General features: G+C 48.2%; 1 protein-coding gene across 1 annotated transcript; it reads right to left on the bottom strand.

Moving 5' to 3' along the window:
- Positions 1–23863: 23863 nt before the first annotated feature.
- GM2A (GM2 ganglioside activator) lies at positions 23864–80806 on the bottom strand. The gene is made up of 4 exons (XM_030212008.1): positions 80453–80806; positions 66919–67068; positions 30226–30408; positions 23864–24426 (listed from the first exon to the last, which is right to left on the bottom strand). Exons 1-4 carry the CDS (start codon positions 80555–80557, stop codon positions 24253–24255), a joined length of 612 nt encoding a protein of 203 aa, XP_030067868.1. The 5' UTR covers positions 80558–80806; the 3' UTR covers positions 23864–24252.
- Between the last annotated feature and the right edge of the window lie 49119 nt (positions 80807–129925).

Below are 129925 nucleotides of genomic sequence, written 5' to 3'. Positions count from 1 at the left end.
TTAGCTCTAGACTTTCAAAATCTAAACCATCTGGCATTCCTTCACTTTAGTTGCAAGGTAAAAACAAGCTTTAATATCATTTCTTATGTATATAATTTCTCAGAGTTAACACTTTCTTTGCCCATGGCTGCCTCACCAGAGCTGCCAAGTAACCCAGTTCCAAGGGACAGACTAGTTAACCAGTCCTGGGTTTGAATTTAACATCTCAAAGCAGTATGGTACTTGTAGTTCCCAATTCTACTTATTGAAATCAGTGTTGCAAGTCCCATAATGCACCCAGATAGCAGACCTGCCAAAAGCAGGGTCATCTCCTACACTTTCGCTAAAACAGGAAATTCCCGCGCTGAGCCACCACTGCTGCTTCTCCCCATGAACAGTGCGGCAGCAAACCAAGAAGAAGCAGACACAGGGCTGTAGTGTTCAGTTGCACACTGTCGGCTCTGCCGGTCCTCTGCCCCCGCTGAAGTTAATTCCTTGTTCTGGGGCAGGGGACCGGCAGAGTCGACAGCACGCAACTGAACACTGTGGCTCCGCGCCTGCTTCTTTTTAGTTTGCTGCCGCTGCTCATTGGGAGAAGCAGCAGCAAAGACATGGGATGGAAGGGAGAAGAGAGAAGTGGTAAGTGCTGAAAAAAAGGGGAAGGAGAAATGATGGATAGAGGAGGGGAGAGAAAGAGGGGACATGCTACTTACTACTACTTAACATTTCTAGAGCGCTACTAGGGTTACTGTCACGTCTGTGGCCGTGACCACCCTCATACTTACCCTGTTTCTGGGAGTCAGTGGCTGTGCTGGCTTCTGCTTGTCTCTATGTCTGTCTCTGTCTTAGTTTCTCTCTGGCTCTGTGTGCTGATTACCTTACTGGACCTCACCTGTGTGGGCTATGCCTCTTCCAAGATGGCTGCCGCCTCCTCTATGCCAGTATCCAAGATGGCTCCTGCTTGTCCTTCCTGTGGGCCCACTTCCTCTGTGTGTCAAGCCTCTGTTTGGAGGCAAGGAACTTCCTGCTTCTGTCCTGCTGGTGGTGACTCATCAGCGAGTTCCTTTATAAGGAAGGCCTGTGCTTGCAGTCAGGGCCTTCGCATGGTGTCATTGTCTGGTGTCATGTCCAGAGGATGACAGGTTAGTTAGTGTGTTGCTGCGCTGCTTCTAAGCCTGTCTTCTGTGTGGGCTTCTTGCCCTTCGGTGTGGGCTTGCCCTTCTGCTTAGTACCTGTGGGCTTCTTGCCCTTCTGTGTGGGCTAGTGCCCTTCGGTTCCCAGTACCTGTGGGCTGCTTGCCATTCTGCGTGGGCTGCTAGCTTTCTGCCTTTAGTCTGTGTTGGCAGCCTGCCCTACTCCTTGCTTGTATATTCTGTGTGCACATCCTGAACCTTGTATATCCTGTGTGCACATCCTGGCTGCTGTCCGTCTGCCTTTAGTCTGTGTTTAGAGCCTGCTGTTCAGCCCTGGTTTCCCCATCTGTGTTTGCAGCCTGCCCTACTCCCTGCTTGTATATTCGGTGTGCACATCCTGAACTTTGTATATCCTGTGTGCACATCCTGGTCCCTGCTTGTTCGTCCTGAGTCCTGGTTTTGGCTAGCTAGTGTTATCCGGCTTTCCGCTCTGCCTAGCTGCCCTCTTCCCTGTGTGCACATCCTGATCCTTGTATATCCTGTGTGCACATCCTGATCCTTGCTTGTTTGTCCTGAGTCCTGGTTTTGGCTAGCTAGTGTTATTCGGCTTTCCGCTCTGCCTAGCTGCCATCTTCCCTGTGTGCACATCCTGATCCTTGTATATCCTGGGTGCACATCCTGGTCCTTGCTTGTTGGTCCTGAGTCCTGGTTTTGGCTAGCTAGTGTTATCCGGCTTCCCGCTCTGCCTAGCTACCTTCTGTCCCGTGTGTCTACCTTGTGCCTTGCTTGTAGATCCTGTGTGCTTATCCGGATCCCTGCTTATGTATCCTGATTCCTATATCTGTCTAGCTAGCGTGTATCTTCTGGGGGATTTATCCTGCCTCGACCTAGCTAGTGGGTTTGCCCAGGGGGCATTCCCAGTCTCCCCTTCTTCCTTGCTTGCATGTCTGCCCTAGTTCCTGCTCCTGATAAGCTTCTGTCTGTCTAGTCTGTCTGGTGTGTCTGGCTTAGCGGCTGCGTGCAGCGCTTAGTGCAGTCTAGTATTGTTCCCCTGTGTTTCCTAGACCCGAGGTGGGTCCTCTGGATCTTCAGTTCTGGCCTTGCCCTACAAGTCCTGTCGGCCGCCCGCACGCTAGAGCTCAACTCTAGCGGAAAGGTGGCTAAGTACAGGTGAAGCGGTTCCTGTTCTGCCGGTTCAGTTGCCTACTTCCAGTCCAGAGTTTCCGGTCCGGTCCTTCCGGACGTCCAGTTCCAAGACGGTCTTGCCTGCCTCTGCCGCTCCGTGGCAGGGGCCCAAGGGCTCACAATTCCCAGTGCTGCCTTGAGGACCTGAGAGTATGCCAAGGCCCTCAAGAACGCGACAGTTACGCAGCGCTGTAGAAAATAAACAAAGAAGGACGGTCCCTGCTCAAATGAGCTTACAATCTAAAGAACGAAATGTCAAGTTGGGCAGTCTAGATTTCCTGGATAGAGGTGTAGAGGTTAGGTGCTGAAGGCGACATTGAAGAGGTGGGCTTTAAGCAAAGATTTGAAGATGGGCAGGGAGGGGGCCTGACGTATGGGCTCGGGGAGTTTGTTCCACGCATGGGGTGAGGCAAGGCAGAAAGGGCGGAGCCTGGAGTTGGCGGTGGTGGAGAAGGGTACTGAAAGGAGGGATTTGTCTTGAGAGAGGAGGTTACGGGTAGGAATGTAAGGGGAGATGAGGGTTGATAGGTAAGGAGGGGCTGCAGATCGAGTACATTTATAGGTTAGTAGCAGAAGCTTGAATTGAATGTGGTACCTGATCGGAAGCCAATGAAGTGATTTGAGGAGAGGGGTGATATGAGTGTATCGGTTCAGGCGGAAGATAAGACGTGCAGCAGATTTCTGAACGGACTGAAGGGGGGATAGGTGGCTAAGTGGGAGACCAGTGAGGAGTAGGTTGCAGTAGTCAAGGCGAGAGGTAACGAGAGAGTGGATGAGAGTTCGGGTGGTGTGCTCAGAGAGGAAAGGGCGGATTTTGCTAATGTTATAGAGGAAGAAGCGACAGGTCTTGGTTATCTGCTGGATGTGTGCAGAGAAGGAGAGGGAGGAGTCGAAGATGACACCGAGGTTGCAGGCAGATGAGACGGGGACGATGAGGGTGTTATCAACTCAGATAGAGAGTGGAGGTAGAGGAGAAGTGGGTTTGGGTGGGAAGACAAGAAGTTCGGTCTTGGCCATGTTCAGTTTCAGGTGGCGGTTGGACATCCAGGCAGCAATGTTGGATAAGCAGGCCGATACTTTGGCCTGGGTTTCCGCAGTGATGTCAGGTGTGGAGAGATAAAGCTGGGTGTCTTTAGCATAAAGATGATACTGGAAGCCATGAGATGAGATCATGGAGCCCAGGGAAGAGGTGTAGATAGAGAAAAGAAGGGGTCCAAGGACAGAACCCTGAGGGACTCCAACAGAGAGCGGGATAGGGGTGGAGGAAGAGCCATGAGAGTGTACTCTGAAGGTACGATGGGAGAGATAAGAGGAGAACCAGGAGAGGACAGAGCCCTGGAACCCAAAAGAGGACAGTGTGTCGAGAAGTTAGTTGTGATTGACAGTGTCAAAAGCGGCGGATAGGTTGAGGAGAATGAGGATGGAGTAATGACCTTTGGATTTGGCGAGGAACAGGTCATTACAGACTTTGGCTAATGCCGTTTCTGTCGAGTGAAGTGGGCGAAAGCCAGATTGAAGCGGATCGAGGATGGTATGAGAGGCGAGAAAATCAATGCAACGGCTGTGAATGGCGCGTTCAAGTATTTTGGAGAGGAAGGGTAGGAGGGAGATGGGGCGGTAGTTGGAGGGATAGGTAGGGTCAAGTGAAGGTTTTTTGAGGAGAGGTGTGACAACAGCATGCTTGAAGGTGTCAGGGACAGTTGCGGTGGAGAGAGAGAGGTTAAGGATATGACAGATGGGAGGGATGATAGTAGGAGAGATGGTGATAAGTAAGTTGGTGGGGATGGGGTCTGAGGAACAGGTGGTGCATTTCGAGGAGGAGAGAAGATGGGCGGTTTCCTCTTCGGTGATATCAGGAAAAGAGGAGAAGGAGGCCTGGGTTGATTGGTTGAGGGAGTGGGTGATAGGATGAAGAGGAGGAGAAGGTTTAGTGGTGAATTCGAGGTTGATCTTCTGGACCTTGTCGCAGAAGTAGTCAGCCAGTGATTGAGGGAGGGTGGGAGCGGAGGGCACTTTGAGGAGGGAGTTGAGGGTGGCGAAGAGACGACGAGAGTTAGAGCTGAGGGAATTAGTCAAGTGAGTGTAGTAGTCCTGTTTGGCGAGGAATAGGGAGGACTGTAAGGAGGATAGCATGAATTTGTAGTGAATGAAGTCAGTATGGGTGCGAGAATTCCTCCATAGGCGTTCAGCCGATCGGGAGCAGGAGCGAAGGTAACGGGTGCAAGGGTTAAGCCAGGGCTGGGGATTAGTGCGCTTTGTGAGACGGGAAACAGACGGTGCAAGGGTGTCTAGGGTGGAGGAGAGAGTGGCATTGCACTTGGAAACAGCCTTGTCGACGGACTCAGAGGACGTGATGGACGGGAGGAGATTGGAGATACTAGCGGATATGGTGGGGGGTTCAACAGCCTGGAGATTACTGGAGGTAGTGGTTAGTGTTGGGCGGGACTGAGGGGGAGGGTGATGAAGTGTGAATGTGATCAGGTGATGGTCAGAAATGGGAAGAGCAGAGACGCAGAGATTAGAGGGCGAGCAGGTAGAAGAGAGGACGAGATCAAGACAGTGACCAGATTTGTGAGTAGGGGTGGTGGAGCTCAGTTGGAGGTTGAAGGAGGTAGTTAGGGTGAGGAATTGAGAAGCGTATGAGTCGGATGGGTTATCAGTGTGTATGTTGAAGTCACCAAGAATGAGGGATGGGGATGAGGGCTCAAGAAAAACGGAGAGCCAGGCATCAAAGTCAGTAAGGAAGGAAGGGAGGGACTTATCAGGGGGGCAGTAGATGACTGCAACTCGGAGTGGCAGCGGGTAGAATAGACGGATGGAATGGACTTCAAAGGATGAGAAGCAGTGAGACTGTGGTAGGAGGAGGGGTTGAAAACTGCAGGAGGGCGAAAGTAGTAGGCCAATGCCGCCACCGCAGCTAGCTGTGCGGGGCAAATGGGAGAAAAGGTAGCCTCCGTGGCAAAGGGCTGCGACTGAGGCGGAGTCGTTGGGGGTGAGCCAGGTTTCGGTTAGGGCGAGCAGATGGAGGGAATGGGAGATGAAGAGATCATGGGTGAAGGTAAGTTTGTTGCAGATTGAGTGGGCATTCTACAGGGCACACGAGAAGGGGAGGGAGAAAGGGGGGAGGAGGGGAATGGAGATGAGATTGGAGATATCGTGGGAACGTTTGCATAGATGAGACGAGGACAAGGACATGTGTGGTGGACCTGGGTTGGGATTGATGTCTCCCGCGGATAGCAGGAGAAGGAGCAAGAGAGAGCGGAGAAGGGTGGGGGAGGTAGGGCGACGAAGGCGCCGAAGGCGGGATGCACAGAGGAGGAATGGGGAAGGGTTCATGGCAGGAAGGAGGTGTTGGAGGTTGAGAGCTAGGAAGGAGGAGGAGGACAGTAAGGATGGTGAGGTGGTGGGGGATAGGGGTAGGTAGGGTATTGCAGTAGTGGGCAGGACGGGGGGGGGATGGGTAGTGAGTTTGTGTGATAAACAGCTCCCCAGTATCTCTCCACACTCATCCTTCCCTACACCCCTTCCCGTGCACTCCGCTCCTTGGATAAATCCTTCTTATCTGTTCCCTTCTCCACTACTGCCAACTCCAGACTTCGCGCCTTCTGTCTCGCTGCACCCTACGCCTGGATTAAACTTCCTGAGCCCCTACATCTTGCCCCATCCTTGGCCACCTTTAAATCTAGACTGAAAGCCCACCTCTTTAACATTGCTTTTGACTCGTAACCACTTGTAACCACTCGCCTCCACATACCCTCCTCTCTTCCTTCCCGTTCACATTAATTGACTTGATTTGCTTACTTTATTTATTTATTTTTGTCTATTAGATTGTAAGCTCTTTGAGCAGGGACTGTCTTTCTTCTATGTTTGTGCAGCACTGCGTATGCCTTGTAGCGCTATAGAAATGCTAAATAGTAGTAATAGTAGTAGTAGTAGATTGGGGAGGGATAGGGCGAGGAATAGAATGTGAAAGGGGGCCATAGGTAGTGAGAGAGGTAGGGAGTAAGTGAGCAGGCAAGTTGGATAAGCTGGTGGGGTGGAGCAAGCTGATGCAGATGGACTGGAAGCTGGATCAGGCTAGATAGAAAAGGAGTAGAGAGAGAGAAGTGATGAGTAGGAGGATGGGGGAGTGACAGATTTCCAATTTTGCAAAACTAGTTTCTTTATCCTCCGTTAGCTTAGAGCTCTCCGCTGTCACTTTAGCCCCGTTATTTTTCATTCTTTAATTCTCTCACCGCTCACGACTCGGTTAGACTATTGCAATATAGTTTACCTCAGCTGCACCCAGGCTCATATTAAACATCTGCAAACTGTACAGAGTATGGCTATCCGATTGTCATGCCACGCTCAACAACATGATCATGTCACCCCATTGCTTAAGAAATATCACTGGCTCACCATCCCTCAGCGTATAATCTTCAAATTGTTAACATTCATATTTAAGGCCCACAGATTTGGGCTCCCTCACTACTTATCCACTTTCACCATCTCGTACTCCCCAGCTCATTTTTGGTCATTAAATGACCACCGGTAGTCCTGCCAAGTCCTCGATTTGCTCAAACAGAACTGACAAGACATGGGGTATTCTTTTTCACTGCCCCTTCATGTTGGAATTCCCTCCCCCTTTACCGACCACACAGAAATTTCATTCAAAAATTTTAAAGCAGGCTTAAGGCCTAGCTTTTTACCCAAGCATTTGGTCCTGTTGAGGAGTAGCAACTAGGCTGTCCGCCACTGTCTTGTATACTATTATCCATTTTCTCCAGTCCTTCCTCAGCCTTTGTACTGTTTGCCTCTTTCTATTCTACCTTATCTTTACTTGTGTGTGTGTGTGTGTGTGTGTGTGTGTGTGTGTGTGTGTGTGTGTGAGAGAGAGAGAGAGAGAATTCCTTTCCTATCAATATTTTGTAGTTCTTTTCCTTTTCTATGCTTTTTGTTTTGTACACCGCTGTGATGTGCAAGTTAGTTTTAGCAGTATAGCAAATTCTTATAAACTATAAAGAGGGGAGATGCTGGCTGGAAAGATGCACAAAGAGGGGAGACACTGGATGGAAGGAGGGAGAGAGAAGGGAAATGTTAGATAGAAGGATTGACAGAGAAAGAGGGGAGACGCTAGAAGGATGGGGATAGAAAGAGGAAGACGCTGGATGGAAGGGTAGGGAGATTAAGAGGGAAGACACTAGATAGGATGACAAGAGAAAGTGGGGAGACACTGGATGGAAAGATAGAGAGAGTAAACATTGGATGGAAGGATGAGGAGTGAAAGAGGGGAGACACTGGATGGAAGGGTGGGGAAAGCGGGGAGACACTGTATGGAAGGGTGAGGAGAGGATAGAGTTAGTGAAAGAAGAGTATAAGAGGAAGGGGCATAGATGAGAACCAAGGTGAGGGAAAAATTAAAAGCTGTAGACAGACTAAAAAAGAGGGAAATTAAAGACTGGATAGTAAGTTTGAATTAAATCTGGACAGAGAGGCAGAAAAATAAATTGATGAAAACTGAAAGACAAAGGAGGAGAGAAAACAAATGACAAGACATTTAAAAGAAGATGAAGGAAAGCAGAAACCAGAGACCTGATGGACCGTACAGGTCTTTATCTGCCGTCATTTACTATGTTACTATATGTTATGTTACCTGGGACCAATAGAATTAGATAAAGAAAATCACCAGACAACAAAGGTAGAAAAAATAATTTTATTTTCAATTTAGGATAATGTGGTAGCTGTGTTAATAAAGGTTAATAAATACAAATAAAACATAAAATGGAAAATAAAGAGATACCTTTATATTAGACTAATTTTAATAAATTTTTGACTAGCTTTCAGGGAGAAGTCTCGCGAGGCCACCACTTGGAGTCTCAGCAACCATTATCAAGAAGCTATGGTAGCGGGGAGGTCAGGGCAGTAGACAAAGAAATGTCAAGTTATTTCCTGCCCTGAAGAGGCCACTAGACCAGACAGAGTGCACTACAGTGGGCTCGGGAGGGGGGGCGAGGGGAGAGGGCCAGCCTGTCCATCTGTCCATTCATCTGTCCGTGAACCCGCCTGCAGGCTGCTTGGAAAAAAACATCCGAACCCTGACAGTCCCCTGAAAAAAAGGACATTCCAGGGAAATCCAGACATATTGTAACCCATCTCTCTCTCTATCCATCCCATCCTTGCCCCTGGATCAGCTCCTCTGCCAGCACCTTTCCCACTTCTTTCTGCCTTTCCCTAGCTCTTCTCTTCCTTTCCAGTGCTTATCATTCACAGCACTTCTCAACCTATCTATGGCAGGCTTCCGAAGCCTGTCTGGCCTACACTTTAGCAGCTATCTGCTCCTTCTGCAGCCCATTGATCAGACATTTCTTATCCGTCCAACAGGCTGCATGGGGAGGTGGAACAGTAACCTAGGAGACAGAAGCCCTCCTTCCTCCCTGACTAGTGGCTCCCTTGGAGATTGGAATCTTGCAGCTTGGAGTGTGCAGGGGACAATATCCATCCAGTTGCTGAAGTCGCAGCACCCACAGAGCTGGTGCCTATGAGCTCCCCTACATCCCAGATGCCTGTGTGCTAAGCCTGGTGTATGGTGTTTTATTGCCCAACTTCTTTACAGGACTGCAGTGGGTTACCCCTGCATGCTATTTGCACCTCTTAGGTAAATTTGTATCTGAATACAAGGCTGAAATGTATTAAATAAATAACCGTGTTTTCATATAATGTGATATCCCATGGATAGGTAGGAAAAACAAACCTCCAGGATGATATTTATGCTTGGAATGCTCTCCCGCGGGAGGTGGTGGAGAGGAAAACTGAATTCAAACATGCGTGGGATAAACATAAAGGAATCCTGTTCCGAGGGAATAGATCCTCAGAAGCTTAGCTGAGATTAGGTGGCAGAGCCGGTGGTGGGAGGCGGGGCTGGTGGTTGGGAGGCGAGGATATTGCTGGGCAGACTTATATGGTCTGTGACAGAGCCGGTGGTTGGGAGGCAGGGATAGTGCTGGACAGACTTATACGGTCTGTGCCCTGAAAATGACAGATACAAATCAAGGTAAGGTATACACAAAAAGTAGCACATATGAGTTTATCTTGTTGGGCAGACTGGATGGACCGTGCAAGTCTTTTTCTGCCGTCACCTACTATGTTACTATGTATTATAATCCACCCCTGGACAGCTATGCAAACTAGTAATACAAGATAACCATATCCCTAGTGGATGAAGCATGAGCAAGAAACAAGTGTCTTAATCTGATATAAAATTGCATGAGAGTAGAGGAAATATTAGGAAGGAAACAGAGGACATATAGGGGCACTTTTACTAAACCATATTAAGCACTTAATGTGTGGTAACTTCTAACGCACAGCTAAATTAAGGGGCTTTGCGGTAAATTGGCAGTTACTGTGCGGTAAACCATGAATTAGGTGCTTTATATGTCAGGGGCATACAATGGGTGGAGCATGAGTGTGGAAGTGTTAGCCAGCAAGTGTGTTACACATCACTTACCTAAATAGGAGGCAGCATTTAGTTGCATCCAGGTAACATGCACTAATTGGTATTTTAACATAGAACCAGAATTAGAAATTCTGGCTCCACTCCTAGTGGGTGCTGTATAAAATTTGCAGCTACTATGCAGTATATCCCTGTGTTAAGCCATGGTAACTACAAATTTTACTGTGGTATAATAAAAGGGTCCTGTGGTGAGAATGGGAGATGGATAGGGTTGCATTAGAGTTAAACTATTTATTTTATACTGTACTTATATTTTATATGATGTAAATTATCTTGTAGGGCAGTGGTTGTCAAACATGTCCTAATGGACCGCCAGCCAGTTGGGTTTTTAGGATATCCGTAATAAATATGCATGAGAGATTTGCTTATAATCTAGAAAGCAGGCATGCAGATTTCTCTTATGCATATACATTACATACATCCCAACTGGCTGGTGGTCCCCTGGGACCTGATTTGAGAACCACTGTTGTAGGAGGACTATAGCAATATTTACATCTAAGAATAAAATAATTTCCCCTCCCCCACTTCCCATCAACCCTGATCGTAACACTGCCCTCTCTAAATGTCGCAAACACGTAACATAATTCATATGAGATCTAAAGGCCTATATATATATATATATATATATATATATATATATATATATATATATATCCCATATAAAAATTGGGTCTTATAGAAGGTAGTTTGTGTGTTTGTGAAGCTGGCAATCTGATCTGTGATTTTTCTGCCAGTACTTGATGATGTCATGTTGTGGTGAAAACATCAGGAGGTTGGTTCTGCATTTTTTGACCATAATCTGTGTGGCAATTGCATATTTTGTGCACAGAATCAAGAAGGGTAACATATGGATCAACCCAGTCACAGCTAAGTCTTATAAATTACATACTGTAACAACTTACAGATCCATGTTTGTGGCGTATGTTATCAAATGTCCTTGCAATTTGCTTTACATTGGTCAGACTACTAGACAAATGAAAGTACGACTCGCTGAACACAAGAGTAGACTCAATACTTCTACAGTGATGGCTCCGTTGGTATCTCGTTTTTTCTTTGGCCACACCTTTAAAGACCTTGTTTGGTGGGTGATTGATCAAGTTGTTTCTTCTAACAGAGGAGGGAATTTGGAATACTGGATTTTTTTAAAGCCAAATCAGTCACTCCTTTACAACTGAATGAACTGGTTGAATGGAATTCTTTGATTTGGTTTTTATTACTGTTTTGGACCTACATTGATAAACTGTGGGTTGGGTTTTCTTTATGTTTTACAGTCAAATAAATAAACACATTTATTTAGGGTTTAATTGGTTTGACTGATTAACTTAGTGTCATATGATATCATTTGCAGGAAGCGCTGGGTTCCTGCCCCTGGAAGTCAGCTTAAATACCTATGCACCATTTTATTTTTTTTACTAGCGCTTCAGAAGAAAAGTGATTTACTTCTGAGGAACAGCGATTGTGGAGTTGAAGTTGCCACCTGAGTCCTTGGAAGCAGTCAGATTACGAAACCCGCAAAGTCAGCTGTGTTCACTTGCAGGGGGGCCTTGTTGTGCTGCTTCTGCATTTCGTATCAGGCACTTGATGGATGCTGGCAACTGTTTCAATTCAGATAAATGAAATTTTATTTATTTATTATGACATTTCTACCCCACATTTTCCCAAGAAAGCTCAGGTTCAATGCGGCTTACATAACAAATTAAGAAGAAGCATTACAAGACAATATTAATACAAGAATACAACTATTAAAAAAATTTTTATTTTCGTATTAGCTGAACATAAATCTAAAGAAGTGGGCATTAAGTAAACCTCTAAACGACATATAATCACCTGGGTGTCTGATATACTTGGGTAATGAGTTCCAGAGTTTGGTACTTTGGTGAGAAAAATTAGCATTTAATGTTCAGCAGTCATAGCAACAGCAAATAGCCATGTACAGACAGGAAACAAAATAAACCACTCAAAAAGGTACAGAACACAGACAATACGGTCCCACATGAGCTGAAAAACTAAAAAAAAAAAATAAATAAATACGAGTATACCTCTGGTGGTCTCTGATCCAGAGGGACCCCTAGCCACAAATTGTCCCAGCTAGGCCACTGAAACTTTACATAAACCAACCCCACACCAGACACACAACCATCCATTCAACCCCAACCAAACACTCATTTTTTGACTGCAACCACGGTTATTTAGATCTTAAGTTTTGTCATATTTTTAATGTTCACTATCACAATTAATTTGGCAAGGGTTTAGCTGAAGTTCCACATATGTAGCACGTGATGAAAGAAAATGTAATAACCACCCTGAGATCCTTTTGATATTGGGTGAGAAGATTACCTGAGTGTACTATTTCACACTTATAAATATTTTACAGCTGGCATTTTAGATTGGACTGCTTTTGGTTTGATGTTGTGAGACAGAGTAGGCTGTCAGTAAATGTAGGGGCCCTTTTACTAAGGCGCGTAGGCGCCTCCGCACGTCCAATGCTTGTCAAATTAGAACTATCACCCAGCTACTGTGTGCCCCAGGCGATAATTCTATTTTTGACGTCGCACAGCAGAAATTCTCTACCGCGTGGTGCTAACTGGGTAGTAATCAGCAGTGTACGCACGCTGACTTGAAGATATGTGGGAGAATAAAAGTCAGAACAAAACTTTATGATGAGGCACAAAGAAATTTAAACGTTTATGTACCTTCTCTGAGGAAATAATTCCTGACAAGTTGCCCCTTACTGTGTCTTTAGACCCGCCCCCCTCCAGGAAAGGAGAGATGTCATGAAGACTCGGCGACGAACAGATCTTCTTCCTGCCCATGCAGCGCCTTCAGACAGAGGTGAGAGGGGCTGCGCAGGCCCGGTAATGCGGAGGGGGTCCCGATGGAGAGGGGGAGCGGCGGAGACGATCTCAGGAAGGGTGGCGGGGCGGGGCACGGGGTCGGAGGATGACAGGAGGCGGAGCTTTGGCAGAGAACAGAGAAAGGAACAGGAAGGGAGGGGGAGTGGGGCTGATAAAATTAAGATTTTTCATGCAGGGGGGAAGCGGCAGGAAGCGGGGAGCAGCGGGGGGGGGGGGGGGGGGGGGCAAGGCCGTCCATGCAGGACGCTCCTGACGAGCGCCCTTGCCCCCTCCCGATCTATCCCGATTTTTGTTTTTAGTTTTCTACGGAAGCAGGGGGAAGCCTAGGAAGTACTGCCGTAGTGTTCTTATTTAATCTCACTTTTAAACATGCCAGCTTGGATTTGTATGCTGCAGGGAGGGAGCAGGCAGTAGCGGCGTATCTGACAGCTCAGGCCTTAAGGACAGCTCTGACTACACGTAAAATATATTGCGGTAAATGATTCGGTGCAATCTTCGGTATTGTTAGTGCATTCCAAATCGCCCACATTACAATGGTAGTTACTCCGTTTTCATTAGCTGCTTGCTTCGTTGGAAAAAGGCCTTTAATGCATGCAACGGTTAGGAATTTCCTTTGTTAAAGGGTTGTTAGAGGGTCGTTAAGGTTTAGTGCATCTGGCCCTGAGAGTATTCTCAGGGATGTGGAAGTGTTCCTCACCAAGATTCCTCTTGATCAGGAAAATTTTGAACACCGAATAATTTTAGCTTTACAGATGGTACAAGAATGGCAGTGCCAGGAGAGTAAAAAGAAAAAAAATTGGGTGGTAGAAAGTCCGAGGACTCCTGCCCTTGGTGTTAATAATACCTCAGCATCTTCACCGGCCCAGCAGCGACAAACCTCCATTGCCTGCGCCAGCCTTGCAGGCTTCCCTCTGCCACAGAAGAAAGAAGCAGACCTTATGAAAAAAAACAGTTCATTTCCTGGGTCCGTTATGGTTTCAAACGAACCCAGGAAGAGACACATTTATAATCAGCACTGGTGAAGTTTGTGTTTTCATACCAGCTGGTTTTCATTGCCCGTGATGCAGCCTGTACTTCTGGCAAAACATGGCCATATCGGGCATTGGTTTTTTAACCCTGGGAGCTTTGAACAACTAATAAATGAACTGTTTTTATTCATAAGGTCTGTTTCTTTCTTCTATTCCACATTGGATCTAGTAGACCGGTTGCCTTCTTGTTTTCTTATTTCCTCTGCCGCATCCTGCCCTGACCCTTGCAGATATCATTCCTGTTTCCTTGATGTGGAAGAGGGAGCGAGGCTGGCACAGGCAATGGAGGTGCTTCGCTGCTGACCAGCAAAGATGCTGAGGTATACCAGGGAGGACGACCTGGGAGGTTAGGCTAATGCTGGATCTAGGGTTGGAAGAGAGGGAGAAAGAAGCAGGACAAAAGGAAAGGGGGGGGGGCGGGAAAGTTTTGGAAGGCTCACCCGTTTTAACTGTAGGCCAACCCAAAATGATAGGTCTGGCTACACCACTGTCAGTGAACAGATGACAGAGGGGTGAAGGATTTGAGAGTTAGTTCTGTGATCTCTGTCAGTGTGAAAGGCTGTCATAGTGGACTGAACTTAGTGATGTGCCAAATTTAAGAAAGTTGAGTTCACTGAGGTTTTGTAGTAGTTCCTGAGAGAAAGGGAATGGAATCTACCATTTAATAGTTTTTCACCTTGGGTGGAGGCATCAGGGTCCCAGAGATATATAAAGGGTGGGAACAATAGAGCATCTTTCAGGCGAGCCTTATTCCTCCCCCCCACCCCCTCCCCCCCGATCCAGGGAACAGTCAGGAGGGGATGTTACATACTCTAGAGAAAAGGAGCGATAGGGGACATGCTAGAGAAATACTTTTAAAGGTGTTAATAATGCACAGCATTTTCTGTGTAAAAGAAATTGTGGAACTAGGACATATGGTATGATGTTCCAAGAGAGAAACATCAATAATAACAACGCTAAACCCTCTTCTTGACAAACTTGATGAGCCAGCTCTGCTGGTAAATGATTGGAATATAGGGTCTCATAAAATAAAGGTACTTCTTCATACTTTCTCTGAACCTCTCTCATACATATTCATTAAGGATATCCTAAAAATCTGACCTGTCGGTAGCTCCTGAAGATTGGCGGTGAAGACCGAGGTCTTAAGGGAAAGGGAAATGGGACTTGATATACCGCCTTTCTGAGGTTTTTGCAACTACATTCAAAGTGGTTTACATATATTCAGGTACTTATTTTTGTACCAGGGGCAATGGAGGGTTAAGTGACTTGCCCAGAGTCACAAGGATCTGCAGTGGGAATCAAACTCAGTTCCCCAGGATCAAAGTCCACTGCACTAACCACTAGAAAGCACAGCTAAACACCAATCGATATAATAAGGTAAAACTACAGGGGAGAGAGGAAGAATTTTAAAGCCAGAATCTACCTGTTTCCCGAGTGAGCTGTTTTGTGAAGGGTATGGCTGAGAGGCTGGAAAAGCTATTTACAGCTGGGAGAGTATCGTACCCATGGCCCTCCAAGTGATGTCGTCATGCTGTGACTACTTGAATAAAAAAGACCCATGGGCGGTGGATTGTTGGGAGAGGAAGAATTTTGAAGCCATAGCCTGCCTACCTGCTGACAGATCTGCATTGTGGATGGTGTGGCTGAGCGGCTGGAAAGGCTGTTTGCAGATGGGAAAGCTTCATCCCCATAGTCATTTGGATGATGTCACTTAGCTGCAACTACTTGAATAAAAAGACGAATAGGTGACAGTACATGGCTGAAAGGGCATGGCCAAAGGGGCTCAGCCTGCCCTTTTGGTGCCTGGTGGACCTGATAATGGGTAAAAGGAAGATTAAAAACACCATTAGTGGTAATATTGCTGTGCTCCAGGATCCCATGGATCAGCATATCCAACTAAGTTCAGCTGTGGAACTTGGAGTAGGTGGGGGGGGGGGGGGGGGGGGGTTTGGAGAGATTAACTCCCCTTTAAACTATGCAGCATCCTATCTATTTCCTTTTGATGCCTCTCAAATTAGAGTACCTCTTCCTGGGTTGTTGGTCTCACATCTATTATAGGCAAGGATGGGGAGAAAAATCTTACCAGCAGAGGGCGCTGTTTCTCTTTTGGATAAATGGAAGATGGTGACAGGAACAGAGGCCTTGCTTTGAGGTTTTGGGACTCACTCGGTGTCTTTATATTTAAAGATAAGTGAAGATATTTTGAGTTTTGATTTAAATAAGTTACTAAAATATGAATATTTATTATTATTATTATTATTTATTGCACTTGTATCCCACATTTTCCCACCTATTTGCAGGCTCAATGTGGCTTACAAAGACCTGTTATGACATCGTCATATCAGGGTAAAGAATACAATTGGTGTTACAGAGAAGTCAAGGAAAACAGGAGGATTTGGTCAAGCCATTATAGATAGATACATTCTGAGCAAAGGTGGTCAGGCAATTATAGAAGATACATTTTGAATAAAGGTGGGATAGGTAATGTGTTATAGTTGACTAGTAAAAATAGCCCGTTTCTGGCGGCGATGAAACGGGCGCTAGCGGGCAGGGGACTCCCTTCCCCTCCCCTTACGCGTGTCTCCCTGGTGGTCTAAAGGTACCTGTTCGGTGGGGGCAGGAAAGAAAGAGCCCCCTCTTTCCTGCCCGTAGCGGTGGTAGTAGCATCCTTGCTACATCGTGTGGGAGTCCGGCTCTCGGCGTTTCAAAATGGCCGCCGAGAGTTGAAGTCTCACGATGCAGCTTGAACTCTCGGCGGCCATTTTGAAACGCCGAGAGCCGGACTCCCACACGATGTAGCAAGGATACTACCACCACCGCTACGGGCAGGAAAGAGGGGGGTCTTTCTTTCCTGCCCCCACTGAACAGGTACCTCTAGACCACCAGGGAGAAAGTCGGAAGGGAAGGGGAGGGGAGGTGACAGGGGGGGAGGGACGTTGCTGAGGGTGAGTGTGGTACCGTGGGCGGGGCGGTAACTTCTAAGGGGCAGGGCTATGTGGGGAAAGGGGACGGGTTGATGTGGACGTCCTGGGCAGCTGGGATTTTTTGGAAGGGGAGGAGTAGGGAAACACGCTCTGCGTGTTTCCCTACTGCTCCCCGTGCGTTAATTAGCCTTGTTTTCGTGTTGCGCCGTCGACGTCATCACGTGTGACGCGAGGGCGGGGCATGAAGTTGTGTGGCTTCACCACCATGAAACCACGAACTGGTGTGTGAGTGACTTCAGTGACGTCAGTGTCCTCAGAACGTTGAGGCTACGTTTTATTATAGTAGATTAGAGGGTTTCATGGTAGGCCTTGTTAAAGAAATAGGTTTTCAGAGATTTGCGGAAGTTAGTTAATTCTTTGATCGTTTTCAAGTAAGTTGGAAGTGCATTCCACAGCTGTGTACTTATATAGGAAAAGCTGGTTGTGTGTGTTGTTTTGTATTTCACTCCTTTACAGCTGGGGAAATGTAGGTTAAGAAAGGTGCAGGAAGATTTTTTAGCATTTCTGGGTGGAGGTCCACAAGGTCTAGCATTGAGACCAATGAGAAAGCAAATAAAGCTTAGAGCTATGAAGAAGTGGAGCACAGAGTTGTGCTGCTGAGGTCTTGAAAACTGATTAAGGGCCCTGTTTACTAAGCCGCACTGTAGGCATGCAAACTTTTTAGAATGCACTAAAAATTAGCACTTGTTAATGATAGAGACACCCATAGGAATATAATGGGTGTCTCTATTGTTCATTTTTAGCACACGCTAAAAAGTTTGTGCGCCTACAACACGGCTTAGTAAACAGGGCTCTAAGTGTTTGGGTTCATAATCCTGAGTATATGTAAAAATATATTTGTGATGATACATTGGGATATAAACATTTTGCCTATAAGTGTTGGCATGATTAAGATTGGCCACAACACGCCACTCAAGTTTGCCATATTCTGGTTGACTAGTACCAGGCATGGTGTGAATTTGGACTTACTAGATATCTGAGTCACCTCCTTTCTTTCACAAACAATTTTTTTGCTTTGGCATTGGTGTGTTTTGGGAATGCTGTTGACTCCATATTTACATTTTTGTTCTAGAATTTAGTGGATTTTTTGGTAGCGATCTCTACACAAACAGCACCCAGTCTTGGTAAGATGTGTGCTGATGTATAGCTGAACTCAATATAATGCAGATGATTTTCGATATCTTGTTTTATTTCATCCGAAAAAAGAGAGTTTGAGCGTTCAATTATTTTTTTTGGATGAAATAAAGCAAGATATCGAAAATCATCTGCATCATATTGGGTTCAGCTACACATCAGCACATATCCTACCAAGACTCCTGAGGAAGGCCCTCGCGGGCCGAAACACAACTCGTGTCGAGTCCTAGATGGTTAATAAAGGTGTTAGTTGTGACATTGTCTGCTGTCCTTTCTTTTGTCACCCATGTTGTGACTGGTTTGTCTGTTTGACCACAAGGGTTATTGTCCTTCTGTTGCCCTGCCATTTATTACTTGTGACAGAAGAAATAAACCTTTGTGCATTACAGTTCTTCCTTGTTACATTTTTTTGCAACAGCACATTGGCTTTATGACCTTCTGCCTGTGCCACACGTCTGCTTTCTTCTCATGCATTTCTAGGGCTAAATTTCTAAGGGAAGAGCTTGGAACGCAGATCTGCCACGTCTTTTCAGACCCCAAAGCACTAGGGGTGTTCTGCTCCAGCCCGGCCTCACTTCCAGTAGCCTGCAGGGAAGGGGAGGGGTAAGCCTGGAGCAGAGCAAAGAACAGTCACTCTATTCCAAGGAAGTTTAATGACAGGAGGCCCATTATGTGGGCTGAAGCCAGTAGGCAGAGTTTGTCGCTCTGTCATTTTTCATTGTTTTGGGTGTAGCAAGATGGTGGCTGCTTCATTGGGAAGAATTAAAACCTCCTTGGGTAGAGACTGGCTTCAGCTTTGTGACATCATGTTGTCTCCTGTTATCAAACCTACTCCCTAAGCCAGCTCTTCTCCTGTTGCACCTATCCCTGTCCCGCCTGTCCCTGACCTCACGGCATTTTAATTTCCTTTTGTATATAAGTGTTCTTCATTCCAAGGCCCAGGGGCTACTGGCAATCCCCAGAGACCTCTGGAGTGGTCCCATTGTCTTTCTGTTTTTTTTTTCTGCTACTCTGTCTTTCTACCCAGGTTCAGGACAGAAAGGGAAAAGTGGATGGGGGAAGAGCTACATGCTTGAAGGAAGAGCCATTTCTCAATAGACAAAAGAGAATAAATTTGGAAATGCTCACAACCTAAGGATACCCCCCTCCCCCAAGTTTGAAGGTGGGCTGGTGGGGATGATGTCATCGACACACACTGATCAGCAGTGGCATGGCCCCAAATGGGAAGATATTTGGCATCTCTCCTTCAGCTTATTAGAATCCAAAGTGGCCCCAGCTTAAGAATTAATGAAAACCACTGCTATACAAAGTAAGCTCTCTATATATCTGTGCACAAATACATTTCTTTTTTGTCTCTCTATTTGTGGGCCACTCAGTGACTTTACTGGAATTATGATACCTTACGATCCCACTTAAAAGGAACATATTTCGGCCTCATATTTAATTACTGCTGATTATGCAGTTAGAGGCAGGACTTGCTGAACAGATTTTCATCCTGTCATACAGACCTAAGGAAAGCATAGAGCAGTTTTCACCGCTGGAGCTTAAGGGCCTCTGAAGTGCCACAACACCAAGGACTAGAACTAATTCTGAAAATCAGCATAGGTCAGAAGTTCCAGAAATACTAAATGCCCATCATTTAATTCTTACATTGACCAGCTTTTTTTTCCGTACCAATGTTGGCAAGTTCATTCACGGGATGGCAGTGCCCATTAGTGTGAGTTCTGTAGGATTCTGTAAATGTACAGTATATATTTTTTTTCAATCGCCTGGTAATTGCAAACTTTGAGTTTCTTACTGGTGCGAGACCCTTGAGTGGAATGGGTAGACGTGAATCATTTGTTTACTCTTTCCAAAAATACTAGGACTAGGGGACACACGATGAAGCTACAAAGTAGTAAATTTAATACAAATCGGAGAAAAATCTTTCTTCTCGTAACATGTAATTAAACTCTAGAATTCATTGCCAGAGAATGTGGTAAAGGTGGTTAGCTTAGCAGGGTTTAAAAAAAAAGGTCTGGACAGCTTCCTAAAGAAAAAGTCCATAGACCATTATTAAATTGACTTGGGGAAAATTCACTGCTTATTTCTGCGATAAGTAGCATAAAATGTATTGAACTTTTTCGGGATCTTGCCAGGTATTTGTGACCTAGATTGGCCACTGTTGGAAACAGGATGCTGGGCTTGATGGACCTTTGGTCTGTCCCAGTGTGGCAATACTTACGTACTTAAGCAGCCACAGAGGAGCAATCGATCCAGTTCAGGTGAGACTCGGGGAGTGGGTTTGGTGACCTGCGCAGGGTCTCGAGCAAGAAACAAATAACTACTACTAATACTTATCATTTCTAAAGCGCTACTAGACATACGCAGCGCTGTACACTTGAACATGAAGAGACAGTCCCTGCTCGACAGAGCTTACAATCTAATTAGGACAGACAGAACAAACAAGAGATAAGGGAACATTAAAGTTAGGATGATAAAATAAGGGTTAGGAGTTAAAAGCAGCATCAAAAAGGTGGGCTTTTAGCTTAGATTTGAAGACGGCCAGAGATGGAGCTTGACATACAGGCTCAGGAAGTCTATTCCAGGCATATGGTGCAGCAAGATAAAAGGAACGGAGTCTGGAGTTAGTGGTGGAGGAGAAGGGTGCAGATAAGAGAGATTTACCCAGTGAATAGAGTTCCCGGGGAGGAATGTAGGGAGAGATGAGAGTGGAGACGTACTGAGGAGCTGCAGAGTGAATGCACTTATAGGTCAATAAGAGGAGTTTGAACTGTATGCGGAAACGGATAGGAAGCCAGTGAAGTGACTTGAGGAGAGGGCTAATATGAGCATAACGACACTGGCGGAATATTAGTCGTGCAGCAGAATTGTGAACAGATTGAAGAGGAGAGAGATGGCTAAGTGGGAGACCTGTGAGAAGCAAGTTGCAATAGTCTAAGCGAGAGGCGATAAGAGCATGGATGAGGGTTCTGGTAGTGTGCTCAGAAAGGAAAGGGCGAATTTTGCTGATATTATACAGAAAGAAACGACAGGTTTTAGCAGTCTGTTGAATATGTGCAGAGAAGGAGAGGGAGGAGTCGAAGATGACCCCAAGGTTACGAGCTGAAGAGACAGGAAGGCCGATATTCAGACCGCAAAAGAGAGCCTGGCTAACTCCCACGGTCAGCCTGGATATTCAATGCTGGGCCGTTTCCGGTGACCAGCATTGAACAGCTGGTTTATTTTTGGCTAAGTTAATATTCAGAGATAGCTAGTTAAATTTTACCAGCCAAAGATATTCCAACTATTTACACAGCCCGATGTGGCCACTTAAAATAGACAGCTATTCACTGGATATTTGGGGATAGCTGGCTATATCATGTGATGTAGCTTGTTATCTCATAGCCACTTACCAGGAATATTCAGCGGGGGATAGCCAGTTATCTAATACAAATAGCACAGACTCTAGCAAAACTTTTATAAAGAGTGCTCAAAAAGTACTTTGGAGGAAAAGCCCTCAGAAACCAATGGCAAATTGCCAAAGGTTTTGAACGCTGTTACGTGATGTGTATTGCAACGTATATAGCGTTCAGTTTCTATCATTGGGCTGTAATATAACTCCAAAGAAGAATATTTTAATATATATTTTTTTCTTGTTTTGGTTTTACTTCTTATGGTAACATTTAGCAATAGCCCTCTCAGATACTTGCAAGTAAGTGAACCTTCGGATTGTGGTGATGTGCACATTATTTTACTTCATTATTTTGACATTTGTAATTATTAATTTTGTTTCCCTAGACCCTTAGTGTTGCTAACAGCACTTTGTTCCTGAGGAAGCCTTGCCGGGGTGAAACGGTGGCCCCCGATGAACATTTAAAAGATAGTTCTGGATTCATAAGATTAAGTTAAGTGCAGATCTTTTGAATAACTTTATAATCTGTTGCTGAGTATCTGAGAGGGCTATTGCTAAATGTTACCATTAAGAAGTAAAACCAATAGAAGAAAAAAAATATATATACAAATATTCTTCTTTGGAATTATATTACAGCCCAATGATAGAAACTGAACGCTATATATGTTGCAATACACATCACGTAACAGCGTTCAAAACCTTCGGCAATTTGCCATTGGTTTCTGAGGGCTTTTCCTCCAAAGTACTTTTTGAGCACTCTTTATAAAAGTTTTGCTAGAGTCCGCGCTATTTGTATTAGTTTACTTTATTTTAGCTCTAGCACATACTGCAGTTATTAAATTTTGTCGATAGCCAGTTATCCCCTGCTGAATATCGCTAGATTGCTGGTTAAGTGCCATTTAACCAGCCAGGTGCCATTCCTGGCCAGTTAAATGGTTTTGAATATTGGGGGGGAAAAGAGAATCCAAGAACATCAAACTTACCGCGCAGAAGTTCAAAGTAAAAAAGGTTTATTAGAAGTTAAGCAATTGTAAGCCTGATTACAGCTGCATATAGAATCATCCTGAATTTCAATAAAAGTACCATAAAGCTGGAATTTTCTAAAAGAAAAGCATGATCACAGAACAAACAATTACAACTGAAGGCCCAAGAATTTGTTTTAATAATCATTTACACTTTTGTATTTTTTATTTTATTTAAAGAAACTTGATATATCGCAAAGAGCCAGAATGGCATCCATGCAGTTTACAATAAAAACAGTTACAATTTACTACCATCATAAAAGCTAAGAAATATTTGCTTTTAGACTTACGCACAAGCATGTCTCTAAGGACCTATACTAGGTATTCTTTGTTATCTTGGCTCATGTGTTTGCTGTTCTTCATTTCTAACCTCCAGTGCCACTGCTGTGCCCACCCTGCCCCATTCCGGTCCTTGGCCCACCTTAAATCTGACCTGCAGCTCCTTGCTAGAGTCTCCTATGCAGAAACTGCAAGTTTACTGAATAGAACCTCATGGTCTAGGCTGACATCCAGGACACTACATGAGTCCCATTACATGAGACTATGAAAATGGATTTCTGTTCTAAATACTATACTACCAGGACTCTAGGCTGCCTTGTTCTAACCTTCAGAACATAAGAAGTACCGTGCTAGGTCAAATGAATGGTCCATGAAGCCAAACACTCTGTCCGTGACAGCGGCCACTGCAGTTCACTTGGAAGTACCATCTAGTTTTAGTGGGCAGATACATGCCATGTAACTCACTCCTACTTTTAAAAAAATGCATACCTGTGTCTTCTACATAGTACCCTAAAATGATATAAGTATATAAAATACTGAGTGGATTGGAAAGGGTAGATGAGAATCACTTGTTTACTTTTTCAAAAATTACAAGGACTGTGGGACACACAATGAAGCTACTAAGCAGTAAATTTAGAACAAATCAGAAAAAAAAAATTTCTGCATTCAATGTGTAATTAAACTCTGAAATTTGTTGCTAGAGAATGTGGTAAAAGCAGTTAGCTTAGCGGGGTTTAAAAAGGTTTGAATATTTTCCTAAAAGAGAAGTCCATAAGCCATTATTAAGATGGACTTGGGAAAATCCACTATTTGTGTATTGGCCAGGTACTTGTGACCTGGGATCTCCACTGCTGGAATCAGGATGCTGGGAGGAGTAGTGTAGTGATTAATGTAGTGGCCTGAGAATCTGGGGAATTGAATTTGATTTCCACTGCAGCTCCTTGTGACTCTGGGCAAGTCACTTAACTCTCTATTGCCCCAGGTACAACATAAGTACCTGTATATAATATGTAAACTGCTTTGATTGTAACCACGGAAAGGCAGTATATCAAGTCCCATTCCCATTGGTGGACCTTTGGTCTGTCCCAGTATGGCAAGGCTTATGTTCTAAAAGAACAAAGGGAAAGAACAGAAATATGTTAAAAGTTTCAATTTTGGATAAAGATAATTTGCCCAGCTTCCAAATTTCCATGCAAACTGTGACCAGCTTTTAACAAAGACTATAGGAGATATGGAAGCTCATTTTCAAAACACATAGACTTACAAAGTTCCATAGTGACATATGTAACTTTGTAAGTCTATGTGCTCTGAAAATGAGCACCATGCTGTGCACATCAAGGGGCCCTTTTACTAAAGGGCATTAAGCCCTATTGCATATGGCAGACTCTATGTTTTACTATACCTGCAGTTTGTTATCATCTTTTTTTTTTTCTTTTCTCTCACTTGAATGGTGTTCCATTTCTGCTTTTTGAATTGTTATGTAAACCGGTTTGCTGCTTACTGATGACAGGCGGTACATAAAGTTCAATAAACCATAAACCACATTCATGGAGGAAGCCGGGAAGGAGATGAAATGACACCAGCTCGGTATCAAACACCGAGGGGGCTAGTTCAGACTGAAAATCAGATTGGCTGCTAGTGACAAGAAACATTACAATGATCTCAACTGCATATACAAGAGGAAGGGCAGAACAGAAATATTGCTTATGATGGTGAAGGGCACGCTCCCGGATCAGCTGTGCTTGCCGCTTCTCCTCTGCCTTCTGCTTTCTATTTCCAGTGCCAGCCAGAATTCGACTTTAGGGAAAAAGTTATCTTGATGCAGCCCACCACCTGATTGCCGCTGCTCACGGTCACCGTCGTGCGATAGTTGCCGTTGGCAGCCCAGGAGGGCAAGGATACATCGGGCAAGTAGAAGTTACTCTCTGGAAAGGAGTAGACACCCTGTGGAGTTGAAATCAAAGGGAAGACATGACATCTGGTTTAAAATAACAGCAGCAAAGAGTACAGCCTGACCCGGTGGCTCTGTGCATGACACTGCCATGAGGAAGGGTGTGGTGAAGAACCCATGGATTGGCAAGGGGAAGGAAAGGGAAGACAAGACGAGCCCATGGATACTTCTGCTCCGCCTAAACTGGGAAGTACCCAGGTGAAACAGCAGCTGGCTGCATGGTATGAAGGCTTGGTAGAAAAAGGGAAAAGGTGGCTAGTCCAGAAGGGGAGTTAAGAGAGCATGTTTACAACTGTTGGGTATTGGGGTGGTGGTCAGGAGATAGTGCTGGCCAAGTTGGGTGGGACCCTTTTATTCTCCCTGTGGTGATTAAGAGAGGAGGGAGAGGGGAAAGGTAGTGCTCTACTTAAACTGCTTTATATGAACTGCTGGGGGGGGGGGGGGGGGTTCTTTGAACCCTTTGAACTGCTGTGTTTTGGGAATTGCTTGGCATGAACTGCTTTATATGAACTGCTGGGATTTCTTCTCTGAACCCTTTGAACTACTGTGTTTTGGGAATTGCTTGGCATAAACTGCTTTATTTGAACTGCTGGGGTGCTTGAACTATTTTCTTTGGGTTAACTACTGTATTTTGGGAATCATTCCTTTTTGGAGTGCAGGGTTTTGGACATTGGGGGCCAAGCCGCTTGGACAGCAGAGTGTGGGGGGGATGCACAAAAGTCCTCGTTAGAGCCGTTCCATACCGAATTGCATAGCGAATCGGTAGGGAACGGCTTTGCACGAAGGAAAGGGAATGCAAATGAGCTGCTCGTTGCAGCTCACTTGCATTCTCTAACCCTTCGTAAAACCATTGTATAATTGGCCGGTAGAGCATGCGCAGAGCAGCCTAGCGTTATGCTGGCTGCTCTGCGCATGCCAAGGATGTCAGAAAAAAAAACCAAATAAACATGTCCTTTATTGACGGCCTTGCCCCCTCCCCCGCCTGAGGTCCTTTATTGACGGCCTTGCCCCCCCCAGCCCGAGGTCACCGCCGCTCCCCCCTGCATTGAAAACATAACTTTAGGCAGCCCCGGCCCCCCTCCCTTCCTCCCTTTCTCCTCCCTTCCTTGAAATAACAGCTCCCGCCATCCTCCGTCCCATGGCCCCGCCCCCGCAGCCCCCCTGAGGCCGTTGCTGCCGCTCCCCCCCTCCACTGGGCCCCCCTCCATCTGATACTGGGCCCTTACGTCAGACGAGGGTGGGTCCAGGAGGAAAGGAGGGAAGTCCGAAGAGGCGATCAGCTGTTCTTGCCGGTGCAGCGCCTTCACACAGGGGTGAGAGGCGCTGTGAGGGCCCGGTATCAGACGGAGGGGGGGGGAGCGGTGGCGACGACGCACAGGGGCGGAGGATGGCGGGAGCTGTCATTTCAAAGAAAGGAGGAGAAAGGGAGGGAGGGAGGGGGGCCAGGGCTGCCCAAAGTTATGATTTCAATGCAGGGGGGAGCGGGGAGCAGCGACGACCTCGGGCGGGGGGGAGGGGCAAGGCCGTCAATAAAGGACGCTCCTGACGAGCGTTTTTGCCCCCTCCCAATTTTTTTTTTACATTTCAGTTTTCGAGGCCCGTACAGACCTCTCGTTAGCTTTCCTGGAGTTTTCCAGCGTTAGGGCAAGCGGAAAACCTTAGTGCATCTCATTTCAATAGGGTTTCAAAAAAATTTGCTCATCTACATTCCGTTTTCGTTCGCTGCTACCGTCGTCGGAAATTGGGCTTTACTGCATGCCAGGGTAATCTACTTGTTCGTTACAGGCTCGTTTAGTTTAGTGCATCTTGCCCTCAGTACCTTATGTACTCAGTGGATTACCATACTATTTGTTACCTGGAGGATTATCTCTCTATATAAAATGCACCTCCAACGTTCTATTGAAGCCTCACTTTTCCCAACGTTCTAAAAATGAGGCGGTGCACATCGATGCTGCTCCATGAGTGTATGCCCCGCCCTCTCGTCACAACGTGATGACACCGAAGGCGGAGCACTTACACTCAATGAATAGCATCGCCCACCCGTTCCTACTCGAAAAAAAAGGGACGTCAGACGCATCGCGAACGCGAACGAGCAGCAAGAAAGGGAGGACTACCGTCGCCCCACCCTCGCATCACAAAGCGATGACAACGAGGGCAGAGCACTGACACTTGGGAGGAAGCGAGGGAGGAAAGCAGCATGAACGTGGGAGGGAGGGAGCGAGCCTGCCTGAACGTAGGAGGGAGGGAGGCAGGCAGCCAGACTGAACGTCGGAGGGAGGGAGGGAGCCAGCCAGCCAGCCAGAACGTGGGAGGGAGGGAGGCAGCTTGAACAAGGCAGTGTTAGAGAGGGCCACGACCCTGAAAGGCGGAGGGAGGGAGGGGGGCCACGACCCTGAAGCTGGGAGGGGGGAGGGGAGGAAAAAGGGGAGGGGAGGGGAAGGAAGGGGGAGAGGGAAGATGGGGGGGGGGGGGGGGGCGGGAGACAGAGGGGGACCCCTGCCGCACACTCTCATTCATTCTCACACACACACTCTCACACAGACAGCCTCACTCTATGTCACAAGGCAGGCAGCCAGCCTGATCGTCGGAGGGAGGGAGGGAGCGAGCCAGGCAGCCAGCCAGCCAGCCAGAACGTGGGAGGGAGGGAGGCAACTTGAACGAGGCAGTGGGAGAGAGGGCCATGACCCTGAAAGGCGGAGGGAGGGGGACCACGACCCTGAAGCTGGGAGGGGAGGAAAAAGGGTAGGGGGAGGGGAAGGAAGGGGGAGAGGGATGACGGGGGCAGGAGACAGAGGGGGGGCCCCTGCCGCCCACTCTCACTCTCTCTCACACACACATTCTCACACAGACAGCCTCACTCTATGTCACACACACTCTATCTCTCTCACACAGTCACTCTTACACACACTCTCTCAAACATACACACTACGATGAAAACCTTGCTAGCGCCCGTTTCATTGGTCTCAGAAACGGGCCTTTTTTTTTTACTAGTCTTATATGTTTTGTGCCTAAATAAACTGCAAATTGCCTCCGTGATGAGCTGGACCTGTACATAGAGGGCGGAGTAGGACGTCCCCAGGGGGATCCGAAGCGGGAGACTTCAAAATACATTAACTAATACACAAACATCAAACAGAAAGTACTGCCATATACTGTTCACCAAGGATAATCAATGAAGTAAAGAAGGCCTGAACAAAAAGCCGTATTTTAAACCGTTTCTTAAATTGCAGAATACTCAAGCACAGCTGACCAGGGGGCTCATTTTCAAAGCACTTAGGCTTACAAAATTCCATAGGTTACTTTGAAAATATGCCTCCGAAGTCATGCGTTCCACATTAGTGGTCTCGCTATTGAAAACGCTGAAGCTCTTCTCACAGCATAATGCATGGTTGTGACTAAATCCAAAGCTAATTGTTTCACGCTAGTTCTGTTATTAAGTTTCAATTTACTGTTTTCACGTTTACCTCATTTAGGGCTCCTTTTAAAAAGCAGCTTACCACTTGCTAAAAAGGAAGTACCGCCAGGCTACCACAGCAACCTGGCAATAGTTCCTACCCCCAGCGCACAGTCATGTCCAGTGCTACAAAAAGTACCTGTGCTGACTCTTCTCTCTCCTTCTCTGCACATATTCAACTGACTGCTAAAACCTGTCATTTCGCTCTCTAGAATATCACCAAAATTCATCCTTTTCTTTCTAAGCACACTACCAGAACCCTTATCCACACTCTTATCACCTTTCGCTTAGACTATTGCATCTTAATTCTCACAGGTCTCCCACTTAACCATCTCTCTCCTCTTCAATCTGTTCAAAATTCTGCTGCACGACTGATATTCCGCCAGTGTTGCTATGCTCATATTAACCCTCTCCTCAAGTCACTTCATTGGCTTCCTATCCATTTCCACATACAGTTCAAACTCCTCTTATTGACTTACAAGTGCATTAACTCTGCAGTTCCTCAGTACCTCTCTCCACTCTTATCTCTCCCTACACTCCTCCCTGGGAACTCTGCTCACTGAGTAAATCTCTCTTATCTGTACCCTTCTCCTCCACTGCTAACTCCAGACTCCGTTCCTTTTATCTTGTTGTACCATATGCCTGGAATAGACTTCCTGAGCCGGAATGTCAAGCTCCATCTCTGGCCATCTTCAAATCTAGGCTGAAAGCCCACCTTTTTGATGCTACTTTTAACTCCTAACCCTTACTCACTTGTTCAGTACTCATGTTTTATAATTTCCACCTTAGTAATTCCCTTATCCCTTATTTGTCCTGTTTGTCCTAATTAGATTGTAAGCTCTGTCGAGTGTACAGCGCTGAGTACGTCTAGTAGCACTATAGAAATGATTAGTAGTGGTAGTTAGCATGGGAGCCCTTGCCACCACCTCAATGAGCGGTAAGGGCTCCCCCCTAAATGGCCGCACGGCAAGTGCTTCACTTGCCGCATAGCCATTTCCTGGAGAAAAAAAAAAGAAAGACCTATCTTTTTACCCTCTGCGGTAAAAGGGGGCCTCGGCACATGTCAAAAACACGTGCCAAGGCCAGCACAGGCCCCCTTTTCCTGCAACTTGGTAAAAGGGGCCCTTATTGTATTTATGTTTATTGTTGGTTATTTTACTATTGTTATGCTGATAACAGAATTTTTATGTTAACCTGTACCTGCTGTACACCGCCTTGGGTGAATCCCAATAAATAGTAAAGTCAGATCTTAACACTCTACCAGAAAGGGATAAACTGATAACAGTCTTAAAGTACCATGGTATCTTAGAATACAAAGCTTGGTGAATGAGAGACAAACACTTTGTACTGCACCCCTATTTTATACTGGTAACCAATGTAGTTCTCTCAGTACCGGTGTAATCTGATTAAATTTTGAGGCTGCAGCAGCACCGGTGTAATCTGATCAAATTTTGAGGCTGCAGCTACTAACCTTGCAGCAGCATTCTGTACAATGCAGTGGTGTAGCTACGGATGGGCCCGGGTGGGCACAGGCCCACCCATTCTTGGCTCAAGCCCACCTAAGACAATTCAGCACTGGCCACCTTACTCCCCTCTCTCCCTCATCCGGATCCAGCATTTGCCCCTGCTCGCTCATCCACGGCCTGGAACCCCCCCCCCCCCTTTCTAAACCTCTCCATTCCTGGTATATCTCACCAACTTCACAGGCGGGGGCAGCGATGTGCATCTGCTGCCTGTGCGTGCCCTGCAGGCTTCCCTCTGCCACGGCCCACCAAAAAGAAACCGGAATCAACATCAGTGAGGGTGGAATGTGGCAGAGGGAAGCCTGCGGAGACGGTGCAGGTAGTGGATGTGTGTGATTGCCACTGCACATGAAGTAGCTGAGGTACAAAGGAGATGGGGGACGAGCGGGTGGCTGTCATACCAAACACCAGATCTGGGGCGGAGGAGAGGGAGCAAGATGTAGGATAAAGGGGGGGGGCTAGTTTGGGAAGGCTCACCCAACTTAACTGTGGACCCATCCAAAATAACAGGGCTGGCTACACTCCTGGTACAATGTGTGGTGATTTTGGTAAAAGGGCCCCTAAATTCTGACAGATGGGCAAGCATCAAGACTGACCTGATATCCTATAGCAAGCAGAACATTCCATGTCATAAATTAGACCATCCAATGATTTGCATTTTACAACATGGAGCTGTTTGGGGTTTTTTTTTAAACATAATGGTCCATAAAATCATTCAGCCTTGGCATAGCTCTCCTACCCACACAGAGTTTCACTACCCATTGTTACTTTCACTTCTCTCTTCTCTGTTAGGACCAGGGTTGTTTTGTACTTACTGCTTTGAAGGGGCAGTGACAAAGTATGCCATAGGTCTCAAGCGGCTCTGGGCATGGCTGTCCTGGGGGGATCAAGTTATCCAAGATGTCACAGACATTGTCATAAGTGCAGCTTCCGATATGATCCACGCAGGGAACATCCACCCACAGATCCAAGATCTCCTTCTGCAGCTTTATGGCAACCTGAAAAGCAAATAGATATTGTGAGCATTATAGACACACGTCTGAATGAAATGGAGAGAGGCCTGTGAAGTCAGGGCAGCAGTGAAACAAATCCCAGCTCCATCCGCACTGTCCTCCCTACTATAAACAGAAAGTGTGTCAGAATCCTGCTGGTACAGGATTCAGCCCTTATATGGAAGACTGCCCCTAGCTTCAATACTGTAACACTTACTCTTTCCAAAAATACTAGGACCAGGGGGCATGCGATGAAGCTACAAAGTAGTATACTTAATATGAATCAGAGAAAATAAGAAAATGTGGAAAAGCCGGTTAGCTTAGTGGGGTTTAAAAAAGGTCTGGACAGCTTCCTAAAGGAAACGTCTATAGACCATTATTAAATTGACTTGGGGGGAAAATGCACTGCTTATTTCTGGGATAAGCAGCACAAAATGTATTGAACTTTTTCGGGATCTTGCCAGGTATTTGTGACCTGGATTGGCCACTGTTGGAAACAGGATGTTGGGCTTGATGGACCTTTGGTCTGTCCCAATATGTCAATACTTATGTACTTAAGATGTCGTCGGTGCCATTTTGTCACCCAGAACCAGACAGGGAGGGAGCGGAAGAGGACTGCCTCCACCTTGTTCTACTACACCATCAGGAATTAGCTCTAGGTAGCTGGAGAATTCAAGGGGGTGGAAGAGATTGACTTTGGGTACCTGGGGAGGGGCTCTGCATTGGGAGAGGGCCTTGAAGGGGGCTTGGGTGTTGGGGATCAGGGGGGTGCTCTTCTTTAAGTGCAGCCACACTATTAGCAGTCGTGACAGCTAGTATGCCGTACCAAATCCATGTGTCAGCTGTCACAGCCAGACACAACACTTTTACAAACCCTAGATGTCCCCAGGAGCAAGTGTAAATCCCAACATCCTTGTTTTTTTGTTGTTGCATTGCTGGCCTAGCAGTGAATGTTGTAGTTCAGTCTTTAGTCTAATCTTTATCCTCATTCCTATTTTTCATGCTATCTTTATATCTGTCCTTATTTGTGATTTATAATTTTTATGTAAATTTTTTTTTTTATTTTGCTCACACCTCTATCAGTAGTAGCTCAAGGTGAGTTACATTCAGGTACTCTGGATATTTCTCTGTCTTAAGGGCAGTATAACAAAGGTAAATAATGATGGTACAGAACACAGCAGGGGTTCAGACTCTTATGCTCTCCTTTGGCTGCAGGGGGGGGAGGGGAAGGCAGGGGCCACTACAAGAAACACATTCTATTGTCCTGTATTTCAATTCTAACTGTTAGTGTACTGCTGGTTTCAGGAGCTGGGCTGTGAAATGCGTAACTACAATGACTGATCAGAGCTACATGAAAATACAGTTCTGCTTCCAGCAAATGCCTAAAACAGCTCCAGAAACCTGCCCACCCCTTCCCCAGTCTGTACCTGATTATTAAAAGCAGCAGCAGGTGGCCAGCTGAGACCATCCACAGACCGCAAGGTATAACATTAACTGTGCAGCACTTAAACCAATGTGTTCACTTTGGAGTCTAAGGGGCCCTTTAACTAAGGCGCGCCAAAAAAATGGCCTGCGCTGGTGTAGGCGCATGTTTTGGACGCGCGCAGGTCTATTTTTCAGCGAGCCTGAAAAAAGGCCTTTTTTTGTGGCAAAATTAAAACCAGCACGCATCCATTTTCAGCCTGAGACCTTACTGCCACTCACTGACTTAGAGGTAAGGCCTCACGCATTAACCAGGCACGTGTAAACTGCCAGTTACTGCTGGGTAAGCGCCATGCAGTAGAAAATAGAAAATATTATTTTCTACCACGTGTTTTGGACACGTGTCAAGAATGGAATTACTGCCTGGGGCACGTGGTAGCTGAGCGGTAGTTCCAATTGGACGCGCATAGGCGCCGTTTTTTTTTTTTTAAATCACCGTGCGAACACTTACCGCCACCCATTTGTAGGTGGTAAGGACTCTTGTGGTACTGGTACACTAACCAGTTAGCACATGGTAATGAAGATGCCCTAACTGGTTAGCACTGGAATGCCCACTCTCTACCCATGAATTGCCTCCTAAAATAAATTAGAAAAATATTTTAGTGCACAGTTAGCGCACGTATATTACAGAGTTACTGCAGGACGCCTGAGCGTGTCCCACAGTGCATCAGTTTTGGCTATGTTAAGTGTGCGTTAACACCTAACACAGCTTAGTAAAAGGCCCTCTTAGTGACCTCTCACAAAATAGCAGAAAGGCAGTAGAGAGTTAGTTTAAAGCATGGTTCTTTATACTTCTATCCTCTCGGTTTATCTGGGATTACTGTTGTCTATTTGGGCACTTTATATGGAATATAAATATAGGGTCACACTTTTTTTTTTACAAAGAATTTTCATCTTTTAAATTTACTGCCTTATTGTATTATATTTTGTTTTGTTCCTGTGTTTGATTGTTGTTTCTTATGATTTTAATTTATTGTAAAGAACCCATGATGAAGGCCTGGGTGCCGGCCCTTGTTGGGTTTCTACTGTCAGCATGTCACATGTTTGAAGAATAAATATCTATTCTTGATCATCTTGGAGCTTCTGACTGGCAACTTCATCTCGTGTGTTGTCTATGTCAGACTTTAGTCAGACGTGAATCAGATTCTCTGTGACCTCAGTTCAGGCATTTCCTCTGGAGAAGTCAGCTTACTTCTCCCTGCCTTTGAGACCTAGTCCATGTCCAAATGTTTACCTTAATTTGTCTTAGCTCAACCGATTTAAATAAAACAAACATCTTAGGACCTGTTTGTCTTGTGTGTGTCATGACCGCATTGTAAGCTTTGTGGATTAGGGATGTCTCTTATGTGTATCTAGTAACACTTTAGAAAAAAATAGGAAGCAAAGGCCATTGTGAGCCTGCAAAATGGTTTGAAGCACTAGGGAAATGGGTCTGGTAAAAGAACGCTATGGCAACTTTTAAGTGATGAAAGAACCAGTCAAAGGCCTCCACAAGTAAGAGAGCAAGAGCAAAACTATGCACCTTAGGTATGGACTGTGCAGTGGAGCAATTAATGAGTAATTCCTTTATGCTGTAATCATAATATTATTATACCAAGTTGAAAGCTGTACACTCAGTGTGACATATTCACAGATTCAGGCATGTCAGTGTGGGAGGAGCCAGGAGAGCAGTGACTGGGGGTAGGCGAGTGACTGTCAGGCTCATTTTCGAAAGAGAACGTTCATCTTTCAATATAAATTGGAAGATGGAAGTCCTTCTCACAGAGACGTCCAAATCAATATAATCTAAACCCGATTTTGGACGCCTCCAACTGCAGTCCAGCAAGGATGTCCAAATTTCAAGGGGGCGTGCCAGAGGCGTAGCAAAGGCGGGACTTGGGCGTGCCTAACACTTGGTTGTCTTTGACCCATAATCAAAAAAAGCAAGGACATCCCTGACGAACATTTGGACGTTTTCACCCGGACGTGTTTTTTTTACAAATAAGGCACAAAAAGGTGCCCGAAATGACCAGATGACCACCGGAGAGAATCGGGGATGACCTCCCCCAGTGGTCACTAACCCCCTCCCACCCTCAAAAAAAAAACCATCTTTAAAAATATTTTGTGCCAGCCTCAGATGTCATACTCAGGTCCATGACAGCACATAAAGATCCCAGGAGCAGTTTTAGTGGGTACTGCAGTGCACTTCAGACAGGCAGACCCAGGCCCATACCCACCCTACCTGTTACATTTGTGGAGGAAACAGCGAGCTCTCCAAAACCCACCACAAACCCACTGTACCCATATATAGGTGCCCCCCTTCACCCATAAGGGCTATGGTAGTGGTATACAGTTGTGGGTAGTGGGGTTTGGGGGGCTCAGCACACAAGGTAAGGGAGCTATGTTCCTGGGTGCATTTTATGAAGTCCACTGCAGTGTCCGCTTGGTGTCCTGGCTTGTCAGGGGAACCAGTGCACTACAAATGCTGGCTCCTCCCACGTCCAAATGGCTTGCATTTGGACCTCTTTGGTTTCGAAAATCACCAAAGTCAGAAATGTCCAAATCCAAGGAGGACATCCAAATTTAAGGATTTGAACGTCTCCAACGGTATTTTCAAAAAAAGATGGACGTCCATCTTTCGAAAATACGGTTTTCCCCGCCCCTGGATTTCAATGTTTTGCAAAGACATCCAAATCGCAACTTGGACGGTTCTTTCGAAAATGCCCCTCCACTGTGTTTGTGTGTATGTATGTATATGTGTATATATATATATTTACTTCTGAGCATTCACTAGCACCCTCAGTAGGTTATAAGCTGGGCTTTGAGCTGCATTGTCTCAAAATATCACATACATTATTAGTAGGGATATGCATTCATTTGAGATGACATAAGAAATGTCAAACAATATAACCCATGCTGTAGGAAGGTAAAAATGAGAAGAAGAAAAAAGCCCACAAAATTTTCTGTTTTGTTTTCATGGGCTATCAATACTGCTCACTCTTCTGAAAATCTGCTCTCTTTTGAAGGAGTGTGCAGAGTTCACAAAGAGTGTACACTCTTTTGTATTATTATCCTATATAATAATTTGCACCTCCAACGTTCCACGTCTGGCTGGGTTCATAACATCTCCTGATGTCAGAGAGCCTCCAGCGTTCCCTTCCCCCTCACTGTCCCATCCTCGCATCAAGACGTAATGACGTCAGAGGGCAGAACAGTGAGAGGGAAGGGAATGCTGGAGGCGAGCTGACGTCAGGAGGGATGTTATGAACGGAACAGAAGCCAGCACCAGCCAGCCAGAGAAACAGAAGCCAGTGCCAGCCAGCCAGAGAACGTACAGGTACAAATCAAGGGGAGGAGAGAATCGCGGGACATCGGGGGGGGGGGGGGGGGGGAGGGCAGGCCAGGGCAGAGGAGAATTGATGGACACGGATGAGAGGACAGGGAAGAGGAGAATCGCAGGATATGGAGGGGAGGGCAGGGGAGAGAGAGAAAAAAAAGCTTACATGACAGCCTTCCTAGGGCCCATTTCATTGTTGAGGAAATGGGCATGGTTCCACTAGTTATATATATTAATTTTCAACAAACAATTTCAGACAATGCACATCCTTTGTTTTGTGTTGTTTACTGTACTCTGCTTGATGAATTTAAGTAGTTAAAACAGGTTCAGGTTTATTTTACTTAACTGATAAACACTGACAAAATACCCCTGATGCAAAAAAAATTAACAAAAGTGTTTATTGGATAACTCTAGAAAAACACCACTTCCCACATCCTTTGTGAATCGATTATTTACTCTTTCAAAAAGTACAAAGACCAGGGGGACACTCAATGAAATTACATGGAAATGCGTTTAAAACTAATAGGAGAAAATATTTTGTCACTCAACGAATAATAGACTTTAGTGGAATGCAAGACATGGTACAAGAGAACGATATTGGATCCACTAGGAAACAGTCATCATAACAGGATCAAATTTGAGCTGATATCTGGAGTGAAGTCACTGAAGGGGGGGGGGGGGGGGGGGGAGGGAATGGGAGTTAATGTACCGCCTATCTACTATAGTAATATTTAATTTCCGAAAGGGTGACTATGACAAAATGAGGAAAATGGTTAAAAAGAAGCTGAAAGGGTCGGCCACAAAGGTTCGGACTTTAAATCAGGCGTGGACTTTGTTTAAAAATACCATCATGGAAGCCCAGGCCAGATGTATTTCACATTTTAACAAAGGAAGCAAGCAAAAAAAAAAAAATTTTTTTTTAAACAGAACCTGGTAGCAAAAAAACGGAAGCAAAAAAAAAAAAAAAAAAAGAACCAAGTAGCCAAAAAAAAAAAGGAACCACGTTGAGTGCACATGCCTAATGACATGGAAAATGTCATGACACGAACCCTTTCTGGCTGCAGAACCTAATTGTTAGTAGATCTCGTGTTCTATTTTTTTTTCCAGGACTAATACAGCTACTGCTACACCTGAATAGTTACATTTCTGCCTGCTGACTTTGGATCTGAATTATTGTTCAGTTTATTGAGCACTTCTCTTTTTGGTCACTACGCTCAGTTGCGTTAAACCTTACCCCCGTTTACTAAGCAGCGCTAGCGGCTGTCGATGCTGTAACGCCGACACAGCCCATTCACATTGAATGGACTGTGTCGGCATTGCCACGTGGCATCTGCTAGCACCACTTAGTAAACAGGGTTAATTTTTCAGCCTCCAAGTTCTAAGGGTGTTCAGTTTTTTTAAGGGTTTTTAGATCATCATGTTCTTCTGCTACAATCTCCTTATGGAACTCTGAGAAGTTCAGAGAGAAGAGGACAGTTCTCTGGTAAGTGAACACTTTTTTTTACTTTGTGCTTTGGGAACCTAAAGATTGGGGTTTAAAGGAGGAATTGTAGGTTAGTGATAGGCAAAATAAAAATATAAAAAGCAAATTTTATCAACTAATCTCCATAGTCTTTTCCACTTAGTTTTAAAAACTTTGTACCACAGCATTAACACATTAAACTAGATCCTGCAGTGCCTGCTAGATTCAGTCTTCCCGCCCACCCCTAGGACAACTCTTCATTTATAGTCAGTTATTGTAATTAGGGTAACAAGCAAGGAGTGCTCTTATAGAGTTTTAAATACATTTCATTACCATCTAAGGAGGAAACACTAAATAAATCATACAATATGCTATATAAACTAAGAGACACTTTTCTATTAGGCTAATATCCTTAAAACTGTAGCAAGTTTTAAATTATTGAAAAACTCAAAAACACTAAGATGGAGTCAGCAGTCCAGCAGCGAGAGGGGTGCTATCCAGTCTTTTGCATTGAGTGTCACATGTATAATTATCTCCCAGTTGGTGAGATATCATGTGTGTGCCCGATGCAAAGAGCTCCTAGCTCTCAGAGAACGTGTCCGTTCTCTTGAGGCTAGAGTAGCAGACTTGGTGGAGCTGAGGGAGTCATAGAGGAGACCTACAGGGATGTTGTACAGAAGTCCCACCTCCAGTCTGGTAGCCCCTGTGCTACCTTGGAGGAGGGAGGTCTCCTAGAAGGACAGCATCACCCTGGTGAAGTAGGAAGTACTCCTGTAGCCAGGACCTGCCCACCAGGGGATGTACTATCCTCTCGCACCGAGGATATGTCTCTAAGTGCTGACCGGGAGCAAAAGGTAGTTGGTGATTCGATCATTAGGCATATAGATAGCTGGGTGGCTGGTGGACGTGAGGATCGCCTGGTGACTTGCCTGCCTGGTGCGAAGGTGGTGGACCTCACACATCACCTAGGATTTTAGATAGTGCTGGGGAGGAGCTGGCTGTCTTGGTACATGTGGGTACCAATGACATAGGAAAATGTGGGAGAGAGGTTCTGGAAGCCAAATTTAGGCTCTTAGGTAGAAAGCTCAAATCCAGATCTAGCATTTTCTGAAATGCTACCCGTTCCACGCACAGCTCCAGAGTCTCAATGCGTGAATGAGACGATGGTGCAGGGAGGAGGGTTTTAGATTTGTTAGGAACTGAGCAACATTCTGGGGAAGGGGGAGCCTATTCCGAAAGGATGAGTTCCACCTTAACCAGGGTAGGACCAGGCTGCTGGCATCGGCATTTAAAAAGGAGATAGAGCAGATTTTAAACTAGAAACGGGGAGGGGGGGGGAGGCCGACAGTCGCTCAAAAGCGCATGGTTCGGGATAAGGTATCTTTCAAAGATATCACCAAAACAGGGAAGATAGGGTATCCTGATAGTGAGGTTGGAAAAGAGACCGTAGTAGATCAGGTGTCCTTAAATAAAAATAAAAATCAGACAACAAACATAGTTTGAAATGTCTATATGCGAATGCCAGGAGCCTAAGAAATAAGATGGGAGAGTTAGAATATATTGCACTAAATGAAAAATTAGATAAAATAGGCATCTCTGAGACCTGGTGGAAGGAGGATAACCAGTGGGACACTGTCATACCGGGGTAAAAATTATATCATAGTGATAGGGTGGACTGAATTTGTGGAGGGGTAGCATTGTATATTAACAAGAGCCTTGAATCAAATAGATTGAAAATTCTGCAGGAAACAAAACACTTCTTGAAATCACTGTGGATTGAAATTCCACGTGTAAAGGGGAAAAGGATAGTGATAGGAGTGTACTACCGACCGCCTGGCCAGGATGAACAGACGGATGCAGAAATGTTAAAGGAAATTAGGGACACAAACAAACTGGGCAACACAATAATAATGAGTGATTTCAATTACCCCGATATTGACTGGGTAAATGTAACATCAGGGCTCGCTAGGGAGGTAAAATTCCTTGATGAAATCAAGAACAGCTTTATGGAGCAGCTGGTACAGGAGGCGACGAGAGAAGGAAAAATTCTAGACCTAGTCCTTAGTGGAGCGCATGATCTGGTGCGGGAGGTAATGGTACTGGGGCAGCTTGATAACAGTGATCATAATATGATCGAATTTGATATTAGCTTTGAAGTTTACATAGGAAATCAAATACGTTCACATTTAACTTTAAAAAAGGAGAGTATGATAAAATGAGAAGAACAGTGGGGGAAAAAAAAAAAAAAACTTAGAGGAGCAGCTGCGAGGGTCAAAAATTTACATCAGGCGTGGATGCTGTTCAAAAACACCATCCTGGAAGCCCAGGCTAAATATATTCTGCATATTAAAAAAAGGAGGACGGAAGACCAAACGACAACTGGTATGGTTAAAAAGTGAGGTGAAGGCAACTACCCTTGGTGGGAAATGTAGACTTTAGCCCGGGGAATGACAATTTATACTTTAAAAGATGGGGAACCAAAGAAATCAGATATATTAGGGATTTATTAGATGAAAATGGGGAATTGATACCCTGGGAGACGATGCTGAGAACACAAAAGATGGACGGAAGAGACCTTTTTGCTTATAGACAAGTACAACACTACATTCGAAGCTTAGATACAGGAAGCCCACGATTTCACTTTCAACAACGATTGTTGCAGTTCTATGAACCCATTCAAGATAGAGGGGTTTCAGTATCCACTCTGAACAAAGCATTACAGACACTACAGAAGAAGCAAGAGAAGGTAAAATTATGTATCATACCTGATAATTTTCTTTCCATTAATCATAGCTGATCAATCCATAGACTGGTGGGTTGTGTCCATCTACCAGCAGGTGGAGATAGAGAGCAATCCTTTTGCCTCCCTATATGTGGTCATGTGCTGCCGGAAACTCCTCAGTATGTCGATATCCAAGCTCCATCCGCAGGACTCAGCACTTAGAGAATTACACCCACAAAGGGACACTCTGCCCAGCTCACCACCGCCGAAACGGGGGAGGGGAATTAACCCGGCTCATCCCCACACGTGGGGGAGGGGAATCCGTCCAGCTCATCCCCGCGGAGCGGGGGAGGGACACCACCCCGCCGATGCGGGGGGATCTGGCTTATCCTGCAACCGCAACCGCGGGAGGAGCTGACTGACCCTAACACCGCCGAAGCCGGAGGGGTACAAAGCTGCCCTACAGCCGCACGAAGCGGGAGGGAGCGCCGGCAGAATTTATGTCTCAATCCAGCCCCGTAAAACGGAGGGGAGAGGAATGCAGCAGCTCACTGTAACACAAACTCGTCTCAACTCTTGAAGAATCCAATTGAAAAAACTTGAACACGAAGTCCTCCTGAACAGGAACTGAAGACTAAACTTGAACCTGAAATGCAACCAGAATATAAACAGTACAGATATCTGGGAGGGGCTATGGATTGATCAGCTATGATTAATGGAAAGAAAATTATCAGGTATGATACATAATTTTACCTTCCATATCATCAAGCTGATCAATCCATAGACTGGTGGGATGTACCGAAGCAGTACTCACCCAGGGCGGGACATAGAAATCCCTGACCGCAACACTGAAGCTCCAAACCGGGCCTCCGCCCGAGCAGCCACAGTCAAGCGGTAATGCCTGGAGAAGGTATGGGCCGATGCCCAAGTTGCCGCCTTGCAAATCTCTTCCAAGGAGACGGACCCGGCCTCTGCCATCGAGGCCACCTGAGCTCTAGTGGAGTGAGCCTTCAGCTGGATAGGCGGCACCTTCCCCGCGGCCACATAAGCCGCTGCAATGGCTTCCTCGACCCATCTTGCCACTGTAGGCTTAGCAGCCTGCAGACCCTTACGAGGACCTGCAAACAGGACAAACAGATGATCCGATTTCCGGAAATCATTGGTCACTTCCAAGTATCTGATGATGACTCGTCTCACATCCAGATATTTGAGAGCAGAGTATTCCTCTGGGTAGTCCTCCCTACGAAAGGAAGGGAGACAGAGCTGCTGATTCACATGGAAGCGAGAACAATCTTGGGCAGGAAGGAAGGCACTGTGCGAATAGTCACTCCTGCCTCAGTGAACTGCAGAAAAGGCTCTCGACATGAGAGTGCCTGGAGCTCAGAAACTCTTCTGGCTGAAGTGATAGCCACCAAAAAGACTGCTTTCAACGTCAGGTCTTTCAGAGATGCCCTCGACAAGGGTTCAAAAGGCGGCTTCTGCAAAGCTCTTAGCACCAGGTTGAGATTCCACGCAGGCACCACTGAGCGCAGAGGAGGGCGCAGGTGATTAGCTCCCTTGAGAAAACGTACCACATCTGGCTGCGAAGCCAGGGAAGCACCCTTCAGGCGGCCCCTGAAGCAAGCCAGAGCCGCCACATGGACTTTAAGGGAACTGAGCGACAGGCCTTTCTCCAGACCTTCTTGCAGGAACGCCAGCACTGAAGAAATTGGAGCAGTAAAGGGAGAAAGTGAGCCTGCTTCACACCACGCTGCAAAGGTACGCCAAACCCTGGCGTAAGCAGTAGAAGTAGAGCGCTTCCTCGCTCTCAGCATAGTGGCAATGACCTTGTCTGAGAAGCCCTTCTTCCTCAGATGCTGCCGCTCAATAGCCAGGCCGTAAGACCAAAGGGGGAGGGATCCTCCATCACCACGGGACCCTGATGCAACAGGCCCTGCTCCACTGGCAGCCGCAGAGGGTCGTCCACTGAGAGCCTGATCAAGTCCGCATACCAGGGACGTCTGGGCCAGTCCGGACCCACCAGGATTATCCGGCCCGGATGCTTTGCCACCCGGTCTAATACCCTGCCCAACATGGGCCAGGGCGGGAACACATAGAGAAGCTCTTGTGTCGGCCACTGTTGGAGAAGAGCATCTACTCCCAGAGATCGAGGGTCCCGTCCTCTGCTGAAAAAGCGCGGCACTTGGCAATTGGCCGATGACGCCATCAGATCTAGGCTCGGCTGGCCCCAGCGCTTCGTGATGTCCAAGAACGCCTGAGCCGATAACTGCCACTCTCCGGGATCCAAGGTATGGCGACTGAGAAAGTCCGCCTTGACATTCATGACTCCGGCAATGTGGGCCGCTGACAGCTGTTCCAGGCTCGCTTCCGCCCACTGGCATAGATTCATGGCTTCCTTGGCACCTCCCTGGCGGTTGACATAGGCCACAGCCGTGGCATTGTCCGACAGGACCCGTACTGGCTTCAACACCAGTACCGGGAGGAACTCCAAAAGCGCCAACCGAATGGCTCTGAGTTCCAGGAGGTTGATAGACCACTTTGCCTCTGCAGGAGACCAGAGCCCCTGCGCTGTCCTTCCCATGCAGTGGGCTCCCCAGCCCGCCAGACAACTTGCCTGTCTTCATCCACCAGCTCAGCGCCTTGCGCACTGCTGGGTCCAAGGGAAGGCGCACAGTATAATCCTCCGACACCGGAGTCCAGCGCTGCAGCAGAGAGTGTTGTAGTGGTCTCATATGAGCCCTGGCCCAGGGCACTACTTCCATCGTGGCCGTCATAGAGCCCAACAGCTGCACATAGTCCCAAGCCCGAAGCGGAGAGGTTACTAGGAACTGGTCCACCTGAGCCTGAAGTTTGACAATCCGATTGTCCGGCAGGAACACTCTGCCCACTTGGGTGTCGAATCGAACTCCCAGATACTCCAGGGACTGAGTCGGGTGCAGCTGGCTTTTCTCCCAGTTGATGATCCACCCCAGGGAGCTCAAAAGAGCAATCACCCGGTCCACAGCTTTGCCGCACTCTGCATAAGAGGGGGCTCGGATCAACCAGTCGTCCAGATAAGGATGGATTTGTACTCCTTCCTTTCGCAGGAAGGCCGCGATGACCACCATTACTTTGGAGAAGGTCCGCGGGGCAGTAGCCAACCCGAACGGGAGGGCTCTGAACTGGAAGTGTCAGCCCAGGACTGCAAAACGCAGAAAGCGTTGATGAGGAGGCCAGATGGGAATATGCAAGTACGCTTCCTTGATGTCCAAGGATGCCAGGAACTCGCCTGCCTTCACTGCCGCTATAACAGAGCGGAGAGTCTCCATGCGAAAGTGCCGAACTTTCAAGGCCCGATTGACCCCTTTGAGGTCGAGGATAGGCCGTACACAACCTCCTTTCTTTGGTACCACAAAGTAAATGGAGTAACGTCCCTTGCCAAGCTGATTTTCTGGCACCGGAACGACCGCGCCCAGGCGGATCAGATTGTCCAAGGTCTGCTGCACTGCCACAGCTTTGACCGGAGACTTGCAGGGAGAGAGTACAAACCCTTCTCTTAAGAGGCGGCAGAACTCTAGCTTGTAGCCGTCTCTGATGACTTCCAGCACCCAAGCGTCTGAAGTTACCCTGGTCCACTCGCCCAGAAACGAGGACAGGCGTCCTCCAATCTGCACTGGGCCATGGACCAGGACTCCGTCATTGGGTACGAGACCCTGGGGGAGGACCGGAGGGCGCACCTCCGGGACGGCGGTCTCTGCGAAAGGAATGCTGCTTGGGGGAGAAGTTCCTCTTGAAGGAAGAGGGGCAGAGGAGCCCGACTTGCCCGGGCGGTACCGACGGGCTTCTTGAAACCGTCCTCTGGAGTTACCGGGGCGAGCACTAGCCCGAGCCCTGACCTCTGGTAACCTCTTGCCCTTAGACGTGCCGAGATCGGTCACAATTTTGTCCAGCTCGACCCCAAAGAGCAGCTTGCCTTAAAAAGGCAACGTAGCCAGGCGGGACTTAGAGGCGTGGTCCGCAGACCCATGTTTCAGCCAAAGCCACCGCCGCGCAGAGACTGTCTGAGCCATACCTTTAGCCGAGGCTCTCAAGACATCATACAGTAAGTCTGCCAAATAAGCCAAGCCCGATTCCAGGGCCGGCCAATCAGCCCTCAAGGAAGGATCCGAGGGGGAAGCCCGCTGCACAATCGTCAGGCATGCCATGGCCACGTAGGAGCCGCAAACTGAGGCCTACAAACTTAAGGCAGCCGCCTCAAAAGGACGACCTTAAGGCCGCCTCCAATCTTCTGTCTTGGGCGTCCTTTAGGGCCGTGCCACCTTCCACCGGCAACGCCATTTTCTTAGTCACCGCAGTGATTAAAGAATCCACGGTAGGCCAAAGAAAGGCCTCCAGTTCACTTTCAGGCAAAGGATAGAGGCGGGACAAAGCCCTAGCCACTCTAAGGCTCGCTTCCGGGACATCCCATTGAGCCGAAATTAAGGTGTGCATGGCATCATGCATGTGGAAGGTTCTAGGCGGGCGCTTCATCCCCAGCATAATGGCAGAGCCAACAGGGGCTGAGGGAGAGACGTCCTCTGGAGAGGAAATCTTCAAAATGCTCATGGCCTGCAGTAACAGGTTGGGCAAATCCTCTGAGCGAAAGATCCGCGCTGCAGAGGGGTCATCCGCTCCATCCGAGCGGGAATCCGTCTCCTCCAAGGAATCCCCAAAGGACCGTTGGGAGAACTCAGATACGCTGCCCTCATCTACATCAGAGGAAACAGAGTCCTCTAAGGCCTGGGAATCCATCCGAGGGCGTTTACTTCCGGGGGCCTCAACCCCTTTATCGGACAAGGGAGAAGGGGCAGCGTTTTGCATAAGAAAGGCCTGATGCAGCAGCAAAATAAACTCGGGGGAGAAACCCCCCAGACTGTGCACTTCAGCAGCCTGGGCCACAGCCCTAGACGCACCCTCAACCGGCGCTCGCAAGAGCGGGGGAGAACATGCTGCGCATCCAAAATGGCGTCCGGCGCGACACTCTGAGAAGGAGCCGCGCGGGAAGAACGGCGCTTAACTTTAGCCGCTTTTTTGCCGTCGCCCAAATCAAGGGCGGCCATGGCATTAACGTCTCCCAGCTCAAGGGCGGCCCAAGAAGAAGCCGTCCCGAGCAGAGTGGCCGGCCAAGATGGCGGAGGCGAGCAGCGGGGGGATGGTGCGATTATGGCGGAATCAGACTTTAAGACCCCCGCATCCCCGCTACAGCGCACCACGCGGTCCAGGGAGCGATTCTTCGCGCCCTCGCCCTCCGACGCCATAGGCCATGTGGAGATCGATCAGGGAACCCCTGCCCGCTATAAAAAGGTACAAAATTACCTGCTTCTCGCCTCCGAGCTGTAACGACCTGGTGTCCCAGTGAGTAGCTGCAATAAACGTTTAAATAAACGTCGAAATAAACGCCCTTAAGGACGTCCAAAATTTTTTATTTTTTTTTTAACGGAGCCAGCGGGAGGGGGGAGAAAAGGAGGGACCTGGCGCCACCAGGTTTGCACTTGCTCAAGAAGAGCCCTCAACCCCAGGTACTCAACAAAACCTAAAAATTAGGCTTGGAGACCTAGCCAGAGCTGCTGCTGTGTGTGACCACCATCTGCTGAGATAGAGAACATACTGAGGAGTTTCCGGCAGCACATGACCACATATAGGGAGGCAAAAGGATTGCTCTCTAGCTCCACCTGCTGGTAGATGGACACAACCCACCAGTCTATGGATTGATCAGCTTGATGATATGGAAAGGGGAATTACAAAGACGCTGGGGTCAAGACCTGGGTATGTCAGCTGCGGAGATAGATTTGAACAAATTAGTGAGACGAATTCCATCGGGATCGATTAGTGCGGAGCTTAGGGAATGTAACTTTCACATACTACATAGAGCATACTTTACATAGGAGCGCCTATTTAAGGCGGGGGGCGTAGAATCCCCCATTTGCAAAAAGTGCAAAACGCAGGTTAACTCACTGATACATGCTCTCTGGGAGTGCGAACACATTAAAAAATTTTGGAGGGATATGACCTCATACATGGAGAGACTGGGGGGGAAACCTATAAAATTGTCATCCCGAGGGTTTTTGTTAGATCAATATGAGGATTTTGGTACTCAAGATAAACATTTCATTCAACTGCTTAGAAAGGCAGGAATGATAGGTAAGAGGACAGTGATGGGGGTGTGGATCAGCGACCAAGCACCATCTCATTGGCAATGGAGACATAAGTTACATGCCCAGATGTTGTTAGAATTGCACCATGCAAGGGGTACTTTCAAACGAAAGAAATACTTTTTGGAGGTATGGGATAAATATATTCAATCTCTGTCCCATAGAGCCGGAGTTTGGTCGTTGATTCCTTTCCCCTTTGAGAGAAGCAGAGGAAGGACTGCAGATGAAGGATGGGGAAGCTGGGTGTGCCCCCCGTGGGGCCGGGGTACATGAGGCGCGGGGGCTACGCAGAGCCAACAGGAGAAGATAGGGCGGGGGGCAGGGTAGAATGGAAGAAGAGGTGAGATAACAAAGAAGACAATTATACCTTTGCAGAAAAACAATACCACTAGACATATAAAGAGGGGAATATCCTATGTGATCCGGAAGGACTTTGAATCCCTCTATCGTACACAAAGTTGATAAGTCTTGCTGATACTACTGCATGACGGGCGAAATTGAAACCAACAGATGTGGGAGGGAGGGGGGAGGGAAAAGGGAGGGGAGGGGATTGGGGTAAAACGATAAGGGGAAAATGCTGAAAAGTTGATGATAGATCTTGCAGTTTAAGGTTTCAAATGTATATTTTACAACCTTTGTACCATGCTCAATCTGCTGATTTTGTTAATCCGTGGAATCATCAATAAAAATCATTATTAAAAAAAGTGAGGTGAAGGAAGCTATTAGAGCTAAAAGAAAATCCTTCAGAAAATGGAAGAAGGAACTGACTGAAAATAATAAGAAACAGCATAAGGAATGTCAAGTCAAATGCAAACCACTGATAAGGAAGGCTAAAAGGGACTTCGAAAAAGAGATTGCGTTGAAGGCAGAGATTGCGTTGAAGGCAAAAACACATAGTAAAAATTTTTTTTAGGTATATTAAAAGCGGGAAGCCGGCAAAAGAATCGGTTGGCCCGCTAGATGACCAAGGAGTAAAAGGGGCGATCAGGGAAGACAAAGCTGTAGCAGAGAGATTAAATGAATTCTTTGCTTCGGTCTTCACCGAGGAAGATTTGGATGAGATACCGGTACCAGAAATGGTATTCGAAGCTGACGACTTGGAGAAACTTAATTCTCTGTAAACCTGGAGGATGTAATGGGGCAGTTCTACAAACTGAAGAGTAGCAAATCTCCTGGAACGGATGGCATTCATCCCAGAGTACTGACAGAACTGAAAAATAAGCTTGCAGAGCTATTGTTAGTAATATGTAATTTATCCTTAAAATCGAGCGTGGTACCGGAAGACTGGAGGGTGGCCAATGTAACGCCGGTTTTTAAAAAAAGGTTCCAGAGGCGATCCGGGAAATTATAGACCGGTGAGTCTGATGTCGGTGCCGGGCAAAATGGTAGAGACTATTATTAAGAACAAAATTACAGAGCATATTCAAAAGCATGGATTAATGAGACAAAGTCAACATGAATTTAGTGAAGGGAAATCTTGCCTCACCAATCTACTACATTTCTTTGAAGGGGTGAACAAACACGTGGATAAAAATGAGACGGTTGATATTGTGTATCTGGATTTTCAGAAGGCGTTTGACAAAGTACCTCATGAAAGACTCCAGAGGAAATTGGAGAGTCTTGGGATAGGAGGTAGTGTTCTATTGTGGATTAAAAACTGGTTAAAAGAAAACAGAGAGCAGGGTTAAATGGTCAGTATTCTTAATGGAGAAGGGTAGTTAGTGGGGTTCCCCAGGGGTCTGTGCTGGGACCGCTGCTTTTTAACATATTTATAAATGACCTAGAGATGGGAGTAACTAGTGAGGTAATTAAATTTGCTGATGACACAAAGTTATCCAAAGTCGTTAAATCGTGGGAAGATTGTGAAAAATTACAAGAGGACCTTACGAGACTGGGAGACTGGGCGTCTAATGGCAGATGACGTTTAATGTGAGTAAGTGCAAAGTAATGCATGTGGGAAAGAGGAACCCGAATTATAGCTACGTCATGCAAGGTTCCACATTAGGAGTCACGGACCAAGAAAGGGATCTAGGTGTCGTCGTTGATGATACACTGAAACCTTCTTCTCAGTGTGCTGCTGCGGCTAAGAAAACAAATAAAATGTTAGCTATTATTAGGAAAGGAATGGAAAACAAAAATGAGGATGTTATAATGCCTTTGTATCGCTCCATGGTGCGACCGAACCTCGAATATTGTGTTCAATTCTGGTCGTCGCTTCTCAAAGATATAGTGGAATTAGAAAAGGTGTAGAGAAGGGCGACGAAAATGATAAAGGGGATGGAACGACTTTTCTATGAGGAAAGGCTAAAGCGGCTAGGGCTCTTCAGCTTGGAGAAAAGGCGGCTGAAGGGAGATATGATAGAGGTCTATAAAATAATGAGTGGAGTTGAACGGGTAGATGTGAAGTGTCTATTTACGCTTTCCAAAAATACTAGGTCTAGGGGGCATGCAATGAAGCTACAATGTAGTAAATTTAAAACGAATCTGAGAAAATATATTTCTTCACTCAACGTGTAATTAAACTCTGGAATTTGTTGCCAGAGAATGTGGTAAAGGCGGTTAGCTTAGCGGAGTTTAAAAAGGAAAAGTCCATAGACCATTATTAAAAAAAAGTTTGGATGGCTTCCTAAAGTGAAAGTCCATAGACCATTATTAAATGGACTTGGGGAAAATCCACTATTTCTGGGATAAGCAGTATAGAATATTTTGTACTTTTTTGGGATCTTGCCAGGTATTTGTGACCTGGATTGGCCACTGTTGGAAACGGGATGCTGGGCTTGATGGACCTTTGGTCTTTCCCAATATGGCAATACTTATGTACTTATGTAACTCAGTATTATACAAATCATGTGACTGAAAATCACCGGATAGCCATAGCCCTAGCTAACAGTGCTGAATACTGACCTGAAAATTACCATTAATAGAGTGCTTCAGATTGGATTTGAAGGGCATTGATAATGCTGCATTTCAGTCCCAGGTGTTCTGCATTTTGCTGGACTTGCCAGCGTCTTCATATTTCTTGCATGTATGAGTCTCTACATGCAAGATTGGCACATATCTGGGAAAATTCTTCAGCCCTAACTAGAAAAGCATCCATTGGTCTTTAGAAATTATGATGTATTCAGTTCTCGGTCAGAATCATGTTTCCTATGCCACCTGTAAATATTTCCAGAAAACACACAGTTATGCAAAAAAAATAGCAAATAACTTATGTAGGGGTGCCACATGGAGGGGCATAATCGAACGGGGCGCCAAACTTTTCTGTGCCAGAGCCGGTGGTGGGAGGCGGGGATAGTGCTGGGCAGACTTATACGGTCTGTGCCAGAGCCGGTGGTGGGAGGCGGGGCTGGTGGTTGGGAGGCGGGAATAGTGCTGGGCAGACTTATACGGTCTGTGCCCTGAAGAGCATAGGTACAAATCAAAGTAGGGTATACACAAAAAGTAGCACACATGAGTTGTCTTGTTGGGCAGACTAGATGGACCGTGCAGGTATTTTTCTGCCGTCATCTACTATGTTACTATGTTTTCATGAGGGCGTCCTCGCACGACGGCCCCACGAAGGGGCGGGGAAACCCGTATTATCGAAACAAGATGGGTGTCCATCTTTCGTTTCGATAATACAGTCGGGGACGCCCAAATCTCAACATTTAGGTCGACCTTAGAGATGGTCATCCCCGGTTTTCAGCCATTATAGAAACTGAGGACGCCCATCTCAAAAATGACCAAATCCAAGCCCTTTGGTCATGGGAGGAGACAGAATTCGTAGTGCACTGGTCCCCCTCGCATGCCAGGACACCAACCGGGCAACCTAGGGGCACTGCAGTGGACTTCATAAATTGCTCCCAGGTGCAAAGCTCCCTTACCTTGGGTGCTGAGCCCCCCAAAACCCACTACTGTACACCACTACCATAGCCCTAAGGGGTGAAGGGGGGCATCTACATGTGGGTACAGTGGTTTTCGGGTGGGTTTTGGAGGGCTCGCATTTACCACCACAGGTGTAACAGGTAGGGGGGGATAGGCTTGGGTCCGTCTGGCTGAAGTGCACTGCACAAACTAAACTGCTCCAGGGACCTGCATACTGCTGTCATGGAGCTGGGTATGACATTTGAGGCTGGCAAAAAAATATTTTTACAAGTTTTTTTTTGTTGTTTGTTTTTATGTTTTAGGGTGGGAGGGGGTTGGTGACCACTGGGGGAGTAAGGGGTGGTCATCTGGTCATTTTGGGCACCTTTTCACGGCTTGGTCGCAAGAAAAAATGGACCAAGTAAAGTCGGCCAAGTGCTTGTCAGGGACGCCCTTCTTTTTTTCCATTATCGGCCGAGGACGCCCATCTCTTAATCACGCCCCAGTCCCGCCTCTACGGTGCCGACACACCCCTGTGAACTTTGGTGATCCCCGCGACAGAAAACAGTTGAGGACACCCAAAATCGGATTTCGATTATGCCAATTTGGGCGACCCTGAGAGAAGGACGCCCATCTCCCAATTTGTGTCGAAAAATGGGCACCCTTCTCTTTCGAAAATAAGCCTGATAGTGTCTATTAGTAGTTACATCAGTATCCCTATGGACACTAAGAAACAAGAGGCCTTGTTTACAAAGGCGCACTAGTGTTTTTAGTGTGCGCTAACTGCATAGATGCTCATAATATTCCTAAGGGCCTCTACACAGAGCACGCTAATTTTTAGCACACACTAAAAACGCTAGCACGCCTTTGTAAACGGCCCAAGGTGAGAGAGAAGAAATATGTATTATTTCTGACATATTCCTCTTTCAAAATAGGTGCTCCTTGTGATCCTGGGCAAGTCACTTAACCCTCCATTGCTTCAGGTACAACATTAGATTGTGAGCCCTCCAGGTTCAGAGAAATGCCCAGTGTACCTGACTGTAACTCACCTTGAGCTGATTCTGAAAAAGGTGTGAGAAAGAAAGGAAGGAAGGGTGGGTGTGTGTCTTTAAAACTCATTGCTATATTTTGGGTCTCCTTTTCTCTCCTGTCCTAGGAGTGAACCGAGGCTTAAGGAAGAATCTCTCTGACAGCCAGCAGTAGGATTATGTTAAGGTCCAAGGGGATATTCGGACCGAGAAGACAGAACTGAAGCTGGTAAAGGTAAAATTATGTATCATACCTGATAATTTTCTTTCCATTAATCAAGGCAGATCAATCCATAGACTGGTGGGTTGTGTCCATCTACCAGCAGGTGGAGATAGAGAGCAATCTTTTGCCTCCCTACATGTGGTCATGTAGGAAATCCTCAGTATAGTCGATATCAATCCGCAGGAATCACCAAACATAGAGAATTACACCCACAAAGGGACACTCTGCCACCCAACTACTGGCGAAGCGGGGGGGGCACCCACACCCGCCGACGCGGGGGGAACTGGCATGTTCTGCTACCGCAACCGCGGGAGGAGCTGGCTTAACCCATCACCGCCAAAGCAAGAGGGAAACAAAGCTAACCTACTACCGCACGAAGCGGGAGGGAGCACTGGCATAATTTAGTTATGAATTCAACCACCGCCGAAACGGGGGGAAAGAAGCAGCAGCTCACTGTAACACAAAGTCGTCCCAACTCCAGGGAAATCCAAGCGGAAGAACTTGAACTCGAAGTCCTCCTGAACAGGAACTGAAGTCTAAACTTGAACCTGAAATATAACTGAACTAGAACAAACAGTACAGATATCTGGGAGGGACTATGGATTGATCTGCTATGATTAATGGAAAGAAAATTATCAGGTATGATACATAATTTTACCTTCCATATCATCAAGCAGATTTATTTTTATTTATTTATTTCATTTGTACCCCCGCTCTTTCCCACATACAGCAGGTCCAGTGCGGCTTACATAGTAAAAGAAAGCATCTTACATGGTAAAGAATACTGTAAAAACAAGGAAATGTAGGAACAATATTATAAATTGTGATGATCATAACTACTTACATTATGAAAGGCATTACAAAGGACATGTGAAAAGAACGTAATGAACTAGAATAGGGAAGGTAGACAAGGATATGATAGGTGAAAGGGAAGGAGAATGGGAGGGAAATGGTAAAGGATGGAGGGAAGAAGATGAGGGATTGAGTATAACATTGGGGTCAGAGTAAGCGTCGACGTCTTAGCAGGAGTATCGTAGGTGATCTGGTGGAATTAAGCTGGTCCATTAGGGTAAACGTACTTGAAAAAATGGTACTTTAACATTTTCCTGAAAGGTAAATAGTTATTAATAGCTCGGATGGGTCTTGGGAGAGCATTCCAAAGTTGACTACCCAGAAAGGAGAAACTGGTATGCATAGTATGTTTTGTACTTGACACCTTTGCAGTTTGGGATGTGTAGATTGAGGTATGTTCACGATGACATTGTTCTATTTCTAATTGGGAGGTCAATCAGGTTGTCATATAACCGGGGGATTCTCCTGATATGATCTTATGGATAATTGTATGGACCTTGAAGTATATTCTCTCTTTGATGGGGAGCCAGTGAAGCCTTTCTCGAAAGGGTGAGGCGCTTTCAAATCTTGACTTCCCAAATATAAGTCTGGCTGCCGTGTTCTGGGCAGTCTGGAGACTTTTCAGGACTTGGGATTTACATCCAAGGAACACTGTTGCAATAATCAACCTGAGTGATGACTGTGGATCAATCCATAGACTGGTGGGATGTACCCAAGTAGTACTCACCCAGGGCGGGACATGGAAATCCCAGAACGCAACACTGAAGCTCCAAACTGGGCCTCGGCCTGTGCTGCCACGTCCAAGTGATAATACCGTGAGAAGGTATGAGCCGACGCCCAAGTTGCTGATCTGCAAATCTCCTCCAAGGAAATGGACCTGGACTCTGCCATCGAAGCCGCCTGTGCTCTAGTAGAATGAGCCTTCAGCTGGATAGGCGGCACCTTCCCTGCGGCCACATAAGTCGCCGCAACCGTTTCCTTGACTCAACGTGCCACGTTAGGTTTAGATGCCTGCAGACCCCTACGGGGGCCCGCGAACAGCACGAAGAGGTGATCCAACTTCCAGAAATCGTTGGTCACTTCCAAGTATCTGATGATAACTTGTCTAACATCCAGGTATCTGAGAGCACGATACTCCTCTGGATAATCCTCCCTACGGAAGGAGGGTAGACAAAGCTGCTGATTCACATGGAAGCGAGAAACAATCTTGGGCAGGAAGGAAGGCACTGGATGAATAGACACTCCTGCCTCCGTGAACCACAGGAACGGCTCTCTACACGAGAGCACCTGGAGCTCGGAAACCCTCCTGGCTGAAGCGATTGCCACCAAAAAGACCGCTTTCAACGTCAGGTCCTTCAGAGACAGCCGCAATAATGGCTCAAAGGGCGGCTTCTGCAAGGCCCGCAGCACCAGATTGAGATTCCATGTAGGCACTATCGAGTGCAGAGGAGGGCGTAGGTGATTAACCCCTTTGAGAAAACGCACCACATCTGGCTGAGAAGCCAGGCGACTCCTGAAGCAAGCTAGAGCCGCTACCTGGACCTTAAGAGAGTTGAACAACAGGCCTTTCTCCAGACCTTCTTGCAGGAACGCCAACACTGAAGCAATTGGCGCGGAGAAGGGCGACAGGGATCCTGCCTCGCACCATGATACAAAGGTACGCCATACCCTGGCGTACGTAGAAGTAGAGCGCTTCCGTATTCTCAGCATAGTGGCGATGACCTTGTCTGAGAAGCCCTTCTTCTTCAGCCGCTTCCGCTCAAGAGCCAGGCCGTAAGGCCAAAGGGGGAGGGATCCTCCATCACCACGGGACCCTGATGTAAGAGGCCCCGCTCCGCTGGAAGCCGCAGAGGACTGTCTACGGAAAGCCAGATCAGGTCCGCATACCAAGGGTGTCTGGGCCAGTCTGGACCCACCAGGACCACCCGGCCTGGGTGTTTCGCCACCAGGCCGAGAATTCTGCCCAGCATAGGCCAAGGCGGGAACACGTAGAGAAGCTCCTGTACCGGCCACTGCTGGAGAAGAGCATCGACCCCCAGAGATCGAGGGTCCCGTCCTCTGCTGAAGAACCACGGCAATTGGCCGAGGTTGCCATCAGATCAGGTTGGCATGCCCCAGCGCTTCGTGATCTCCAAGAACACCCGAGCAGACAGTTGCCACTCTCCGGGATCCAAGGTGTGGCGACTGAGAAAGTCCGCCTTGACATTCAGGACTCCCGCAATGTGAGCCGCCGACAACTGGTCCAGATTTGCCTCTGCCCACTGGCATAACTTCATGGCCTCCCTGGCTGGGGGGGCGCTCCTGGTACCTCCCTGGCGATTGACATAGGCCACGGCCGTGGCATTGTCTGACAGGATTCGAACTGGCCTCAGTATCAGTACCTGAAGAAACACTTGCAGCGCCAACCGAATGGCCCGAAGTTCCAAGAGGTTGATGGACCACTTCGCCTCCGCCGGCGACCATATCCCCTGCGCTGTCCTTCCCAGGCAGTGGGCTCCCCAGCCCGTCAAGCAGGCGTCCGTCGTAACGACAATCCACTCCGGGGACGTGAGAGGCATACTGGCTGACAACTTGTCTGACATCAGCCACCAACTTAGCGCCCTTCTCACCGCTGGGTCCAGGGGAAGGCGAACTGCGTAATCCTCTGAAACCGGAGTCCAGCGCCGCAGAAGAGAGTGCTGTAGTGGCCTCATATGGGCCCTGACCCAGGGCACTACCTCCATCGTGGCTGTCATGGAGCCCAACAGTTGCACATAATCCCAAGCCCGAGGAGTTGTGGAGGCTAGGAACCGGCCCACCTGGGCCTGAAGCTTGAGGCTCCGGTTGTCCGGCAGGAACACTCTGCCCACTTGGGTGTCAAACCGAACACCCAGATACTCCAGGGAGCTCAGAAGAGCAATGACCCTGTCCGTCGCTCTCCCACACTCCGCAAAGGAGGGAGCTCGAATCAGCCAGTCGTCCAGGTAGGGATGGACTTGCACTCCTTCCTTGCGGAGATAAGCCGCAATGACCACCATCACTTTGGAGAAGGTCCGCGGAGCCGTAGCCAACCCGAACGGGAGGGCTCTGAACTGGAAGTGCTGGCCCAGCACTGCAAAGCGCAGGAAGCGCTGATGAGGCGGCCAGATGGGAATGTGCAGATAAGCTTCCTTGATGTCCAAGGATGCCAGGAATTCTCCTTCTTGTACCACAGCAATCACGGAGCGGAGAGTCTCCATACAGAAATGCCATATTCGCAAGGTCCGACTGACTCCCTTCAGGTCGATAATAGGCCGAGAAGAGCCTCCTTTCTTTGGCACCACAAAGTAAATGGAGTAACGTCCTGTGCCACGCTGCTCTATGGGCACTGAGACCACCGCCCCAAAGCGGAGCAAGTTGTCCAGAGTCTGCTGAACTGCTGCCACTTTGAGGGGAGACTTGCAGGGAGAGTTCATGAACCCGTCTCTCAGGAGCCGGCAGAACTCCAACTTGTAGCCGTCTCTGATGACTTCTAGAACCCAAGCGTCTGAAGTTACCCTGGTCCACTTGCCCAGAAAAGAGGACAGCCTTCCTCTTATCTGCTCTGGGCCATGGACCAGGGCCCCATCATTGGGTACGAGACCCTGGGGAGGACCAGAGGAAAAACCTCCTGAGCGGCAGTCTCTGCGAAAGGAATGCTGCTTCGGGGAGAACCTCTGCTTGATGGAGGAGGAGAAGCCCAACTTGCCCGGGCGATACTGACGAGCTTCTTGAAAACGGCCCTTAGAGGAACCAGGGCGAGCACTGCTGGCCCTTGCCTTGACCTCTGGCAACCTCTTGCCTTTAGAACTGCCGAGATCCATCACGATCTTGTCCAGCTCATCCCAGAAGAGCAGCTTGCCCTTAAAAGGCAACTTGGCTAAGCGGGATTTGGAGGCATGGTCAGCTGACCAATGCTTAAGCCATAGCCATCGACGGGCAGAGACTGTCTGAGACATACCTTTAGCCGAGGCTCTCAAAACCTCATACAGCAAGTCTGCCAAGTAAGCCAAGCCCGACTCCAGGACCGGCCAATCCGCCCTCAAGGAAGGATCCGAGGGGGAGGCCCACTGCATCACCATCAGGCATGCCCTGGCCACATAGGAGCCGCAAACCTAGGCCTGCAAACTCAAGGCGGCCCGCTTCAAAGGCTAACTTTAAGGCCGCTTCCAATTTCCTGTCCTGTGAATCCTTAAGGGCAGAGCCACCTTCCACCGGCAAAGCCGTCTTTTTGTCACAGCAGTGATTAGAGAGTCCACTGCTGGTCAGCACAAGGCCTCCTGTTCACCCTCTGGCAGAGGGTACAGATGAGTCATGGCCCTGGCTACCTTGAGGCTCACCTCAGGAGAATCCCATTGAGCCGAAATTTCATGGCTTCATGGATGTGGAAGGTCCTGGAAGGGCGCTTGGTTCCCAACATAATAGTGGAACCCGCCAAGGCGGAAGGAGGGCCTTCCTCCAGAGAGGAAATATGCTCATAGCCTGAACTAACAGGTTAGGCAATTCCTCTGAGCGAAAAAGCCGCACTGCAGAGGGGTCATCTCCCCCATCAGGGCGAGGATCAGCCTCCTCCAAAGAATCCCCAAGAGACCTTTGGGAGAACTCAGAAACGCTGCCCTCATCTATAATCAGAGGAAACAGAGGCCCCCAAGACCTGAAGATCCACCCGAGGGCGCTTGATCAGGGAAGCCTCTTCCCCCATATCTGACAGGGGAGCAGGGGCAGCGTTTTGCAGTTGAAAGGCCTGATGCAACAAAATAAACTCAGGAGAGAAACTCCCCTGTTTGTGCACCTCTGCAACCTGGGCCACAGCCCTAGAGGAACTCTCAACCTCCACTCCATAGAGCGGGGGAGAGGCATGCTGCGCATCCAAAATGGCGTCTGGCGCGTCACTCCGCGAAGGAGCCGCGCGGGAAGCATGGCGCTTAAACTTCGCTATCTTCTTACCACCGCCCAACTCAAAGGCGGCCATACCAGAGGCTGTCGAAGCTGCATGGGCGGCCAATGTCGGAAGGGTGGACATCGGGGGATGGGCACCTAAGGTGGGAAAGGCCGCCGACGCCCCAGCAGAGGAAAAACTGGCTAAATCAGCAAAGTCCAGAAGGGCACCCAAAAAGGGCTTCTCTGCCTCCGATCCCTGCGCAATCGCGGTCCGGGGAGCACTTTTTTGCGCCCTTACCATCCGACGCCATGATCCACGAGGGAAACATTCGGGGAACCCCCTGCCCCCTAGGAAAAGGTAAAATTACCTGCTTCTTACTCCGAGCTGCAACGAATTGTGTCCCAGTGAGCAGCTGCAAGTAAAATCTTTTCTGCAGGAGGGGGGAGAAAAGGAGGGACCTGGCACCACCAGGTTTGCACTTGCTCACGAAGAGCCCTCAACCCCAGGTACTCAACAAAGCCTAAGTAAATAGGCGTGGAGACCAAGCCAGAGCTGCTGCATGTGACCACACACCTGCTAGATAGAGAGAATACTGAGGATTTCCTGTTAGCACATGACCACATATAGAGAGGCAAAAGATTGCTCTCTATCTCCACCTGCTGGTAGATGGGCACAACCCACCAGTCTATGGATTGATCTGCTTGATGATATGGAAAGGGGAGTTAGAACCATACTGCTGGCATTTCACTTAAGAGTTACCTCAGTGTGTGAGAAAGATGGGGTTTCTGTTTGGAGCCAGAGAAAGGAAATTCTATAGTTACTGTCCAAAAGGAAATCTGCAGGAGTTTCAGACTAAGTACTTACTACTATTTCTCATTTCTGTAAAGCTACTAGACTTATATAGTGCTGTCACTTCTTCTATTTTTTATTATTTAATTTCTTTATTAATTTTCAATTTCACAAGTACAACAAACTTGGATAGGAAACACAGAAGGCAATAATTTCAGGAATCAATAACAATACATTTCCTTGTCAAAATATGACAATTTTCATTCTTCCTTAGACCTCTAATATAAAAGGGGGGGGGGGAGGGGGGCGGTAAGAAACATTGAGGAGAAATTTTTTTAAACATAACTATTTGTTGAATAAATCGGCTAGCCTTTGTTCCACATATTATCTTAATTGGTCTGATGTTATTATACCATGGAGGTCTGGATCTTTTTAGCTTCCACAAAGCGAATGCTACATACCTGTAGAAGGTATTCTCCGAGGACAGCAGGCTGATTGTTCTCACTGATGGGTGACGTCCACGGCAGCCCCTCCAATCGGAATCTTCACTAGCAAAGTCCTTTGCTAGCCCTCGCGCGCCCGCGCGGCCGTCTTCCCGCCCGAAACCGGCTCGAGCCGGCCAGTCCAGTATGTAGCAAGACAATACTCTTAAGGGAAGACACAACTCCAAAGGGGAGGCGGGCGGGTTTGTGAGAACAATCAGCCTGCTGTCCTCGGAGAATACCTTCTACAGGTATGTAGCATTCGCTTTCTCCGAGGACAAGCAGGCTGCTTGTTCTCACTGATGGGGTATCCCTAGCCCCCAGGCTCACTCAAAACAACAACCATGGTCAATTGGGCCTCGCAACGGCGAGGACATAACAGAAATTGACCTAAAAAAAATTTACCAACTAACTGAGAGTGTAGCCTGGAACAGAACAAACAGGGCCCTCGGGGGGTGGAGTTGGATCCTAAAGCCCAAACAGGTTCTGAAGAACTGACTGCCCGAACCGACTGTCGCGTCGGGTATCCTGCTGCAGGCAGTAATGGGATGTGAATGTGTGGACAGAAGCCCACGTCGCAGCTTTGCAAATTTCTTCAATGGAGGCTGACTTCAAGTGGGCTACCGACGCAGCCATGGCTCTAACATTATGAGCCGTGACATGACCCTCAAGAGCCAGCCCCGCCTGGGCGTAAGTGAAGGAAATGCAATCTGCTAGCCAATTGGATATGGTGCGTTTCCCTACAGCCACTCCCCTCCTATTGGGGTCAAAAGAAACAAACAATTGGGCGGACTGTCTGTGGGGCTGTGTCCGCTCCAAGTAGAAGGCCAATGCTCTCTTGCAGTCCAAAGTGTGCAGCTGACGTTCAGCAGGGCAGGAATGAGGACGGGGAAAGAATGTTGGCAAGACAATTGACTGGTTCAGATGGAACTCCGACACGACCTTTGGCAGAAACCTAGGGTGAGTACGGAGGACTACTCTGTTGTGATGAAATTTGGTGTAAGGGGCCTGGGCTACCAGGGCCTGAAGCTCACTGACTCTACGAGCTGAAGTAACTGCCACCAAGAAAATGACCTTCCAGGTCAAGTACTTCGGATGGCAGGAATTCAGTGGCTCAAAAGGAGGTTTCATCAGCTGGGTGAGAACGACATTGAGATCCCATGACACTGTAGGAGGCTTGACAGGGGGCTTTGACAAAAGCAAACCTCTCATGAAGCGAACAACTAAAGGCTGTCCTGAGATCGGCTTACCTTCCACATGGTAATGGTATGCACTGATTGCACTAAGATGAACCCTTACGGAGTTGGTCTTAAGACCAGACTCAGACAAGTGCAGAAGGTATTCAAGCAGGGTCTGTGTAGGACAAGAGCGAGGATCTAGGGCCTTGCTGTCACACCAGACGGCAAACCTCCTCCAATGAAAGAAGTAACTTCTCTTAGTGGAGTCTTTCCTGGAAGCAAGCAAGATGCGGGAGGACACCCTCTGGCAGACCCAAAGAGGCAAAGTCTACGCCCTCAACATCCAGGCCGTGAGAGCCAGGGACTGGAGGTTGGGATGCAGAAGAGCCCCTTCGTCCTGCGTGATGAGGGTCGGAAAACACTCCAATCTCCACGGTTCTTCGGAGGATAACTCCAGAAGAAGAGGGAACCAGATCTGACGCGGCCAAAAAGGAGCAATCAGGATCATGGTGCCTCGGTCTTGCTTGAGTTTCAACAAAGTCTTCCCCACCAGAGGAATGGGAGGATAAGCATACAGCAGGCCCTCCCCCAATCGAGGAGGAAGGCATCCGATGCCAGTCTGCCGGTGGCCTGAAGCCTGGAACAGAACTGAGGGACTTTGTGGTTTGCTCGAGATGCGAAGAGATCCACCAAGGGGGTGCCCCACGCTTGGAAGATCTGGCGCACCACTCGGGAGTTGAGCGACCACTCGTGAGGTTGCATAATCCTGCTCAACCTGTCGGCCAGACTGTTGTTTACGCCTGCCAGATATGTGGCTTGGAGCACCATGCCGTTCCGGCGAGCCCAGGTCCACATGCTGACGGCTTCCTGACACAGGGGGCGAGATCCGGTGCCCCCCTGCTTGTTTACATAGTACATGGCAACCTGGTTGTCTGTCTGAATTTGAATAATTTGGTGGGACAGCCGATCTCTGAAAGCCTTCAGAGCGTTCCAGATCGCTCGTAACTCCAGAAGATTGATCTGTAGATCGCGTTCTTGGAGGGACCAGCTTCCTTGGGTGTGAAGCCCATCGACATGAGCTCCCCATCCCAGGAGAGACGCATCCGTGGTCAGCACTTTTTGTGGCTGAGGAATTTGGAAGGGACGTCCCAGAGTCAAATTGGTCCAAATCGTCCACCAATACAGGGATTCGAGAAAACTCGTGGACAGGTGGATCACGTCCTCTAGACCCCCCGCGGCCTGATACCACTGGGAGGCTAGGGTCCATTGAGCAGATCTCATGTGAAGGCGGGCCATGGGAGTCACATGAACTGTGGAGGCCATATGGCCCAGCAATCTCAACATCTGCCGAGCTGTGATCTGCTGGGACGCCCGCACCCGGGAGACGAGGGACAACAAGTTGTTGGCCCTCGTCTCTGGGAGATAGGCGCGAGCCGTCCGAGAATCCAGCAGGGCTCCTATGAATTCGAGGTTCTGCACTGGAAGAAGATGGGACTTTGGGTAATTTATCACAAACCCCAGTAGCTCCAGAAGGCGAATAGTCATCTGCATGGACTGCAGGGCTCCTGCCTTGGACGTGTTCTTCACCAGCCAATCGTCGAGATATGGGAACACGTGCACTCCCAGCCTGCGAAGTGCCGCTGCTACCACAGCTAGGCACTTTGTGAACACCCTGGGCGCAGAGGCGAGCCCAAAGGGTAGCACACAGTACTGGAAGTGGCGGGTGCTCAACTGAAATCGCAGATACTGTCTGTGAGCTGGCAGTATCGGGATGTGTGTGTAGGCATCCTTCAAGTCCAGAGAGCATAGCCAATCGTTTTGCTGAATCATGGGGAGAAGGGTGCCCAGGGAAAGCATCCTGAACTTTTCTTTTACGAGATATTTGTTCAGGGCCCTTAGGTCTAGGATGGGACGCATCCCCCCTGTTTTCTTTTCCACAAGGAAGTACCTGGAATAGAATCCCAGCCCTTCTTGCCCGGATGGCACGGGCTCGACCGCATTGGCGCTGAGAAGGGCGGAGAGTTCCTCTGCAAGTACCCTCTTGTGCTGGGAGCTGTAAGACTGAGCTCCCGGTGGACAATTTGGAGGTTTTGAAGCCAAATTGAGGGTGTATCCCTGCCGGACTATTTGCAGAACCCACTGATCGGAGGTTATGAGAGGCCACCTTTGGTGAAAAGCTTTCAACCTCCCTCCGACTGGCAGGTCGCCCGGCACGGACACTTGGATGTCGGCTATGCTCTGCTGGAGCCAGTCAAAAGCTCGCCCCTTGCTTTTGCTGGGGAGCCGCGGGGCCTTGCTGAGTCGCACGCTGCTGAGAGCGAGCGCGCTGGGGCTTAGCCTGGGCCGCAGGCTGTCGGGAAGGAGGATTGTACCTACGCTTGCCAGAAGAGTAGGGAACAGTCTTCCTTCCCCCGAAAAATCGTCTACCTGTAGAGGTAGAAGCTGAAGGCTGCCGGCGGGCGAATTTGTCGAATGCGGTGTCCCGCTGGTGGAGAGACTCTACCACCTGTTCGACTTTTTCGCCAAAAATGTTGTCCGCACGGCAAGGCGAGTCCGCAATCCGCTGCTGGATTCTATTCTCCAGGTCGGCGGCACGCAGCCATGAGAGTCTGCGCATCACCACACCTTGAGCAGCGGCCCTGGACGCAACATCAAAAGTGTCAAACTCCTCTGGCCAGGAATTTTCTGCACGCCTTCAGCTGCCTGACCACCTCCTGAAAAGGCTTGGCTTGCTCAGGGGGAAGAGCATCAACCAAGCCCGCCAACTGCCGCACATTGTTCCGCATGTGTATGCTCGTGTAGAGCTGGTAAGACTGGATCTTGGACACGAGCATAGAGGAATGGTAGGCCTTCCTCCCAAAGGAGTCTAAGGTTCTAGCGTCCTTGCCCGGGGGCGCCGAAGCATGTTCCCTAGAACTCTTAGCCTTCTTTAGGGCCAAATCCACAACTCCAGAGTCGTGAGGCAACTGAGTGCGCATCAGCTCTGGGTCCCCATGGATCCGGTACTGGGACTCGATCTTCTTGGGAATGTGGGGATTAGTTAAGGGTTTCGTCCAGTTCGCAAGCAATGTCTTTTTTAGGACATGGTGCAAGGGAACGGTGGACGCTTCCTTAGGTGGAGAAGGATAGTCCAGGAGCTCAAACATTTCAGCCCTGGGCTCGTCCTCCACAACCACCGGGAAGGGGATGGCCGTAGACATCTCCCGGACAAAGGAAGCAAAAGACAGACTCTCGGGGGAGAAAGCTGTCTTTCAGGAGAGGGAGTGGGATCAGAAGGAAGACCCTCAGACTCCTCGTCAGAGAAATATCTAGGATCTTCCTCTTCCTCCCACGAGGCCTCACCCTCGGTGTCAGACACAAGTTCACGAACCTGTGTCTGCAACCTCGCCCTGCTCGACTCAGTGGAGCCACGTCCACGATGGGGCGTCGAGAGGTAGACTCCCTCGCCCGCATCGGCGAAGCTCCCTCCGCCGACGTAGTCGGGGAGCCTTCCTGGGAGGTGGCCGCGGTCGGCACCGCACGCGGTACCGACGTCGGGGGACCTCAACCTGGGCGATGGGCCAGCCGGCGCCACGCTCGACGGTACCGGAAGCGCAAGCACCGCCGGTACCGGAGGGGTAGGGCGCAACAGCTCTCCCAGAATCTCTGGGAGAACGGCCCGGAGGCTCTCGTTTAGAGCGGCTGCAGAGAAAGGCTGTGAGGTCGATGCAGGCGTCGACGTCAGGACCTGTTCCGGGCGAGGAGGCTGTTCCGGGCTGTCCAGAGTGGAGCGCATCGACACCTCCTGGACAGAGGGTGAGCGGTCCTCTCGGTGCCGATGCCTGCTGGGTGCCGAACCCCTCGGCGACCCAGAGCTCTCGGTGCCGACGCGGGGAGGAGACCGGTGTCGATGCTTCTTCGACTTCTTCCGAAGCATGTCACCGGAGCTCCCCGGCACCGACGAGGAGGACGTAGAATCCATCCGTCGCTTCCTCGGGGCCGAGGCCGAAGAAGGTCGGTCTCGGGGGGGCTGTACCGCAGGAGCCCTCAGGGTGGGAGGAGACCCACCCGAAGGCTCACCGCCACCAGCAGGGGAATGGACAGCCCTCACCTGCACTCCTGACGATGCACCACCGTCCGACGACATCAGCAGACGAGGTCCCGGTACCACCGACGTCGATGCAGCTATCCGATGTCTCGGCGCCGATGCAGGGGCCCGATGCCTCGATGCACTCGATGCAAGGGCGGCCGAGGAAGATGGTCTGGACGCTGACGACGTCGATGCACTCGAAGATCCCGGTGCCGATGCCGACGAAGAGCCCGAGAACAAAACGTTCCACTGGGCTAGTCTCGCTACCTGAGTCCGCCTTTGAAGCAGGGAACACAGACTACAGTTCTGAGGGCGGTGCTCGGCCCCCAGACACTGAAGACACGACGAGTGTCGATCAGTGAGCGAGATAACCCGGGCGCACTGGGTGCACTTCTTGAAGCCGCTGGAAGGCTTCGATGTCATGGGCGGAAAAATCACGCCGGCGAAATCAAAGTCCGAAATGACGGAAAAAGAGCACCAAAAACTGTAGAGGGAGAAAAATCTCGACCGAGGCCGAAAAGAGGCCTACCCCGACGACGAAAGAAAACTTATCGGGGCCAAAAGCTGGAAATACGGGGAGGATTGAAACGAAACCCGGTGGAGGGGTTCCGGAGCACTTCCCGAGTACAGGAAAAGCTTTTCCGAAGAAAAAACACGTACAACAATATGGACGCGCGAGGTCGACTCTCCGGGGCTCGACACGGCGAAAAATACGACCGTACCGAGTGCGGACAAAAGAAGACTGGCCGGCTCGAGCCGGTTTCGGGCGGGAAGACGGCCGCGCATGCGCGGTGCGCGCGGGCGCGCGAGGGCTAGCAAAGGACTTTGCTAGTGAAGATTCCGATTGGAGGGGCTGCCGTGGACGTCACCCATCAGTGAGAACAAGCAGCCTGCTTGTCCTCGGAGAAAAACTTTTAGCTGATTTGGTTCAGAAAAAACATACTTATTTCCCTGGAAGTTAACTCTGCACTTACAGGGATAAGCTAACAAGAACGTTGCTCCCAAAGCTTTAACATTCTTTCTTAAATCCAAGAATTGTCTCCTTCTCTCCTGAGTTACTTTCGAAACATCAGGATACATCCAAATTTTTTGTCCATAAAACAGTTTAACAGAATTCTTGAAATATAACTTAAACACATGATTCAAATCTTTCTCAAACACAAACTGAACTAACAATGTTCCTCGGTCTGTAATTTCAAAGTTTGAGTCCTCAAGAAATGCAGTTAGGTTTTGAGGTTTCTGAGCCTCCCCTTGTAACAATCCTACAGAGTCCGCAGATGAAATTTTCTTTTGAGGTAAATAATATATTTTTGTATAAGGAGGAAAGGTTGACTCTGGTAACTGTAGGATATCCTTCAAATACATTGAAAATAGCTCACTCGCTTTCAATAAAGGAGAAATGGGAAAGTTCAAAAGTCTCAAATTCAAACGTCTATTATAATTCTCCATTGACTCAATTTTCCTATGAATTATTTGTTTATCCTTAATTAAGGCCGTCACTGAGGATTTTACACCAGTCAATTCCTCATGTGTCTTTTGTGTTTGGGCATCCACATCGTTCTTAATTTTCTCCAAAGATTGATCAAATTTTTCAATTTTACTCACTATTGCAGCAAACTCTTTTGTTGAGTTTGAAACAGCTAACGTCAACGCCTGTACTGCCTTCCAGACCTCCATCAGGGTAATCTCTCCCAGTTCTTCCTGGGACCTTAGGTCCTCCCTGTCTGAGCCTCGGGAAGCCTTGCCGAACGAAATCCCCTTGGCAGCGCCTTCCGCATCCAACGGGGTCTCAGGCCCCCGAGACGAGGCAGGGCAAGGAGGCGGGACCAACTCCGGCGGCGTGAGGGAAACCTCGCAGCCCAGGAACGCCGACGCTCCTCCGTCGGGGCTCAACAGCGGGCTCGCCGTGCCGGTCAGTGGTGGAACATTCTGCCAGAATCTATCGAGAGATTGCTGCACTGGGGTCGACGCCATAGCCTTCGGCATCACGCTTTTCGTCGCCCCCTTTCTCTTAGTATGTGGCATATTGTTAAAAGGAAAAAATTTTTTGCAGCCTCTCGTTTCCTCTGGCAGTGATCAGGCGGCCATCTTGTAACACCCCCCGTCCAGCAAGCCTGTCACTTCTTCTATTGAGAAGACAGAGAAGTAGAGACTTCGCTGGAATGTTCTCTATTTCACAATCATAATCTCATGTTATGAAAGTAGATACAAACTTTCTTATTTAGGAAATATGTGTTATAATAAGGAAGTATGTGTTATAATTAGAATCCTACTTACCCTCAAAGCAATCCATTGTAATTCTCAGAGGAATGTTCTGATTTCTACAACCCTTTAAGATGTTTGTAAACCACTTAGAACTGAATAGGAGTTACCAGGATGTAAGCCCAAATGTAATGTAATATAAGGAGAAAAAGTCCCTCTCCAAAGAGTGGCTTTGCTAGGAAGCGCATCAGAAGTACACTGCAATTTTTCCATTGTGCAGTAAGCACCCAACAAATTTTTTAACATTTTGTAGTAAACCTATACAGAGGAATTGTGTGGAAGGACATTTGCGGTTTTGTTTTAACAAGAAATGGAGTTACCACCCAACTACTGCGTGGCTCTTGCAGTAATTTCACTTTTGGTGCGCGTCCGATACGCGTGTCTGAAAAATATTTTTATTTTCGGGCGCATGTAATGGACGTCTGCCAAGTGGCATTTGGCACCCGTAGGTCATTACCGCCCAGTTACCATGTGAGATTTTACCGCTAGGTCAATGGCTGGTGGTAAGGTCTCAGACCCAAAATGAACGTGTGGCAATTTTAATTTTGCCGCATGTCCATTTTCGGCAAAAATTTCAAAAAGGCCTTTTTTCTACAGGCGCGTTAAAAAATGGATCGGCTCACGACCAAAACCCAGGTCTACACTACCACAAGCCATTTTTCAGCACGCCTTTCTAAAAGGAGCCCACTGTTTTTAAACACTGACCAAGACAGCTAAATAAAGCACAGATATTTAGCTCTGATATGTAGATTGCAGCCGGTGCTGCATACCCATGAAGTGTAGTCAGTGTCAAAGCTATCCAGACCTGCTGCAATATTGATTCTACTACATGGCTAACTAACCAAATAAGGGGGCCTTGTTACTAAAACACATTAGAAAGTGGACAGTGCCATTTTAATGTGGGGCTTTACCTCGGCCTAAGCCCATTTTTAACCTGACCCTAAAATAGAGCCTTGTTCTTTTTGCAGGTCCAGCACTAATTTTTCCATTAGCACACGAGACCTGCAAAAATATTTACACTGGAACACATAACGCCTCCTGTTTAGCAGGTGCTAAGTGCTCCTGCATTAACCCTGCAATGTCCAGTTAGCACACACTAATATGAATGCGCTTGCTGGTTAACATTTCCATGCCTGTGACACACCCCCTCCAAAGAATTTAAAAAAAGCTTACAATTAGTGTATGCTGACTGGCAAATTACCACAAAACACTTAACACATTTTGCAGCAAGCCTTTTACCCCACATTAATCACACGTCACCACTTAATGTAGTTTAATAAAAGGACCCCAAAGTTAGGAAGTAATTTTTCTGGCCCAACTTTAGCTGGGTAGTTATCTGGTCTGAATATTGCTGCTTTCCTGATGATTCTCCAGCCCTAGCACTATCCAGATAGTGCTAATGTGGCCTGTAAGGATATCCAGTGGTACTATCCGGACACTGCCACTGATATCCATGGCCAGCGGAATAGAAAAATAATTATTATTATTTATCCGGCTGCCATTATCTGTATAAATACCTTTGCATACTGACCTCTAAATTAAACTAACCTGCTAATGTAATAAACAGGGTTGTTCCCAGAGCTCTTGCCATTTCCACGGGTGTCTGGGGGGCATGAACAGAGTGAAGTCCATAAAGTCGAACACAATCATGGAAAAACAATTCCTAAATTCTGACAATTCAAGAGTTGTTGAAGATGCCAAAATTGAGAAACTTTACAGAGATTTTGAGGATCAGATGCAGCCCATTTACTGTACTTACTTTCACGGGAGAGGTTAGGGGCACAGTGGTGGAACCCTCTGCTTTCACCTTTATGTCACCTGGAATATTGACAGGGTCAGGAGACAGTGACAGGCTGTGAATTTCTCCAGGAAATGTTCCCTCACAGTTGGACCATGAAAAGCTTGAGACCTACAGGGAAGGAGAAACACAGAACATGACAGCCAATAAGAACTGTAAGACCCACTTGGGATGCCCAGTGCACTTTCTGATAGGTAGACTAAACCTGTAAAGCGGTGGGAGAGCTTTAAAGAAAAGCCAAGCACAAACAGGAATATACCAGTCAAAATTTAAACTCCACTACGGACAATTTTTTTTCAACTCCTGTAGGACAGCCTGAACATAACCGAGGGGCCCTTTTACTAAGCCGCGGTAGGCTCTACGCGCGTGCAGCTTGCACCCAAATGAGATTACCACCAGGCCAGCAGGCCCTCCTGGCGATAATTTCAGATTTGGCGCATGCCCATAATGTGTGGATGAATTATTTATTTCCTCCTATACGTGCCAGTTCCGGTGGAAATTGGCAATTGGTGCGCGCCGACTGGTCACCGCACACATAGCATGTGAACTTTTACTGCTAGATCATTGGGTGGCATTAAGGGCTCGGGCCGGATTTGGGCACATGCCGGTTTCATTTTTACCGCAGGCCCTTTTCCCGTTCCATTTTTTTAAAAAGCCCTTTTTTTGTAGATGCGGTAAAATCTGGCCCGGTATGCGCCCAATACACGCGCCTACACTGCCGCAGGCCACTTTTTACTGCGGCTTAGTAAAAGTGCCCCAAGCTACTTATGGACTCTGTAGTAGTAGTAGTATAGCAGAGAACTATGAACTCAGTACACTGATGAACTCATACCACTGAAGCTTTCTGAGCACTCAGTGAGAAGAGGTAAAGACATATTGTTCCTTATTATACAATGTATGTGCAGTGAGGTCTGTGCAAGTACTTTCTCAGGACAGAGACCAGGTTTGGAAACCACAGACCTGCAACTTTGTTGCTGTATCCTTCACTAGCTTGGACCTGTGCATACCTAGCATCTCTCATAACTGGGAATATTGCACACATGATGGAAGAAGCCTGAGTTCCCATGTCACATGCAGTGAGCTCAGCTCCAGCTAAACAGAAAAACTGCACCCAGGGTTCAGCATCGAAACCCAGTGCAAGAGATCCAGAGGTGATCATAATTGTTCCTTAGCACAGACTAGTTCTTTACCCTTATCTTTACTGCACACCGGCCACAACATTTAAATAAAGTCCAGATATTCATCGCTGGTATCAGATAACTTAGGACAGCCTTTTTGCTGTCCTATGTTATTCAGATAGTGAGGCTGAATATGACCGTTATAACCCCTCACTTTGTCCCGTCTCCCCACAGACTTGCCTGGGCACTATCTGGAGAGGGTTAAGCCAGTCTAAAGATACTCAATGGCACTATTCATAGAGTACCACTGAATATCAGGCCCAGAACTACAAGGAACATATTTAGGGCTTCCATGCAGTGTATCCCAGGAGTTTTTGCTGGCACCTACACTATTTAACATCTTCATTGCACCTCTGGCAGTTTTGATTCAGGTGCTAGGATTGATCCCCTACATATATGCAGATGATATTCAGATTTTTGGTTAGTTTTAATGTTTGTGATGCCCAGTCATTGTCCCTTTTGAGCAAACAACAGCCAGCAACCCTAGACATTTGCCCACCGGGATACAAAATCCTTCAAAAGGTGAAATGAAAAAGGCTATTAGAGCCAAAAGAGTATCGTTCAAAGAATGGAAAAATGATTCAAATGAAGAACATAAGAAGCAACATAAGCAGTGTCAAGCTACAGTAGATACAAAGCACTAAAAAAGAAGGATAAAATAGAATATGAAGAAAAACTTGCCATGGAGACAATATCTCATAGTAACACCTTTTTCAGGTACATCAGAAGCAGAAAGTCTGTGAGGGAATTCATGGAACCGTTAAATCATGAAGGAGCAAAAGGGGCACTTAGGGAGAACAAGGCCATAGTGGAGAGATTAAATGAATTCTTTACTTTGGTAATTATGGAAGAAGATGTAAGAGATCTACCTTTTAAGCAAATGGTTTTCAAGGGTGATGATGCGGAGGAACGGAAAGAAATCTCAGTGAACCTGGAAGATGTACTGAGTCAAACTGACAAGTTAAAGAGTGGTAAATCACCTGGACCAGATGGCAAACACCCAAGGGTACTGAAAGAACTCAAACATGATATTGCTGATCTGTAACCTGTCATCAAAATCATCCTGAAGTCTGGAGGGCGTTAAATCATGAAGAAGTCTGGAGGGCGTTAAATCATGAAGGAGCAAAAGGGGCACTCAGGGAGAACAAGGCCATAGTGGAGAGATTGAATGAATTCCTTGCTTTGGTCGTTATGGAAGAAGATGTAAAAGATCTACCTGTCTGCAGGGTGGCCAATTTAATTCCGATTTTTTTTAACAAGGCTCCAGGGGTGATCCGGGAAATTACAGACCGGTAAACCCGACTTCAGTGCCAGGGAAAATAATGGAAACTATTATAAAGAATAAAATTACGGAACACATAGAAAAACATGGTTTAATGGGACAGAGTCGGCATGGGTTCAGCCAAGGGAAGTCTTGCCTCACCAATTTGTTTCATTTCTTTGAAGGTGTAAATAAACATATGAAAAAAGGTGAGCCGATTGATATAGTGTATCTAGATTTTCAGAAAGCTTTTGACAAAGTTCCTCATGAGAGACTCCTGAGAAAATTAAAGTCGTGGGATAGGAAGCAATGTCCTGCTGTGGATTAGAAATTGATTATTGGCCAGAAAAGGAACACCTTTGTGTGGCGCTTGGATACTTTCAATGTTTTATTGAAAAAATAAGACATTTAGTCGATTGTATTCTGTCTTAGTTGTTTTCTGATTTGGGGGGGGGGGGGGGAAAACATTATCTCCTAAACACCATGTAAGTTTTTCACTCCTTAGTGCTTAGCCACTGCATTCTTATTCACACTCAGTGGCAATGGATTTACACAGAATTCTACAACATTGGTTAACACACGTACTGTCTTGTGTTATACCACACTTTACCTTAGCCTTTGAAACCTTTTATTATATCCCAGCGATAATTAATCCAAGACAGTATATAATCCACTCATCTAACAGACTTTGGCATGACTTATCTACATCAGATTTTCATCATGCAACTCATGTAAGCTCTAATTTGTCACCTTTTAATAATTGAAATAATAGAAATAGAAGGAATTGTTCAAAGAGATTTTACAAAAGGAGGCAATTAGTTAAATGCTCACTCTGTCATAAATAAAACTGAAATAATTCAAGACTGGATAGAAGAGGCTCAATTTGCATAACTTTTTCTTTTTTTGTTGAAACCTGGCTTCCAATGATGGATGATCCAGCAACTCTAGACATTTGCCCACCGGGATACAAAATTCTTCATCTCACCAGAATTAAGAAAAGAAAAAGAGGCATAGCCATCATCTACAAGTCATTCTTTGATGTAAAAAATTATACAAAAATTGCAAACTCTCCAATTAGGCATTGGAACCATCTCTTTAAAAGATTCTTTCTTATCAAAGCCATTTCAAATATTATTAGTATATCAGCCCCCTGGAAGTTGGGAGCAAATGGAAGCAGTGTTCAATGAGTTCATTGTAACTGCTTGTGTCAATTGTTCTGTCCTCTGACAACCTTGCATTAGTTTATAATGTGACCCTAAAATGTGTTTAATGCCTTTACTGTCATTCTCACTTCTAAGGATCTTCATTGCTGCAGTTCCCACTGCAAAGATACGTGAGCAATGCATTGTGTGCAATGTAGTTCACAGGCAATGCAGCCACACTTGCCTGTCTGTATAAGAACTGTTACCACTGGTTTGGGCTGCTGCCCAGACCTCCTCTCTTTCTCAGCCAAGCTTGGCTCCTTTGTCTACCTGTTATCATTTCCTGGTCATTCTTACTATCTCTGTCCTGAGAGGTCAGCCAGGTACGACCTTTCCCTCCAATCGAGGGCTGTCCTCTGGGACCACCCTTGCCACCTGGTGGCAGGCTCTGTCCCCACTGGTCTTTACCTCCTCCTCCCTGGGCCTGTGTGAGCCTTCTTGACCTCCCTGTCTCTCTCTCCATGAGGCATTCTCCATCTTGCTTCAGACAGCACTTGTCCTGCTTCACCCCTTGGAACAAACTTGGTTTTTTACCTTGCATATATCTTCCTAATGAGATATTGCACTCTCCAGTCACCCAGCTCTGAGCCACTTCTAAATGTTCAACTATTTTCTCACCTCTGCAATAAAGCTGCCTCTCTTTAGATTTCTACCTCCAACCACTGATACAGCTCTCAGAATTACGGAGTCTCTGTGCCCTGAGTTCACACTTCTGAACATCTGACTGTGAGTACCGGTAAATGATCTGTGCTTATTCAATAAAGGAAACTTCAGAAAATAACAGAGACTTCAGGTGTGTGCTGGTGTGTCAAGGTTATACTTCAAGATGTTGAGTTAACAAGTCTTACGAGGCTTGACATCAATAATGACATTTTGTTGGTGGGAGATGTCAGTCTTACCCTGACACAGTGGTGTACCAAGGGGGGGGCGGTGGGGGCGGTCCGCCCCGGGTGCCAGTGGGTGGGGGGTGCTCCGCTCCCACCGCCTCCCGTGGCCGTTCCCGCGGCGCCACACATTAAAAAAACCGGCGAAGCAGCGTCGCAGGCAGCGCCTCGTGCCCTGCTTGTAAAAAAAAATCAAATCTCCTTCCTTCTCCTCCTCGTCTTGACGTCGACTCGGGCCTTCCAATCAAATTGATTGGAAGGCCCGAGTCGACGTCAAGACGTCAAGACGAGGAGAAGGAAGGAGATTTGATTTTTTTTTTACAAGCAGGGCACAAGGTGCTGCCTGCGACGCTGCTTCGCCGGTTTTAACGGGACTGAGGTGGGGAAGGAGAGGGGCGAAAGGGACTCGGGTGGGGGTGTTCAGAGGGGAGAAGGGGACTGGGGTGGGGATCTGAGAGGAGAAGGGAAGGGGAGGGGAGAAGGGGACTGGGGTGGGGGTGTTCAGAGGGGGAAAGGGGTGGGGAGAAGGGGACTGGGGTGGGGGTCTCAGACGGGGGAAGGGGAGAGGAGAAGGGGACTGGGGTGGGGATCTCAGAGGGGAGAAGGGGACTGGGGTGGGGGTGTTCAGAGGGGAAAAGGGAAGGGGAGGGGAGAAGGGGACTGGGGTGGGGGTGTTCAGAGGAGAGAAGAGGACTGGGGTGGGGGTCTCAGACAGGAGAAGGGGAGGGGAGATGGGGACTGGGGTGGGGGTGTTCAGAGGGGAGAAGGGGGCTGGAACTGGGGGCTGAAAAAAGGGGCAGAGAGAGAGAGGGGACAGATCCTAGATGGAAGGGGGAACGAGAGGGAGGGCAGACCCTGGATGGATGGGAGAGGGAGGGCAAATGGTGGATTGAAGGGGCAGAGAGAAAGAGCAGGCAGTGGATGGAAGGGACGGCAGAGAGGGCAGACACTGGATGGCAGAGAGAGAGAGAGAGAGTGAAGACAGATGCTGGATGGAAGGAAGACGGTGAAAAGAAGATGAGGAAAGCAGAAACCAGAGACAACAAACTATAAATAAAATATATTTTTTTATTTTTTTTGCTTTAGGATAAAGTATTGTAGATGTGTTAAATGTTTATAATAGAACATGTAAATAAGATAATCTTTTTATTGGACTAATTTTAATACATTTTGACTAACTTTCGGAGAACAAAACCCCCTTCCTCAGGTCAGGATAGGATACTGTAACAGCACTATACTGTACTGACCCGAGGACGGAGGTTTTGGCCTCTGAAAGCTAAATGTATTAGTCCAATAAAATGGTATTATTTTACTTTCTATATTTGTTTTATTTCTATTTGTTAATTTGTAAAGTGGTGATTGGTACTTGTTAGTTTTTTTCAAATTTACATCTGCTGTCTTTATATTTTGCACAGTACTAGGGGACAGTTTCTGTTTCTGTGGTGTTGCATTGTATGCAGAGTCTGGCATTGGGGGTTCAGTTTAATTTTTGTCTAAATAGAAAGTTTATGATTACTTATTGTATAGTGGATTAGGGTGTATCTGTGTTTGTGAAAAAGACATGGCTTTCAGTTGGCATTGACTGTGCAGGATCTATGATCTGTACTATTCTGTCTGGTTTTGTTTTACAATAGGTGAATTGATGTTCTAGTGCTCACTGTAGTGTTTAAGATGCTTTCCTTTTCCTTGTGTGACTCGTAGAAATGACTGCTTATGGTATGGTAGAATTGCTCTATAGGTCCTGAGTGTTTTGTATTCTGGGCATGCCTAGTACTGGATTTGGGGGGGGGGGGGGGTTAAAAAATGACCGGCCCCGGGTGTCAACTACCCTAGGTACGCCACTGCCCTGACAACCCTAATAATCATAACACCAAGCAATTTCTTGACTTTCTCTAACTGTGGCAATTCTCAATCTTCAATGGCCAATCTTCCCTCATCAAAGATCATAAATTGGATATATTAGCAACCAAATTTGGAGACTCATTTAATTTTTCTGTGTTTAATCCACAATTGTTACCGATTCCTTGCTCAGATCATAGCTACCTCACATTTACATTAAATTGGATGGAAGCTACATTTAATCTTAAAAGAAGAAAAGATTCTCACACCTTTCAAACCAGAGGCAAATCTGACCCTATAAACTGTTGGTCAAATGAGCAATTTAGTCAACTATTTTCCTCTCCTCCATCCATTGACTTTATTCTAAAATGAAATGAAACCTGTAGCATAGTTCTAGACAATATAGCACTGATCAAAACCAAATCCAGACCTAATCTGAGGTTATCTCCCTGGTACAATGTAGATCTCTTAGAAATTAATCAAACATGCAGAAGATATGAAAGAATTTGGTCCAAAACTAAAGATAATTGGATAAATTGGAAACAGCTTCTAAGAGAACACAAACATATGATTTCCAAAACTAAAATTACTTAATACTCAAAATTTATAGGCAAAACAACAATTAACCCTAGAAAACTATGGAGCCCTTTTGCTATGCCAGGTAGATGCCAACATGCGCACAACGCACACCAGAGTCACCGCCCGGCTACCGTGTGGCCCGTGTGGTAATTCCATTTTTTACGTGCATCCGCAACGTACACCGGAAAATAATTTTTATTTTCTGGCTCGCGGCGAAAATCGGGCGGTTAACTCCAACTTGATGCGTGTAGGCGATTACTGCACGGTTAACACGAAAGACCTTACCGCAAAGTCAATGGCTGGCAGTAAGGTCTCAGACCCTTCCTTTGACACTTTGGTCAGAACCTTCATGCAGGATGTTTAAGACAGCTCTGAAAACATGCTTTTTTGAAGTGGCTTTTGAGACTGGTGGGGGGGGGGGGGGGGGAGGGAGGGGGATGGGATGGGCCCTGGTCAGGGTGGACAAAGATAGGAGCCACTGTGTTCTTTCTTAGCTGTATGACTTGGCTGTGCTCTGTTTGGCTTTTCTGGCTGTGCTATCCCTTTCTTATCAATCAATGGCATTCTTTCATTTTATTTAATCTTTAAACTGCTTTATTGTGTGTATAGAGAAAGACAGTATAGCAAGTTTTCATAAACATAGGGGAAATGGTATTTTTCTGGTGTTTAGCCAATAACATCAATTTCTTGCATCGGGGGTATATCCAGAGCTTCTGATTTTTAAGTTTTCATCCAATATAGCTCTGGATATACTCCAGCTGCAAGGAACACACTGACTCTGTGTATGATCTTTCTCTGTAGTGGACACCAAACGAAGCAGATACGTATGTTAATTTTTTATTGATCCATATCAATTAAATATTGTTTTCCACATACGTATCTGCTTAGTTTGGTGGAGTTTGCAGATCGATTACCCTGCTGTTTTCTTGATCTTTCTCTGTATTCAGGTCAATTTTATCATTTCTGGGTACATGAGTCTAGGAAGCTTTCAGCTTGGCTGCACCCAGTTCTCCCTTCCTCTCAGGCCTAACCACAGCCTTGTTGACTCAGTTTTCAACTAATGTTTTTCTCAGTTCTGGCAAACACGTGATATACAACTAAGAGCTGAGAAGAACTGAAATCTCTAGGTTTGTCTCTTCTTTCTAAAAAAAAAAAATATATATATATATATATATATTTTTTTTTTTTTTTTTTTTTTTTAGAAAGAAGAGACAAACCTATATATATATATAACCAAACAGTGGGCCACTGCATCTACTGCCCCCTCCCAGAACTTCCTTAGTCATTTCATGCAGTAGCACCTGCTTGGTGGTCCAGCCTCTGTTAGTGACAAGTGACTGTGGAACAGCGGAGAACATAGGAAGGAGGATGCCACAGCCAGTCACACTGCGTGTTATCAAAGCTCGATTAAGAGTTTAGAATAATGTTTAAAAGTATTATTCCACGGGTGGTACCTAAAAATAGGAAAGAGGGAGGGGCATTTCAAGATGGCGGATGTTGCCTGTTAGCATGCATCGAGGATCTCTGGATTTTTTTTCCTTTTCTATCTTATACATAATAGTTTTCTCTGAAAGATGCCTCATACAAAAAGGAAAGGGGTGGCTACGTCAGACGTCAGCGACGTCAGACTCAAAAGAAACTTTCGGCGCCAGCTTCAGTGGAAAAATGAAAGGACCTCGGCTTGGCTGGCGGGGGTTGGGGGTCCCCCGCCAGCTGACGGAATTCTTTTAAAGGCAGCCGGCAGCGGCAGGAGGACGCGGACCTCGGCTGGCGGGGGTTGGGGTCCCCCGCCAGCGAAGGTAGGCGAGCAACAGAGGGGGAGGGTTGGCAATGGCAGCGGCTGGGGGGAGGGGGATCGGCAATGGCGACGGCGGCGGGGGGGGGGGGGCTATAATGTGCCCCCTCACTCTGGCCCTGGCCCCCCCTACCGCCACAGTTCAGATACGCCCCTGCCCCTGGGGCTAGTAACAACTCTTTCCTCGCCAGATCTTAATCCTCCTCTGTGTCCTGCAAGCACAAGAGGTGAGGCAGAGTTTTCAGAAGTCTCCAGAAGGGGGGGGGGGGGGGGGCTGAGGAATCCTCAAGGGATGGAGCCTCGCCTGAGAAGCCTGCAGATGATTTACAGCAGGAGCTATTAGCTCCCACAGAGGTAACCCTAGGAAGCATTTGGATAATGTTACAGCATTTGAATAAGACAATTACAAAAGCTGCTTCGGACACTGCCTCTTTAGTGATTAAAGTTGATCTTTTGTCTGACTCTGTAGAAAAAATCAAGCAAGATACTGATAGCCAGAAAATACTTTTCCAACAAGAACTAAGTTCACTAAAAACTACAACTGAGTGCCTGATTAAGGATAAAGTTATTATCCATAACAAAATCGATCAGCTTGAAAACTTTAACAGGCGGCTCAATTTGCGAATATTGAATTTTCCTAAAATGGTAGAACTGAGTGCTCTTGTTTAAAAAATATTTGTCTGATATTCTCAACTACTCCTCTGACCATATTCCCCCAATAAACAAAATCTACTATCTTCCAATACCGCAAAAAAGGAGAGAGGAGGAAAAGAGAAAACCAGAGAATCAAATCAACAAGCTTCCGGATTACAAAATTTGACTGCATTCCTAGAGCAATCCTTAACCGAAATCCACACTCGCTCTACGTTGTTGGTTTCTTTAGTCTTCGAGCAAGACTTGAACTCAATAATGAAGTTCTATTTTAAAAATGCTTTAAAAGAATTCTTGGGCGCACGAATCTGGATTTATCCGGATGTTACAAGAGCAACTCAGGAAAAACGGAGAAAGTTTCTTGCATTAAGAGAAGATACAAAGCACTGGGGGCCAGTTTTTTACTGGCATACCCGTGCAAATGTATGATAAGATATGTGGGTAACAAATATGTTTTCTATGAACCGGATCAGCTGAAAAGCTTTATTGCTTTAAAGAAAATTACCAAATGACTTTCGGGACTAGTGTCGAGTAAAGTAATTGTAAAATAGCCCGTGGTCTGGGTCCAGGCCTTATTGCCTATTATGAACTAATATGATATATGTTCTCCTCAACTTTACTGACCTCCCCCTCTAAATTAGTGGTCTAAGAAAAGAGGAATATTTACTTTAGAATATTTTTTTGTTATTTCAGATAATATCTCTGTTTCTTGTACAAGATATATCTTGTGAATAAGGTTTGAAATATTATAAATATATAAATAAATAAATAAATAAAGTATTATTCCACATCCCACTGGAGGGCAACTCAGGTGGAAGAGCTTTTTCCAGTGTTGTTCAGATGCCAAAATGTGTTCCCCCCCTCCCCCACCTCCCCTTGCAGTGGCAAGTGCCATCACTGGTCATGCCTCAGGCATCTCACCTGCATGCCGTGAACCACCCCCACAGACAGGAAAATGGAATATGAGGCTCCTGTGTCCTCAGGAAAACAAAAAAAGAGAAAGATCACAATGAATGCCAAAGGACAGGAAATAGGGGTGAACCAATAAAAAAATGAATCTAAGAACCTTGGAGTAAAAACTGATTTAAAAAAACCCATGAAGTTTATTATGAGAAATAAGACCATAGGTCTACATAAAACAAATCCCCAGTCTTAGCAGAGTATAAAAGCGTCTTCAAAGAGAAATGTTTTAAGATCACATTTAAATTTTGCTAAGGAAGTCTGCAGTCTGAGATGAAGAGGTAGGGCATTCCATAAAGTGGGACCAAGGACTAAGAAAATAGAATGACACGTGATATCATATCTAATTTGGCGGAATAAGGGTATAACCAGGAGATGCTGTTATGATGAACAAGGAGAACGTGATTGGATTGGATTTATTACTTATAACCCGCCCTTATACAGGGTGACGAACAAAAATACATACATAAAATCACATAAAAACAATTACAAAACAAATTCTTCATAATACACAATAAAAAAGAAAATGGAAGATAAGATGGAGAATAAGGAGCCAAGAAGGAAGGGGAGCTTGAGCTCTTAATTTTAACAACTAGAAGAATCTTACACCAGCCACTGACATGACATATGTTGGCTAACTTTTGCACACCAAATTGGCTTTATGATAGTATTATACAACAGCATAGACGTGCCCAGAAGCCGTTACGCACCATTGTGACACTTACATCATGGTACCAACTTACAGAATTGCCCTTTTTACCTCTTGTTGCCCTGTCCTAAAGAGGGTCATTTTTAATAGACCATCTACGGGTGGAGGGTAAGTGAACCTGGATTATAAAGAAAAATGGCACCCGTGTGTCTTTATAAAATATTAGTAGTTATCAGATAGAAACCGCTGCTAAATTGAAGCTGTAGACATTTACTTCCAGAATAGCAGTAAATGCTGGCACAATCTTTAGGCACATTTTATCAACTCCAACCCAGAACACACCTAAGTACATAAGTAATGCCACACTGGGAAAAGACCAAAGGTCCATCGAGCCCAGCATCCTGTCCACGACAGCGGCCAATCCAGGCCAAGGGCACCTGGCAAGCTTCCCAAACGTACAAACATTCTATACATGTTATTCCTGGAATTGTGGATTTTTCCCAAATCCATTTAGTAGCGGTTTATGGACTTGTCCTTTAGGAAACCGTCTAACCCCTTTTTAAACTCTGTCAAGCTAACCGCCTTCACCACGTTCTCCGGCAACGAATTCCAGAGTTTAATTCCGCGTTGGGTGAAGAAAAAGTTTCTCCGATTTGTTTTAAATTTACTACACTGTAGTTTCATCGCATGCCCCCTAGTCCTAGTATGTTTGGAAAGCGTGAACAGACGCTTCACATCCACCTGTTCCACTCCACTCATTATTTTATATACCTCTATCATATCTCCCCTCAGCTGTCTCTTCTCCAAGCTGAAAAGCCCTAGCCTCCTTAGTCTTTCTTCATAGGGAAGTCGTCCCATCCCCGCTATCATTTTAGTCGCCCTTCGCTGCACCTTTTCCCATTCCACTATATCTTTCTTGAGATGCGGGGACCAGAATTGGACACAATACTCAAGGTGCAGTCGCACCATGGAGCGATATAACGGCATTATAACATCCTCACACCTGTTTTCCATACCTTTCCTAATAATACCCAACATTCTATTCGCTTTCCGAGCCGCAGCAGCACACTGAGCAGAAGGTTTCAGTGTATTATCGACAAAGACACCCAGATCCCTTTCTTGGTCTGTAACTCCTAACGTGGAACCTTGCATGACGTAGCTATAATTCGGGTTCTTTTTTCCCACATGCATCACCTTGCACTTGCTCACATTAAACGTCATCTGCCATTTAGCCGCCCAGTCTCGTAAGGTCCTTCTGTAATTTTTCACAATCCTGTCGCGAGTTAACGACTTTGAATAACTTTGTGTCATCAGCAAATTTAATTACCTTGCTAGTTACTCCCATCTCTAAATCATTTATAAATATATTAAAAAGCAGCGGTCCTAGCACAGACCCCTGAGGAACCCCACTAACTACCCTTCTCCACTGTGAATACTGCCCATTTAACCCCACTCTCTGTTTCCTATCCTTCAACCAGTTTTTAATCCACAATAGGACTTTTCCTCCTATCCCATGACCCTCCAATTTCCTCTGTAGCCTTTCATGAGGTACCTTGTCAAACGCCTTTTGAAAATCCAGATACACAATATCAACCGGCTCCCCTTTGTCCACATGTTTGTTTACTCCTTCAAAGAATTGAAGTAAATTGGTCAGGCAAGATTTCCCCACACAAAAGCCGTGCTAACTCGGTCTCAGTAATCCATGTCCTCGGATGTGCTCTGTAATTTTGTTTTTAATAATAGCCTCTACCATTTTCCCAGTTACCGACGTCAGACTCACCGGTCTATAATTTCCCGGATCTCCCCTGGAATCTTTTTTAAAAATCAGTGTTACATTGGCCACCCTCCAATCTTCCAGGGTTGCTTGAAAGTACATGCCTTCTTGGCACTGTTAAGCCCAAAAATCCTTTAGAAATTACTGCATGGATTGTAAGCCCTTTGGGGAAGGGAACTTATCTTACCTGAACACCTCACACTATTGTACAGTGTTGTGAAGATTCAGTAGTGAGACACTTAAACTGTGTGCCTGCCTTTTCCCTGTCAGCTAGAATACACACCTAAATGAAAACGTGTGCTTCCCTCCCAAAATGTCTGATGATCTGACCCAGTATCCATTCTACACTGCTCGACCACGGAGTTACCAGATCACTGCAGATCTAGGTTCAACTTAATACAGGCAAGAACTTGTATTTCTAATTTCCCAATTGCATTCCCTAAAAGAAGCAAGATTGCAAGTCCCTGCATGCAGTAGGACAAACTGAGGCCTGGATCAACCCTTGCCAGGCGAACCTGGACGGGACCAGAACAAACCTCAAATCAGGGGAAGCATCACACTACCTTTTTCAATCAGTCTGTCATCAAATAAGCCCAAATGAGAAGGTCGGAGGGGGGCACCCTTATCTTCAGCTGCTGCCCTGGCATGGTGAAATTGTCACGATCTAGGTATCCCCCCCACACGTTTCAGCTGTCTGAAGGCACTGCCAGCTGCTCTGCTTACCTGGGTCAGCTTCCAGATGTTGTTGCCGGGCAGCACCATTGCTGCCTGGAAAGCAGGGAAGCCCAGCAGGGCACAGAATGCCAGGAAAGCGACCACCACTGCCATCTCCTCCTGAGCTAAGACTGAGGTTGCTCAGGTTGCTGGCTGCAGTTCCTTTATATACGCAGTGGCCTCTCTTCCAGGCTAGAAGGAAACAGGCAAGATTTTCCTCTGTTTATATATTGGCCTGCGATAAGCAACGGAGAACAGCGAAAGTCACAAGCAAGCATTCGGAGTATGCCCTTGTCTGCTGGTCCCAGCTGCAACTCCCTCTGCCACGGCGATGACGAGGAAGTTTGCATATGCAGTTTGCATATCCAGCATGCATCTCTCCCTTCCTTCCTACTTGGTGGGGGAGGTCTCTCTCTCTCTCTCTCTCTCCCCCACTCCCGCTCGACAGAGCTCTGAAAGGAACTGGCACTCTGGCAGTGTTAACAATGGACGGAAGTGGCTTCAGCACTCTCTTGTGGCTTGGATGGGATATAACAGGAACAAGAATCGTTTCTGTTTTGTTTTTTTAATTTACGATTTTTGCTACCTTACCTCTCCGCAGTCATCAGTTGTCTCTTGTCGGCAGTGGTGCTGTAATACTTAAGATACGCGGTTCCATGAAAGGCATTTCCAACCTCATGGTTATTATTTATTATTATCATTATTTATTGCATTTGTATCCCACATTCCCCCACCTATTTGCAGGCTCAATGTGGCTGCTTACATAGATTTGTTAACATTGTCATTTCAGGATATCAGATCGGATTCAGTTAGTAATGTGTAGTGATTAGGAAGGGGAAAAAGAGGAAGGAAGAGAGTGATTAGGGTAGTTATAGAAGGTAAGCGTTCATAATTGAGTGGGTTGGTGAGGTGACTTAGTGAGGCTGTAGGTTCTCATTGTAGGCCTTGTTGAAGAAGAATGTCTTCAGAGATTTTCGAAAGATAGTTGTTTCGTTGGTTGCTTTCAAGTCTGTTGGTAAATGGTAATGCATTCCATAACTGCGTGCTCATGTAAGAGAAGGGAGAGGCATGCATCAGCTTGTATTTAAGTCCTTTCCAGCTGGGATAGTGCAAGTTGTGAAATTTGCGGGATGATCTTGTGGCTTTTCTGGGAGGTAGGTCTACGAGGTTTAGCATGTAGATAGGGGCACCTGCGTGGATGATTTTGTCTACAATCGTACAGATCTTGAACGCACTGCGTGCCTTAAGTGGGAGCCAGTGAAGTTTCTCTCTTAGGGGTTTTGCACTTTCTTATATAGTTTTTCCAAATATGAGTCTGGCGGCCGTATTCTGGGCAGTTTGGAGTTTTTTTTATTGTTAGATTGTTAGATTTATTGTTAGATATTAGATTTATTGTTAGATATTAGATTGTAAGCTCTTTGAGCAGGGACTGTCTTTCTTCAATGTTTGTGCAGCGCTGCGTATGCCTTGTAGCGCTATAGAAATGCTAAATAGTAGTAGTAGTAGTTTATTGTCTGTTCTTTGCACCCGGTGTACAGTGCATTGCAGTAGTCCAGATGACTTATTACCATTGACTGTACCAGGATACGGAAGATGTATCTCGGGAAGAAAGGTTTTACTCTTTTGAGTTTCCACATGTTTTTCATGTGGGTATCAAGAGTGAGGTTTCAATCAAGGGTGACTCCAAGAATTTTCAAGTTTTGTGAGACAGGGAGGGAGCAGTATGGTGTGATTATGGTGGTGAAGTTTTTTGTGTTGTGTTGTGAGGTGAGTACAAGACATTGTGTTTTTTCTGCGTTAAGTTTTAGTTGGAATGCATCTGCCCAAGTGTGCATTGTTTGGAGGCTTTGGTTGATCTCGTTGGTGATTTCATTTAGATCATGTTTGAATGGGATGTAAATTGTGACGTCATCTGCATAAATGTAGGGGTTGTGGTTTTGATTGGCTAGTAGTTTGGCTAGAGGTGTCGTCATTAGGTTGAATAATGTTGGTGAGAGAGGGATCCCTGGGGAACTCCACACTCAGGTTCCTATGGCAGTTACAGGCTGAGAACCAGAGTAACCCAGTTCAAATCCATCTGCAGCTCCTTGTGAGCTCGGGCAAATCATTTACCCTCTCCCCCCCCCCCCCCCCCCCCCATTGCTTCAGCTACAAACTCAGATTGGAAGCCCTCCAGGGACAGAAAAATACCTGCTATACCTGAATAGTCAGCACCATTTCAATAACCCTCAGGCTTGCAGGCAGTACATAAGAAATTAAAAGAAATATCTGCAGTAGATCAGGGCTCAATACTGTTTCTAAAGAAACTAGGATAAAAGGCCCGTTTCTGAAACCAATGAAACGGGCGCTAGCAAGGTATTGCCTTTCTGCAAGTAATATTTTGAAATGGATTGTTAGGCTAAATGTGTTCTCACCCTCCCTCCCTCCGAGTTGCAGGGCCGTGGCCCCACTCCCTGCCTCCCTCCATTTGAGTTCCAGAGTCGTCCCCTCCCTCCCAGTTCCAGGGTGTCCCCTCCCTCCAAGTTCTAGGGTCCCCCTTCCGTGCAAGTTCCAGGGTTTCCTCTCCCTCCCTTCCTCCCTCCAAGTTGCAGGGTCCCCCTTCCCTCCCTCTAAGTTCCAGGGTCCCCCTTCCCTCCAAGTTCCAGGGTCCCCCTTCCCTCCAAGTTCCAGGGTCCCCCCTCCCTCCGTCCCTCCAAGTTCCAGTGTCCCCCTCCCTCCCTCCCTCTCTCCAAGTTCCAGGGTCCCCCCTCCTCCTCCCTCCCAGTTCCAGGGTCCCCCCTCCCTCCGATTTCCAGGGTCCTTCCGCTTCCCTCCGAGTTCCAGCAGCTGCTGATACACCTTACTTTTTTCATGGTCGTCGTCGTCCGTGCTGCATCTGACGTTACGTTTCGTGTCATAGCGACGGGTGAGCAATGTGATTCGGTGTCAGTGCTCCACCCTCGATGTCATCACGTTGTGACGTGAGGGCGGGGCAGACCCTCATGGGCAAAAAGTGATCTACACAACTACATCTTCCGGTTTCAGGCGTCCTTCCGGCTTCATTAGAACGTTGAAGGTGCGTTTTATATAGAGAGATATTTCAACTCACTGCTATTTATGGGATCTTTTTGGTAGATGCTACTCTATAGCAGTCTCTCATGATGCTGCTTCTACCAACTGAGGGGTCCTTTTGCAAAGGTGCGTAAGGGTCTACACGCACCCAGCATACGCCAAATCATCATTACCGCCTGGCTACCACGTGCCCCGGGCGGTAATTCTGATATTTGGCGTGCACTGAAAACACGCAATAGAAAATATTTTCTACCATGTGACGCTTACCCGGTGGTAAACGCGCTGCATGCCTACCGCCCGGGTAGCACGTGAGACCTTACTGCTAAGTCAATGGGTGGCGGTAAGGTCTCAGGCCGAAAATGGACGCACGCTGGTTTTTATTTTGCCGCACGTCCATTTTCTGGCCCCTTTAAAAAAAGGCCCTTTTTCCAGGATGCAGCAAAATGGCCCGGCACGCACCCAAAAGACGCGGTTGCACTGCCGCAGGGTACTTTTTCCTGTGCTTTAGTAAAAAAGGGCCCCTTAGGAAATCTGAGGCTGTCACATCTGTAAAATATCACTGTGGAGTTCATTTTATAACAGGGTGTCTAGGTTAAAAGAACAGGAAGGACACTTACCCTCCTCTTTACTAAGCCGCACTGGTGGCTGCCGTGTGCTAATGCCAACACAGCCCAGTCACTTTGAATGGGTTGTGTCGGCATTGCCACGCAGCTTAGTAAACGGGGGGGGGGGGGATATTTTGGTGCTGGTTTATAAAGACTTGTAGGCACCTATGTGACTTTAGACATTAGTAGGTAACTCCATCAGCAAGAGCACCTCCCTTCAAGGCAAGGACATTACATCTGCTGAAGAGCTGGTGTAAAATGTTAATGCATAATTTACACCCATATATACAGAGGGTCAATATTCAAAAGGGTCTGAGTAGGACAGGCTCTTGCCTGATTAAACCCCACTAAGCTGGCTGATCACCAGATATTCGGCGGCACTTAGCCCTAACTGGCTACGTTACAGACAGTCTGGGGTGGAGCTGGGTAGAACTAGCACTCAGCCGGTTAGTGGCGATATACAGTCCGTTAGCAGGCTCAGAACCTCTTTCGCCAACTTCGCTTGGTTCGTAGATTCTTTGATCATGACACTTTTCATGCTTTGATCCTCTCTCTCTGCATCACCCCAGGCCAGATTATTGTAATATCATCTACCTTGGCTGCTCTCGTTTACTTCTTAAGAAACTCCAGACTCTCGAAAATACTGTGCTCAAGTTGCTTCACCATGGCCAAAAATATGATCACGTCTGTCCTTTCTCAAATCGCATTGGCTCCCAGTTGATGAACAGATCATTTTTAAGACTCTCACACTCGTCTTTAAAGCTTATCGGTTGGGACACCCCCACCCCCACCCCCCGCCCCTGTATCTCTCTAACCTTACTATTCCTTATTCCCCTGAACAGCTTTCTTTGTTCTACAAACAACCACTGATTATATCTCCTTAGTGCACATTCTACACAACTGGAGTCTACTCATCATTGGACTTTCTTCTTTGCTGCCCCTTTCCTCTGGAACTCTATTCCTCTCTCAATCCATTCGAACTGTCATTTAAAAAAGTCAAAACTGCTCAAAACTTGGCTGTTTCAGCAAACATTACCCCTTCCACATAATCCTATTACTTCAAACTGTACAAATTTTACCACTCCAGTTATAATTAAGTGTACTTCTACCCTTATCCTACTCTGTATTGCTCACTAGAAGCTGTAGCCCCATCCCCGGAGACTTATCAGCCTCAATGGGATTACTTCTTTCTATAATGCTACTATATATTCATACCAGAGTCGTATTCTCTTTTCCGGAACCTTACCAGCTTCCTTGCATCTACTGTTACTCTATTTTCCACTCTGCAGTGGCGTTCCTAGTCCGGCTGACACCCGGGGCGGATCGCCAATGCGCCCCCCCCCCCCCCCCGACGAAACGACACCTCCCCCTGGCGAAATGACACCCCCCAGGTGCATTTTTACCTGCTGGGGGGGGGGGGGTGCCGCGCGCCTGTCTGCGTCACTCGTTCCATGCTCCCTCTGCCCCAGAACAGGAAGTAACCTGTTCCGGGGCAGAGGGAGGACGGAACGAGCGTCGCCCACAGGTGCGCGGCACCCCCCTAGCAGCGTGCACCCGGGGCGGACCGCACCCACCACCCCCCCTAGGAACGCCACTGCCACTCTGTATATATTTCTGGAGTTGGTACTCTCCTCTCCGGAACCTGTAAGCCACATTGAGCCTACTGCTATGCGGGAAAATGTGGGATACAAATGTAATAAATAAATAAATAAACATTTAATTGCACATAAGACTTTACCGTTTCCTATCCAGTTCCTGCAATATCCCCTTGTTTCCTCTTTCCCCTGCCTTTTACTGTATGTGTGATTGCTTCTTGAATTACTAGTATCACTGAACACTGTCCTGTGGATTTTTGTAGTTCTTTTCTTTGTTTTTAGAATTCTGCACTGCAGTGATCTGCAAGTTAGTTAATAGCGGTATAGCAAACCCAAATAAAGTATAACTATAGAACTACCAAGTGGCGGTAAAAGGGGCCCTGGAGTGGCATCGGCCCGTGGGTTTGCCACATGATGAGGTCCCCTTTTACCGCCGCACAGTAAAAGGGAAATTCGCAGCTGGGCTCAGAAATGGCCGTGCAGTAAGTGAAGTAATTGCCAAGTGGCCGTTTCCTGGAGGAGCACATACTATTTAGGAGGCGGTAAGTTCTCTTGTGCTTACTTGGCGATATCTGGGCAGCACACATATTGCCCGATTACTAATGGGTAAGCCCCCCGTGCAACAAAAAGAATGCCTCTGATGCGCTGGAAATGGCGCACATTGAGGGGCGGGCACTACTGCCAGGCTCCGGTGGTAGACCCAAATTGGTGTGCGGCAACTTTGTAAAAGGGACCCTAAGTGAGCACATAAAGTTAAAACAGCAAAAAGGTCGTCCTAACTTTATCTGCCAAGTTCACCATAGTAACTTAGTAAATGACAGCAGATAAAGATCTGTACAGTCCATCCAGTCTGCCCAACAAGATAAACTCTTCTTTTACATGGTATGTGATACTTTATATGTATACCTGAGTTTGATTTGTCCTTGCCTTTCTCAGGGCACCGACTGTAGAAGTCTGCCCAGCACTGTTCTTGTACTAAATTCTGAAGCTACGTCGAAGCCCCTTAAAATTTACACTCCAGCCCATCCCTATCTATTCAGTCCCAATCAGGGCATAGACCGTAGAAGTCTGCCCAGCTCCCATTTTGTTTCCCAATTACCAGCATCGCCACCCAATCTCCGCTAAGATTTCACTGAACCATTCCTTCTAAACAGGATTCCTTTCTGTTTATCCCACGCATGTTTGAATTCCATTACCGTTTTCATCTCCACCACCTCCCGTGGGAGGGCATTCCACATATCCACCACCCTCTCCGTGAAAAAATACTTCCCGACATTAGTCCTGAGTTTGCCCCCCTTCAACCTCAATTCATGTCCTTTAGTTCTACTGCCTTCCCGTCTCCGAAAAAGGTTCATTTGCGGATTAATACCTTTCAAATATTGGAACGTCTGTATCATGTCACCTCTGTTTCTCCTTTCCTCCAAGGTATACATGTTCAGGTCAGCAAGTCTCTCCTTGTACGGTTTGCAATGCAAATCCCATACCATTTGGGATACTGGTCTGAATATCGACTGCTGGCCGGTTAACTTCCTGGTCAGCGCACATACCATTGATATTCAGCGTTGAGAGCCGTACATGTCGCAGCATTGAATATCTGGAGTTCCATATCATCATGCCGATCAATCCATAGACTGGTGGGTTGTGTCCATCTACCAGCAGGTGGAGATAGAGAGCAATCCTTTTGCCTCCCTATATGTGGTCATGTGCTGCCGGAAACTCCCCAGTATGTTCTCTATCTCAGCAGGTGGTGGTCACACACAGCAGCAGCTCTGGCTAGGTCTCCAAGCCTAATTCTTAGGTTTTGTTGAGTGCCTGGGGTTGAGGGCTCTTCTTGAGCAAGTGCAAACCTGGTGGTGCCAGGTCCCTCCTTTTCTCCCCCCTCCCACTTGCTCCGTTAAAAAAAAAAAAAAAAAATTTGAACGTCCTTTAAGGGCGTTTATTTCAACGTTTATATCGGCGTTTATTGCAGCTTCTCACTGGGACACCAGTTTGTTTCAGCTCGGAGCGAAAAGCAGGTTATTTTACCTTTTATAGCAGGCAGGGGGTTCCCCGTTCGGTCTCCACGTGGCTTATGACGTCGGAGGGCGAGGGCGCGAAGATTCGCTCCCCGGACCGTGTGTGTGCGTCTAGCGGGGATGCGGGGGTTTCAAAGCCTGACTCGCCTTTGTTTGGGCGTCAGTTTGGAGTCCGGTCAGTGTCCCGGTTCTTCCTCCGGTGCGGCGTTTTTTTCCCGCCATAAGCGCCCATCCCCCGCTGCTGCCCCCCCCCCATTTTGGCCAGCCACTCTGCTCGGACGGCTTCTTCTTGGGCCGCCCTCGAGGTGGGAGACGTTAATGCTATGGTCGCCCTTGATTCGGGCGACGGCAAGAAAGCGGCGAAAGTTAAGCGCCGTTCTTTCCGAGCGGCTCCTCGGAGTTTCGCGCCAGATGCCATTTTGGATGCGCAGCATGTTTCCCCCCCCCCCGCTCTTGCGAGCGCCGGTTGAGGGTGCGTCTAAGGCCATGGCCCAGGCAGCAGAAGTGCACAGTCTAGGGGGTTCTCCCCTGAGCTCATTTTGCTGCTGCATCAGGCTTTTCTTAGGTTAAACGCTGCCCCGGCTCCCCCCTCTGATCAAGGGGTTGAGGCCTCTGGAAGCAAATGCCCTCGGGTGGACTTCCAGGCCCTAGAGGACTCTGTCTCCTCTGATGTAGATGAGGGCAGCGTATCTGAGTTCTCCCAACGGTCCTTTGGGGATTCCTTGGAGGAGACGGATTCCCGCTCGGATGGAGCGGATGACCCCTCTGCAGCATGGATCTTTCGCTCAGAGGATTTGGCCAACCTGTTTGTGCAGGCCATGAGCATTTTGAAGATTTCCTCTCCGGAGGACGTCTCTCCCTCAGCCTCTGTTGGCTCTGCCATTATGCTGGGGACGAAGCGCCCGCCTAGAACCTTCCACGTGCATGAAGCCATGCACACCTTGATTTCGGCTCATTGGGATTTCCCAGAAGCGAGCCTTAAAGTGGCTAGGGCTTTGTCCCGCCTCTATCCTCTGCCTGACTGTGAATGGGAGGCCTTTCTTGGGCCTACCGTGGATTCTTTAATCACTGCGGTGACTAAGAAAACGGCGTTGCCGGTGGAAGGTGGCATGGCCCTAAAGGACGCCCAAGACAGGAGATTGGAGGCGGCTTTAAAGTCGTCCTTCGAGGCGGCTGCTTTAAGTTTGCAGGCCTCAATTTGCGGCTCCTATGTGGCCAGGGCGTGCCTGAAGCTGGTGCAGCGGGCTTCCCCCTCGGATCCTTCCTTGAGGGCTGATTGGCCAGCCCTGGAATCGGGCTTGGCCTACTTGGCAGACTTGCTGTATGATGTCTTGAGAGCCTCGGCTAAAGGTATAGCTCAGACAGTCTCTGCACGGCGGTGGCTTTGGCTAAAGCATTGGTCTGTTGTCCACGCCCCTCAGTCTCACCTGGCTAAGTTGCCTTTTAAAGGCATGCTGTTCTTTGGGGTCGAGCTGGACAAGATTGTGACCGATCTCGGCACGTCTAAGGGCAAGAGGTTACCGGAGGTCAGGGCTCGGGCCAGTGGTGCCCGCCCCAGTTCCTCCAAAGGGCGGTTTCAGGAAGCCCGTCGGTATCGCCCGGGCAAGTCGGGCTCCTCTGCCCCCTTTTCCTTCATAAGGAACTTCTCCCCCAAGCAGCATTCCTTTTGCAGAGACCGCCGTCCCGGAGGTGCCTCCTCCGGTCCTCCCCCATGGTCTCGTACCCAATGACAGGGCGCTGGTCCATGGCCCAGAGCAGATTGGAGGACGCCTATCCTCGTTTCTGGGCGAGTGGACCAGGGTAACTTCAGTCGCTTGGGTGCTGGAAGTCATCAGAGATGGCTACAAGCTAGAGTTCTGCCGACCCTTAAGAGACGGGTTTGTGCACTCTCCCTGCAAGTCTCCGGTCAAAGCTGTGGCAGTGCAGCAGACCCTGGACAATCTGATCCGCCTGGGTGCGGTCGTTCCGGTGCCAGAAGATCAGCTTGGCAAGGGACGTTACTCCATTTACTTTGAGGTACCAAAGAAAGGAGGTTCTGTCCGGCCTATCCTCGACCTCAAAGGGGTCAATCGGGCCTTGTAAGTTCGGCAGTTCCGGATTGAGACTCTCCGCTCTGTTATAGCGGCAGTGCAGGCAGGGGAGTTCCTGGCATCCTTGGCCTTCAAGGAAGCTTACTTGCATATTCCCATCTGGCCTCCTCATCAACGCTTTCTGCGTTTTGCAGTTCTGAGCCGACAATTCCAGTTCAGAGCCCTCCCGTTCGGGTTGGCTACTGCTCCGCGGACCTTCTCCAAAGTAACAGTGGTCATCGCGGCCTTCCTTCGCAAGAAAGGAGTACAAGTCCATCCTTATCTGGACGACTGGTTGATCCGAGCCCCCTCTTATGCAGAGTGCGGCAGAGCTTCAGACCAGGTGATTGCTCTTTTGAGCTCCCTGGGGTGGATCATCAACTGGGAGAAAAGCCAGCTGCGCCCGACTCAGTCCCTGGAGTATCTGGGAGTTCGATTCGATTCGACTCCCAAGTGGACAAGTTCCTAGCAGCCTCTCCTCTTCGGGCTTGGGACTATGTGCAGCTGTTGGGCTCTATGACAGCCACGATGGAAGTAGTGCCCTGGGCCAGGGCCCATATGAGACCTATACAGCTCTCTCTGCTGCAGCGATGGACTCCAGCTTCGGAGGATTACGCTGTGTGCCTTCCCTTGGATCCGGCGGTGCGCAAGGTGCTGAGCTGGTGGCTGAGGCCAGACAAGCTGTCCGCAGGAGTGCCTCTTATGACCCCGGAGTGGGTTGTCGTCACGGCGGACGCCTCTTTGACGGGCTGGGGAGCCCACTACTTGGGAAGGACAGCGCAGGGGCTCTGGTCCCCCACAGAGGCAAAGTGGTCTATTAACCTCCTGGAACTTAGAGCCATTCGGTTGGCGCCTTTGGAGTTTCTCCCGGTCCTGGCGCTGAAGCCAGTACGGGTCCGGTCAGACGATGCCACGGCTGTGGCCTATGTCAATCGCCAGGGAGGTACCATGAGCGCCCCTCTAGCCAAGGAGGCCATGAAGCTATGCCTGTGGGCGGAAGCAAACCTGGAACAGCTGTCAGCGGCCCACATTGCGGGAGTCATGAATACTGCTCAGGCCTTCTTGGACATCACGAAGCGCTGGGGCCAGCCGAGCCTAGATCTGATGGCGTCATCAGCCAATTGCCAAGTGCCGCGCTTTTTCAGCAGAGGACGGGACCCTCGATCTCTGGGAGTAGATGCTCTTCTCCAACAGTGGCCGACACAGGAGCTTCTCTATGTGTTCCCGCCTTGGCCCATGTTGGGCAGGGTGCTAGGCCGGGTGGCAAAGCATCCAGGCCAGATAATCCTGGTGAGTCCGGATTGGCCCAGAAGTCCCTGGTATCCGGACTTGATCAGGCTCTCAGTGGACGGCCCTTTGCAGCTGCCAGCGGAGCGGGGCCTGTTGCATCAGGGTCCCGTGGTAATGGAGGATCCCTCCCCCTTTGGTCTTCGGCCTGGCTATTGAGCGGCAGCGTCTGAGGAAGAAGGGCTTCTCAGACAAGGTCATCGCCACTATGCTGAGAGCGAGGAAGCGCTCTACTTCTACTGCTTACGCCAGGGTTTGGCGTACCTTTGCATCGTGGTGTGAGGCAGGCTCACTTTCTCCCTTCACTGCTCCAATTGCTTCAGTATTGGCGTTCCTGCAAGAAGGTCTGGAAAAAGGCCTGTCGCTCAGTTCCCTTAAGGTCCAGGTAGCGGCTCTTGCTTGCTTCAGGGGTCACCTGAAGGGTGCTTCCCTGGCCTCGCAGCCAGAGGTGGTACGCTTTCTCAAGGGAGTTAATCACCTGCGCCCTCCTCTGCACTCAGTGGTACCTGCGTGGAATCTCAATCTGGTGCTAAGAGCCCTGCAGAAGCCACCTTGTGAACCCTTGTCGAGGGCATCTCTGAAAGACCTGACGTTGAAAGCAGTCTTTTTGGTGGCTATCACTTCAGCCAGAAGAGTTTCCGAGCTCCAGGCACTATCATGTCGGGAGCCCTTTCTGCAGTTCACTGAGGCAGGAGTGTCTATTCGCACAGTGCCTTCCTTCCTGCCCAAGATTGTTTCTCGCTTCCATGTGAATCAGCAGCTCTGTCTATCCTCCTTTCGTAGGGAGGACTACCCAGAGGAGTACTCTGCTCTCAAATATCTAGATGTGAGACGAGTCATCATCAGATACTTGGAAGTGACCAATGATTCCGGAAGTCGGATCATCTGTTTGTGCTGTTCGCAGGTCCTCATAAGGGTCTGCAGGCTGCCAAGCCTACAGTGGCACGATGGGTCAAGGAAACCATTGCAACGGCTTATGTGGCCGCGGGGTAAGTGCCGCCTATCCAGCTGAAGGCTCACTCCACTAGAGCACAGGCGGCCTCGATGGCAGAGGCCGGGTCCGTCTCCTTGGAAGAGATTTGTAGGGCGGCAACTTGGGCATCGGCTCATACCTTCTCCAGACATTACCGCTTGACTGTGGCTGCTCGGGCGGAGGCCCGGTTTGGAGCTTCGGTGTTGCGGTCACGGATTTCTATGTCCCGCCCTGGGTGAGTACTGCTTCGGTACATCCCACCAGTCTATGGATTGATCGGCATGATGATATGGAAGGTAAAATTATGTATCATACCTGATAATTTTCTTTCCATTAATCATAGCCGATCAATCCATAGCCCCTCCCAGATATCTGTACTGTTTATATTCTGGTTGCATTTCAGGTTCAAGTTTAGTCTCCAGGAGGACTTCGTGTTCAAGTTTTTTCAATTGGATTCTTCAGGAGTTGAGACGATTTTGTGTTACAGTGAGCTGCTGCATTCCTCTCCCCTCCGTTTTACGGGGCTGGCTTGAGACCTAAATTCTGCCGGCGCTCCCTCCCGCTTCGTGCGGCTGTAGGGCAGCTTTGTACCCCTCCCGCTTTGGCGGTGTTAGGGTCAGTCAGCTCCTCCCGCGGTTGCAAGATAAGCCAGATCCCCCCGCATCGGCGGGTGTGGTGTCCCTCCCCTGCTCCGCGGGGATGAGCTGGACGGATTCCCCTCCCCCACTTGTGTGGGGATGAGCTGGGTTAATCTCCCTCCCCCGTTTCGGTGGTGGTGAGCTGGGCAGAGTGTCCCTTTGTGGGTGTAATTCTCTAAGTGCTGAGTCCTGCAGATGGAGCTTTGATATCGACATACTGAGGAGTTTCCGGCAGCACATGACCACATATAGGGAGGCAAAAGGATTGCTCTCTATCTCCACCTGCTGGTAGATGAACACAACCCAACAGTCTATGGATTGATCAGCTATGATTAATGGAAAGAAAATTATCAGGTATGATACATAATTTTACCTTAGGCAGCCCATGGCTGGTAGCAGCTTACAAGCTACTTTTTACCGTGGGCTGAATAAATCGTAACTCCACCCATGCTCTTTCCCTGAGCACATCTACGGTAGAAGCACATTCTGGCTTGCACCATGTGAAGTTTTAGGCATAATCTACTTTTATAAGAAAACCTATCAAGGAAGACGGAAAATTAACAATATAACAATCCCAACACTCTTTCACTGTACGCCCTAAATATGTAATATCTGACCATCAGAGGGTGAAATCTTGATGTTTTACAGATATCACTCTATATAATAATTCTCACCTCCAACGTTCTGAAGCTGCCTGGGACCGTGGATTCCGCCAGAGGTGGTCTGCTTCATGGAGTAGATCAAACTGACGTCAGCAGCAAACAGCGACCCAGGCAGGGGGAGGAGTAGGGAAACACGCGGAGCGTGTTTCCCCTGCCTAGGAATCGCTCCACACTGGCTGCCAACCTCCCGAACCACCCGTGCACAATAACCGCCCTCAAAAAACCGCTGCCACCCTCCCTCTCCTCTCCAAGTCTGGATTCGGACTGTCGGAGAGGACGAAGAGGGAGGGCGGCGAGACGGCAAGCGAGCAGCTGCGGCCACTGTCCACTGTGGAGAAGGCGGGTGAGGGCTCAGGGCGGGCGTCGGGGTCCACTGGCGACTCAGAAGAGGGGGGAGGGAAAGACCAGCGGGTCCAACTCCTGCCCATCCGTCATCCCCATTCACTCACAACAAAGCAAGCAAACCTATGAGATGCTGCAGGACGTTTAATAGACAGGAGTGGAAGACAGCACAGCAACTCTACGGTAAGCAAGGAAGCCCATTGGTTAATCTCTGTTTCCACTCCCCTACGCAGCCGTCATTCGCATACACGCAAAAACAAGCAAACCTAGGAGCTGCTGCTGCACATTGTTGTTTTTAAATTGCTTTAAAACGTCAAGGACAAAAGGAGGGGGGAGACAGACAGACCCTGCAACTGGGAGGGAGGGGAGGAGGGGGGAGGGATGGGAAGGAAGGGGGCAGGGGGGGAAGGACGGAGGACCCTGCAACTGGGAAAAAGGGAGGAAGGAAGGGAGGGGGAACCCTGCAACTGGGAAAAAGGAAGGGAGGGAGGGGGGACCCGCCTGCAACTGGGAGGCAGAGGGGACCCTGCAACTGGGAGACAGACCGGGGGGGGGGGGGATGATGACCCTGGAACTGGGAGGGAGGGGGGACCCTGGCACATATTTTCATTCTTACACACACACTCGCACCCAGTCTCACTCTCTCTGTGTCATACACACACACACTTGCACATTCATTCTGTCTCACACAGTCACTCTCACACACACTCACTCAAACATACACACTCCGAGGAAAACCTTGCTAGCGCCCGTTTCCTTTAAAACAGAAACGGGCCTTTTTTACTAGTTATCCATAATTTTGTCATAAGTCTATTATCACTTTAAAATTTTTATCAGCTTATTTTTATTTTTAAGAAGGGAGCAGATATTCAGCCCATGGCAGTTTTTAAGCCTCTTAAAACAGCTGCAGGCTGAAATAACCATGGATATTCAAAGCCAGACAATGTCTAAGCTTCAGCATTGAATATCCGGGTATTTGTGGTCATTGGGAAGTTAACCAGGTGTCGGCTGATATTCAGACTGGTGCACATTTAGCTCAGCAGATAAAGTTAAGACAGCCTTTTGCCGTCCTAACTTTATCGGCTTATTTAGCTGGTTAGCGGACTGAATATCACCACAAACCGGAGCTCCGCTCAGGCTCCGCCCTGGCACTAACCAGACAGTGCCTGGATGATCACAGGCAATATTCAGCAGCAGCAACTGCTTAAATTCCCCTGAATATTGCTGGATGGCCAGCTCCCTTTTGAATATTGGGCCCAAATTTTTTAAACGTGTTCTTTAAAACTGTGCTATCCAAGAAGTCTATTTCTGATGTGACATCCCATACTGTTCTACTGTATCTTGTTTATATTGGCTAAACAACTCATCCTGTACAACTTAGTCTTAAGTACATAAGTATTGCCATACTGGGACAGACCAAAGGTCCCTCAAGCCCAGCATCCTGTTTCCAACAGTGGCCAATCCAGGTCAGAAATACCTGGCAAGATCCCCAAAAAGTACAAAACATTTTATGCTGCTTATCCCAGAAAGTACCCAGAGCTACTTAAAATTCAGAAAATTATTGAAGACTGAAATGTTCAAAAAGGCTTATTCTCCAGGCTCAACATAATTTCAAATTAACTTCTAGTCTATCAAAGATTCAAAGACACTAACTATCTTTTTTATCTTCAAATATTGTTTTTTCAAATGTTGTTTACTGTCTTACTTTTAAACTGTATAATTGAACTTCATGCACTGCCTTTTCTACAGATTATGTAAGCCACATTGAGCCTGCGATTGGTGGGAAAATGTGGGATATAAAAGTATTAAATAAATAAATAATGGATTTTCCCCAAGTCCAATTTAATAATGGTCTATGGACTTTTCCTTTAGGAAGCCGTCCAAACCTTTTTTTTTAAACTCTGCTAAGCTAACCGCCTTTACCACATTCTCTGGCAACGAATTCCAGAGTTTAATTACACGTTGAGTGAAGAAAAATTTTCTCCGATTTGTTTTATATTTACTGCTTTGTAGCTTCACCGCATGCCTTAATGAACATAAATTGAGACTGCAAATAGGAACTGCCTAGAATCCCACTTCCTGCCAAGTTCCAGCCCTGCCTTGCCTCCATGTTCCTGCCAAGCTCTAGTACTGCCTTGTCTCCAGACTTTGTCCTGCTGTGGACCTGGCCAGTCTTGCCTTGCCTGGAACTCTTGCCCTTGCCCCGATAGTCCAGTCTTGCCTAGACCTTACCTTTCCCTGTGCCTTGCTTTGTCTATAACATCTAGTCCCTGCTTTGTCTATCTTGCTCGTTGCCTTGTCCAGTCTTGTCCTGATCCAGTTCTTGCCTTGCCCTTGTCTTGCCTGTCTGGAACAAGTTTTAGCCTAGTTCCTTGTCCTGCCTTGTCCTGTCTGGGTTCCAGTTCTAGCCTCACTACCTTGCTTTCCTTGCCTCATCTGGGATCCGGTCCTTGTCTCATCTGTCATTTCTTGTCCCTTGTGTCTTGCCTAGTCTAGCCCTGTCCTGTCTTGCCCTGTCCTGCCTTGGGTCTTGCCCTGACTCCTGTCTTGTGCCAGCTTGGGAGACTTGTCTGCCGCAGCTCCAGCTGCGGTCCAAGGGCTCACCACCCTATTTCCAAGAGCTCACCATCCTGTGTCTGTATGTGTATACTCATGTAAATGCCAAAATGCTACCTAAGTGCCATTCTGCAAATACCCACCTAACATACAGAGCGAGTATTTGCAAGGAGGATATGCTCCTTCTGGCAGATCTGTTTCTGCCCATCCTAATTAAGGACCCACTATTGGATCTTTGTGCTCTTGTGAACATTATTGTCAACATCGTTTTCTCTCTGGGGTAGTTCCATTATCAAACATGTTCTCAAGGCACCAAGTACTGACCCCTCCACTCTGGCAAACTAGACACCAGTTTCTAATCTCTCTTTCATTTCTAAAGCCATTTTTGGAGAATACCAATGCTGTACACCTAGACAATTGGGTTGTAGGCTAGAGTTTATCATGAAAACAGTTTTAGACTCACTACAGTAATGTTTGGAGTTGGGTCGGGGTGATCTTCATTGCTTTACATCTTTCATTTGTTTTTGATATGGTCAATTATGCTATCTCGTTAACCCATTTGCACAGATTGGGCTCTAGGGTTTACTTCTTATATCTCCAGAAGATCATTTTGGGTAGCATTTGAGGACAATCTTTCCTTATCTTGAATGTGGGGTTTTCAAGGATTTCTCTTGGAACCAGTCCTCTCTAATGTCTTTGTGAGTAGGAAGTACTATAAGAGGCTTTTACTCATATTGGATAAATGGAGGGCAAAAATTTGAGGGTGAGTCATGCTGGAAGATTTTCGGGGGAGACGTTAGTGGAAAGTAGCCAATTTTGGGAATTACACTGTAATTTCATACATAGGATATATTTATCCCAGTAGAGCCAAAAAAAGTGGGATTGCGTGCTACAGGGCATGTAAGAAATGTGGAGCATTAGAAGGTACATGAAAACGTTGCATATGGGACTGCCCCAAGATTCAGGACTTCTTGAAAGTGAGTGGACACATTTGAGTGATATGTTAGGAGTGTCTTTGCCTGCTAATCTGAGAGGGAGTTCGTTAGATGTGATGGAGGACTTGCATGAAGATATAGGGATCTCTGCTTTCTTTGGGTCCTTTTACTAAGGTGCGCTGAAAAATGGCTTGCGGTAGTGTAGGCACGGGTTTTGGGCGCGCGCTGGTCCATTTTTCCACGCTCCTGTAAAAAAGGACTTTGTTTTATTTTTGCCGAAAATGGACGTGCGCCAAAATCAAAAGTGCCGCGCATCCATTTTGGGTGTGCAACCTTACCACCAGCCATTGACCTAGCGGTAAAGTCTCACACGGTTACCGGGCGGTAATGACCTACACACATCAAATGCCACTTGGCACATGTCCGATACCGGCGTCTGAAAATAAAAACTATTTTAAATGCAATTACCATAAGAGCCACGCGGTAGCCGTGCGGTAACTCCATTTTGGTGCTCGGGTGCACATAGACACTTATGCAGCATAGTAAAAGGGCCCCTTTGTTCGTAAAGCTTGTTTAATGGCTAAACGTTCTATACTGTTGCAATGGGCAGATTGTCCTCTGACATTGATGTTATGGTGTAACCAAATGCATGAGCTGCTTTGAATGCAGAGAATATCAGAGAAATTTGCCAGATTACAACTTAAGAAGAGTTCTTTCAAAGTGTGGACACCCTTTGGCCATGAGAGTTTGTATAGCTTTGATTAACAGTTTAGAAGTTTAGAACTGATGTTTATTGATATCTGGAGTTTTGTTATTTAAGGGGGAAGGGAAAGAACTGAGTATTGGGGGGGAGGGATTCTGTACATAATATTGATGTTTGTACAGAGGATTGTATTTGTTTTGCTTAGATATTTTACACTTTTCTTGAAACTACAGTTCCTATCCAACCTCATTTGAGGTTGCAGATGCACACTTAATTTGTACAGACTTAATTAGTATCATGTCAGATACCATTTGCTTTGATTATAATTTCTTTGATTCCTCGTGATTTTCTTGCTATCCTCTCCTTATTGGGGACTAAGGAATACTGTACATTTCTTGCTTTGCAGTTTTCCTCTAGATGCCCTCACTCTCTCTGTAACAAAAACACAGAACAGCAGGAGGAAACACTGAAGGACTGGACTCGGAGGGGGGAGGGAGAGAGGGCAGAGGGCAGGGACACACACTCCCACATGCACACTCTGAAGAAAACCTGCTAGCCCCCGTTTTCATTTGCATCAGAAACGGGTTTTTTTACTAGTTTCTTATAATGCCTGTTTTCTGTATTCAAGTGGGATTGTTTGAACTGTATTTTCAAATTTCAATAAATATAAAAACTTTTTAAAAAGATATTTTTCATAACATTTTTATGAGTCCCCTTGCCACCCTAACTTGGGACCTGCGATGTCACTGGTTATTATGCAGATGACATTAAACTCCTTTATTTGAGAGACCTGTGGAGGGGCATAATCGAACAGGGCGCCCAAGTCTTCCTGAGGACGTCCTCGCAGAACGTCCCCGCGAAGGGGCGGGGAACCTGTATTATCGAAACAAGATAGGCGTCCGTATTCGTTTCGACAATATGGTCGGGGACGCCCAAATCTCAACATTTAGGTCGACCTTAGAGATGGTCGTCTCTGATTTTCGGCGATAATGGAAACCGAGGATGCCCATCTCAGAAACGACCAAATCCAAGCCATTTGGTCATGGGATGAGCCAGCATTCGTAGTGCACTGGTCCCCCTCACATGCCAGGATACCAACCGGGCACCCTAGGGAGCACTGCAGTGGACTTCAGAAATTGCTCCCAGGTGCATACTTCCTTACCTTGGTGCTGAACCCCCCAACCCCCCCCCCCCCCCCAGGTCCGCCTGCCTGAAGTACACTGCACCCACTACAGTTGCTCCTGGGACCTGTATACTGCTGCGATGGACCTGATTATTGCATTTGAGGCTGGCAAAAAGTATTTTAACTTGTTTTTTATGGTGGGAGGGGGATAGTGCAGTGGACTTCAGAAATAGCTCCCAGGTGCATAGCTCCCTTACCTTGTGTGCTGAGTCCCCCCAAAACCCAGTCCCTACAACTGTACACCACTACCACAGCCCTTAGGGATGAAGGGGGGCACCTAGATGTGGGTACAGTGGGTTTGTGGTGGGTTTTGGAGGGCTCACATTTACCACCACAAGTGTAACAGGTAGGGGGGGATGCCTGCCTGAAGTACACTGCAGTACCACTAAAACTGCTGTCATGGAGCTGGGTATGATATTTGAGGCTGGCATAGCGGCTGGAAAAAATATTTTAAAAACTTTTTGAGGGTGGGAGGGGGTTAGTGACCACTGGGGGAGTAAGGGGAGGTCAACTGGTCATTTAGGGCACATTTTGTGGCTTGGTCGTAAAAAAAGGACCAAGTAAGTTGCCCAAGTGTTCGTCAGGAACACCCTTCTTTTTTCCATTATTGGCCGCGGACACCTGTGTGTTAAGCACACCCCAGTCCCGCCTTCGCTACACTTACGACACACCCCGTGAACTTTGGTCATCCCCGAGACGGAAAGCAGTTGAGGACGCCCAAAATCGGCTTTCGATTATGCCGATTTGGGCGACCCAGTGAGAAGGACGCCCATCTTGCGATTGTGTCGAAAGATGGGTGCCCTTCTCTTTCAAAAATAAGCCTGAAAGGCTCTGAACTTTGTTCCTCTAAACTCCTGTCTTGACAAGACTGCACAATGACTGAAGAGAACAGGCTTAAATTGCATCTGAGTTCCAATCAAAGAACGACACAGATTCAGCAAACCTAAATTTTTGCAAACAAGTTTCAAGCTGAATCAAAAAAATCTTATTGGGTTTTTTTTATCCTTTTTTATATATTGTTGTTAGCCCATTATTCACACTGCAGTGGGCTAACAACAATATATATATTAAAAAAAAGGATGAAAAACATAATAATATTTTTTGATTCAGCTTTGAAACTTGTTTAACTAACTTTTTAAAAATTGAATCATGACCAGAGATCACCTTTTGCTCATTCCTGACTTGAAGAAGAAGATTCTGTCTTTGAAAGCTAGTCAAATAATATATTAATAACTAGTAAAAAAAAAGCCTGTTTCTCATTGAAATGAAATGTGCACTAGCAAGGTAATCACCTTCTGTCACGATGGTGACTATTTTCCTTGGCTGTGCTCTCCTTGCCCTCTGGTGGCCAGAACCGGTGGCTGCCATAGACTGTCTTGCTGCCTCCCTACACATTCCAGACTTTCATTCCAGTCCTGTCCAGATATTCTAGCCCTCCAGACTTGGTTGGAAGTTTGACAGCTAGCCTCTCCCTTAACTGCCTTGAGATTCCTGCAGCTTGAGCCTCAGCTGCTGGTTGCCTTTATTAGGCACCTGGCCCTTTCAGCAGGGCCTTTGCATTGCCAAGGGTCTCAAGGTATCCGGTGTGCAGTTGCACTCTTGCCTTGTTCTATTCTGTGCTTATTTCTTGGTGCCTGTGTGTACTTTAGCCTTGTTCTGTGTTTAGATCTTGGTGCCTGTGTGTACTTTAGCCTTTGTGTTCTCTGTTGTTGTGAAGAGTTATGCTAGCCCTTGCTCTTAGTAAATACAGGCCAATGGCTCATAATAGAGCTAGGCTTCTTAAAATCAAATCATCTCTGATACAAAAGAGAGCTAGCTTGTGAAAATCAGAGATCACCTTTGACACAGTTACATTTACTGTAGCAAATGCTGAAGTAAGTACTCAGAGAGCTGACAGAGGGTGGAGGGAATCTACTCTGTAGATAATGAGGAGACTGGCACCTACAGAGACGTCATGAGCAAGAGTTGCTATGGTTGTGACTGTAGAGATAGTACTGGGTCAGCTGCACCCCAGGTGAGAACATCCAAAGGAGGGGGCTAAGGAGAGTTTGGGGAACATGCAAAGTCATCTAATAAGATGCGCTCTGAGCATATCTGTTTATACTTAGAGCTTGAGAATATGTGAAGTCATTTTGATCAACTGATAAGGTCCCAAGAACCCTGGTGACAAAGCTAGGGTCCATTGAAATGAATAGGGTCAGAATTGTATATAAGGAGCAGTTTGAGGGGTATTAAATTAGACAAGAGAAGAAGAACAGAGAAGGAAGACTCCAGAAGGCCAGAGAGAGAGGACGTGCCATGCAATGCTGTTCCACCATGTGACTGTCCGATTTGCTTGTACTGCTATTTGGTAAGATTGTAATAAACTTATTATATCTACTGAATACTGGGTTCCTTTCTAATTACAGACCTAGCTACAGCTTAGTCTGTGCTGAACTGCCATGAGCAGATACAGGGTTGGGGTAATTAAGTATCTAGAGGGGCTATGCAGTTCGCTTCCAGGCTATTAGAAGGGCCATGGCTTCCGCTGCCCAGATAGAGAAGGCAGATCTAAGAGATAAACATTTGTCTGTTAGGTTCTGTTTCAGTCTAGCTTTATTGCTTGTATGTATTCTTTCTTAGTGGCTGCTTGGCAGCTTTCAGTCATTGCCCTAGTTCTTGTCTGTGTAGCCTAGCTTGTGTCCTGTCTAGTCTGTCTTGTTTGGTTCCCTGTTCACCTTGGGCTTCTGCCCTACCCTGGTTAGTCAAGCTTGTCTTAAATGTCACGTCTGTGGCCGTGACCACACCTCAGACTTACCCTGTTTCTGGGAGTCAGTGGCTGTGCTGGCTTCTGCTTGTCTCTGTGTCTGTCTCTGTCTTAGTTTCTCTCTGGCTCTGTGTGCTGATTCCTTACTGGACCTCACCTGTGTGGCTATGCCTCTTCCCAAGATGGCTGCCGCCTCCTCCTCTATGCCAGTATCCAAGATGGCTCCTGCTTGTCCTTCCTGTGGGCTCACTTCCTCTGTGGTCAAGCCTCTGTTTGGAGGCAAGGAACTTCCTGCTTCTGTCCTGCTGGTGGTGACGTCATCAGGAGTTCCTTTATAAGGAAGGCCTGTGCTTGCAGTCAGGGCCTTCGCATGGTGTCATTGTCTGGTGTCATGCCCAGAGGCCGACAGGTTAGTTAGTGTGTTGCTGCGCTGCTTCTAAGCCTGTCTTCATGTGGGCTTCTTGTCCTTCTGTGTGGGCTTGCCCTTCTGTCTGGTACTTGTGGGCTTCTTGCTCTTCTGCTCTGTACCTGTGGGCTTCTTGCCCTTCTGTGTGGGCTTGCCCTTCTGCTTAGTACCTGTGGGCTTCTTGCCCTTCTGTGTGGGCTAGTGCCCTTTGGTTCCCAGTACCTGTGGGCTGCTTGCCCTTCTGCGTGGGCTGCTAGCCTTCTGCCTTTAGTCTGTGTTTGCAGCCTGCCCTACTCCTTGCTTGTACATTCTGTGTGCACATCCTGAACCTTGTATATCCTTTGTGCACATCCTGGCTGCTAGCCTTCTGCCTTTAGTCTGTGTTTAGAGCCTGCTGTTCAGCCCTGGTTTCCCCGGCTGTGTTGGCAGCCTGACCCACTCCCTGCTTGTATATTCTGTGTGCACATCCTGAACCTTGTATATCCTGTGTGCACATCCTGGCTGCTAGCCTTCTGCCTTTAGTCTATGTTTAGAGCCTGCTGTTCAGGCCTGGTTTCCCCGTCTGTGTTGCAGCCTGCCCTACTCCCTGCTTTGTATATCCTGTGTGCACATCCTGATCCTTGTATATCCTGTGTGCTCATCCTGGTCCCTGGTTGTTCGTCCGGAGTCCTGGTTTTGGCTAGCTAGTGTTATCCGGTTTCCCGCTCTGCCTAGCTACCTTCTGTCCCAGGTGTCTACCTTGTACCTTGCTTGTATATCCTGTGTGCACATCCTGGTCCCTGGTTGTTCGTCCGGAGGTCCTGGTTTTAGCTAGCTAGTGTTATCCGGTTTCCCCGCTCTGCCTAGCTACCTTCTGTCCCAGGGTGTCTACCTTGTACCTTGCTTGTATATCCTGTGTGCACATCCTGGTCCCTGGTTGTTCGTCCGGAGTCCTGGTTTTGGCTAGCTAGTGTTATCCGGTTTTCCCGCTCTGCCTAGCTACCTTCTGTCCCAGGTGTCTACCTTGTACCTTGCTTGTATATCCTGTGTGCACATCCTGGTCCCTGCTTGTTCATCCAGAGTCCTGGTTTGGCTAAGCTAGTGTTATCCGGTTTCCCGCTCTGCTAGCTACCTTCTGTCCCATGTGTCTACCTTATACCTTGCTTGTATATCCTGTGTGCTTATCCGGATCCCTGCTTATGTATCCTGATTCCTGTATCTGTCTAGCTAGCGTGTATCTTCTGGGGGATTTATCCTGTTACCTGCCTCGACCTAGCTAGTGGGTTTGCCCAGGGGGTATTCCCAGTCTCCCCTTCTTCCTTGCTTGCATGTCTGTCCTAGTTCTTGCTCCTAATAAGCTTCTGTCTGTCTAGTCTGTCTGGTGTGTCTGGCTTAGCGGCTGCGTGCAGCGCTTAGTGCAGTCTAGTATTGTTCCCCTGTGTTTCGTAGACCCGAGGTGGGTCCTCTGGATCTTCAGTTCTGGCCTTGCCCTACAAGTCCTGTCGGCCGCCCGCACGCTAGAGCTCAACTCTAGCGGAAAGGTGGCTAAGTACAGGTGAAGCGGTTCCTGTTCTGCCGGTTCAGTTGCCTACTTCCAGTCCAGAGTTTCCGGTCCTTTCGGACGTCCAGTTCCAAGACGGTCTTGCCTGCCTCTGCCGCTCCGCGGCAGGGGCCCAAGGGCTCACGATTCCCAGTGCTGTCTTGAGGACCTGACAGTATGCCAAGGCCCTCGAGAACGCGACATTAAAGTCCTTTACCCTGTATAGTATCCGTTCTTCCTCTGTTTGTGGCTGGTTGTCTTCAGCTTCAATTCCCCTCCTGCTTGTGTCTGCCCTGCTTGCTTTCAGTTACCTTCCAGCCAAGCCTGTTTGGAAATCCTGATTCCTATCCTGAACCCTGTTTTGGCCAAGCTTGTTTAAGAATCTTTTCTAGTGTGAGTTTCTTAGTGTTCCAGCCTGCTTGCTCCAGTACCAGCTTTTCTCTAAGTCCTGCCGGCTGCCTGCACCCAGGGACTCAAACCCTGGGGAACGGCAGTCAAGTGTTGATGAAGCCTAGTTCCAGTCCGTGTGTTCCGGCTTGCTTATCTGTGTCTGCAGTCCCTGCCTTGCTAGTGTGCTAGCCCAGTGCTGGTTGCTGGGTTTTGCCTGCTGCTGCCGCTCCTCAGCAGTGGTCCAAGGGATCACGAATCCAGGTTTAGCCTTGAGAGTCCTGACACCTTCTGCCACTTATGTTTTTAAGGGAAGTTCCAGTGTCCCCCCTCCCTCCCTTTCAATTCCAGGGTCCCCCCCCTCCCTCCCTCCCAGTTCCAGGGTCCCCCTCCCTTCTTCCCAGTTCCAGGGTGGTCCTCCCTTCCAGTTCCAGGCCCCCTCCCTCCGAATTTTAAAAGTCATCCTGACTTACCTCGTCAGGGTTACAGCAGCCAGCAGCAGCAGCAGCGGTAAAAAGCGTGCAGGCTCAGCACTTCAGTTTTCCCTTCTCTGTCTCTCAGCTCTGGTCCCTTCCTCATTTCCTGTTTCCGCAAGGGAGCTGAGAGACAGAGAAAGTGCCGAGCCTGCATGCTTTTTACCGCGTGAGGTAAGTCAGGATGACTTTTAAAATTCGGAGGGAGGAGAACTGGAAGGGAGGGAGGGCGGGAGGGATGACGACTCTGGAACTGGGAGGGAGGGGGACAGACGACGATCCTGGAACTCGGAGGGAGGGAACAAACTTCTGGTGGGTGAATATTGTATGCAGTCTTCCCTTCCCTCCGAGGGCAGGGCACTGAGTGTGAGGCCTGTGATTGGTCCCTTCTCCTTCTGACGTTGCGTTTCCCTGGGCGATTACGAACACTACAAGGCTTCACTGCCACGGAGTCAGCTTCAGAATGTTGGAGGTGCAAATTATTATATTAGATGTTTAACTGTACAAAGATTTTTGCCTTGAGTTTAACCACCCCTCTATTTATCCTAATTGACTCTACACTACCTTTCTTGTCCCCATCTATATATCTGCACTTGGCCCCTCAGCTACATCGAAAAGCATTAGCATCATATCTATGTTATTTGAATGTTCTATTGCGTTAATTAGGTGTTTCATTTGTATTATGCTGACATCGTATTGTATCTATGTTATTTGAATGTTCTTCCATGTTGTCTATTATGGTATTGTACTAATACCATATTTCCAAGTTTACCCATTTTCAAAGCACTTAGGGTTACCATATGGCTCCTGAAAAAAAAAAAAAGAGGACAGATTGAGCCAGTCTGGGTTTTACTTCCTGGAAGCAAAGCCCAGACTGGATCAATGTATCCTCCTTTTTCTGGAGCCATATGGTAAACCTAGCACTTCTTTTACTAAACTACACTTAGCGATTCCCAGTGCGGCAAATGAGAGGAAGCCCATTCAATTCCTATGGACTTCCTCTCATTTTCCACATGGGAATTGCTTTCATGGCTTTGTGAAACTTCGAAGCCCTTAGACTTGCAAAGTTACCTAGCAACCTGTGGAACTTTGTAAGTCTAAATGCTTTGAAATGAGCCCGTTATTGCATCTGTTTATATTTGGTTATTTTACTATTGTTATGTTGTTATCAAAATTGCAAGTGTCATACTGTGGCATTTTTTTATTATATGTTTACAGCGGGTAAAAATAAATGGCAATTGTAACCCTGAGTGGAAATCCACTTTTGCCCCTTATCCACACTGCTCCACTATATCAATACGAAGTTTCCTCCTGGGGTTTTTTATACTTCCAGCTCAGTCAAAACCAACGCTGAGGCAGGGCCTATGAACCACTTTCATTCACAGCTAGCAGGCGCTTTTCCCTTGTTTTATATTCCTTTTCCCGCCCCTCCCCCCTAGTCTGATAATTTCTGCAGTGGTCCTTAGCTAGAGACCATGCTGTTAATAATATGAAACCTGTCATTAATAGAAATAAAACATGAAAAATAAGATGATACCTTTTTTATTGGACATAATACATTTCTTGATTAGCTTTCGAAGGTTGCCCTTCTTCGTCAGATCTCCTGCTCCTTCCCTCTGCTCACCACCCCTCCCAGTCCCCAAATCATAAAAATGTCATTTTAGGGGTTTGGTCTGGTATGTATTCAGAAATGTCTCTTCCAGCTCAGCCATAAAGAGGTTGGCATATTGGGGTCCTGTCCTGGTGCCCATTGCAGTGCCCATTATTTGTAGATAGATATCATTGTTAAAGTGGAAATAGTTGTCTCCCTGACTCTCACCTATCCACCCCATCCTGTTAGACTGTCACTGAAATGCTTTGATGTTTCACTCAGATATACTGTCATCTACCAACATTTGCTTATTTCCGATCTGACGAAGAAGGGCAACCTTTGAAAGCTAATCAAGAAATGTATTAAGTTATGGCCAATAAAAAAGGTATCTTATTTTCTTTTCCATGTTTTAATTTTGCTTTATTGCTATTGATTACCTTTAAAAGTGGACTAACGCGGCTACCACACCTCTCTAACCTGTCATTAAAATCGTCTTGTTATAGTATACCTAAAGATTGGAGGGTGGCCAATGTAATGCCGATTTTTAAAAAAGGATTCCAGGGGTGATCCTGGAAATTATAGACCAGTAAGCTTGACATCACTGCCCAGTAAAATAAATAGTGGAAACTATTATAAAGAACAAAATTACGGAATACGTAAATAAACATGGTTTCCATATCATCAAGCAGGTCAATCCATAGACTGGTGGGTTGTGTCCATCTACCAGCAGGTGGAGATAGAGAGCAATCTTTTGCCTCTCTATATGTGGTCATGTGCTACCAGGAAATCCTCAGTATTCTCTCTATCAGCAGGTGTGTGGTCACACAGCAGCAGCTTTGGCTTGGTCTCCACGCCTATTTACTTAGGCTTTGTTGAGTACCTGGGGTTGAGAGCTCTTCGTGAGCAAGTGCAAACCTGGTGGTGCCAGGTCCCTCCTTTTCTCCCCCCTCCCGCTGGCTCCGTTAAAAAAAAAAAAAGAAATTTTGAAGCAGAAAAGATTTTGCAGCTGCTCACTGGGACACAATTCGTTGCAGCTCGGACCAAGAAGCAGGTAATTTTACCTTTTCCTTGCGGGCAGGGGGTTCCCCGAACGTTTCCTTCATGGATAATGGCGTCGGATGGTAAGGGCTCGAAAAAGCGCTCCCTGGACCGCAATCGCGTGACTAGTGGGGAGGTGCGGGGATCGGAGGCAGAGAAGCCCTTTTTGGGCGCCCTTCCGGACTTTGCTGATTTAACCGGTTTTCCTCCGCTGGGGCATCGGCGGCCTTTCCCGCCTTAGGCGCCCATTCCCCGATGTCCGCCCTTCCGACGTCGGCCGCCCATGCAGCTCGGACGGCCTCTGGTATGGCCACCTTTGAGTTGGCGGTGGTAAGAAGGCGAAGTTTAAGCGCCGTGCTTCCCGCGCGGCTCCTTCGTAGAGTGACGCACCGGACGCCATTTTGGATGCGCAGTGCGCCTCTCCCCCGCGCTATGGAGTGGAGGTTGAGAGTTCCTCTAGGGCTGTGGCCCAGGTTGCAGAGGTGCACAAACGGGGGTTTCACTCCCAAGTTTATTTTGTTGCTGCATCAGGCCTTTCAACTGCAAAACGCTGCCCCTGCAACCCTGTCGGATATGGGGGGAAGAGGCTTCCCTGATCAAGAGCCCTCAGGTGGATCTTCAGGTCTTGGGGGACTCTGTCTCCTCTGATGTTGATGAGGGCAGTGTTTCTGAGTTCTCCCAAAGGTCCCTTGGGGATTCTTTTGAGGAGGCTGATCCTCGCCCTGATGGGGGAGATGACCCCTCTGCAGCGTGGCTTTTTCGCTCAGAGGAATTGCCTAACCTGTTAGTTCAGGCTATGAGCATGTTGAGTATTTCCTCTCCGGAGGAAGGCCCTCCTTCAGCCTCGGCGGGTTCTGCTATTATGTTGGGAACCAAGCGCCCTTCCAGAACCTTCCACATCCATGAAGCCATGAAAACTCTAATTTCAGCTCAATGGGATTCTCCAGAGGCGAGCCTCAAGGTAGCCAGGGCCATGACTCGTCCGTACCCTCTGCCAGAGGGTGAACAGGAGGCCTTGCGCTGGCCGGCAGTGGACTCTCTAATCACTGCTGTGACAAAACAGACGGCTTTGCCGGTGGAAGGTTGCTCTGCCCTTAAGGATTCACAGGACAGGAAATTGGAAGCGGCCTTAAAGTTAGCCTTTGAGGCGGCCGCCTTGAGTGTGCAGGCCTCGGTTTGCGGCTCCTATGTGGCCAGGGCATACCTGACGGTGGTGCAGCGGGCCTCCCCCTCGGATCCTTCCTTGAGGGCGGATTGGCCGGTCCTGGAGTCGGGCTTGGCTTACTTGGCAGACTTGCTGTATGAGGTTTTGAGAGCCTCGGCTAAAGGTATGTCTCAGACAGTCTCTGCCCGTCAATGGCTATGGCTTAAGCATTGGTCAGCTGACCATGCCTCCAAATCCCGCTTAGCCAAGTTGCCTTTTAAGGGCAAGCTGCTCTTTGGGGATGAGCTGCACAAGATCGTGACGGATCTCGGCAGTTCTAAAGGCAAGAGGTTGCCAGAGGTCAAGGCAAGGGCCAGCGGTGCTCGCCCTGGTTCCTCTAAGGGCCGTTTTCAAGAAACCCGTCGGTATCGCCCGGGCAAGTCGGGCTCCTCCTCCTCCTTCAAGCAGAGGTTCTCCCCGAAGCAGCATTCCTATCGCAGAGACCGCCGCTCAGCAGGTTCTTCCTCCGGTCCTCCCCCAGGGTCTCGTACCCAATGACGGGGCCCTGGTCCATGGCCCAGAGCAGATAGGAGGAAGGCTGTCCTCTTTTCTGGGTGAGTGGACCAGGGTAACTTCAGACGCTTGGGTTCTAGAAGTCATCAGAGACGGCTACAAGTTGGAGTTCTGCCAGCCCCTGAGAGACAGGTTCGTGAACTCTCCCTTCAAGTCTCCCCTCAAAGTGGCAGCAGTTCAGCAGACTCTGGACAACTTGCTCCACCTTGGGGCGGTGGTCCCAGTGCCTGTAGAGCAGCATGGCACAGGACATTACTCCATTTAATTTGTGGGCAGAGTGTTCCTGCCGGACAACCGGAGTCTCAAGCTTCAGGCCCAGGTGGGCCGGTTCCTAGCCTCCTCAGCTCCCCGGGCTTGGGATTATGTGCAACTGTTGGGCTCCATGACGGCCACAATAGAGGTAGTACCCTGGGCCAAGGCCCAAATGAGACCACTATAGCACTCTCTTCTGCAGCGCTGGACTCCGGTTTTGGAGGATTACGCAGTTCGCCTTCCCCTGGACCCGGCGCTGAGAAGGGCGCTAAGTTGGTGGCTGATGTCAGACAAGTTGTCAGCCGGTATGCCTCTCACATCCCCGGAGTGGATTGTTGTTACAACGGACGCCTGCTTGACGGGCTGGGGAGCCCAGTGCGCAGGGGATATGGTCGCCGGCGGAGGCGAAGTAGTCCATCAACCTCTTGGAACTTCGGGCCATCATTCGGTTGGCGCTTCAAGCGTTTCTTCAGGTATTGATACTGAAGCCGGTTCGAATCCTGTCAGACAATGCCACGGCCGTGGCCTATGTCAATCGCCAGGGAGGTACCAGGAGCGCCCCCCATGAAGTTATGCCAGTGGGCAGAGGCGAATCTGGACCAGCTGTCGGTGGCTCACATTGCCGGAGTCCTGAATGTCGAGGCGGACTTTCTCAGTCGCCATACCTTGGATCCTGGAGAGTGGCAACTGTCTGCTCGGGTGTTCTTGGAGATTACGAAGCGCTGGGGCATGCCGACGGATCTGATGGTGACCTCGGCCAATTGCCAAGTGCCGTGGTTCTTCAGCAGAGGACGGGACCCTTGATCTCTGGGGGTCGATGCTGTTCTCCAGCGGTGGCCGGTACAGGAGCTTCTCTACGTGTTCCAGCCTTGGCCTATGCTGGGCAGAATTCTCGGCTGGGTGGCAAAACACCCAGGCCGGGTGGTCCTGGTGGGCCCAGACGCCCTTGGTATGCAGACCTGATCCGGCTTTCCGTGGACAGTCCTCTGTGGCTTCCAGCAGAGCGGGGCCTCTTACATCAGGGTCCCGTGGTGATGGAGGATCCCTCCCCCTTTGGTCTTATGGCCTGGCTCTTAAGCAGAAGCGGCTGAAGAAGCAGGGCTTCTTGGACAAGGTCATCACCACTATGCTGAGAGCACAGAAGCACTCTACTTCTACTACGTACGCCAGGGTATGGCATACCTTTGTATCATGGTGCGAGACAGGATCCCTGCCGCCCTTCACGGTGCCAATTGCTTCAGTGTTGGCGTTCCTGCAAGAAGGTCTGGAGAAAGGCCTGTCGCTCAACTCTCTTAAGGTCCAGGTAGCGGCTGTAGCTTGCTTCAGGAGTCGCCTGAAGGGTGCTTCCCTGGCTTCTCAGCCAGATGTGGTGCGTTTTCTCAAAGGGGTTAATCACCTATGCCCTCCTCTGCACTCGATAGTGCCTACGTGGAACCTCAATCTGGTGCTGCAGGCCTTGCAGAAGCTGCCCTTTGAGTCATTATCTCGGCTGTCTCTGAAGGACCTGGCGTTGAAAGCGGTCTTCTTGGTGGCAATCGCGTCAGCCAGGAGGGTTTCCGAGCTCCAGGCGCTCTCGTGTAGAGAGCCGTTCCTGTGGTTCACGGAGGCAGGAGTGTCTGTTCACCCAGTGCCTTCCTTCCTGCCCAAGATTGTTTCTCGCTTCGATGTGAATCAGCAGCTCTGTCTACCCTCCTTCCGTAGGGAGGATTATCCAGAGGAGTATCGTGCTCTCAGATGCCTGGATGTTAGACAAGTTATCATCAGATACTTGGAAGTGACCAACGATTTCCGGAAGTCGGATCACCTCTTCGTGCTGTTCTCGGGCCCCCGTAGGGGTCTGCAGGCATCTAAACCTACCGTGGCACGTTGGTTCCAGGAAACGATTGCGGCGACTTACGTGGCCGCAGGGAAGGTGCCGCCTATCCAGCTGAAGGCTCATTATACTAGAGCACAGGCGGCTTCGATGGCAGAGTCCAGGTCCGTTTCCTTGGAGGAGATTTGCAGATCGGCGACTTGGGCGTCGGTTCATACCTTCTCACGGCATTATCGCTTGGACGTGGCAGCACGGGCCGAGGCCCAGTTTGGGGCTCCAGTGTTGCGTTCTGAGATTTCCATGTCCCGCCCTAGGTGAGTACTGCTTGGGTACATCCCACCAGTCTATGGATTGATCTGCTTGATGATATGGAAGGTAAACTTATGTATCATACCTGATAATTTTCTTTCCATTAATCATAGCAGATCAATCCATAGTCCCTCCCAGATATCTGTACTGTTTGTTCTAGTTCAGTTATATTTCAGGTTCAGGTTTAGACTAGAGAGTTGCACGGGGACAGAAATCTTACCCATCCCCGCCCGTCCCCGCTGGAATCTTACCCATCCCCACTGGAATCTTACCCATCCCCACCCATCCCCGCAAAACTTTAAACCATCCCAACCCGTCCCCACCCGTCCCCGCAAGAATTTAAACCATCCCCACCCATCCCCGTAAGAATTTAATAGTACATAAAAGAAAGTTCCAGTCAGCTCCCTCAGTCTCTCTCTGGATTTGAGCCACAGCACTGTAGGCAAGGAAGGAACGGAAGTTGGAACTTGGAACACTCTGGTGCGCACATGTAAGATTTGTCTCTGATTCACTGGCAGTGTGTGCTGAGAGGTCGCCACATGCACGCGCCAGTAGGTCAGGTGACATCTGATTCTCATACCTGTGTCAGAGCTGAGGTCTGTGCACCAGCCTGGGAGCAAAGAGGATTAATAGTAACATAGTAAGTGACAGCAAATAGACCTGAACGGTCCATCCACTCTGCCCAATAGTCACACTCATGATCAATTCATCATTAAATCAACGAGTGTGATATTATATACTTGATTATGGTCTTTCTTTCGTGTTTCTGGAACAAAGACCACAGAAGTCTATCTGGCCCCATCCTTATGTTCCAACTGCTGGAGTTGCCATCGAAGCCCACTCCAGCCTATTCATGTTCTCATTTGTGGGACACAGACCATAAACATCTGTCCAGCACTGTCCTCATGTTCCAGCCACTGAAGTTGCTGTCTAAGCCCTTTCCAGCCCATCCTACACCAGATTGCCATGTATGAGACACAGACCATACAAGTCTGCCAGGTATCAGCTCTAGTTCATCACAGCCAGAGTCCCCATCTAAGCGTCACTTGACACATCCACACACATGCAGCCATTTAAGGTTAGCTTTTATATAACTTCCATTTTCTAATTAGAGATCCTCTGTGTTCATCCCATGCCTTTTTGAATTCCGTCATCATTTGTGACTCTACCACCTCCTTAATGGAAGACTTTCCACATTTATGCTGTTAAAGCCAAGAGGAGGAGGAGGAGGAGGAGACAGCACTCAAAGAAATTGGTATTCGGTAGATGAGAGGCTGGTGCAGGTGGAGCTTACAATTCCACGGGAAGCCCACAGAACTGGTTCCATCCCCGCGGGAACCCCGCAGGAACTGACTCCGTCCCCGCGGGAACCCCGCAGAACAGCTTCCATCCCCGCGGGAACCCCGCAGGAACTGCCTCCGTCCCTGCGGGAATCCCGCGGGTTCCGCGGGATTCCCGCGGGGACGGAAGCCGTGCAGCTCTCTAGTTTAGACTTCAGTTCCTGTTCAGGAGGACTCCGAGTTCAAGTTCTTCCACTTGGATTTCCCTGGAGTTAGGATGACTTTGTGTTACAGTGAGCTGCTGCTTCTTTCCCCCCGTTTCGACGGTGGTTGGATTCATAACTAATTTATGCCAGTACTCCCTCCCGCTTCGTGCGACAGTAGGATAGCTTTGTTTCCCTCTCGCTTTGGCGGTGATGGGTTAAGCCAGCTCCTCCCGCGGTTGGAGTAGCAGGATATGCCAGTTCCCCCCGCATCGGCGGGTGTGGGTCCCCCCCCACCCGCTTCGGCGGTGGCTGGGTGGCGGAGTGTCCCTTGGTGGGTGTAATTCTCTATGTTTCGTGATTCCTGCGGCTGGAGCTTTGATATCGATTATACTGAGGATTTCCTGGTAGCACATGACCACATATAGAGAGGCAAAAGATTGCTCTCTATCTCCACCTGCTGGTAGATGGACACAACCCACCAGTCTATGGATTGATCTGCTATGATTAATGAAAAGAAAATTATCAGGTATGATACATAATTTTACCTTAATGAGACAGCTAACTTCTCATTTCCATCTGGGCTTGGGAGGAGAGCTTGAAGGAGGAATTATGTTTACCTCTCTGGCATTGACTTGTTGTAATACAAGTGAATTTTAAAGATTGTTTTTCAACTCTGTCTTGACCGACCAGTGCACTCGGGGTCTTTATTGTTGATTAGAAGTAATTCTGTTTAAAAACGATTGTTTAACTTTGATTGTGTGAAAATAAGTAGGAATGCAGAAGATAAGACACAGCTCTAATTAATTTGGTATGTGAAGGGGAGGATGGCACTTGTTTTCGGAGTACAGCTTGGCCACCTGGACTTGGAAAACATCTGACCACGTTCCCATAGTATGGCTTGTTTACCTAAACAGAGAAGCATTCTGTAATTTTCCTCAGTCTGAACATGAGCTCTAAGCCTAATAAAAAGGGGGGCTTGTTACAGCAGAGTGGGAGCTCATCTGTGAGTAACGTACGTACTGTGCAGAGGACTTGTTCCTGGTCTAAAAAGCTCCTGGCTTTCGCTGTAACGGGCCCCCCCCCCCCCCCCCCCAGCTGATGTTAGGAGCAGAGGCGTAGCCAGGTTTTGATCTCAGGGGGAGCAGACTTTTATAAAATAGGCGCCGGGTTGGTGTCAGCTAGACAGCAGTGTCTGTGTTGTTGCTCAGGGGCTGTGGCGGGCAATGATTAATACAGGCTGTCTCTGTTGCGTCCTGCCTACAAGGAAAAACAGTAAGTTAAATCAGTAGGCAGGATGCAGAAGAGGTCCCTGGATTGGCCAGAGCAGGCAACCTGTCTTCTTAACTTCAAATAAAAATATTCAAATCGTGACCATAACCTCAGGAATAGCACACCCAGTCCTTCCACTGCTAGACACCTTGTTTAAATCAGATGGGCTTTTGTTTGTGTTGCGACTCTACAGGATGTGAAGAACACTAGTCTTGAGCATTTTTATTTTGGGTGACCTTTGGTGGCCCTTGCCCCACAGCCTACTTTCAAATAGGGCTAGACACTTTGTGAATAACACAAACCCCTGCAAAAAGACACCCACAACCTATACTGAAAACTTACCACACCAAAACAGCCCTAACCCACCTATGAAAAGACAATGCTATAAATATTACAGTGGGACCTAAGAGAAGTGTTTCCCTAGGTGGTCCTGGAGTACCCCCTTGCCATTCAGGTTTTCAGGCAGTCCACAATGAATCTGCATGAAATAGATTTGCATGTAATGGAGGCAGTATATGCAAATCAATGTTATGCATATTTATTGTGGGTATCCTGAAAAGCTGACTGGCAAGGGGGTACTCCAGGACTGCCCTAGAACACAAAACTTACCACACCATAACAGCCCTAAACCACCTATCAGAAGACAGTGCTATATATATTACACTGGGCTCTAAAATGCCAATATACCTACTATTGGGGAAACTGGAACAAGCTGCACTGTTACACATTCCTACACAGATACTACATGCTGGCAGAATCTTTCACCTCAGTCACACATGCAGAACATGGACAGACCCTCATCTATATAACATAAGAGTAGCCATACTGGGTCAGACCAATGGTCCATCTAGCCCAGTATCCTGTTTCCAATGTGGCCAACCCAGGTCACAAGCACCTGGCAGAAACCCAAATTGTGACAATATTCCATGCTACCAATCTAATGCAGAATAGGGAGCCACAACCCCCCCCCCCCCCCCCAAAAAAAAAGAAAAAAAAAAAAACTACTACAAAAATTGAAATAGAGACCCTCCTGCCCAAGAAAGCCAGACTCTAAACAGTGCAATACTGGTAACAAAAAGAGAGAGACAGAAATGCATTTTCTCCCATCTCAGTGCTTACAAAGTATTAAATAAAAATATTTTTCTACCTTTGTTGTCTGGGAATAGTCTTTTTTTCCATGTTCCATGAGTCAGCCTTACAAATTCTTTTCCAGGTTGACCTTTCTATTTCTTCTCTCGCCTCTTGTCTTCTTCCTTTCGTTCTCTACATCTGTTTGGCACTGATCTTTCATTTTATGTCCCCACTATCAAATAGCTGTGTATAGAGCTGCCAAGTGATCCAGTTCCAGAAGGGAGATTTTTCAACCAGTCCCAGTGTGAACTCACATCCCAAATTCATGTGGGAATTGCAGTCCCTGATTCTACCCATCAAAATTTGTGCTGCAGTACGTCCAAAATGACTTAAGTTCTGACCCCTCTACTGTTTTCTCATTTGCTTTGGTCCCACTGTCTCTTTTCTGCTTTTCTCTGTTTCTTCTGCCTTTACAGGGTCTCTTGCCCATCTGACATTTCTTCTGTCTCCAAGTGCACCATCCTTTTTTCCTCTGCACCACTATTTATCCTGTCCAGCATCTCCCTTCTGTGTTCCTTGTCCCTATCCTACCCCCAAGTTCAGCATCTGCTCTGTGTCCCCATCTTCCCCCTTTTTCAGCACAAGCCTACCTGGTCTCCTCATCTCCCACTTTCTAACATCTGCCGTCCTGGTGTCCCCCACCTCTCCCTTTTTCTAACATTGTCCTGTGTCCCCATCTTCCTGCTTTTTCCAGCATTACCCCTGTTACCATCTTCCCCCTTTTCCAGTATTACCTCTTTGTCCCCATCTCACCCATTTTTCACCATTGTCCCCATATCCCCATTCCCCTTTCTAGTGGTGCCCCTCTCTGTCCTTATCTCCTCCTCCCCTTTCCAGTAGTGCCCTCTTTGTGTCCCTATCTCCTTCCCCTCCCATGTGATAATCTTTTAATAACTGTCTATACTTATGGCTATGATTTCTGAACATGTGGTATCAGTAAAGGACAAACTTTTAAATGCCCAGTTGGGTATATATGCTAATCTCAACGTTGTTAAATGTTTCAGACACATCCATCTATTTATTCCCATGATATAACTAAATTCTATTATTCTGTCTCACTGTATTTTAAAATGTAAGCCACACTGAATCCAACTTTGCTTGGGATAATGTGTGATATAAACATATATAAAAAAAAAATCCTTTATCCTCCACCTTTCAAGACATTGCCTATGCTGCTGGATAGTGAGGGGAGAGACAAAGGAATTAATAGGCAGGATAGCAAGAACAGGCCCCCCATAGCGAGGAGGCTCTTTAGGCTGCCGGAGGTCGGCAGCCAGTTGGTTAGGGAGGAGGTCCAGTCCCAGGCGCTATTCCAGGTTTGGACTGGGACGTGAGCCAACTTAACCATCCGGTCAGTTATCTCTCTGATGACATGGCTCTGGTCATCAATCTGTAAGCAGCAATTACTGAGGTTAAATTTGCCACATACCCCCCCTCCTGGGCCAAGAGGTAGTCAAGAGCTAGGCAATTTTGGTAAACTGCAGTAATGAGCTTAGTGTTTTGGCGGGCCAGGACGTTGAGGGCAAAGGCCGAATCATTGGTAAGGATTTCGAGCACGGCCTGTAATCGGATAATGCGATTCAGCATGTAGATAGGAGTACGGTACCCGTATGTACCATCCTCAGCCCATGTGGCCGGTCCATAGTAGTGAATGATACGTTCTGGCGGCCACTCGTTGTCCTTCCAGTCTCCTATCTGGACTTTGGGTTTGAGGTCTGGAGGGGACCGTTTACGCCTGCCAATATTACCAGGCCCCTTTTCCATGTACAAGGGGATTGCCCAACGTCTCGCCGACGCGTAGGGGCAGAAGGAAGAAACTAGGACGGACGGTGCCCAAGAGACAGGTACCGTACCAGCGGACCGGGAGCTGTTCATAGGCCCTGCGACCGCAGATATAGTAGTAGCCCTCCGGGGCTATCCACTTAAGGGAGGCGTTTCCTCCGAATGTCCAAGGTGGGTTCAGTCCAGATGGGCTCCGGGGCGGGCAGGTTGTCCGTCTGCCACCAGGTATGTCGGCTTCCATTAAACTGAAGGACCCCCGTACAAGCGGAGTCTCCCACTGGTACAGAATAACGCTTCGATGGTGCTCGGCTAGCGCAAAGGGTACCTATGATATTGGTTCTCAGGGCCCATTCGTAGGGCCTCGGACGCCGGGGAAAGGTAATGTTGGTGGTGTTGAGAGCGTCCCACATATGCTGTCGGATCTCCTTCGCTTCCCAGGGCCATTGCTCACCCATGTCGGTGCCTCCACAGACGAAACAGTTGGCAATTCCCAGGGAGAGGGCAATGTTTTCGGCCAGGTTGAGGAACATGTTCCGAGCTTCGGGAGAAATGGGGAACTTAGTCGCTGCTTCCTCAGCGCGAGCGATTTCGTCGAATACGTCCTGGTACCCGACAACCGTGGTCTGATAGTGTGTGGGTGTCTTTTGCTCCAGGCTCTGGCTGATGGTGATAAAGGTTATAGGGTCTGTTCCGGCTCCATCGATACCAAATCCCCAAGTTTGTCTCCAGGGACTCTCCGGTCCCCTTAGTGGCCACTCAAGGAGCACGGTATTATCTGAGCCCCTGCGAATTTCACCTAGGCCGGGGCATCCAGGGTAACCGCCTCCAGTGTAGGCACACACTCGTTCCCATCCTGAGGTCCGCGTGTCTGCGGCACAAGGTAACCAAGACCAAGGAGACCCATATCTTCCGTCCAAAGTGAGGGGGCAGACATACTTGTGATCGTTCGCATAGGCCTGGCGCCAAGCTAGACTGCCGCACTTGTGGGACCAGGGGTGTCTGTCGATAGCAACACAGACGTCAAAGGTAAGGGTGGCCACAGTCTGAGTACCACCCGCGATGATGCGGGTAGAGTTCACGTAATACAGGATACCATCTCCCTGGACTCCCATGGAACTGACATATTGGGGGAGGCCCACACTGAGGGTGACATTATAATATCGTGGCTTGACTGGACTGTGACAGATCGTGAGATTGCCCTGGAGACACCTGTGAAACTGCTGAAGTCCAGCCGGGGTGGTAATGGCACAAGCCGGAAGGGGCCGGCAGCCACCTTCCGGGGGCTGCGACTGATGGATGAGGGTGGTGATCAGGTGGTATCCCCCCTCTATGCGATGGCGCACCAAGCGCAAACATTCAGTGCAGTTCTGACTCAAGGAAGGAGATTGGTTGGAGAATGGGCAGAGGAGGAGTAAGAAGATTGGGTACATCATCATAGATTTGGGGGTAGGTATCCCAGTCGTTGCAGTAGGAAGATGATGAGACCCACGATGAAGGCTGCGATAAACAAACAGCCGAAGACGCAATGGGTCCAATAGCTGAGCTTCTGTTGCTGGGTAGGCATGGATCTGTAGGTTTACTTTTTCCTTAGGGTCAGCCGTAGTGGAGCGTCGGGATGCTGATGGGCAGTCCACAGCTTAGGAACGCTATTGGTGGGTGCAGCGGGCTTCAGCCTGGTCCAATGTATCCACACAGGGCTCCCTGCAATTTTAACAGCGGTTGGGGTAGTTAGGAGAACAAGGGAGGGCCCTTTCCATTTGGGCTTGAGACAGTCAGATTCATCCCACTCTTTTACCCAGACTTCCTCCCCTACTCTAAACTGATGTGTAGGACTGGTGAGAACAAGGGGGCCTACCCTTTCAGTGTATTGCTGGATGAGTTGCAGTACCTCACGTAAGGCTTTCATCTGTTTCACTAAGGAATTCTCGCCCTGAATCTGCAAGGAGTCGGGAAAGGAGGGTAGTGGTGGCGGCCTAGCGTACATCATCTCGTAAGGAGTAAGGCCAGTAGCCTTGGGGGTACACCTGAGATGCAGCAAGGCCAGTGGGAGTAGGTCGGGCCATTTGGCTTTGGCTTCTTGACATAGCTTAGCTAGCTGGTTCTTCAGGGATCGGTTAGCTCTCTCCACTATCCCACTACTCTGGGGTCGCCAAGCACAATGCAACTTCCAATTGAGGCCCAGCCTCGTGCTGAGCTGTTGGGTTACTTCACTGGTAAATGCAGGTCCGTTGTCGGAATTTATCTGTTTGGGGAGACCGTATCTGGGTAAGATATGATGTATCAGTAAAGAGGTGACTTCTTTAGCCATTTCCGTTCTGGTGGGCTGAGCTTCAATCCATCCGGTGTAGGTACACACGGCGACGAGGATGGCTTTGTAGCCCCGGGCTGGAGGCATATGCGTGAAGTCAATCTGGCAGACGTGAAAAGGGCTAGTGCCTCGGAGAAGGTGTCCTGGCGTAGGACCGGGCCCCGTTCTTGGGTTGTTTCTAGCACAAGTTACGCATTGGCTGGAAGCATTTTTGGTCCACAGGGACAGTTTATTGATGTAGTAGGTCTTCTCGAGTAGGCGCCCCAGGGCGTCCCTGCCCAGGTGGGTGCGGTCGTGAGCCTCCTTGGCAACCGTCCAGGCCAGGGCTTCGGGTATCCATATGCGCCCATCCTGTAGTATCCACCAGCCATTGCGTGACTCCAGTCCCTCTTGCCGGGCCCACTCAGTTTCTTGTGGGGTATAGATGGGGGTCTCTGTGGGGAGGTGAACGATGAGTACGGGGTCAGAAGAATGAGAAGGGTAAGGGAGTTGACTCGCCCTTTTTGCGGCATCATCCGCCCGCTGGTTTCCCCGGGCGATAGGGTCCGTCCGGCCGGTGTGGGCCCTGCAATGCATTACAGCTACTTTCTTTGGCTTCCACACTGACTCGAGTAATTGACAGATCTCAGTGGCGTTGGCAAGTCCTTTCCCTTCAGCTGTCAGAAATCCCCTCTCCTTGTACAAGGCTCCGTGCACTTGGAGGGTGAGGAAAGCGTATTTGGAGTCGGTGTAGATGTTAACAACTTTTCCTTCAGCCCACAGGAGGGCTTTGGTGAGGGCGATCAGTTCCGCTTTCTGGGCTGACGTTCTGGGCGGCAGAGCCATAACCTCGATCACATGGTCCTCAGACACGACAGCATAACCAGCTCTTCGAATTCCCTCTATCACCTGGCTGCTTCCATCGGTGAAAAGGGTGATACCCCCTTGCCAGGGTTGGTCCTTGAGGTCAGGTCTGCTAGAATGCACAGTGGCCATTACCTCCTCACAGTCGTGGAGTGGTGGTTCAGGGGCCGGAAGGAGGGTGGCAGGGTTAAGGTTGGTTGTGTCCAGGATCCGTACCTCCGGGTTTTCGCACAGGAGGGCCTGGTATTTAACCAATCGGGAGTTGGTCATCCATCTGGGTCCATGGCTCTCGAGTAGGCCACGGATGGAGTGGGGTGTAGTCACAAAGAGGGTCTGGCCAAACGTGAGTTTATTGGCCTCGTGTATCAGCAAGCAAGCCGCCGCAATGCTTCGGAGACAGCCCGGCCACCCTCGTGCCACGTTGTCCATGCCCTTGGAGAGATATGCTACAGGGCGTTGCCAGGTGCCGACCAGTTGGGTGAGGACCCCAAGTGCCAGTCCCTTCTTTTCGTCGATGAACAAGTGGAATGGCTTGGTCACATCCGGCAATCCGAGCGCTGGTGGGGCCACAAGGGCCTCCTTGAGGTCCTGAAGGGCTTTCAGTTCGTGCTTCTCCCACTGGAGATTTTGGCCCTCGAGTTCAGGCCCCTTCAGTTTGGCGTACAAATCGTGGGTCAGAACAGCGAAGTTAATGATCCAGATTCGGCAGTACCCAGCTGCTCCTAATAATGCCCGCAATTCCTTCTTATTGGCAGGAGTGGGTTGGTTGCGAATGGCTTGGGTGCGAGGGGTACCGAGCCTTCGGGTTCCCTCCCGGAGGCAAAACCCCAGATACTCGACTTCGATCTCGCATATCTGGGCCTTTTTCCGGCTGGCTCGGTACCCCTGGGCTTCCAGGGTCTTCAAGAGGTAAAGGGTGGCTTCCGCGCAGTCCGTGTACGTTCCACGGGCCACCAACAGGTCATCCACGTATTGGACGACCGGCCCGTATTCGTCCTGATACGTCTTCAAGTCCTGGGCTAATTGGTCACCAAAGAGGGTAGGCGAGTTCTTGAATCCCTGGGGAAGTCGGGTCCATGTGAATTGCTGTTTATTCCCAGTCTGTAAGTCTTCCCACGTGAAGGCAAACAACTTCTGACTGTCGGCAGCAAGAGGAACGGAGAAGAAGGCGTCCTTCAAATCAATGACACTATACCACTTGGTCTGGGCTGGCACTTGGGCTAGGATTGAGTAGGGGTTTGGTACGAGAGCGACTATGTCGGCTACCTGGTTGTTGACTTTCCTCAGGTCCTGGACGGGTCTGTACTCTGAGGTTCCTGGCTTCTTAACGGGCAGCAACGGGGTGTTCCAGGCAGATCTGATCGGTTTAAGGACCCCTTGTTGAAGGAGTTTCTGTAGATGAGCTTGCATACTATGTCGGGCTGCATAAGGGATGTGGTATTGTCCTTGGTTGACGACTTGAGCATTTGGTTTGAGTTCAATCCAGATGGGGATGGCGTTAACAGCCAGTCCCCCGGGATTCACCTCTGCCCATGCGTTGGGCACCTCATCCATTAAGGCCCGTCTCCGCTGAGAAAAAGGGGTGTCTTGGGCATAACGGCAGTCATCGGGGCCTGCAACGGGGGGGGGCGTGTAGTCTCCATTCTTCTCTCACAGGGCAGACAAGCGTCACTGGTCGGTCTTCAAAGTGAGCTTCCACTTCACCCGTGATCTAGACCCCAGGCGTTCTTCCAGCACCGTGGCCAACACATCTGCCTTCTCCCGCATCCGTCTGGTCGATTCCTTCCGGGCTTCCGTCTTCTCCTCTTGATCGCGGTATCCGAATACCCGATCCGCTATAGCTTTCAATTGGCTGATACTCATTCCCTCAAACCCTTCCGTTCTCTGTAGCTTTCTTCGTATATCCGGCGCCGACTGGCTGACAAAGCTCATAACCACTGTGGGGAGATTCTTGGGATCTTCGGGGTTTATAGGACTGTGTCTCCTAAATGACTCCATTAGTCGTTCAAGAAAGTCTCCCGGGCTTTCGTCTTTCAGTTGAACTACACTATGGATTTTTCCCATATTGGTAACCTTCTGTTTCCCCTTCTTAAGGGCTGCCAGGTACGCCTGCTGATACCTGCGAATAACGGTTTGGCCTTCAGCGGTTCGGTAATCCCACGCAGGAGCAGCGGTGGGCGCCTCCGCCTCTATTAGGTTCTGTACGTTAGCATGGCCGGGGTTCGCGTCCCAGACGGCTTGTTCCATATTCTGTTGTAAGAGGCGGCGTTCCTCCGTGGTTAGAATGTGGGCGCTTAATTGCCTAAGGTCACCCCAAGTCGGGTTGTAACTATAGATAATGCCCTCCACCAATTCTACCAGCTGTTCAGGTTTCTGGTCGTACGAGGGCCCATGCAATTTCCAGTTGTACAAGTCAGCACTGGAGAAGGGGACATGGCTATAGACGGTTGATTCAATGGGCTGGCCCCCTTCTTCTGCCGGGTTAGGGGTAAAGGTGGTAGATAGTCGGACTGGGTATAAGTTGGTAATCCCCGTCCTATGACTGGAAGGGGGAGCATTTTGCGGACTCGATTGAGGGAACCGAGTGACTCTCTTCACAACCCTCTTGCTCTTCCGTGAGGTTGCAGGGCCAGTTGACTCAGGTGAGCCAGGTCGGGATGTCTCTCCGGCCTCCGATTCTGACTCGGAAGCCTCGGCGTTATCCGGGCCCACCGCCAGGCCCGCGAAATCGGGGTATATGGGGGCGTATGGCGGTGGCGCAATATTGTCTTCATATGTCTCCGTCGTAGCCAGTATCGGGGCCTTCGGGGGTATCTTTCCGGGCAAATCCTGAACTTTCCCTCGGGTTCCCTTCGGGGGTTTCACTCTAGGAAGTGTGTAGGTAGTACGGGGCGTGGTCTCTGTCCTAACAATAGTAGCACTGGGCGTGGTCTTTATGGCTTCAATGCTAGGAGCGGTCGGCCTTATGGGGGCGGTCCCTGCGGCCTTCTGAACGGCGGCGGTTGCCGGGGTTTGGAGCGTGAAGGCATGGGTTGACAGGGCTTTAAGCTTAGTTTTCCGGCCCTTTCTCTGGTTCACCACCATAAGGGCCGCTTTTTCTACCTTATGTTGGGCCCAGTCCGGCGGGTTCCGGACTACATTCAACCACGCTTCTATATACAGTATGTCCTCAGGACAGCCAGGATTCCCTTCAACTATAACAATGTCCATAATCGCTGCTACCTTCTCATATTCAAATGACCCTTCCGGTGGCCACTCCGCGATTCCCAACCCTGGCCACATAAATTGACATCGCTGTATCATCCCGGCCCTACTACATTTATCTTGGTCGAACACTTCGCTAAAGTGCTCCGTCATTAAGTCTAGAGGTGTGGACCCACCCCCGCCCATCCTAACCTGAGTGCCAAAGGATAGGCCACAGACAAAGAGGGAGAGGGATGGTGGAGGAGTAAGGGGTCTCTTTCCACCGGACACAGAAGGGTCACACTCGGCCTGACCGGAACGCGGTCGCCCGGTCCGGAAATGCAAGCCCATTCACACACTCTCATACGCCACAAGAAACCCTCCCGTTCGGTTTCTTCGCCCGAGCCTAGTGAGTTTCGGGACCTAGTCCGTATTAGTCACTGGCTAAAAGAGGGTGATCACGCCTCTTCTTCGGTCCTTACTGGGCCGGTCACTATGTAGAGTATACTCGCCTGTCCGCCGGGGTCGCAGGCCGCGCCGTCGTACGCGTCTCTCACTGGAGTAGGAAAAAAACAAAAAGGTGCCTTGCCGGAACCACACAGCCCCTTTCCAGTCAGGCGGAATTGATCGACCCTCCTCCGGGAGATGGACACTGAAATCAGCGGTGGCCACTCACCACCTTCTCGGGAGGGGATCGATGACCCGTCCCGACTGCAATGGGGGAGGGGAAAGAATATAATCCGATTTTCCCTTTTGTAAACACTCCTGGCTGGCTCGCCAAAGAAGCAGCTAAGCGAATCAGAAGACAAAAGGCCAAATTGGTTCCGAAACAATGCAACTTTATTGCTAGCAATGAACAGCACTGAGTTCTCTCAGGATACTGTGTGTCATGAATCATCTGACACTTACATTTATACTTCCCTACTGGGCCTGCGCATTAGGCCCCTTACACATCACAGTACACATGCGCAGTAAACATTTGTAGTTCTTACAGTGCACATTTGTAGTTCACAGTACATACACACGTCATAATACTGAAATGATATTGGCTAGGGAAACGAAACTTAACATCTTCTTCTACACACACACAATGCTCCTTTCTAGCACAGGAGATAAGGTTCGTTAGGCTCAGAGATGCAGGGTGGAGGTGTCTACACCCTCCAAGGTCAGCTATTCATATGACCGCCTACGTGCAAGCTGGTCTTGTGTAAGCCTTGCTACTACTGTTACAAGCTATATCTAATAGCCCTGCATTCTGTCTTACATTAGTAAACAGCACACTGGGTAAGGCACAAATGTCCAGTGCATTCATAAAGTATAAAAAGCAGAGGTAGTATGCATAAGTATAAGTCCATCAGTATGCAGAAAACATGAGGTTGTTCTGTTGGTCAGTAGTATTCGGGTAGTATCCGGTGCTCCACTCCTACAATGGCACAAGGAAAGTAAGTTTGGCTCCTTTGTTAAAGTGGACTAGATTGACCAGAGTGGAAGTGAGCCTATTAAACCTTCCCCGCCCGCTTTCTCCCTTCACCAGCAACCCCCCCCCCCCCCCGGCAGCTTTCTCCATAGGCGTAGACTGGGGGGGGCGAGGGGGGCAATGCCCCCCCAAACGACGCGAGGCGCCGCCGCGCCATTAGTTAAAAAAAAAAAAAAAACCACATGCAGGCAGGCACGCGCTCCTCTCGGTCCGCTTGGCTTCCCTGCCCTCTCTATCTGCGTCCCGCCTTCCTCTGACGTCATTTCCTTTCGGGCGGGACGCAGACAGAGAGGGCAGGGAAGCCAAGCGGACGGAGAGGAGCATGTCCGTCTACCCCTCTCTCTTCCTCCCTCCCTCTGGCGCAGGCAGCAGTCTTTTCCAGCGTTCCTGGCAGCGGTAGCGTTGTACACGCTGCCTTTGGCTCTGCTCCGAAGCCTTCTCTTCAAGTTCCTGTTCCCGCATAGGTGGGAACAGGAACTTGAAGAGAAAGCTTCCGGGGTAGACCGAAGGCAGCGTGTACATCGCTACCGCTGCCAGGAACGCTGGAAAAGACTGCTGCCTGCGCCGGAGGGAGGGAGGAAGAGAGGGGGTAAACGGAGTCACCATCTTGGACCTCGGGGGGGGGGGAGCAGAGGGAAGATGGATGGGACTGGGAGGGGTGGGAAGCAGAGGGAAGGAGCAAGAGATGGATGGGACTGGGAGTGGTGGGAAGCAGAGGGAAGGAGCAAGAGATGGATGGGACTGGGAGTGGTGGGAAGCAGAGGGAAGGAGCAAGAGATGGATGGGACTGGGAGGGGTGGGAAGCAGAGGGAAGGAGCAGGAAATGAATGGGACTGGGAGGGGTGGGAGCAGAGGGTAGGAGCAAGAAATGAATGGGACTGGGAGGGGTGGGAAGCAGAGGGAAGGAGCAGGAGATGAATGGGACTGGGAGGGGTGGGAAGCAGAGGGAAGGAGCAAGAGATGGATGGGACTGGGAGGGGTGGGAAGCAGAGGGAAGGAGCAGGAGATGGATGGGACTGGGAGGGGTGGGAAGGAGCAGGAGATGAATGGGACTGGGAGGGGTGGGGAGCAGAGGGAAGGAGCAGGAGATGAATGGGACTGGGAGGGGTGGGAAGCAGAGGGAAGGAGCAGGAGATGAATGGGACTGGGAGGGGTGGGAAGCAGAGGGAAGGAGCAAGAGATGGATGGGACTGGGAGGGGTGGGAAGCAGAGGGAAGGAGCAGGAGATGGATGGGACTGGGAGGGGTGAGAAGGAGCAGGAGATGAATGGGACTGGGAGGGGTGGGGAGCAGAGGGAAGGAGCAGGAGATGAATGGGACTGGGAGGGGTGGGAAGCAGAGGGAAGGAGCAGGAGATGGATGGGACTGGGTGGGGTGGGAAGCAGAGGGAAGGAGCAGGAGATGGATGGGACTGGGAGGGGTGGGAAGCAGAGGGAAGGAGCAGGAGATGGATGGGACTGGGTGGGGTGGGAAGCAGAGGGAAGGAGCAGGAGATGAATGGGACTGGGAGGGGTGGGAAGCAGAGGGAAGGAGCAAGAGATGGATGGGACTGCGAGGGGTGGGGAGCAGAGGGATGGACCAGGAGATGGATGGGATTGGGAGAGGTCAGGCACAGCAGAGGGAAGGAGCAGAAGATGGATGGGACGGAGGGATGGTGAGCAGAGGGAAGGAACAGAAGATGGATGGAACTGGGAGGGTTGGGGAGCAGAGGGAAGGAGCAAGAGATGGATGGGACTGGGAGGGTGGGGAGCAGAGGGAAGCCTACTGGAAAGAAGACACTGCATAAAACAGAAGACACTGGGATCAAAGCGAATAGAAAAACTAAATGATCAGACAACAAAGGTAAATAAAAGTATTTTATTCATAATTTATTAATTGAAATGTGTCAGCTTTTTGAAATATGCATCTGTGATATTTTGCCTGTAAATTTCATTTCCTTCCTCCATATTAGCATATTCATTTGCATATTTATATATGCAAATGATATGCTAATATGCTCCGCCCATTCTTTGCCCCCCCAAATGAAACAGTCAAACTACACCTATGGCTTTCTCCCTTCTCCCTTCTTCCTTCTCCAGTACACCCTCCTGCCTGCTTTCTCCCTTCTCCAGCCCGCCTGCTTTCTCCCTTCTTCCTTCTCCAGCACACCCCCCCCCCCCGCCCGCTTTCTCCCTTCTCCAGCCATGCCCGCCCGCTTTCTCCCTTCTTCAGCACCCCCTGATCGTTGCATCTTTCAGTTTCACCTTCTCCTCTGCCCATCTTCTCCCTCCTGCGCAGCACCGGCGATTCAGAGTGAGCCTTGCTTCTGCCGGCGTCATGGCCTCTTCTCAGGCGCGTCCCACCTCTACGGAAAACAGGAAGTTGCAATAGAGTAGGCGGGACGCGCCTGAGAAGAGGCCTCGATGCCGGCAGAAGCAAGGCTGACTCTGAATCGCCGGTGCTGCGCAGGAGGGAGAAGACGGGCAGAAGAGAGAGGACTCAGGAGGGAGCAGAAAAAAATTATTGGCACAGGGCACATAGGCGCCTTTTTTTCGGAACAGCTGTTTGGAGGAGCAACCGCTCCCCCTGCGCCCCACCTGGCTATGCTTCTGGTTAGGAGCCTGGATGATGTAAGGACCAGTGATGTATGTATATAATGTATTATTGCTTCCTTTCCTGGTTTAAGAACTCTTAGCATTGCTTAGATGTAGAGAGCAGTGATGTAATGATTGTTTATGTAGCTAATCATTGTATATACCTTAATCATTGTAGAATTTAGCACCTCCTAATAAAGGTTTCATTTATCTAATACAAATCCAAAAGAATCCACGGTAATTATTGAGCAGTCTGTGTCAGTGAGACAGGCTGTAAATCCATAGCAGTACACTGGTAAAAGTGAAAGTTTTGGAGGATGGCTCTCTCAGTATTTCCCCATAGACGTGCAGGTTTCCAATATCTGCCATTTACACATGCAATTAGCAAAGGTTGTCATAGATGCGCACGTGGCATTACAAGTGCAAAGCGCCAAGTGATGCCTCCTGTTTTTACACATTCTTTTTTTCTAAATGGTTTTTCAGATGTGCATTGCACTAAAAACTAGGATGAGCAGCCAGAAATTTTTCATTTCGTATCCTTTCCCATGTAATTTCTGGAAATGTTCATTTTATTCACTTTTTTGTTAGGCCATTTTTGCATCACAGGAACAAAGTCGTTGAGTTCTCCCTCTTTTGAAAGAGGGCACACTATGGGCAAAGAGGATGCACTTGTGAAAGAGTGTGCACTATGCATGTGTGCACAGTGATTTGTGCATGTGCAGTGGGTGCCCTTTTTTTTTCAAATAGTGTGCACTCTCATTGACATTTTCCATATGGTTGCAAACAAATGCCTATCTATACTAAATACACATAGGGGTATGTCTACTAAGGCGCATTAATGTTTCTAACGCACCTTTAAATTTAAGGTGTGCTAAACGCTAACGCACCTATACATTTCTTTTTTTTTATAAATCTGTTTATTGGCACAACATTGAGCATACATAAATATCAAAGCCAACGGACTGATTACAGAACTCAAACATTCACAGTTCTGGGATAAAGGAATGCCAAACGTACATATTTTACTTTTAAACCCCCCCCCCCCCCCCCCCCATATCCTCCCCTCTCCCCATTAACCCTAATCTCCCCTCCCCCCTCCCTCAACAATTCAATATTCTACTTTTTGCAATGGGAGTGAGCGTGTCCCAGAACGGCGACCACATTTTACAAAACTGATCTCCTCTGGTGGAAGCCAAATCACTGATCCCTCGTCTTTCTAACGAGCAACATTGCATCATCGCCCATCGCCAATGTAGTGTACAGGGGGGCCTCCCGACTAAGCCACAGCTGCAAAATAGTTCTTTTCCCCATCAGCACTGATCTCTTCAAAAAGGCCTGCAGGCTTTCCAGCTTATGCCCTCTTACCAGAAAGACATCAAATAACTGTCCAGGAGTAGGTTTCCAACGCACTTTCCACATAGCCGAGATCTGTTGACCCAGGGCCTGCCAGAATGCTGATACTTCGTGACATTGCCAGAACATGTGGCCCAGGGAGGCCCCCCCGCACCTATACATTTCTATGGGCGCGTTAGCGTTTAACGCGCATAAACATAGAAACATGATGGCAGGTAAAGGCCATATGACCCATCCAGTCTGCCCATCCTCTGTAACCCCTAATTCTTCCTGTTCCTAAGCGATCCCACATGCTTATCCCATGCCTTTTTAAACTCTGGAACATTCCTCGACTCCATCACCTCCACCGGGAGGCCATTCCACGCCTCCACCACCATTTCTGTGAAATAACACTTCCTTAGGTTACTCCTAAGCCTATTCCCTCTTAACTTTGTCGTATGCCCCCTCATTCCAGAGCTCTCCTTCATTTGAAAAAGGCTCTCTTCCTGTACATAAATGCCCTTGAGATATTTAAACGTTTCTATCATGTCTCCTCCTCTCCCTCCTCTCTTCCAGCGTATACATGTTGAGGTTCATAAGCCTGTCCCTATAATTTTTGCATTCAAGACTGCTTACTAATTTCGTAGCCGCCCTCTGGACCGACTCCATCCTGTTTATATCTTTCCATAGGTGCGGCCTCCAGAACTGCACGCAGTACTCCAATTGGGCCCTCACCAGAGACTTATACAACGGCACTATCATCTCCTATTTCCTGCTGGTCATGCCTTTCTTTATGCACCCAAGCATCCTTCTGGCTTTGGCCGTCGCTTTTTCTACCTGTTTGAAAGCTTTAAGGTCATCAGACACAAACGCTAACCCACACCTAGCACACCTTAGTAAACATAGGTGTTAATTTTTTATGGCACTACACATATTTGATTTAAAAAATGACCCTTTTTAAAAGCATTATCTCAATTTTGCACGAATATACTTAAATGTCTATTTTCTAACCTAGACATCCAACACAAAAATCCTCCCCCTCACCCCAATTTACAAAGCCACACAGTAATGCTGACATATCCCATTCAAAGTGAATGGACTGTGTCAGCACTACCTACCAGCAGCCACTAGCGTGGCTTTGTAAAAGGAAGGGGGGGGGGGGGGGTTGTCTCTAAATCTCCTGTATTACTTTTTCCATCCTGCTGAGTAAATCTGTTGTTCACTGAGGGATGTT

Source organism: Microcaecilia unicolor, chromosome 8, assembly GCF_901765095.1.
Source record: "Microcaecilia unicolor chromosome 8, aMicUni1.1, whole genome shotgun sequence".
NCBI classification, from domain to species: domain Eukaryota; kingdom Metazoa; phylum Chordata; class Amphibia; order Gymnophiona; family Siphonopidae; genus Microcaecilia; species Microcaecilia unicolor.
Note: the sequence above shows the minus strand (reverse complement) of the source record. Positions and strands in the feature narration are given on the sequence as shown.

What these genes read in the sequence shown, in the direction of transcription:
- GM2A (XM_030212008.1), bottom strand. Translation starts at nt 80,557, where the DNA reads ATGGCAGTGGTGGTCGCTTTCCTGGCATTCTGTGCCCTGCTGGGCTTC. An exon ending in ACATCTGGAAGCTGACCCAG is followed by an intron (nt 67,069 to 80,452) that starts GTAAGCAGAGCA and finishes CCTTCCCTGTAG; the next exon opens with GTCTCAAGCTTTTCATGGTC. An exon ending in CCCTAACCTCTCCCGTGAAA is followed by an intron (nt 30,409 to 66,918) that starts GTAAGTACAGTA and finishes TTTGCTTTTCAG; the next exon opens with GTTGCCATAAAGCTGCAGAA.